General features: G+C 48.1%; 1 protein-coding gene and 2 long non-coding RNA genes across 5 annotated transcripts; all 3 read left to right on the forward strand.

Moving 5' to 3' along the window:
* The first annotated feature begins 15,853 nt into the window (after positions 1–15,853).
* LOC139076317 (uncharacterized) lies at positions 15,854–89,877 on the forward strand. 3 transcript variants are annotated; one of them, XR_011527764.1, is made up of 5 exons: positions 53,992–54,258; positions 79,963–80,071; positions 80,716–80,837; positions 85,027–85,064; positions 85,442–89,877. It is a non-coding gene; the product is annotated as an uncharacterized lncRNA (long non-coding RNA). The 3 variants fall into 3 exon arrangements; XR_011527765.1 differs by lacking the exons at positions 53,992–54,258; positions 79,963–80,071 and adding an exon at positions 15,854–15,984; XR_011527763.1 differs by lacking the exons at positions 53,992–54,258; positions 79,963–80,071 and adding an exon at positions 46,866–47,135.
* On the forward strand, positions 43,894–45,640 carry LOC139076377 (uncharacterized). Its single transcript, XR_011527942.1, has 2 exons — positions 43,894–44,186; positions 45,368–45,640. It is a non-coding gene; the product is annotated as an uncharacterized lncRNA (long non-coding RNA).
* A 13,718-nt stretch (positions 89,878–103,595) lies between the features above and the next one.
* On the forward strand, positions 103,596–120,730 carry MEDAG (mesenteric estrogen dependent adipogenesis). The gene is made up of 5 exons (XM_070578741.1): positions 103,596–104,133; positions 114,015–114,124; positions 116,943–117,055; positions 117,496–117,781; positions 119,527–120,730. The coding sequence occupies exons 1-5, from the start codon at positions 103,856–103,858 to the stop codon at positions 119,649–119,651; spliced, it is 912 nt and encodes a 303-aa protein (XP_070434842.1). The 5' UTR covers positions 103,596–103,855; the 3' UTR covers positions 119,652–120,730.
* The last annotated feature ends 2,665 nt before the right edge of the window (positions 120,731–123,395 follow it).

Consider the following 123,395-nt stretch of genomic DNA (forward strand, 5'->3'; position numbering starts at 1 on the left):
AAAAATTTTAATTAGTTTTAGATCTCTTGGATCCATAAAAAGGAAAGAAAAGCCTGAGTATGTTTCTCTACTGTTTGGCAAATCCTGCCCACTGACAAGTCCTGTCTACACCCGCGGAAAGATCATGATGGATCTGGCCTGGAGAAGCCAGCTGGAACTTTCTGTGAAGTTGGAAAACTTTCCACTGCAGCCCAGTCCTGCAGGGGGTGTCTTTGTGTGGGGTAATGTTCCCTCCCCTTGCTCCACACAGCCTGGCATCCCTACGCTACACCTGAGGTCCACCTTAACATCCGGGTATACGCACTCCCTTGTGAGGTGGCCAACTGTGCCGGTTTTAGCACCAAAAGTCCTGTGTCCCAGGAAGCCCCGCAGTCCTGGGGCAAACCTTCAGGACAGAGAAGAAGGGCTCAGCTGGGACCTCGGGCTCATAGGATGCTGACTGGCAGGTGGGGTGATGGAGAGGAGGTTGGCTGTGGAGCCAGGCCTGCCCCACTGCAGCTTGATTGCTCTGCTTAGCTGTGTCATCTTACAGAAGTCACCTCATCTTCTTGAATTTTAGTTTCCTCATCCTTTACAGGGTAAAAAGAATATCCATCTCATGGGTTTGGAAATAATGTATGTTAAACACCGTCAGGTAGGAAGTGCTCATAAATGATTATTTTTTAGGGGAAGACAAGTTAACGGTTGCCATATAATATTCTAAAAGCTGTACTGAGCTTTTATATTGAATGTTGATGACACAAAGGAGGAGGAGCATGTGACTGCCTCGGTGGTCAGGGAAGTCTTACAGTTGCTGACGAGGCTCCCAGGTGGGACTGCTCTCCTGCCTCTCACACATCCACTGTGGACTGTGATGAAAAATTAGAGAAAAAGGAAGTGCAGGAGAGTGAGAGTGTATTGAGTAGCAGGAAACTTTGAGGAGTGAAGGTTGCAGACACAAAGCACGTCCAGTCTCTGAACTCAAGTTCAGTCCATGTCGGGGAAGAACCTGCAGGTGGGAGATTCTGAAGCCCGCAAGTGCCCTGGAGCAGACTGCCTAGTAAGAGGGTATAGGCATTCCAGAATTCTTAGGAAGTTCTGGAACATTCTAGCATATTGGAATGCACTCCCTGTGGTGAAGCCAGAGGGCAGGGAGAAGTTCACACGATTCTGTTTGTGAGGAAGAGACTGCGTTTGCTGACTCGTCTGCTTGTGGGGTGCCTGGGGGAGGACCACAGCCACCTTGTAACCATGTCTAGAGAGTTCTGTCCTTCTAGAGAGTCCGGGACTCCAGACAGTGAAGCAAATGTCCTTCAAGAGACTAGCCAGGTCTGAAGTGTCCTGTGATTTCTTTCCCAGGAAGTCTGAAGAATATTAATTGTGGAAAATCAGTACCTTCCTCCCATCTACCTCCGCAGTTGGATGTCTCCTCTTGAAGGTCATCTTTTGTGCTGAAGCTTTGGAGAAGGCACTTTTTTTTTCTCGTTCAGGAATCACAGCTCCTTGATGCCCAAGAACATCATCAACAATGACGTGAAGTGAGATTAGTCATGAGCAAGTCTCTGACTCTCATGAAAGCTCCATCTCTCAGGACCAAGGGTTCCGGTAATGGTGATGGGGTAGATGAGGCTGGAAGGAACAGCTGGATCTGATGCCTTTGCCTCACCTACCATCCAAAACAGCAGAGAATTAATCACCAGCCGCATTTCCCTCCCCCAAGCTATGTGAGGAGGCAGCTTATCGACAAGGACAGGTCTGGGTCTGCTGTCTTGAGGGGACCAGAACAAATGTTCTGTCTTGACTTCACCGTTGAGCCGTTGTTCCACCCCTCACTTCTACAAGGGACTAAACATCATCACCAGGGCCACATGCATCTTCTTTAACTGTTGACCCTCCACCTCGGGGGGCCACCGATTAGAGACAGTGACCCATGGGCATTTAAAATCTGAGCTCCTTCAGGTGGAAGTGTCCTTGACAGCAGCATCTCACCACAGCTTCTTTCACCAAAGTGGCCCTGGAAGCAGGGGAGGGCAGTTCTGCACGCTTTGCATTTTTCTGTGCATGCCTTGGGTCCTAATAAATATAGTAAATTCCTAAGTAGGGCCCCCAAAATTCAGTCTAACAATGTGTGAGCTTGTGTTATAATGGAGTAGATGGAATGGCCAGGTAAGTTTGGTGCAGAGGGCAGGAATCCATCACCTCTCACTTTGTATCCATCCGACCTCATGTGATTGTGGGTGTGTTATCATGGGGCTTCATTATGTATCAAATAAAGACATCATTTCCGCCAAGTGTGAAGAGAGCAAACTTCATCTGCATTTTGCAGACCCAGTTAGTGTGGTAATGAGAGATTTGAATGCAGATAGGTCACGGTTTGAGACAGGGAGGAGGTCCGGGGAAAAGCTCTGTCTGCTCAGTTGCTCTGACCCCAGTACGACACCCCCATTCCCGACATCCAAGCAAGGCGTCTGTGTGTGGGATGGGGCTGACTCTGGTGCCCATCTGCAGAGCCCTGGGGTCAGGCGGTGGGGGTGCCGAGCCCCCAGGCTGGGCAGGGAGCTACTCAGAACAGCGCCTGGATGCTCCCTCCCCCGAGGGCCTGCTAGCGAGCCAGGCAGGGCTTCTGGATCTCATTAGGCCACAGCTGCCCCACAGCCTGGACACCGTGAACAGAGCGTGGGCCTGGTTTCCATCACTTAAGTGTTGATTCGGCCTGTAATCATCATCAGAGGGCACATTCCAGGTTTGCGGTTTAAGAGAAAAGTGTACTTTTGTCTGTAATCGAGGAGCCATTCCGTTGTGAGCGTTTAATGCTTCTCCGAGGCTCAGCACCGCTCCTCCTCCTGTCTGAATGGGACCGCACAGCTTTGATTTTAGACGCAGGCCGGTGGGATGCTTGGAAGGGCACATGGGCCCCAATCTGGATCTGCCTAAGAGCTTAACCATGCAAACGTGGCCAGATGCATGGCGCTGTGATACTGTGCTGGCGAGCCCCCAGGGAGGCTCCGGGCTCTGCGTCTTTATTGGAAACACCCAATAAACCACTGGCCTCGAGGCTCTGCTGTTTTAGTGCAGGGCTGAAATGCAGTCTCCTCCAGGCTGCCAAGGTCCCTTGACCGCAGTGCTGCTTGCAGTCCCACACAGGTGTGGCTTCCTGAACCCCCAGCCTGCTCAAGAGAGCCAGTTGGGACCAGAGAAGGCTCCGTTTGCTCTTCGCATGCAGGGGCAAGTCTCAATGTGTTAACTCACTCTCCTCTGTGCACCAGGATGACACTGGGGCCCCTGTCATCAGGGATGGAGGAGGTGGGTGAGCTGTGCCAACCAGGCCCCCACCCACCCAGGGGAGACTTTCAAAGCCAGCTGGCTAAGGACAGGGTATAGCCTGAGGCAGAAGGACAGAGTTTGTCTCTGACTGAGTGAGACTACCTTCATCATTTCTCTAGGTTGCAGCCAGCCCCGGCGGTAACAGCCAGCTGTCCAATAATTAAGGGCTGACAGAATTTCTATTGGCCGGATCACCAGAAAATTAAGGCTTCTGTGTTAAATAGCTTCACAGAAGAGAAAATACGTATTTTAGCCCCAGGGAGTTTCTGTTGTTGCTGAGGCCCCGAGGAGGCTGGCCCGCTGGCCGTGGGCTGGGCTGACTCACGGGCTGAGGCGGCCTTGGAGGCTGAGCTCAGCAGAACACAGACAGTGGACACGTGCACAGCGGGCCAGCGCTGGCTGCAGGGCTGGCAATAAACAAGTTAGGGCTGGCTCCTGGCGCTCAGGAATCTGGGGTCAATTAGGGATCAATGGTGCCAGAGGATTTAAAACAATTGCAACCAGCAGGACAGGCTCTGGTTGTATCAACAGTGGAATGCAGAATGCACAGACACAATTGTACTATTCCTAAATTAAATCAACATTCTATCCTTGGCAAGGCCTTTTTCTCAACAAGTGGAATTGTCCTTGGCCAAGATTTAACCAGTCATTGGGGCAATGACCAACGACCCGATTGGTCACTTTCCCTTTGCTGTGGACGTCAAATTCACAGTCGTTAGGGGAGGTGTCCGCAAACTTCTGATGAACAATTGCATCTAACCTAATTGGATTTCACCCACACCTTACGTTTTTAAGCTTCAGGTTTCAGTGATTCTTTGACTGATGAGAATGTTAGGTCTTTATATGCCTCTCTCTTTGTTTCTCATTATTGTGCCTGCCTGACACAATGCTCCCTCCAGAGGAAGCCTGAGTTCTTAACTGCAGGCATCAGTGGCTTCAGAAGACCCAGTGCAGAGGGGATGTGGGGTGTGAGCTGGGACTGACTCAAGGAGGCGGAGGGAGAAGTGGGGTCTCTGGGCCAGCAGGAATCAGAGGCAGCTGGACAGGGCCTGGAAACCGGGCAGGGACACCTCTGAGAATGCCAGAACCTTCCCAGGCCTCACTTCACCACAAGCTGTTGTGCATACCCCTAAGTTTGCTGCCTAGCTCAAAACGATTCCTTCGTGTTCTTACCACCCGACCCCTTTCTCTGCTGGAACTGGCTTTTGTTCCCTGACTCCAGCCATGTCATCCGACTGGGGGCTGTCATCACTTTCCATGTCTCTGTCTCCCTGGTCACAGTCCCCTGGAGGGGAAGACGTCTGAGCCAGTCCCTCCCTGAGATTTACTGGAACTGCAGCTGGTGGGGAAGAGGTGTTCCTTTTTGGGAGAGCGGGAGAAGACCACCTGGAAGCTGCTGGTGGTCATGGCCTCCACCTCCTGGAGAAAAGGTGAGAGTGAAGCCAAAATGCAGAGAGAAGCATATGGTGGGAGTGGCTGCAAGGTTCGGTCTGAATTTGAATCCTTGCTCCAGCAGCTCCCAAGGGGCCCCTGCCATTATTTGATTCTATGAACCTATGCACTCCTCCTTTGCCCAGGTGCAAGTTATGAGGTTTTTTTGTGTTTTTTTTGCTGAGGAATGTTCACCCTGAGCTAACATCTGTCGCCAATTTTCTTCCTTTTGTATGTGAGCCACTGCCACAGCATGGCCACTGACAGAGGGATGGTGCAGGTCCACGCCCAGGAACGGAACCCGGGCTGCAGGAGCAGAGCGCACTGAACTTAGCACTAGGCCAGCGAGGCTGACGCCAAGTTGTGTTTCTTGCTATTATATTTGCTAGCAGTTTCTTTGCATTCTACATGTCATATTGTTACTATTATTTCTGGTGCACAGTTTTTGGTGGCTAAGTTCTCATTCATTCAGCAGCTCCCAACATGTCGGGTTGGCTTGGGCAGCAATCAAGCCATGCCAAGGCCCAGAAGACAGACAAGCCTTCACTGCTTACCGTCAGAATCTGGCATTGAAATAACAACTTTAAGCTCCTATTTTATAACCGAATCAAAACTCAGTTATACTCAGTTATAAATAGTCAATACTCAGTTATCAAGTAGGAACTAAAAAGTGTTATTTCAATTTGCACTTAGTGAAATGTTTAATATTTACCAGGAAAGGCTGGAGGTGACAACGAAAGGCACACCCGAGCTGACTTCGGGTAACCTTTTGTGAATACTAGCTTTGTGGTCCTTGTGGAGGTTGGCAACCATTAGCTTCCACTCCAGTGAGAAGTGAGCACCTAGGATTTAGAGCAGAGATTAGGTTTCCCCATTCTTTCCAGTCCATCCCACAAATCTCAATTCAGTCCAACAAATGACACTGGAGCACACGCCATACTGTAGACATTAAGGGAAGTCTTATTCTTGTAGGCAGACCCATGAGTATTCCTAACACATTGATTTCATCCTATTACTCAAAAACCCTTCAGCAGCCCTCAAATGAACTCAGAATAAAGTCTTACCTGGAGTCACTTTCAAGGCCCTAGGTGACCTCCTGCACCCAGTCTGTCACCCCTATCTTCCGCTGGGACCCAGGGGGCTCTGAGCTTTCCTGCTCCCCCGCGCGCCCAGTGCCTGCCTCTGGGAGGACCAGCCTCTGCACTGAGAAGATCCTTCCTTCACTCCTTCGACTATCTACACTTTGCTCCCCAGTAGTTCTTCTTTCTTTTACATCTTTCTGGTAGAATTTCCCCACTATTTATTGTTAAACTCTCTCAGATAGGGAATTCTGTGATTGCTTTAAACTGTGTCCTCACCATGTATCTGGCTGTCCCCATGTCCCCGAGGCCTGCCAGCCGCTATGTCATGTGTGGAGTATCCCCAGAGTGGCAGAAAGGGCACAGGGCGGAGGTCTGGGCTGCAGTCTGGCTGTGGGGCTTGGGCAACCCTCCATCCCCTCTCTGGTGGCGGCTGCCCTCGCAGCAGCTCCTTCTGCTGCAACACAGCTCCCTGTGTCCGCCTGCTGGCCTCTGTGATCTGCAGTCCGTGGCTCAAGGCTTGCCTCATTAGGGGGACCTCCCAGGTCACCCCCACTCCCCCCTCGAGGTCGTCTTCTGGACTCCCTTCTGATCCTGGGCACACCCCAACTGACTCTTGTCACTGTGCTGGCCTTCCTTGTCCAGATGTTTGCCTCCCCTTCCTGCCAGGATGCTGAGGTCAGAGAGGCTGCCCAATTCCTCTCAGATCCCCAGCATCACTGGAGGCCTTGGTGTCCAGCAAGGACTTAATGCACGTTCACTTCATGAATATGAAGTGGACCTGCCTACCCAGTGGGATAAGGTCTCCCAAGTAAATAACAAAAAAATAATAATTGTATGATAATAACTAACAAAATGACCATGTGCCTGGCACTGCTCTGAACCTTTATCTGTCATCCAGCAGCACATCCCTGAGGTGAGGACAATTATTATCTCTTTTTAAAGATGAGCATATTCGTTTCCTTACTGTGGCTGTGATAAATTACCACAAACCTACACAGTCCATCACCCCACAGTTCTGGAAGTCAAAGGTCTAAATCACCGGGTCCACAGCGCTGCATTCTTTCTGGATGCTCTGGAAAGAACTCTTTCCCTCACCTTTTTTTGGCCTCTGGAGCTGCCTGCATCCCTCGGCTAGTAGCCACATCGCTCCAACCATTTGCTTCCCTCATCTCATCTCTTACAACCAACGCTGACTCTCTGGCATCCCTCCTATAAGGACCCTGGTGATGACATGGGGTCCACCTGGATAAGCCAGGATCCCCTCCTCCTCTCGAGATCCTTAGTCACATCTGCAAAGTCCCTTTCCCTGTGTGAGGACGCCTGTTCACAGGCTCCAGGCATTAGGACGGGGGCCTTGTTGGGGGCCATGGTTCTGCCTCCCACATGAGAAAACGAAGCCACACCAGCAAGTCTGTGAAAACGTGCTGAGAAGCAGAAAGCACTTCATAAGTAGAAGATCTTAATAATTTTCCATGTAGCATCAAGCACTTGGGAGATGCTCAATAAACGCTTCTAGGTCACTGAAGTGATTCTTTAAGAGTGAAATGAATTGTCTCAAATATGTATTAAAATACTCTGCTATGAATGTGGCTATGAGCAACCCAGGGAACAGAGGGTGGAAGGGCCTGCTGTGGCTGGTGAGCCCAGAGGACTGCAAGGAGCAGAGGGAGAATGCCTGGAATGGGGCGGGGGGCAGAGGATGAAGGTGAAGTGGCCTCTCTTTCTCATAATTTGGCTTTCTGGGTCCCGTTACCTGGAGGCAGCACAGCGCCTTAATCCTCATTGTTCTGTTTTCTTTTGTCCTTGATGTCTTTCCATTCCCTTGAGTCTTAATAAATATTTACTTGAGACAGAATGCATTTGCCCAGTTGGGCATCCATGAGGCCTCAGGAAGTGGTTTGGTGTTTATCCGGTAGTGAAACCTGCAGGAGTTCCCAGCAAACGCAGCCTTTGCTCTAGTCTCAAGGATGCCCAGTCCCATGGGCGTTCCTGATGAGGCTTCAGGGTTAAGAAGAGTGCTGTTTCCCCTTTCTCCACAGGTATAGTTCCCAACTCCGGCTTCATCCCCCCGTCCTGACACTGTGAAACCCTGAGCAGATCATTTAACCTCTCCGAGCCTCCGTTTCTTGGTGACAATAACAGTCCCTTCTCTGGCTGTTGTAAGGATTAAAAGATTCAAGATACCTAAAGTTCCCAGCCCTGCACCTGGAGGTTAATGGGCACACAAGAGCTGTGCCAATTCCCCTCACAGGGAAACCCTGCCCAAGGGCAGCTTTAATTACAATTGCTTTCTCCCATTCAAGGATTTGCTTCCAAGACAACTAGCAGACCACAGCATTCTGCTACCCATCAGCCACTGGCGGCCAACAGATATTGCATCAACCCCGACGCTGGCAGTCAACACCATCCCTCGAAGCTGGGACACTTAGGCAGCTGCCAGCGTGTTGCTCCCCGGCTCCTGGTGCATCCGTATCTGTGACAGTTACACAAGACGTGTGCTTAAATATTTACCACGCGCTCAGAAGAAAATCTGAGTACCCCAGCACAGTGGGACTCAGAAGAAAATCCGAGAAGCAAGACGGCTTTGGCATCCTCCGCTCCTAGCTTGGTCGAGCATATGTCTTGATGGGAGGTATCGTCAACAGACTGGGCAACCTGTTGCTTTAAAAAACTAACAATAATTATTTCCACTCCAACTCAGGAACAAATATCACGCATGACAGGTTGCTTGTCACACTCAGGCAATTAGAATGGCTCCCTGGTACCGTTTCCCTGAGGGTCCAGGTACCTGCCTGAGTTCCCAGTGCAGCTGCATGGCGAGAAAGCTACAGGCAAGACGGGGAGGGTCAGACACGGTTCACACCAGCCAAGCACCTGGCGCAAGCTTTTATCTCATTAATGCTGCAGGAACATTACCTCTATTATTATTATCATTACTTTTATTTTACAGATAAGAAAACCGGTGGCTCAGAGAAGGTGAGGAATATACACAAGGCCACACAGAGTTTGGCTCTGGGCTCCTTGCCTCTAAAGGCACGGAGGAAGGACTAACACAGGGAGAATGTCCCCAGCTTCCTTTGGAGAGGGCTCATCTCCTCGGTTGCCATGGTGGCCAGGATGCCCTGGCTTCATCTGACAGACAGACATTGGGATTTCCTGTGCTAAACACAGCCCTGATCCCGAAACCTCTCTTTAAATGTCTTCCGCTGACGACGGCTCATGGCAGTGCCTCTCTGGGGATGTGAATAGGACAGGCCAGACCTAAATGCCAAACAGGCAGCCGGGGACCAAGGTCATCTCCAGGGTAACTGAAATCCACGCTATTGAGGGCTTTATGGAGGGAGTCTAATTCTCTCTTGGATCCTGCCCAGCAGCACCGAGGTGAAAACAACACCAACGCACACAGATTTCAGAGTCCGGAGGGCGGTGGGCACAGCCTGCTGCCTGCTCCACCAGGAGGGCCGGCTTGATGTCCCCGGGAGCCTCCAGGTGGTGTCCCCTTCCGTGGGAGCCCAGTATTTCTACACCTGGAAGGAAAGTCTTCTCGGACCCTCGTGCGGCCCCAGAGGGTTGCGTGTTTCAGGGCCCAGATACAGGGGCAGAAACCCTTCAGTCTCTTCCCTGTATCAGAGAACCGGCACTCCCCCGGCCCCTGGGAAATTCTGATTTTGGAGCTGGTGGTGCTGGTGGTGCTGGTGGTGGTAGCAGAGGGGAGAGTCTGCGTTTCTAATCAGCTTTCCTGGTGCTTTTGATGTGGGAGGTCTGTGGGCTGTATTTTGAAAACTGTTGCTTTCCCTGCCAACACGGCGTCCATGGATTCCCCTCTGGCCACAGCAGCACTTCTTGGAGCCATTTGGAATCTCCAGCATTCTAGGGTGTTCTCTAGAAAGCGAATCTCCGCTGACGTCAACAGGAGCCTTTACCAGGCTCATTGTAGGGCTGTGGACGGCCTGTTAAGATCCCGGGGGAGGGCTGCTCCTTCGACTCCGCACAGGGAGCAGTGTCCCAACCACGAATACAGTCCTCTCCTGCCCCCAGAGCCCAGAGCGGGCGGCCTGGGCCTGTAAAGAGATAGACGGGCAAGTGCACAGAGCAGGATGGCTCCCCGCAGCTCTGTGGCCCCTAAAGGGTTAGGGGTCTCCCTGGAAGCCTGGACTCCAGGGAGTACTCTGAGCACTGGGAAACGAGTCCTTTCCATCTGGCCCTCTGAGCACCCCAGCCCCGGCACCCCAGCTCTAGCGCCTGTGTGGGGGCGGAGGCCCTGCTCGTCCCCCTCCCGCCTCCCCTGTGGAGACCGCTGCCCTGAAAGTGGTTGGGGGACCCTGAGGACAAAGAATGTCTTCCCCAAGAGACACGCGCAGAGGGGGAATGGGTCTGCGTCTACACAGCACTTCTGAATGTTCTGAAAAGGAAAATAAGACAGACAAATGCATGAGGTCGTGATTAAGACATTCAAAATATTTCCCTTTAAAACAGGAGCAGTCTGAGGGCAAAAAGGAGGAATGACTGCTCTGCCTCCACTCCCACTTCTCCTCACCGCTTCTTGATCTTTCAGGGTTATGACCGCTATCTCCGTGACCAGTAGAAAACTCCACTAGGCCCTCTCTTTATGAAGGGAATTAATGACTTCGAAAATGTACTGCTTTGTAAACATAGTAGGGAACGCATTTCCCTCGGGCTGCCTGACTCCCGGGCAGGGAGGGAGGCTGGGTCGAAAAGTCCACGTTTCCAGGCTGCCGGGAGGCCCCACACCGGGCACGGTCTGCTTCTTGTAAAGTGGGCCCCCCAGAGCCAGGGTGCTCAAAATCCTCAAAAGGAGTCAAGGAGAAAGCAAAAGAAACAGGAGCCAGGGAGAATGAGGCACATCTGTTGAGGTGAAAAAATATCAACTGGTGAAATTTTCTAATATAAATGCATATGTTCAGTGTGTGTCCTTGGCAAGTCTGGCTTTTGACCTGATTAGAGAAATCAGTTGTTTACACAGCCCAGAATCACAGGCTAATTACTATCTTTGTTCCTCTAAACTTTTAGGCCTGGCCAATGATGTAACATCCCTGGAAATAAAACACCTCTCAGGACAAACATTCAGAAGCGGGCATGGGAAGAAGAGGCCGTGGGATCAGGACGTTGGGTTCACGGCTGCCATCAACACGGCAGGTTACTAGCACTGAAGCGAGGGCAGGGGTGGGAGAGGGTAGAGAGGGCTTCATTCTACAATATAATGGCATTCCGGGTGCTTCCCCAGAGAAGCTTTTCTGGTCCACCAAGTCTTTCTCCTTCAAAGCTGCCTTTCCCAGAGACCAGCCTTTTTCTGCTAAGTCCCTTTCTCCTTCAAAAAACCACAGTGACACCAGGGTAACACATCCTCACATCTTTGAAAGTTGTTACCACATCCTTACACCTTTGGAAGTTGGTTAATCCCACCTGGGGACCCGGGTAATAGAACCGCCAAGACCCGATCCAGGGGGTTCATTCATTCTTCCCCAGCATCTTGGTTTGGTTGTGTTAACTCATTTATTCATCTAACAGACAGTACTGAACACCTACCATGTTCAGATTTTGGGGCAAATCTTTGAGATTTGGGAATTGAGGCCTTGAAAAAATGTCTCAACATTTGTAACATCAGCCAAAAAAGTATATTCCTTCGGGGATATCTGAGTTTTTCAGTCAACCTGGCAAGACTTTCTCTTTGTTTCTTAATATGTTTTGAAGACATCAGACAGACGAGTGAAATCGTACTGCTGGTTTTTTCTGACAGAAAAAAAGTTTAAATTTGTTAACCAATTTAAAATTTTGAAAATTAAATCTGCCGCCTAAGACCTCTGAGAAGTTAGAATACTCTTTCTGAAATTAGAAAACCAGAAAAATAAGGCTTTGTGTCTTACATACAAAAGAGAAAAGTCAAGAAGACACGACTTGGTGGTGTCCAAATAAACCTTAAGTGATGAAGGGTGATGGTACGTAGACAACATTGGAAAACGTGCCCACTCAGGCGGTCTGGCAGGGAACTTTAAGATTCTCTTTTGCTGCAAAAGATGACAGGTAACAAATACTCATGAGCACTTTGACCTGACACCACACCACAGAAAGGATGCATCTGATGTCTATTTTATTTTATTTGCATTTTCCTCTGTGCCACAAAGGATTTAAGGCAGTTTGCAAAGGAGACACAAAACACAAACTTAATATACACAAGAAACAGGAGCAAGAGGAAGAGGAAAGATAAGGCTGGTGACATAAAATGGAGCCAGGAATGAGGTGAGGAGAAATGAAAGTATACTGTGGAGGTCTATAGACTCCCTTCCCATGGGCCACGAGTTTGGCACTGGGAGTTCACAGAGAGGGGGAAATGGATGAGTGTTTAACATAAAAGCAGATCAACTGCTTAGGAGATCACTATTTTTGGAACCAAGGAGAGGCAGGCATTTCTCCTGAGGGCATTTCCTCCCCGCTCTGTGTAATGCACAAAGCCACAACCTTAATAGCATCCTGTATCTGCCGGTGCCCCAAGCAGTTCAGAATTTAGAACTGTGGATCTTGCTTAGGACTTCAATTCACTTTTTCCTGATGCATAGTCTGCTGCTGAATACCTCATACCCGGGCACACACTTTTTCAGTTTGGGTCTACTGTGGTCGCGACAATGGCACGTTCCAGAATCTGCCCTACAGAACAAGTAGACAGTATAGAAAAATATCTCCAGCGACCATATTTTTCAACCGCCACGTTGGAACGAACATCCTGACAAGCACGAGTACCCATGTGGGACTAATAAGAAAAATTAGTATGAAGCGAGATCCCTCGACGCGTCTGGAGAAACTGGACCATATACCTATGCAAAGCCCCAACCATCAGCCTCTGTGGGGAGGGGGAGGGACTCCGCGGGACTCAGGCAAACTTGAGACCCATCCCAGGACCAATCGACACACCACGGACACCAGAATGGGCCGTTTGATATTTTTAACTGGTAACAGCTCTGTATTCTATCCTTTAGATGTTTTCCCACTCTGGCTAAATGTGTTTAATTGATGCTGTGTGGAAGCTTCTTCATGTTAGAGGATAAATAAGCCGTTCCCTTTAATAGAAGCCTGGAGCTTTTCCTACGAGGAGGGCACTTTGGGAGCTGCCTTCTCATTAAATGGCAATTAGAAGACCAGTTTCATCACCCCATGCCCTCTCCCCGGCGCTCCTGGAGTAGGGAAGGGCGGACGCGCCATCTAGTGGCCGCTTTCAGAACGTCCCCCACCGGCGCGCTCCCGATGCTCCCGGCGCTCTGGCACTAGAGGCCCCGGCAGCCTAGGGGTTAACCAAGAGCTTCCTGGATCTCGTCTTCGCTCCTTCCAGCTTGGCTGAGGCTTTCCGTGAGGGTGGTCGCCAAGGGGCTGGGCTGATGGTAGGCGAGAAATTCGATTAATAAGGAGGCGGCGTAACGCTCCCTGCCCAGAGCAGCGTGCCATTGCCGCCGGGGCCTCCCTGGCTGCAGCCTCCTGCATCCGTGTGCTATGTCTCTCTGCTAAGCCCGTCTGCCTTCGCCAGGGAAGTCCTGGGACGCCCCTGCCAGCCTGGCTGCCTCCAGACTGCTTCTGCCCTGCGATGCTGGCAGATTGGCCCCTGTCCTTGCTGCTGCAGGGTTCCCTGGGCAACTCAGAGGAGCACAGCCTGGTGGTCTTCCCAGCCTCGGACTTCACGGTGACCATTCTTTTTATTTCAACATCCTTATGAATTCAACAGGTTTTTGCAAAAAAGCCCAGAGACCATTTATAATAGGATTTCCATGAGAAAACTTATTCCAAATTCTAAACAGCCAAGGTGTAAACAATCTATTCATAAGATAAAGACTCCCCTTGTCTAGAACTTCCTTCTGCCCAGCATCCCACTCGTTCTCTTTCCTAGGTCAAGCTCAGGGCCCAGGATTCTGGGACCCTGTACTTACTGAATCAGGGGTGAAGGGCCCCTGCTTAGCTTAGGCTGGGCCTCTTGTAGGATTCGGGTCTGCCTGAGCAAGTCTGCTGGACTGTGGGGTGGACCAGCCGGGAGCCGTGTTTGTTGGCTGCCCAGGGCATGTGGGAGGCACAGAGATGTGCCATCCAGATCCCTTCCAGAAAGGACTTGAGGCCCAGTTACAAGGAGCGTGGCTGGCTGACAGCCTCCAGCTGTTGGCTCCTTCAGGCTATGCCTCAGCTGTCAAGCCTAGTCCTCCTCTTCTTAGGGTGCCAGGCCAACATCAGAGCAAGGCTGCGCTCCAAAGGCCCAGCACTTCTGCCCAACACAGGACTCCTCTCCTGGGTGGTCTGTGCTCCGGGATCCCTGTTGAGCGTCTCCTGGTTAGGTCTCCCTCCTGCCTGACTTCTCCCTAATTCTGCTTCTCCCCTGTTCCCCCTACAGGAGCTTCTTGGCTACAGACCCTCCTTATACCTAACTCCATCTCAGGGACTTTCCTGGAGAACCCAACCTAACAGATTAACTTATCTGATGGAAGCTGGCATGCTTGACAATTTGGGGATCATCAGCCCCTTTAGAGAACATGACAATAACTGCAGAAATCTTCCCAGACAGTGCACACGTACATTTGGTTCAGAGTGCAGACCTCCCAGGCGATCCCAGGGGCGTTTTGAGTCAGGCTGGGAACCCCTGGCTTGAGTAGGTGGGGAGGGGGCTTGGGGGTGGGGGAGGGGGGAGCTGGGGTGGAGAAATGACAACACAGCTTTAGGCATTTGGAGAGGAGGCTGAATTCTAACTTCTGCCTCAGATCTGACCCTCAACCCGGCCTCCCATGAGCTCATGGATTCTGTGAGAACAGATCCGGAGCCAATCCCCTTAAATGCTCTGCAAGGCCCCGTAGGCAGGCTGCCCGGCTTGGCCCCAGATGTTCTCACACAATAAGGGCTCAGAGGACAGAGCTCGCTCGGCCGTGGAGGGCAGGGGCCCAGTCGCCCATGTGGCAGGGGTAGGCATGGCCACCACATTATCTGGGGAGAGCACAGTGCCCACCCGGCCCTGGAGGCAAGACTTCACGCCCCTGGGAAGGCAGCAGCCTTGAAAGTGGATGTCACTCAACGATGTCCAGCTGGAGAGAAAGAGGTGGCAGCTAGGAAGTGGCATCTTACAGGACGTCCTCCAGAAGGTCCCCCTTTCCAGAAATAATTAGCATGTGTTTGTGGGGGGTTAGATGTCCTCCATCCACAGGTGGAGAAAGGAGCCAGCAAAACAGGATTATGCCAGAATGGGAAGTGGTATTGCAGGACTTACAATGGCAGACACGGTACTTATTATATAGCAGGCCCAGTTTAAGCACTCGTGTACAGTAACCAATAGGTCCTATCATTATTCCCATTTTACACTCAAAGCAACGGATGCACAGAGAGGTTTAGCAATCTGCTAGTCACACAGCTAAAAAGCAGCAGAGCGGGGATTTGAACCCAGGCAGTGAGGGTCTGTGTTTTTCATCTCTATCTGTGCTGGCTCTATGCTTACTAGTGGTCAAGCACTTGGACCTGGTGTCAAATGTCTTTGGGTACATTCCCAGCTCCCCCTCTTACTAGTTGTGTGATCTCAGCAGGTTTCATACCTCGCTAGGACTCAGTTTCCTCAACTGAGTGTAAAATGATATATTAATCCTACCTCATGGAGATGTGTGAAGTTTAAATGAGCTGATGTGCAAAGGGTTTTACTGGCACACAGAAAAATGCTAATATTGAATATATACGAGGTCTTTGGACCTATGCAACCCACAGAACTCAAAGTGGCTTCTTTAAAGAAACTTCAGCCCTCAATTCCCCAGGCCAGCCCAGGCCAGCGCAGCCCGTCACCTCCACCTCAGGACTGGAGGCGGGAGGCCTGCAGCTCTCCTGGGGCCTCGCGCTCCATCCGCATAGGGTTTCCCTCTGGCGGCTGTCCGGCCCCGCGCGTCCCCCAGCGCCTGAGTCCGTGGTGCCGCCGCTCTCCTCCCAGCCGGCCGTGTCCCCGGGGAGGCCGGAGCCCCCGCCACCCCGCCAGGCCGCCGGGAAAGGGAGCGGGTGCCAGCAGGAGAGGAGGCCGCGCCCGCGTGGGTGCCGCCGGCCGCACTTGGCCGTCTGCGGACTCGCGCAACGGAGCGGGGATGCGGGCGCCGCGCCCTCCGGGAGGATGCCCTCCGAGGGGCTTCAGACGCCTCTGATTCATCCAAGTGCGGTAAGTAGGATACCTTCCTACTACGCGCGGTTGGGGGCAAGCAGTGTGCGCTCACCTTCAGGAATACTGGACGTCCGTTCTACAGAGATCTTCCTGCAGGCGGAAGGCAGAGGGAACGGGGTTCTAAAGACCCGGAGCTTGGATGGAAGGAGGCGGGGGAGGGCGGGCTGCGTAGACGGTGGAGTGTGGGGCGCGGGAGTGGGGAGAAAGGAGTATTTTGGGGGATAGATTTTCACTGTTTGAAAATTATGTGGTTATTTGTTTTAAAACACGATACGAAATATTTAAAAGCACGATGTAATTTCACTTTACAATTCGAGTTCCATCCAAGAGGATCTCCCCACACTCAAAGGCCTTCAATGGGGGCTTTTCTTCAATGAACCTAAATTTTTATCTTTTGCTTCTCATTCCAGAATTCATTAATCTTGTCTCCTTAGAGGCTTTTTTTTTTCTGGCATGTCATGGCAATGAGAGCTGGAGCATGTGGTCTCGTCATCTGATTGAACTTTATAAACCACAGGTGCCTCCGTTCTTCTTCTAAGGACTAGAAATCGTCATGTCGTCCCTGACTTCCTGTCCCTGTCTGCAGAATCCGAACTCAGGTCTCTAGGATCTTTCACAGATGCAGACATCTTTGCTCGAGAAGAAGGGTTTTTTCCCCCCAAAATAAATTTGTATAAATATATCTTTCCTAACAAATGATATTTAATTAAATCAGTTAATTTTAAGTGCCCCAGGAAAGTCCATTTTATTTATTTACTTAATTTTTTTATTTAGTTATTTATTTGAGATTCTTCTTCTTCTTTTTTTGAGGAAGATTAGCCCTGAGCTAACATCTGCTGCCAATCCTCTTTTCACTGAGGAAGACTGGCCCTGAGCTAACATCCGTGCCCATCTTCCTCTACTTTATATGTGGGACGCGCCTCAGCATGGCTTGATGAGCCCCGTGCCGGTCTGCACCCCTGATCTGAACCCGCAAACCCTGGGCCACTGAAGCAGAGCGCAGGAACTCAACCGCTATGTTACCAGGTGGCAAAAAACTGCCCTAAAGTGAATACTTTTCACTTTTATTCTGCTTTGTTTGTTTTTACTCAACAAATAGTAAGTACTTATTATCTTCCAAGCACTAGGCCAGCCCTGGGGCTATAACATTGAACAAAAGAGACAAAGTTTCTGCTTTTCTGGAGATTTAGTTTTAGAACAAGCAAATGTTTTAAACAAGCAAAGTACTTTCAGAGGGTTATGGTGGAGAGTGGCTGGTGAGAGGTGGGAGGGCGGCCAGGGATGGACTCACTGGGAAGGCCGTTCAGAGGGGGTGCCATCCGAGCTGAGATGTGAATGCTGAGGTGGAGCCAACTATGTACATGTAGGGCAGTAAGCAGTCTAGGTAGTGGGACAGCAGGTGCAAAGGCACTGAGGTAGGGACAGGCTCAGTGAGTCCAAGGAACAGAAAGTCAGAGGAAGCTGGGGCAGAGGGAGGAAGTGACCCCAGAGTGGTGAGCATGGCTCTGGGTGCCACAGTGAGGTGTAGGCTTCGTTGTAAATGCCTTAGGAGGCGCGGGAGACTTTTAAGGTAGGAAGTACCTTGATCTGATTTGTTTATAAAGATCCTCCGTTGTCGGGGCTGGCCCCGTGGCCGAGTGGTTAAGTTCGCGCGCTCCGCTGCAGGCGGCCCAGTGTTTCGTTGGTTCGAATCCTGGGCGCGGACATGGCACTGCTCATCAAACCACGCTGAGGCAGCGTCCCACATGCCACAACTAGAAGGACCCACAACGAAGAATATACAACTATGTACCGGGGGGCTTTGGGGAGAAAAAGGAAAAAATAAAATCTTTAAAAAAAAAGATCCTCCGTTGTCAAGGATTTGCTGCAAAATAGTGTGCGGAGAGGGGAAAGGTGGGCTGGGGTAGAGTTAAAACAAGGCCGCGGTGAGTTGATCAGTGTTGAAGCTGGGTGGTGGGCGCAGGGGTATTGCGTTCTCTTTTGTTTTGTGTATGCTTGAAAATCGCAGTCAAAGTTTACAAAAGAACTCTTTAAACTGCAAAAGAAACAAAATGGAAAAAGAACCCTTTAAACTGCAAACAGACAGAACAAAACAGTAGTGCAGCCCCCTCTCTGGCTGCTCTGTGAACAGATTATGGAGGGTCGGAGGGCTTCTCTTGCAGTTCAGGTGGCCACTGCGGGGGCTTGGCTGGGGCCCAGCAGAGGCACAGGCAGGTCTGGTGTCTTGGGGGTGGAGCCAGTGGGACTGCCTGGTGGGCTGGATGTGGGGATAGGGCATGAGGGAGAGGGAGGGGTGTGTACAAATGATCCATCCAAAGGCAAGTCATTGCCTCCAAATGTACCTTTTGCCACTAGATGGGACTGTCATCTATTGGACTGCGCTAACTAGCTTGATTAGTTGGAGAAAGTGTATTAATCAAGTCTTTTATTTTTTGTATTTTCTGATGCTTTGCCCTGTGGGCCTCGCTGACCCTGGAGGGGCTCTCCCTCCCACAGTAGCCAGTTCCTAGAGAGAGTCAAGGCCTTGCTGGTGAGAGACCAGCCAGGCAGGAGCCCACCTCCCAGCCGCCTGCCTCTTCCATCGCTCTTACGCTCCAGGCCTGCATTGTCCAGCCCTAATCACCCCGGCCGGGGACCAGCGAGCTAGAGACAGCCCAACCCCCCCCCCCCAAGCCTGCTGGAGTGGTGCAGGCCAGCCAGCCCTAAGCCCTCTCACCCTGCCTTGTCCACTCCTTCCTGAAAAGAGCCGCAGCGCAGGTTCCTGCCCCTGTTGCCGCCTCTCTCTCTGCCTCCTGACGACCCTGGGCCTCCTGGTGGCCCTGCGTGCCTCCTCCTCTTGGGCTCTGCTAGTCACAGACTTTCTACAATGACAGTTGTCTCTTGGTCTGCTGGCCTCGCCACACCTGAGCGGTAACACAATTACGTTTTTAAACAGAGGGCAATTGCCTGGTGTGATTTAAAGGGCGCCCGGAAGCCTTCCTCACTGACGTGCAGGCCCCTTGTGCTGGCGGTCTGTGGCCCTTTCCCTCTGTGTGACCATCTGCGTGCAGTTCTGTCTGCACAGATCTGCGTCTGCTGCCAGCCTCCTGCCATCAAGGCAAGTGTGTCCGAGTGGGTGGTGTCATTCCTTCAGGACCTGGTGAGAGTAAGTCAGGAGGACTGCTGTCTTCCCAGCACCCAAATATGAGCCAAGTTGGAGAAGGGGGAATTTGACAAGAGAAGAGAGAGAAAGGAAAGGATCGTGTACCAAATGAAGCGCTCTTGGGCTGATGGGCCCGACAGGATCCTGCGTGAGGGACGGGGCAGCCAGCAGGGCCACGTCAGGCAAAGGCCGGGAGAGGAAGGCAGCTGAGGAGGCGAATGGAGGCACCTGAGAAGTCCTGCTAGTTCTTAGACGGGGCTGCCATGTGGCGCAGCTTGAGGGAGGGTGATGCTGTGGGGCGGGGGCCCTGGCACCTGTAGCGCACCTGGTTCTTCCGAGGGGGTGTGAGCAGTGGGGCAGGTCAAGAAGTTATCGAACGTTCTTTCCTATGCTCTGTGACCTACTGCTGTGACAGGGCCACTCATGTTCCCCTTCTGAGAGCTCCTGCTGGAAGAGGCTGCCCACCAGGCATCCATCTCTCCTGCCCAATGCTCAGCCCGTGGAGGGCTGTGGGGCCATGCAACTGTCTGGCTAACGGAGCTGGGGGTAAGCTGCACGCGTCACTGTTGGCCAAGAGGGTGAGGTGTCCAGGTGTCTCCCTACGCTCCTGCCCATCCCTGGTCAGCTGGGAGGCCAGGTGCTGAGGATGGAAGTGTCATGTGATGGAAGGATCCTTGAGTCCCTCCTTAGGGGAGCACTGTGTGATCCGGAACATTGATGCTGGGCTTCCTGTGAGTGTGAAATACGCTTTCACTGCGTCACTTCAAGCTGCTGAGGTTTGGGGGTTATTTGTTGCAGCGACTGGCCTATTCTGATTAAGACAAGTGTCTGCTCTGAGTGGATGGAAATCTTATGGATAATTAAAATGATAAATAATTCCAAAATGATAGTTTAGTCAATAATTAGCACGCTGGTCTGAACAAGTCTTGTGTGGGATCAGTTAAGAGGAGCAAATGACTCCTTCTGCCCACTCTGTGATAAGGATTGTTAATGAGCATCAGAATGGCCAGAAGACAGAACGAGGAGGAGGAGATGAAACGAAAGGCCTTGAAAAATGTACAAATTGAAAAACAAAACCCGGAGAACATCACTTAGCCTATCTGTAAAGGGGATGAGAATAAGGAGCAAAATCTAATGCAGTGACCGCTGACTCAGTCATTCATTTATGCAGTGAACGTTTAGTGAGCACGTGCTACATCCAGGCTCTGTCCCAGGGGTTGGGTGTACCACGGGAAGTAACTCAGACAGGACCTCTCCTGAAGGAAATGATGAGCTAGCTGTGGGAGATAGAGACAAAAATGAATAAGAAAAACAATAAGTGAGACAACTGCAAGTTGTATCAGGGGCTAGGAAGGAGTCAAAAATAGGACTGAGACAGAACAGTCTGAGGGAGTAGAGGTGGGGGAGCTCTCCCCCAGGGCCTAAGGGAAGAGGAGGGGTGGCCTACAGGCAGAGCAAAGTGGAGGTCAGGACTGGGAGAGAGCAGAGGGTGGAGAAGGGGAGCATGAAGCATTCCAGGCAGAGGGGACAACATGTGCAAAGGCCCTGAGGCTGTAAGACATATTTGGGCTCCTGAATAAAGACCAACGTGAGGTAAGGTATGGAGAGAAGGAAAGTGGCACAAAATGAGGTAGAGAGAAAGGCAGAGGCTGGATCACATGGGGCCTGGGTCATGAATTTTGGGTTTTATTCTCATTTTAGTCTCTCACTGCTTCCTGGACTGTTTGTTTAAATGAGCCCACCTCCACCTTCACCCAAGCACTCTGGAATTTTTACAGACAGGCTTGTCCTGAGTAGGTGGCCGTCTGCTCGAGGCCGAGTGCAGCCCAGTGGGGCTACAATTCCTGCCCGAGGGAGGCCAGCACCAGACTGAGCACATGGCTTCCTGACACACTGAAAGCAGGCGATGGGCTTGTTGGGTAACTGGACTCTTCATCACTGCTGGAGTTCTCCATCCTCATTCTCCAAGGAGCCCAGACAGTAAGTAGCTGCGGGGAACCTCCACACCCCATGCTTTTGGCATCAGGGAGACACGCGCACACACCAGGCCATCCTCCCAGAGCCGCCTTGAAGCCAGCATCAGTGGGGAGTAAGCTACTGAGAAAAACCATCTAAGTGATTCCCTGGGCACACTGGGGACCAGTATGAAACCTCCTGCCTAGGGCGTGGTGCCAGGCGAGCAGGCCCTGCCAGAGGGGTGGCAGAGGCCCCACAAGGCATGACCAGGGCCTGCCCGACATTCTCTCTGACACCAGCTGGATGCTGCCAAGCTCTGCCCTGAGCACTCTTACAGCAGTCCAAACCATAAACTGTCACACAAGCCACACTGCTGGTGACAGGCGGCCGCAGCAGGGTGAGCGCCGGCTACGGGCAGGTGTGGAGGGCTCCATCCGGAGGCTCTTGTCTGAAGGCACGCCATTTCTGCCATTTCTCTTCCCGTCCCAATTAACTTCCAGAAACCTCCCCCAAAGGGCCAGATTTGTCATGAGAACTGACAACACAGGATTTGTGGAGCGGCTGCCGCAGAGCGGAGCCAAGGCCGGAATCCGAGGCACTGTTTCCTGGCGGGTCGTTTGCACCGTTTGCCTGACTTCAGCAGAAATGCCGGCAGCCAGCCCAGAGCTGGGCAGGCACCTGCGGCGGGAGAATTCCGAATCACAAGTAATGGGTCTAAATTGGCGGCTTTCGTGAAAGTCCCACCAATCTTCCAGTGCACAGCTGCCACGGGTCACGAAAGTGTACGTAGCTTTAATATACAGTTTCGTTTGCTTGAGTATCAGCCTGGTGCAGATAATCAAAGAATGGCTCCCGGTGGAGAATTTAATATGAGAATCCAGCCTGGGCTGCCAAGCCATATATGTGCTAATGTTGCAATTTCAACCCCAGACTTAGGGTCAAGATTAATTTAGTGAAAAATATCATTTCACAATGGAATAGGCACCTTCTGAATTGGATAACAGGAGGGACCCAGGAGGACAGATGAGGCATGGGGTGTGTTTTGCCAAATGGCAAAAGTGGGGAGCTTTTGAGAAGCGGTTCAGCGGAGAGCATTATTTTTCCTTGCCTCGACTACTCAACTCTGCGTCTCTAGCAGAACAGCAGCTGGAGACAGCACGGGAATGTGCATCACCGTGTTCTTGGGGAACTTTGTCTGTGGACGCTAACAGTTGAATTTCGTATAGTTTTCACATGTTATGAAATAGTCTTCTTTTTATTTTTTTCTACCATTGAAAAATGTAAAGATCGTTCTTTGCTCATTAGCAGTGCAAAAATAGGTGGCAGGCTGCTTTGGGCCACAGGCCCTTGTTTTCTCACCCCTGAAATAGTACAAGGATTCCTGAGACCTGTCACCCAGTTTCAAAAAAAGTCAACTCGTGGTCGATCTTGCTTCATCTACTCCTCTATCCCTTTTCCTGCCTCCTGCTTCTTGGAGGCAAACTCTAGCCAACAAATTATTTCATCCATATTCATATTTCAGTATTTATCTCCAAAAGAGGACTCTAATTTTAAACATAAAACTACAATACCATTATCATGTCTAAAAATATTAATAATTCTTAATATCATAAAATACCCAAGTATTCCATTTTTCCAACTATCTCACAAATGTTTATTATTACAGGTTTTGGGTTCTTTTTTCCTCCTAAAGTTTGTTTCCTTGAATTGAGATCTAAGTAAGATCCATATATTGCAAATGCTTGATAGCCTTCCTCAATCTCCTTGAATCCATGATTTCCCTTTCTATCTCTATTTTGTTTTGCTTTACAAATTATTTGTTGAAGAAACTGTGTTTTGCTCCGTAGGGTTTCCTGGAGTCTGCATTTTGCTGATTGCACCCCGGTGCTGTTGTAGGACGTGTTGCTTTGTTCTCTGTATTTTCTGCAATACAAGGAGATTTGCTGCCAATTGGAAGTTAGAGCTGAAGGCTTGATGAGGTGCAAGTTTTCTTTTGTTTTTGGTTTGTTTTTTGGTAAGATTACTCTATGGATGGTATTGCCATCAGGAGGCACATAACGTGGAGTTGTTTCTCTTTTTATATGCTAGCAGCCATTGGTGATTACTGCCTCGATCAATTCCCTCTTTAAAAATAAGCAGACTTTATTTTTTTTAGATCAGTTTTAGATTTACAGAAAAATTGAGCACATAGTACACAGAGTTCCCATAACCCCCTCACCGCCCCCCAGATATTCCCCTATTGTTAACATCTTGGGTTAGTGTGGTACATTTGTTACAACTGATGAGCCAACGTTGATACATTATTATTTAGTCCATAGGTTACATTAAAGTCACTCTTTGTTTTGTACAATTCTATGGTTTTGACAAATGTTTAATGATATGTGTCCACCATTACAGGATCAAGCAGAATAGCTTCTCAGCACCCTAAAAATCCTCTGTGCTCCACCTATCCACCCACCCCAGCACCTCTGAACCGCTGACAACCGCTGATCTTTTCACTGTCTCCACAGTTTTGCCTTTTCCAGAATGTCGTAGAGCTAGAATCATACAGTATGTAGCCTTCTCAGGTTGGCTTCTTTGACTTAGCAATATGCGTTTAAGGTTCCTCTGTGTCTTTTGGTGGCCTGATAGTTCATTTCTTTTTACTGCTGAATAATACTCCATTGTCTGGACACACCACAATTTTTTTATACAGTTATCTACTAAAGGACATCTTGGTTGGTTCCAGTTTCTGGCAATTATGAATAAAATTGCTATAAATGTTTGTGTGCAGGTTTTTGTAAAGATGTAACTTTTCAACTCATTGGGTAAATACCAAGGAGCATGATTGCTGGTTCATGGTAAGAATATATTTAGCTTTTGAGAAACTGCCCAACTGTCTTCCAAAGTGGTTGTAGCATTTTGCATTCCCGTCAGCAGTGAATGAGAGTTTCTGTTGTCCCACATCCTTGTCAGCTTTTGATTTTGTCAGTTTTCTGGATTTTGGCCATTCTAATGGGTGTGTAGTAGAATCTCATTGTTGTTTCAGTTTGCAGTTCTCCATTGACATGATGTTGAGCATCTTTGCGTATCCTTATTTGACATCTGTCTATATTCTTTGGTGAAGTGTCTGTTCAGATCTTTTGCCCATTTTTGTTATTTTATTTTATTTTGCTGAGGAAGATTCTCCCTGAGCTAACATCTGTTGCCAATCTTCCTCTTTTTGTACATGAGCTGCCACCACAGCATGGCCACTGACAGGGGAGTGGTGTAGGTCTGCACCCAGGAACCAAACCTCAGCCGCTGAAGCAGACAATGCCGAACTTAACCACTAGGCCCCTGGGGCTGGCCTTTGCCCACTTTTAAATTGGGCTCTTTGTTTCCTTATTGCTGAGTTTTAAGAGTTCTTTATGTATTTTACACACTAGTCCTTTATCAGATACATGTTTTACAAATATTTCCTCCAAGTGTGTGGCTTGTCTTTCCATTCTCTTAGCATTGTCTTTCACAGAGCGGAAGTTTTTAATTTAATAAAGCCCAGCTTATTGATTTTTTTCTTTCCTGGATCATGCTTTTAGCATTGTATTTAAAAACTCATTACCAAACCCAAGGTCATTCAGATTTTCTCCTCCATCATCTCCCAGGAGTCTTATAATTTTGCATTTTGCCCTTAAGTCTATGATTCATTTTGAGTTAGTTTGTGTGAAAGGTGTAAGGTCTGTGTCTAGATTCATTCTTTTACATGTGGACGTCCAATTGTTTGAGTATCATTTGTTGAAAAGATAATCCTTTCTTCATTCAATTGCCTATGCTCTTTTGTCAAAGATCTGACTGTATTTGTGTGGGTCTGTTTCTGGGCTCTCTGTCCTGTTCAGTTAATCTACTTGTCTGTTCTCTCACCAGTACCACACTGCCTTGATTACCGTAGCTCCATGGTGAGGACCAAAGTCAGGCAGTATTAGTCTTCTCTCTTTGTTCCTCTCCAATTTTGTTGGCTGTTCTGGGTCTTTAGCCTTTCTATATAAACTTAAGAATCAGTTTGTCAATATCCACAAAATACCTTGCTGGGATTTTGATTGGGGTTGCACCGAATTTATAGATCAGTTTGGGAAGAATTGACTTAGTCATATCGTCTTCTTATCCGTGAACATGAATATCTTTCCATTTATTCAGATTTCCTTTGATTTCTTTCATCAGAGTTTGTAGTTTTCCTCATACAGATCCTGTGCATATTATGTTAGATTTATACCTATTACATTTTTTTTGGTGCTAATGTAAGTGGTATTGTGTTTTTAACTTTAGATGCCAATTATTCATGCTAGTGCAGAGCCATTCATTTTCTAGAATGGTGATATTCTACTTTTCCTTTTTCATTTATTAGCTGACATGCTTCTATATAAAAAAATTCCCGAGCCAGCCCTGATTGCCCAGTGGTTAAAGTTCAGCGCGCTCTGCTTTGGCAGCCTGGGTTTGGTTCCTGGATGTGGAATTATACCACTCGTCTGTCAGTAGCCATGCTGTGGCAGCAGCTCACATAGAAGAACCAGAAGAACTTACAGCTGTACACAACTGTGCACTGTGGCTTTGGGGGCTGGTGGTGGGGGAGAAGATTGGCAAAAGATACTAGCATAGGGCAAATCTTCTCCCTCACCTCTTTGGTTATTCAGAGGTGTGGGTCATTTAGGAAAGAAAGGATAAATGCTTGATTCCTTCACTTGATTTACCAACTTTTCAAAAGTATTGGATTGGTTCCCTAACACCTCCAATGTTGACCAATGAGTTTTTCAAAGTATTAGTATGAAAAATATTTTACGTGTCTTCAATCTATTGTACTTAGTATACTTACTGGTGCTCAAACTGTCCCCTTAGTAACTGGGCCCTTTTCAATTGACAGGTGACGTGACCTCACGGCCTTTGATAATTTCTTTATCTCCTTATGTGACAAGATAGTCCAGGCTCATCTTGTACATGTCCGTCTTCCAACGCATTACCAGCCATTTCTCCAAGGAGCCCAGGTTTCTTTTAGTAGGAAATGGTGTTTAGAAGCCACTAAGATATACGTTTCTGTCTTTTCAGTAGTCAGAGCTAGGAATTATGCATTTTATTTGTTGAAGATAAAATATATCATGAGTTTATACGGAGACATTCAATTTAGCACTATGAGGTTTTTACTTAATTCCATTGCTTTTGTAAATGTTTTTCCTTTCTTTAGTGCTGAAATTGCTTTATTCCACAATACACAACGGTCTCAGAATAACAACGCCAATGTTACCACCAACACTTTGTGTATTGAGAACAGCTCTGTTGTTTTTGTCTTTTCCAGTCCTTGCCCTTAGGGCATATCCCATCAGAGACAGATAGCAAAATAAGGCTGTTTCACGGTTTCCTGGTGTAGTCCCTGTTTGTGTGTCTCTGCCACCAAGAGGATATGGAGTAAAGTTTGTTTGTTTCAATTTGGTTTTGTTTTTTAAAAATTTAGGCATTTAAAAATAGTCACATGCATTTGTCTTTCCTATTTCTTTCCATATTTTTGCTGCTTTATCTTTGGAAGGAATTTTTAGAGGTGGGATTGCTGCTTCAAAGGGCAAATACATATGTAATTTTCTAGATACTGTAAAATTCCCCTCTGCAGGGGCTGGACCATTTTATATTTTATTGGCAAAAAGAGCCTGATTCACTACATGGAAAGGTGCATCTCTTATGTTTGTAAAGTGTGTTAGGGTGTGTTAAGTGTTTTCTTATATTTTGTTTTATCTTGGCAATAACTCTGGCAGTGAGTTGCTATTCTCACCCTGACTTTACAGATGGGGAAACTGAGGCTCACAAGAGCTGAAATGTCCTGCCCACAATAGGAAAGGAACTGATGTAGCCCCAGTTCCATGCTTAGCCACAAAGGACCCTTGGGCCAGACACGGCGTCCTGCCTCTCGTGCGGCATAGCTCTCTGCTTGCCTGCCTTGAGTTTTCTTTGAAGTCGCCGACATTTGCCAGATGTCTTCCAGTGCAGTTCAGAAGTGTAGGATACTTAACGTGCCCTGGGGCATGCTTCAACCAGTGGGAACAGGGCCCTCCATCCTTCAGAGGCACATTTCTGAGACCCATCTACATTATTTCTCAGGGGGCCTCTAGTGAGAGGAACCAATATCACAGCAGGAACCTGCTCCATCCCTCACCTTTTAGTGGCTTTCCCTTCCTTTCTGTCTTCCTCTCCTGGCTCCCTCCCTTCTTCCTGGATCTCCTTCCAATTAAGGGAACTGAACCCACACCCTGATGGAGGCTTTGTTTCTGGGGAAACCCAAACTAGGCTAACAGTAACAGCATCTGTCTGGCTCTGAGCCATGCTGAGCTATGCTTCTGGCATCTTCCCTGGGATGCAGCACCCCCACTCCTGTGGGGCCACCCCATAGCCAATCCCTGGCTCTCTCCCCTGTAACCACGTCACCACACTCTTGGAAGAGATGTGGCAGGAAGTTCGGTCCTACGGAGGCCTTCGGTGTAGTGCTCGCTCTGGAGGTTCTCCAGCCTTCCCCCACCTCCACCTGCCCCAAACCACTGCTTCATATGAGCTGAAAGGCCCCGTCTGAAGTTGGACTCACTGTAGGCTCTTCATCACTGGTAGGTATAGGGCCATGACTGGGGGCTGGCTTCAGTACTCCTTGGTTAAGAAGGCACTGCTCATGATGCTGTGGTCTTTCCTTGGTGTCTGGAAGGGTCTTCCAGATGCAAAGCCTGGGGAAGGGGAGGAAGACCCCAATGCCTGCTGGCAATGCCAATGCAGTTCCCAGGTAACTTTGATTGTCCAGACGCCCTCTGCAGAGCTCTGTGACCCAGGAGGTAGGCACTTGGAATCGTCCAGCTTAACTCAAAGAGGGACCACTTCTCAGAGGTACGGTCACACTCTCATCTTACCTGGCCTCGCTTGGTTGGTTCCCTTTGGGGCCACATACTTAGGACCCTTCATGCTTATGGGACAACCCCTCACCTGGGCCTCATGGAACATTTTTTCATCCTCCCACCCCCGCCCCATGTAAACCATTAATGCAAAGACCAAAGTGCCCCTCTGGAGGGTTCCAAACTCAGTCCCCTCTACAACTTTAGCAAGAAAAGGAGAGAAATGGGTTAGATGAGGTGCAGGATTTGCACTCAATAAACAGCTCTGGGTGTTTCTTTGTTTTGTTTTCAGCTGGGTTCTCCTCTCCTACACAGAATCTGAGGGTGAGGGCATGGCCCCGGCAGGGTCCCTTGGCTACTTCATTCATTCATTTATTTAACAAATGGCCCTAAGCAAGAAGTATATGACACTGAAGACAATGCTCACGCAGGTGTGTGGGCTGACCCAGAGCTTTCTGCCTAGAGGGGGACACGTTTAAGGAAGTTGACATTTACCATAGAGTGTGTTAGGATGAGGGAGGGGAGGGCACTATGGAAACAATGTGGGAGGAGCTTTCAAGAATCAGAGGGAGCAGAAGAGGTTTCCTGGAAGAAGTGACAGCTAAGCTGAGGCCTGAAGGGTAGGCAAGATTTAGACACACCGAGAGGAAGGACAGGGGAAAAGAGGATCCTGGACTAAAAAATCTAGAGGCAAGAGAGGGAACATGGGCCACTGAAGACATTGAAAGTCTTTCTGAAGGACAGTAAATTTTAGGCTGTGAGAGTATAGTTAACGCGATTGTCGTTGGGTTCCTTAGAAGGCCCACAGCAGTCCCTGGGCTCCTAGGTTTTGGAAATCCAATCTGTCATGTGCTCGTAGACATCTGAGGTCCTGCCACCTTCTGTGTGTGGCATTAGCCGCCGGAACACTCCGACATAAAGCAGAAGTACGTGTCTCCCCGGGGACTTGTCTTCACGCCTTTTCCTCTCCTAGCCTGGCATGCGCCACTATGGCCCAAATTTTGCTAGTGACCGGTGTACTAGGCAATTCTGAATGCTAGCCTACCGGTTAAAAGCAACATAAAAATATGCAGATTAAACATGTTTAAATCAAAACATGATTTGATTTATAGAAAACCGTATCTGGGAAGAGAGAGGAAGGAAGAAATGTTTTTCAAGACTGTTCAAAAATCTGAATTTGCATTTATTTACTAGAACAGAAAGTTTGCTGGTGAGTTAATGGACTGATAATTACACTGTACCTCAGCCAACATGTTCTCAGGGGGCTGATAAAGAAAAATAAAGATCTTTGCCCCAAGATTAAGTATAGCCTGGACCTGCTTGATAGAGGTTAATAAAATTAGTGAGCAAGATAAATGAGCAGAGAGACTGGAGCAAGCTTCTTTGATTTTGTATAAGAGAGCCATGGAAATAAAACTTCTCGGGCCCATTCCATCTTCATCACAGCAGACACTGAGCCTGCCTCCCGCTTTGCTGCGTCAGCCCATCTCTCCAAATGGTCCAGGGCACATGTAAGCATATTTGACTGAAACTTTGTGACAAATAACTTTTTGAAAATTGGAGTTCTGTGTTTTGGTAATCTGCCCTAAGGCTTTTTCCTAAGGTTTCTCCTATGTAGAAATAACAATGACCCTTTAATTCAGCTATTACAGTCACAGATGGGTTGCATGGAACAATGAATCAGCGTGGATATGAAATTTAGGAAGCTTGATTTGAAGTTACATGACTCACATCATCTCCACATTTCAGAATCATTTTCTAGAAACCCGAGGTTCATTCTGTTCTCTCTCTTGTTCATTCATGCTCATGACATCATGACCACCTAGATAACAGTCTGTTTGTATCTCTGGCCTACGTCTCTTGTCCACGTCTCAACATGGCTGCTCATCATCACCACTTGGATGTGTCATTCCCGCCCCAGCGTGCAAATGTGGTCCACTTCTGGTGAACAATGCCACGTTCATCAAGATAGGAAGGTCAAAAGTGTGGGAGTTCTTATTCCCAGAAATCTGTTTCTTCCCAATGCCTGTTTCTTTTACCTTGTATATAACTCTTGCATTGAACCCCTTATTCCCAACTGCCCTCCACCCATTTTCCAAGTCTCAGTACCAACTGCTCATGGCTGAGCTCGCTTCCTAACTCGTCCCTCTGCCTTCCTTTGGTTTTGCACGCCTCCAATCTGTCCTCCACATTGCCACCTAAATGTCTTTTCCCTGTGTGAATCTGATTACGGCACCCCTTCTTAAAACCTGTGATGGGTTCCGGTCGCCTTTAGGCTGAAGACCGGGTTCTTGAAGGGAGCTCCCAGGGCTCCATCACATTGGGTCCCCATCTGCACCTCTCTTGGCTCTGCCTGCTCAGACCACGCCTGTCTCCTTTGCACAGCTCTTCACAGGCCGTATCCCTACCCCGCCAGCTCTTTGCACATGCACTCCTGTGGGCTTCCTGACCTCGCTCATTCCTCAGTCTCAGGTCGTGCACATCCATCTCTTGGCAGCACCTTCCCTGACCCTCGGCCTAAGCCAAGTGTCTTGCCAGCTGCTCTCAGAGAGCCCAGCTTGTGATTATACATTTGTTTGTGTCATTACTCAATCCCCCTGTGTCTCCCTCGCTAGCCGAGGCCTTCATGAGACGAGAAACTGGTCTGTTTTTACCACTGTACCCTCAGCCACTTGCACGGTGTCTGGCACAACGTGACTGCCGGTTACATGCTCATCGAGTGAATACAGAGACTGAATCACCTCCAGAGAGCCTTTGATGTCTGTGCCAACTCATCAGAATAATCTAAAATAGGCAGCTGTGGAAAAAAAGTATATATTTGGTGCCGAAAAGAAGAATTCTGACAGAAAAGAATGCTCTGCACTCTCTAAGGCAGGTCTACTGGGGAGCCGGGATGAATAGCTCGCCAGTTTAGAGGTGAGTTTGATGTTCCCTATCCTGGAGGATTCTGACTAAGGTAACGTGACTGTGGATAGAATTAGCCCTGGTGTTCGTGCCTTACCTTTTGCACTTAGTTTTTGTGGAAGTAAATCCTGAATCCTAAACTATCGTTGAAGTGGATGCTGAAACTCCAATGACGTCACAGCAATAACTATGTGAGAGATTTACGGCCGAGCTTTTCAGTATATGCGCTTGTACCGCTTCCTCTGTTCGGTGTTACTATAACCGCAAGATAATTATTGGCCTGGTTATTTGTTAAAACAATATAGACACAAATTCCAGCAGAGAGTTAGATGCCATCGCGTGATTACCTGCTCTAAGCAGAGAATGATGAATATGTTGAGATTCGCTCCCAGAGATTCAGAGCTAATCCTGAACGAATAATAAACTAGGTCATACGGTAAGGTCTGTAGAGAATAAGTGCATCCTGTGAGCCATTAAGACCTCTGAAACCGGTACTGCTTCCGAATGGGAGAAACTGGTTAATTTCTACATACTGTGATGACCTCAGGGGAAGCTCAGTCAGATTTTAGAAATGTCACAAATAAATTGAATGCTGGCGTCCTGGATTGAGCAAAGGTCAAGAACATGGTGGGAAGGAGAGGAGCGTGTGTGGTGTGCCTATACGTGTGTAGGCCAAGAAAGAATTTACAGGTATACTTTAAGCCTTCAATTTGAGCACACAACTCCTGTTGACAGGAATAGAAACTGAACGCCTGGACAAACAGAGAAAAATGAAGGCTTGTCCTCAGTGCACAGCAGAAATTACGTAAAAGAAAATGGAACCAGGGGCCGGCCTGGTGGTCCAGCGGTTAAGTGCGCACGTTCCACTTCTCAGCAGCCCGGGGTTCACTGGTTCGGATCCCGGGTGCGGACATGGCACGGCTTGGCACGCCATGCTGTGGTAGGCATCCCACATATAAGGTAGAGGAAGATGGACACGGATGTTAGCTCAGGGCCAGGCTTCCTCAGCAAAAAGAGGAGGACTGGCAGTAGTTAGCTCAGGGCTAATCTTCCTCAAAAAAAAAAGGAAGAAAGAAAAGAAAATGGAACCAGAGATTTGCTAGGTGAGTCTAAGAGGAGGAAAATATCTTAAACATTAATAAGCATCGTCTGTTAAAAACAGGAGAGACTGAGAAATGGAACATAGTACTCAGGGGTCCAAAACCATCCTCTCAACCCTCTTAATGCTGATGGATGTGGCATTATTATTCCCCAAGCGGTGTGTGTGACCAAAGAAATATGCTGTTCTTGAGTTTTATGCTTGGAACATCTTATATACAGATGGACATTTTTCTGGAATTAGAGACACAAACTGACATAGCTAAATAAGGAAAGTTAGGACGTGAATCTCGTTTAGCTCCACTTCACTAACAGCTTCATCTTGCTAATATTTTAAATAAAAATAAATCTCATTTTCATTCCTCAGGCTGTACCTATGCCATAAAGGCAAAATTTAATTCATTTTGGCTGAATTTCCACCGTTTAGACTCATTTAGGAGGTCAAGGAGTTAGAACGTGTTAGATTGATTTCTCTCCCCTGTGGGTTCTCCAGGTGGCCCATCACAGGGGTCTGTAGGCAGGAGTCAGACCTGCTTCAGTGGCTATTGTATGCCTTTCCTTTCGTCCTAATCTCAGAAAGGACTGTCTTTGGAATAAATCGAAGAGAGTAGTTCCCAAACCAAGCTGATTAATAGCATCACCTGGGGAGCTTTCAAAGCATACAGATTGCTGGACCCCATCCCAGATCCACTGAATCAGCAACTCTGGTGGTAGATCCAGGAAAAAAGTTAACCACAAGATTCTGGTGCTGTGTGCCTGGGCCAGCCACTGGAAGGAGCCTCAGCTTCTCTCGCAAGAGTGTTGCCTGAAGGAGATAACCTCAGGGTTACATTCCAGCATTTTAGAGGAAGGAAAATTCATCTTTGTGGCGGCAACTGGACATTATCTCCAAGTCCACTTCAAACTCTTCTAAGTCCTCAGAGCTTTTTCAGGTTCTTTACTTGGGAGCAGGTCTGGTCCAGTGTATCTCTGGGCACTCAAGGCTGTGGTTGTCCTTGGATGGCTCTGAGTAGCTACCTCCTGAAAGGAACGTTCTGCTGTAGCCGCTCTCTCTGCGGTCCCAAATCCAGAGCATCCTTCAAGGCCCAGCTGAAGATCCACCTCTTCCAGGGAAGCAGCAATGATGACATTAGCTGCTTCTCCCTCTGAGAATCCCCTGGGCGAATCGGAGGCATATAATTTAACACTTAATTGTTTTCTAATTGCTTCTGATCTGTTCTGTTCCCTCACCCTATTATAAGCAGCTCAAGGGTGGGAACCATGCTTCTCTCACAGAGTCTTGATCGAGGCTGGTTGCCCACCTGGCTCACCGTTGTGGCCCCAGAGCCCCAGACTGGCACGAAGGTGGCTCTCCATGAATATTTGTTGAATTACTGAATTTAGTGACAATGATTGTTGGAACATTTAGTCAGAAAACCATGGCCTCAAAAACAAATTACCCTGTAACACACTCCATTCTATTTCACTGAACCAACTTTTAGTATATAGGTACCAAATGCCTGTGTGTGCCAGGCACTGTCCCAGATGCTGGGGCTCAGCAATGAATGTCCTCTATCATGCACTAGTGCTAACTCTTAAAGGAGGGTAAATTAAAAGCTTTTGAGGATCAAATTGCTCTTCCAGGTCCTGGAAACTGAAAAACAGGGCAGAGATCCATTCAATAATAAACATAACTCAGAGGAACATAGGTGACAATCTGGTGCCTGTAATTGGGTTTTACCATATTATAGTTCAAAGTAGCCCAATGTGCTACATGGAGCCACAGCGAGGACTGGTTTTCTTTCCTTCCAGAGCCTTCCTCACCACCTTTTCAGAGTGATACAGTCTTCTACAAAGTAGGCATTGTTACTCATTTTAAGTTTGATATAGTTTATGTTAAAAATTTAACCCTTTGGCTGCCTGAGCCAGACAAGGCCAAGTCCTACCCATTGGTCATTGGCGTCCTCTGATATCTTCTCCTTGTGTGACAGAATTCTAGAGCCAAGATGTCAAGACCTCATTCTAGTGAAGCTGATCTAAAACCACCCAAGACTTGGCAATTTGGTCTAAAGGAATAAAAATACTACTTTTGCAGAAACTAATTTGCTTTTTCTGTTCAAAGTGACTTTGGTTTTTAAAATGTGGGTAATCTGTCAGTCTTTCCCGCTCCGTATTTCAGCTGTAAGTGTTAGCTTTCTGCGCACACACTGAAGTCAGCCGCAGGCCTTTCAGCCTGACCCAATGCCACCCTTTATTTTTTTTTTTAGCACGTGGCTTCAGCTGCTCTGGCTTGTGGTAATTACTGAATGAACTGACTGTGGGAGAAGCAGCCCACAGAGATTTCTACTGCCAAGTAATTAGGCCCAGAGAAGTTCCACAGACCATTAGTGTCACTTTGGGAACAGGGTTTTACAAACAGTGTGGCAGGCACTTGATTTGAAGTCCCATGTCTTTTCAAATAGGAATGAATATCAGAAAAATTGAGAAAGGGAGGGAGACATGAATAAGAAAACAGAGGGAGAGAAATTAATCCAAATAAAGGAGGAAAGGTAGAAACAGAGACGACCTGAGGTTTGAGTAATTTTCCAAGCATCAAAGACGACAACCAATGTGTGCATTTAAAGGATCAATCAGTTGTTTTGACTCTGTAGCTGTCCCTGAATGAAAGGGTGGTTGTCACACAGGAAGATGAGTTTTGCTAGGTAAATTACTATCCAAATGGCACCACCAGTGTGTCTCACATCGGCTTTTCTGTATTGGGAGCCATTTGCTCTAATGCTGATCCTGGAGTCCCTGGCATGGGACTTCAGATACTGGAGTCCCCTGGTGCTTCATCTGAGTCACCTTCCTCAGGGTCCAAGTCATTCTTCCCAGCAAAGGTATCTTGGTGAAGTTTTGGTAATTATTTTGAGCCATTAGTAAAATGGATTCAGTTTCAACAAATAGTCCTACCTATGATGGAGGGGTGATATAAGGCTGGGGGAGGCTGGGAAATGACTTGTTTTCCACTATCAGGCTCAAAATATATTAGAATATGTCTATTTTCTGGCGTGGATTTCTGATCACCTGTGCACCTGGAATTTCCTGATTTGATTCAATATTGATTCAATATTTCCAGTAAGAGCAATTATTATATGACAAAATAACCAAGACTTCATTTTCATTTCTTTGTAAAACCTGATGATAAAATGAATCAGAAAAATAAAATGATGGCAATCTGTGCTGAGACTTTTGTTTAGAAACTGGGTCACTCTCAGAGACCCCCAAAATCTTGGGCTTTGTACCCTCAGCTGGGTTAGCTGACTAGCTAACTTTTTTTTGTTCATTTCTTTTCTTTCTTTCTTTCTTGCTTTCTTTCTTGCTTTCTTTCTTTCTTTCTTTCTTTCTCTCTTTCTCTTTCTTTTTCTATCTTTCTCTCTCATTCTTTCATCTCTCTATTAATCTAATCTATGCGAATTGGTATCTATCTGTCTCTGATCTATTTATCTATCATCTGTCTATATCTGATCTATCAACGATCAATCATGTATCTCTAATCTATCTATATCTACTCTATCGATTCTAATTTATCATCTGTATCTATCTCTAATCTATTTATCTATCGTGTATCTATCTCTAATCCTGCTGTCAATCATCTATCTCTGTATCTATTCTAATTTATCATTACCCCTCTATCTCCCATGTGTCTGTTTATCTACCTTTGTAGCATTTGTTTCCTCCCAGCAAGCTGTCTCCCTGGGTTCTGGGAGATTCTGCATAACGTCCTCATATCACATCTCAGAGTCCAGCCTCAGCCTGTGATCCTTACCATTATTCCCCCGGACCGTGGGCTTGTTCCTCAGTGTTCAGGCCTCCTGACAATGCTGAAAGCTGAGGCCCAGCTGATCAACACCTCAGTGGGGCTGCCTTAGAACTGGTAGACATAACTTGTCTCGGGAACAACCTGTTAGCTCCCCAGCTTGAAAATGTTTCCACTTGCAAAGTTCCTGCCAATACGCTCTTCTCTCACGCAGTGCCCACAGCAACCAGCAAATGACCTCCGGGGGCCAGAGGCAGCTCTGTAGGATGAGGCCAGGCCCTGGGACCACAAGCGTCGGAGCTGGGGCCAGGCCCTGCGCATGCTAATGGGTCACACTCTGAGTTCACCTGGCCGGTGCCTGTGTCTTCAGAGCTCCCGTCTCCCACCGCCTTTTCTGAAAGCTCTCCAACTGCCTGAGTCACAGGTCTCTCCCTGGCGCCCCCTCGACGCTTTGTACTTGGGTCTCCAATTGTACTTGCTGAGCGGCCACGTGTTTACAGCCCTGTCACCTCACTAGACTGTGGGCTCCCGCATGACGGAGGCTGTGTTGATTCATCCTTGTTTTTTAAAGACTAGAACAACACTCAGGTCTGGGCTGCATGGCTTATTTCGTGTTTGTTGCATGAACAAATGGAGGCAGGACTGAATGAGAGGATGGGGGACGGTGGAACGGGCCCCTCCTTGACAGTCCGCACAGCTGATTCTCGTTTTCCTCTTTCTCTCCCTGTCTCTGACCAGCCCCCACCGAGTGCATATGGACTCCATTCTTACCTATTATGTCTCTCCTATTCCTTCTCAGTCCCTGAGAGAAGGTGACAGGGGCCAGGTGAGAGGACAAATGGCACACTCCTTGTCAGTGAGGATAGACCAGATTATGCTGTGGTATCAAATAACTCCCCAATCTCAGTGTTGAAAACAGCAAGGTTTTTTTTTAATTACTCATGTTAAATGTTTTTCACCCATTGGTCGGGCCTATGCTCCACGTAGCCCTCTCTCTGGGACCTGAGTGATGGAGAAGCTTCCATCTGGGATGTTACCCACCAGTGGACAGGGGTGAAAATCATGTAGTAGATTGCTCCCTGGCTCTTGAAATTTTCTCACAGAAGTGACACTGTCACTGTGCACATTTCACTGTCCAACAAGTCACAGTCACACGTGATTTCAAGAGGGTTAGGAAATGCAGGTCTGCCACGTGTCTAGGAGGAGGACCAAAAGTATTTGGTAGAGGGTATTACTGACGACCACAGCTCAAAAACGGGTGTGTGTGTGTGTGTACACAGTGAGAGAGAATGAGACTTACTGCCACACCTTCTCTTTTGCTGTATTCCATCTTACTAGGCGGGGGGCTCCTTCTCTTCAGGTTTACTACCCCCCTTTAACACCTCCTGCTACAAAAGGAACCCCAGAGAGAAGGCAACACCTGGGATACTGCATGTACTCTGACCAAATGCTCAGACAGACCCTGACAACCATCTTCTGTGAGGGACTATCCCCAACCTTACTTTATCAATTATATGTGTCAACCCCGCCCCCGGGTCCAGTGAGTGGTGGAGGCAGGGAGCAGGAGGTGCTCATAGCCTGTGGCCGTGGGAAGGCGAGCAGGCTGCGCTGAGGCCCGTCAGTGGAGGAGCTGGGCCGGGGCTTTAAGACTCAGGCCCTTCTTGCAAACGGTCTGCTGCACCCTCCCGTCCTGTGAGCTGAAGCCTCAGCCCTCCCCTGTATGTCCGTCTCCCTGTGGCTTCAGCCACTCCATGTGGGTCTCCTGTGTTCTGGATCCAGCCAGTTCTCTTTCGGCTTACCTCTCAGTTTCCGACCCCAGACGGATCCCCTGCCCCATTCCAGGGACAGCTCCCAGAGGTGGCTTAACCTCCGTCTCCTCCATCAACTCTATCCTTCACCACCAAACCTCCCCAAATAAAATACAATCTAAATAAGCACAGTGCACCTGCTGAGAAGTCAAGACTTCAAGGCAGGGCTTCTAGACCCCCATTCCCAAGTTCTCGTTTCTAAGCCCCTCCTATGAATAAATTGCACGGCTGCATCTGCTCCAGGATTCAGTTACATGACACTTTGGTTTGATGATCCGACAGGGCTGTGACCTGACCCCAACCAACCCGGCAAGGATAGGTCTGCAACAGTCCGGGTCCTACAGCTGTGATGGGTCCGTGGGAGCCTCTTGTCTTATTGGAGAGGGCCAGGTCCAGAGAAGTGCAAATCACAGGATGACTCTTTCTTGGTAAGTGGGAGTGAGGTGGGAGGAGAGTGTATCTCTTAAAGCAAAGGTTCTCAAAGTGTGGTCCCTGGACCAGCAGCTCATCACCAGCTGCGAAATTGTTGGACATGCAAATTCTTGGACCTGCCCCAGACCTACTGAAAACGCTGTGGGGAGAAGGGGGCGGCGATCTGTGCTTTAACAAGCCCTCTGGGAGGTCCTGATGCACCCTGACCTCTGAGAACCACTGGCTTCAGCGGAGGCGGGTCTGCAGCCCTGCTGCGCGTGAAGCCTGTTAAAACTCACACGTTGAGGCCACGCCCAGCCCTGCCAGATCTGAGTTGCTGAGATCCTCCCGAGAATTTGCATTTTAATAAATGCCCCTGAGGATTCCGTGGTCATTCAAGTGTGCAGAAAACACTGGTAAAAAGGCCGAGGGCGTCCGGGCCTGGAAGGGTGGGCATTCTGGGTTTGAGAGGCTTAGGAAAGTCAGAGTTGTTCTGACGGCAGGAAACCAGGACAAAAAGAACTGGGAAGTCTTGAGCAGCCAAGGAGAATTAATGTGGACAATTTTTTATTATGCAGTGGGAGGATTTATGGGCCCTCTTACTCCTGTGTGTTCCCATTTAACCTCAGTTATGACATCACAAGGCTTTCTGGCTGGACGCTGGCACCTCTCCCTACATGCCCCTCAGCTCCTTCTCCTGAGAGCTGCCGCGCTTCCTCTGTGCACTGGGGAGGGGTCTCAGGGCCTCCGCTCGGTTTTCCCATCCCGTCGCCACGCTGCCACCTGCTTCTGAGGCCACTTATGGGCCTACAGTTCCATGGCACAGCTGTTCTACTCTGACCACAGATTGGGGAGGGGACACTGCCCTCCTGGATGTAGCACAGGTCTTCGCAGAGCAGAGACCAGACTGGAATTGTAAAGAAGGCTCTAGAAGGTTCAGAGATAGATGGAGGGGAAGCACCCCACAGAGAATACGATCGTTGTCTTACTGACCTAGACCCACCCTGACACTCTTTCCTGGCCAGGCCTCCTGCTTTCTTCCAAACTTGGCTCCAAGAAGCCATTGTAAATGCCCTCAAATCTCTGGGCCTCAGAATCAGGGCCAACGTGGGCCTCCGGCTTCGAAGTGAGGAGGACATTCCCTTCACCACAGCCTCCTTTCCTGGCTCGGGGTTGGCTGCTTCCCAGTGTGACTGACCGTGGGGAAGTTCGTTCCTTTCAACGGAACGTCTGCTTCCACCCTTGGTCAGTTCAGGTCTTCCGAGAAGCAGATACCAGGACAGGATGAGAGGTGCTTCATTCTCTGATGCATATCCAGTAAAACAAAAGACTGTCAGGATCTAAGACCCGATGTCTGCCCCCTCAGAGATCAGATGGATGCCCCCACCCAGAGACCAAATGCCTCCCCAACCTGGAGACCAGCCCCGTATACAACTGGTCCGTAGTCTTTGTTCTGTAAGATGGTTCTTTTGGACGCTAGTTGGCCATCTTGCCCCTTGCTAGTAAGCTGTAATAAAAAGTCCTTTCTCTTCTACCACCTTGCTTCTTGACTATTGGCATGTCTTGAGGCAGACAGATGACATCCCCTTGGGCAGTAACAGGAGGGCAAGGCCTTCAGACAGGGAGGCAGATCTGATACCTCTGGAAGGAGAAGGAAGGAGGATTGGATGGGAAGAACCTGTGGCTGCTGCGCAGTTTTGAGAGTCTCTGGGGAGACCTCAAGCAAAGGATGCCTGTGGGAAGAGTCCTAGGATGAGCAGCAATGGCCTGGCCCTCGTATCCACTGTGCTTAATCATTGGCTGGAAGCATCTCTGGGGAAATGAAGGTCCTGGGGAATCCAAAGATCCAGCAGCTGGCAGCTGGCAGTCAGCCATGCTCCCTGTGGCAAGGAGCTGAACAGTGCACTCCACAGCTGCCACGGTCCAGCCCTTGTGTCAGACCAATTTACTTCTCCAAGCAGGTTTGGGGAATGTAGTTCCTGTGGGTCTTTCTTCCTAAGGAGACATTTAGGAGAGGGAGGTTACTGGGAAGAAATACCTCCTCTATCAGGCAGTGGGTCTTGCAACACTGTAACTGGTATTCACTGGTTTTTTCTTTGCTCTTCATTCTAACGTCCCCTCTCCCTCAGCTGTCACCTCGACAGATCTTGGAGGCTCTCCTGGTGGTGTGGCCCATACCCTCATTCCTGAGGTTCTGAGCTCTTGGTGACCATCCCCTTCTCAGGCCAGAAAGGATGCTGCCTGTGTCCATCCACAGTTGCCATTGGGCAAGGGTGCACTAAGAGACACCCTGGGGGATCCCCTGGGCTCCACACATATTCCTGCTGCCGCTGTTGAAGAAAGGCAGCCCATCGCCTCTTGCTGATCAGAAGCAATAGTCCCTGCCAAGATGTAACTCGTACTTCAAAGGGACCGTCCTTCGTGGTGTCCCCTTGTAAGAGTGCATTCCCTTTGGGGACCAGGATCTCTAACATTGCAGAGCCCAGAGTTGTAAGGACAGGAAGCACAAAGTTCCCCCTATGGCCTGAATGTTTTCCCTCAAAATTCACATGTCGAATTATGCTAGGGAAAAACGTACTCCTGTGCGTCTGCTCTGCTCTCAACACTCCACTGCAGCACTGCTTCCCTTCCGACACCGACGTGGGGGCTTCCCACACAGCGAGCAATTCTGTGATACCAGCTGAGCGTCCTATGATTTAACTCAGTTCTGACCCTGTTTACCTGGAGATAGCATCAGGTACCATAGATTACAGGCTCAGTCCTACAAGAGACTGCACCCCGCACCCCCCCCCCCCCGCCCCCCGAGTTCAGAGGCCAATTGCAAGTCCGGGTTGTCCCTGGGCTTCTGACCAACCAGCTATAAATCGGAGGTTTCCAGGAATCTCTCCCTGGGTTTGACTGATTTGCTAGAGTGGCTCACAGATCACAGAAAAACAGTTTACTTACAAGATTACTGGTTTATTACAAAGAATATTAGAGGATACCAATGAACAGCCAGATGAAGAGATACCTGGGGTGAGGTCCAGAAGGGTCCTGAGCACAGGAGCTTCTGTCCCTGTGGAGTTTGGGGGTGCCACCCTCCTGGCATGTGAATGCATTCTCTTTGACCAATCTAGAAGCACTCTGAACCCCTTCTCTTGTTTTTTTATGGAGGCTTCGTTACACAGGCTCGATTGATTAAGGCATTGGCCATTGCTGATTGAACTCAAGCTCCAGCCTGTTTCCCCTCCCTGGAGGTGGAGTTAGCGGGGAGGTGCTGAAAGTTTCAACCCTCTAATCATGTGGTTGGTTCCCCTGGCAACCACCCCACTCCTCAGGGGCTTTCCAAAGTTACTTCATTAAGATAAACTCGGGTGGTTGAAAGGGGCTTGTTATGAATCACATAAGGCCCCTATTTCACCTTTATCACGCTAGAGCTGGTTGGGGAGCTGGGAACAAAAGATGCCCCTATAGCTCTTATCACTTAGCAAATTACAAAGGTTTTAGGAGCGATGTGCCAGGAACCAGGGAAGAAGACCAAATACGTATTTTTTATTATAATATCACAAAATCCTAATGCCCAAGGTTGGTGTTAGCAGGTGGGGCCTTGGAGAGGTGATGAGGTCGCGACTGTGGAGCCCTCATGAATGAGATTAGTGCCGTTATGACAGAGGCTCTAGAGAGATCCTCACTCCCTTCCCCACGTGAAGATTCAACAAGAAGCCTGTGATCTGGAAGAGGGCCCTCCCCTGACCGTGCTGGTGCCCTTCTCTTGGGCTTCCAGCCTCCAGAACTGTGAGAAAAACGTTTCTGCTTATAAGCCACCCAGTTTCTAGTATTTTCTTATAGCAGCTAAACAGACTGTCAGTCCCCAGGTGGGTCACTGGGAGTAATGGTGAGTGGGTTTTCTATTTTCTGTGACAAATTACTAAAAACTTCGTGGCTTAAAACAACACAAATTTATTATCTTTCAGTTCTGTAAATTAGAAGTCTGGTCTAGGTCTCGCTGGGCTAAGGTCGAGATATCGGCAAGGCGACAACCCTTTCTGGAGGCACGAGGGGAGAATCTGCTTTCTTGCCTTTTTCAAAGTTGAGAGGTCACCCACATTCCCTGGCTCATGGCCGCTTCCTCTGTCTTCAAAGCCAGCAATGTTGCGTCCCCCAGACCATTCTTTCACAGGCACACCTCCCTCTGATCATAGATGGGAATGGTTGTCTGATTTTAAGGACCCATGTGACGATGCTATGACAGTGGGCCCACCTGGATAATTTAGGACGAGTCCCCCACCTCAAGGCCCTTCACCTAATCACAGCTGCAAAGTCCCCTTGTCATTTAAGGTAACATATTCACGGGTTCTGGAGACTGGGACCCGGACAACTTGGAGGGGCCTTTTCTCCACCTACCACAGTGGGGGGCGGGAGAGGCCCCTGCAATATCTTGCCGCGTGAGGGAAGTGCGAGTTCTTACTATGGAGTGGGGAGCCACCTCTGCAGGCTCTGAGCATTCAGGGGGTCTGCAGAGCCAGAATCCTAGAGGACATCCACTCAGATGTCTCCATCCCAACTTTCAAGATCCCAGATTTTTCCAAGCATGGCCCTGAAATTAGCATAACAGATTGCCTTGGCTGTGCATTTAAGTGTCTGGAGCTCTGTGACTCTCGTATCAAATTCTGAGTTGGCTCCTCGACTGAGAAGTCTCCTTTTCCCATACAGGGGATAAGGATCTCTTTGTAAGCCACAAAAGAGGCCCCCTGATTCTCACACTTGGTCTTGAATTGTTTGTCCACTGCCCTCAGTAGCTCAGCCTCCCTCTGCAGAGTGTCCCCTCAATCCGGTGACAACAGGTCCACCCCCCTGGCCCCAGAGGCATTCTTTCGCCATGCATTTCCCCTCGGCCCAGGACAGTTTCACAGGGCACAGCCTATGAAACCTTCAGCACTTGGGCAGCCACTTTGTGCCAGGGACTCTCCCGGCCCCACACTACACTCCAGATGGGGCCTTACTTTTCGGTTGGGCAGTAAGTGAGCCAGTCTCCAGTCACATCTTATGATCTCTTTCCGTACTCATTCCCGGTTCCACCTGGTCAGTTCGGGTTCTCTGAGAAGCTAGGCCAAGGGAGATTAGGCAAACAGATTTATTTGGGGAAATGCCTGTGAAAAATAAAGAAGGGGAGCAGGGTGAGGTAGGGAGGGCCCCCAGAGACTGAGGCAGGTCTGACACCTGAGAAGGGAGAGAGGGAAGAAGGATGGAAGAATTGAGTAGGAGGAGCCTCAGATTGCAGCACAGTTCTGAGAAAGTCTTGGCCAGGCCAGTTGAGTGACCCAAGCAAAGGGTGTCCCTTGGCAGAGTCCCATGCTGGGCAGCAACAGCCCGGCTCTGGAACCTCTGCTCTGCTCATCTTTGGCTGGGAGCAGCCCAGGTGAAACGTGGGTCACTGTGAAGGCCATAGGGATCCAGAGGCTGTCAGTCAACCACACTCCCACAGACCACAGAATTTTGGTCCACAACCTCACGGCCCAAGAAGACATTTACACTGTCCTGCCCCCTCCGTCACTTTCCCGGTGCTGGGTCACTGAGTCTTCAGTGGCCTCACTGTGGCACAGGCAGCAGCAGCAGGCGGGGTGGGGGTGGGGGGGGGGCGGGGCTGGGCTCAGTAAGGTCAGGGCGGCCCCTTCAGCCTCTCCTCCTCCAGGGCTCGAAAATGCTCAGGACCCGCTCTCACTCAGACACAACTCGTTTTCTGATAAGGAGCTGAACTGAAAAGGGAGTGGGAATCGGTTGGCATTTTTTAAAGCTAAATGCAACATCAGGGAATTGTGTTTTGGTCCACTGCCTCCCTGTCCATCAGTCGTGGCCCCTACAGGAAACAAAAGCCTCCCTCATATCAGAGCAGTTTGTTGAGGGTTCACTCACAAAGGAGTGGGCAGGACGCAGGAAAGCCGCAGTGGGTAGGGCCTCAGCCTGAGTTAGTAACAGCGAAGCTCTCACCATATCTCGGTGCTGGCAGGATGGAGGGACAAAGGGAGGGAGTGGTTTCCAGAACCTGGGAAGACACAGTCACAGAGAGGAGACCATCTGGAGAAGAGCAGTGACCTCTGGATACAGGACACAGAGAGTCTGAGGCAACCACCCAGGGAGTGAGCACGGAGGTTAGGACCTGCCCCACTCGCCGTCCTCCTCGGACCTGCTGCGCTCCCCTTGGCCACACCCAACCAGAGACCAGGGGGTGAGGGAGCCTCTGATGTGGCAGACAGGTGAGCTTCCCAGGGCAGAGAGTGGGGTGCTGAGTGGACTGGCGTGGGGGACAACAGCCAGCACAGCCCCAAGTGTGTAAGGGAAGTGCAGCCCAAGGTCGCACATGGCTGAATAAAAAAGATAAGCATCAATTCACTCTTTATTCATCAACTAAGCAAATATTTTTTTGGAGTTAGCACAATGCTAGGTGCTGGAGATCCAAAGACGAGCAAGTAGTAACTTTGTTCCTCTTGGCATTGTGAGGAGTGAAAGCCATTGACTGAAATGGGGTTTGGGGTCTGCCACAGGTTTATTTGCCTGTGTTGTCCTGGCCTTCAATTGCTGACAGATTGCTGACCGATAATTGAGATGGAAGACATAGTTGCTATCTGGAGTAAGACCCTGTCTACGTGTAACAAATGAGAAATGCTGGGGGTGGGGGTGGGGGGGTCTACTGACCCACTGAGGCCTGAATTCCATAATGCGAGTTCAGAATTGGGTCTTAAGGGACTGTTGCTTTTAACCGTCCACTATGAATATGGAACCCTTGTCGTCGCTCTGGCCCCATCGCTGTAATTCCTTCAGTCTTGGGCTCTCAACCCCGGCTGCTCTTGGGAATCCCCAGGAGAGCCTTTAAGAACACAGACACCCAGGCCACTGCCGAGATCCTGTTTCTTTGGCCCGTGGGGCCCAGGTGGCTGTGCATTTAGCTTCTCCGGTACAGCGGGGGCTGAGAGCTACGAGTGCTCCTGCCTGAAACCTTCACTGGTGAGTCTGCTCACAGCCAGCCAGCCCTGAGCAGGACTGGTGCCAGGGCTGGATGCAGACATTAGGACTGAGAGGGGAGACTGGGAGGCCAAAGGCCCCCACAGTTTTGTCCAGTGCTGGCCACACTGGGGTGGAGAATGTTCGAAACCCGCTGCAGGTCTTGTTGTAATCCAACTGGTGTGGGAGGCAGGCTCAGGGAATCCTTGTCTGTTGGGATGAGGATGGTTTGGAGGATGCATCCCAAGGGTGCGCTTGCCCCACCCGGGAGGGAGCCGCCCCCCTGGCAGGGCTAGTCTAGGGAAGGGTGAGGGAGGGCTCACCCCCAGGTTGCACAAATGTAGGCTGGATTCTGTCTCTATTTACAGTTTTGATATTTTGTTCATCATGGATGTTTTGCATTAATTTCAATTTTGTTTTTGTTTTTTTGAGGAAGATCAGACCTGAGCTAACATCTGCTGCCAATCCTCCTCTTTTTTGCTGAGGAAGACTGGCCCTGAGCTAACATCTGTCCCATCTTCCTCTACTTTGTATATTGGACGCCTCATGGCCTCATGGCCTCAGGAGCAGTGCATATGTCCACACCTGGGATCCGAACTGGTGAACCCCAGGGCCACTGAAGAAGAACTGGGAACTTAACCGCTGTGCCACCGGGCCAGCTCTAATTTCAATTTTTAAAAATACTGCATTGAAATATTATTTACCACGACTGATGAATTTTTTGGTGCTCCATTCAATTTTGCATCAGAAGCTCGTGAGACTCGCCTCCCTCTCCTCCTGGCCCTGCTCCCAGAAGGGAAGGGGTGTTTATTGCAGCCCTATGGGTGCAGCTTCTGGTTATGGGAACAGGCTGTGGGATGGGACAGACTTGGATCTGAATCTCAGTCTCAGCTGTGTGACCCCGGACAGGGCGCTAACCTCTCTGAGCCTCGGGTTTCAGATAATAAATCCCTATTGGTAGGGTTTGCTGTGAGGGCGAAGTTAACCAGCATGATGTAAATACAGTGGGGAACTCAGCGCCTCCTACAGGATGAGTGTTCAGTAAAGGGCTGCTGTTTCATGACGCCCCCTCCGGGCACAGTGCCAGGCACATTTGCAAAGGGCATCAGGCTCGGAGCAGACAGGCAGGGCTGCCCCGCCAGGGCCCCACCCCGGGCCTTTTGTTCCCTGCGGGTTTGGTTCTGCTTCTCTTTCCAGGTGTGAATGGTCCCTGGCAGCCAAGGACTGCTCCAGTTTCCCCTTCCAGCCGCTGTGCGGGCGGGCTGGGGCGGGGGCGCCGCCTCCCGGCCGTGCTGCCCCGGCTCCCCGACACCGCTGCCTGGCCCCCATGGCATTCCTGTCCCCACGGCGCACAGAAGGCCCCTTTGTCTCGGGCCGCACCTGACTCGGCACAGCGGGGGTGGCGACCGCGCCGCTGGCACGCGGCCAGGGCACTTTCCGCAATAACAGCGTTAGTCACGCCGCTGCCAGAAAGCGCCTTGTAAACCGTTCCTGGGTCTGCGTGGCCCTGGGCGGGTGTTTTTCATTTCCTTTCCATGTTGATTTTTAAATGCAGGCTGCTTTTTGGTGCGAAACAGAGACTCTGGGTCAGTCTTGCGCCTGCTCCCTGATGCTCTGGCGCAAGGGGACGGTCATCTCGTTGGCCCCCTGCAGAGCTGAGCACCGAGCTGCCGGCCGCCAGCCCAGGGGCTGAAGGCTCCAGCAAGGACGCACGCCTCGGCGTCTCCCCTTGCCGCTTAGGAGAATCACGCTAAAGCCGACCCTTCTGTTTCCAGAGCGGGGTGCTGCCCATCAGCGGCGCCGGCGTCTCTCTCCAGCTGCGAGGCTGCTCAGTGCTGTTGGTTTGCTGCATCATGCGCGGCTCCCATCAGCAGGGAGACAGGGGCGGGGTTGCATTTGGAACAGGCACAGGGGAGTAATACCGCCTGACCGGCACGTCAGGATGTGCCAGCCGTGAACTAGACGGCGTCCTTCTCCAGAAACTCTGGGGCACAGCACTGGGGGGTCCTGGCACTGGGGGCTCCTGGCATTGAGGGGGTCCTGGCATTGGGAGTTCTCTGGTATCGGGAGTCCTGGCACTGCGGGACCCCTGGCACTGGGGAGCCCCTGGCACTAGATTTGAAGCCAGATCGTTGGAGCAGCTGACAATCAGAGCGTGTTCTTCAGGATTGCTCACAGAAATTTGTGTTTCTCTCTCCTCCCAGGTATGTGGTAGGACAGCATTTTCTTGTCTTGAACTCAGGCATTTGTGTGGAAATGACTGCCACTTCTGAGTGTCAGTTTTAAAAGCCTATGCCTTGCTTTGCAACATCCTTTCTCTTTACCATGGTAACTGGCAATGGCCTAGAGAGTGGCCTCTCCCTCCTGCTCTCCCCCCATCAGCCTGGGTCCTGGAGCGAGGGCAGGATGGCTGATGCTGGGGTCGTTTGCTCCCTCAGCGTGACCCAGCCCATCAGGACTGCTGCACTGACACACCCCTCCCAGCTCCTTGTAGGCCACAGCGGCAGGAAGGAGAAATAAAATTTCCTGTCCCTTTATAAACCTGCAGGTTTCTCTTTGTGAGTGAGCAGAGGCGCATCCTCTGCTCTCCCTGTGTCCACGTGCCACCCAGCTTTAAGAGAAAATAGAGTAAATAGGTTTAGCACATAAAAACCCAGGACACACAGTTAAATTTGCATTTCAGATAAACAGTGCTAAACAATGCATAATTGTTTAGTATAAGTATATCCAAGGCAATATTTGTGACATACTTACACTTGAAAATTATGCATTGCTATCTGAAATGCAACTTAAACTGGGCATCATGCATTTTATCTGGCAACCCTATCTATAAACATTTCTTTCCTCTAAACTACATGGCATTTAGCGCATTTATCACTTTCTACCTGGTTTTTTAGTAATCATGGCCCCATTTCATCTGTCCTATTGGACTTGGCGATTCTTGAGGGCACTTCCCTATCTGATGTACCTCTGTATCTCCCACAGCACCCAACCCAGACTCCCCACACAGCACAAGTACTAATTCAATGAAGAAGTTGGTTTTGATGTGGCAAAAGGCTTTGGAGGTGTTCAAAGAAAAAAAATCGAAAGTATAAGGAGTTAGTCATTTGTGTCCTTTTCCGTTTTCCTGCTTCCTTCCAAATGTGAGCAGGCTCAAGCATTTGACGTCCTGCCGTGACCGTGCAGTGAAAAGCCTAACTTTTTTAGGCTGTGGTTGTCATTTCCCAGCAGACCCTGTGCAGGAAACAGGCTAGTTCCTCCAGGGCCAGGGCTGGGCGGCACACTGTCTGGGAGAGTGAGCATTTCATAGAGTCAAACGCCCTGGGGCATTCCTGAGCCTCCAGCACGCATGCTGACCCCCCCAAGGCGCCTCTGCTGATGCGGGTTCGTCTCCAGAACTTGGGAATGAAGCTGTGGATGACCGCAATGGGAGGCTGCTGGGCTGAGGTTCCTGCAGGGCTCCTTCGGAACAGCAGTGCCTTTAGGGGGGCACACTACCCCCCTTTCAACCTTGCAAACCCTGCTGGAGTCATGAAGGTTCCTGCAGGTTGGACTTCTACCAGCATCTGCCTTTTAGCCCTTCGAGAAGTGTCAACAGCCCGAGACCAGATGTCCCCTGCTCTCCCTGCCAAGACAGGCTGAATGTTTCTCTCTCTCTCTCTCTCTCTCTCTCTCCCTCTCTCTCTCTCTCTCTATCTCTCTCTCTCTCTCTCTCTCTCTCTCGCCTCCCGGGATGAGGAAGTGCTTGCCTCTGCCAAGCCGCGTCTGACTATCCTCCAGTCCCAGAGGCTTTAACCAGTCCTGAGCCTCTCCCTGCCCTTGCCCTGCTAGCCAGGCCTCCCCACGGTTCCCAGGATGTGGTGGGGATGGGGGAAACAAACCCGATTTTCAGAATCTTATGAAACTTTAGACTCCTACTCCTGCCGGTAGTGGCCAGCAGACCTCAAACCCAACTCAGAGGAAGAAACTTTCACAAAAGTTTATGCAGCCAATGAATTTCTCTGCATTGCAATATTTCCCCCAGATTCATTCCATTTCAACACTTCTCCATCTCCATAACAACCTATATCCCAGAATAATCAGAGAGAGCCATGGTCAACAGAACTGGAAGGAGGGTGTTCTTGGTATTTCTTCGTGGGTTTTTTTTTCTCTTCTTATAGGCCCTTGAGGTATGGCACTTACATTGAGCCAAAAATGAGCCTAAATGGATCTAGGGGCCTGCAAGATTCTTGGCACTTAGGTCCATATGAATGTTCCCCAACAGCCAATGTCCGCATGTCATGAACCCACGAGGCAGACAGGAGAATACCCAGCCCTACAAACAGAGCATGGAGGGAGGGGAACTTAGTTCTGATTATCCACTTGCGCGTTAGTTTCTTCTCTCTCTCTCTCACCGCCCCACCCCCCACATTCATTAAAGGTAAAAAGCAGTGACAACATCACGTTATCTAGTAGAATTAGCACAGTCACTTCCCAAAGGAACCGAAGGCACTATTCAAATGGGCCTCAGGTAGCTTCCTCCTGTGGTGTAGCCAACAGCCCCTCTGCACAAAGACCCAGGGGAAGGGGCTCAGGGAGCTCTGCCCCTCACAGCAGGGAGAAGTGGGAAGCAGAAACCCTCCCCAAGGCAAGGTGCGCATGGCACCGAGGAGGGCCGTGCCGCTTTGGGGTGCCTAGGTCTCCGCTGACTCTGGTTCCCAGTTTCTTCTGAACTTCCATTTTCCTCTCTGCATCTTACAACTGTCCCTCGGTCTCTGCCCCAGGGTCAGCGCGAGCATGGGACGGAGCCATCCCTCTTGATTTCCCTGCAGCACCCACCCCTCCCCCAGCCCCATTATCAGATACGCAAAGAATTTCTGCTGGAAATTGAAGGGTAGAGGCAAAAAATCCCACATTATAGCACCACACATCAGATAATTGAAACACAAATATTAAGCTTTCTGTGCTTAAAAAGTCTCTTGGCCATTTCTACCAACTCCTGCTCTGACTTCCACCATGCTGCTCTATCTCCCTGCTCCTGTGTCCTCTCCTTCAATTTCTCCCACCCCAAACTCTTGCTCACATGAGTTGTGACCAGGAGGAGAGCATGAGGGAAGGGATCCTGAGATGCTGACCATGTTCTATGTCTTGACTTCAGTGATGACTATTTGCTTTATAATTGCCTTTTAAAGTGAACACATATGACTCTCTCACTCTTCCATGTGTACAATATATCTTACATTTAAAAAAGAAGAAAAAAATTCCTGTTCATTTCTTATGTGGTGTGGTTCAGCTATCTCTTGTTTATTTCCTTCTAACCATGTCTTAGAGCCTTATCTTCTATTCCAAAGCAGTTTATCTAGGTATTTTGCTAAGCATAGGCAGTTCTCCCCTGAAGAGGAATGTCTTAACATAAGATAAGATAAAATTTATTAGCAGGATGGGCACCACGTGGTTTTGAAAACTGGCAGGGTCCAGTATGGTTAGAATGTTGGGTATGGAGGGCAAGAGGCAAGAGAGAAAGATGGAAAGGTCAGCTGGGCCCAGCTGAAGGGCCCTATAAGGCCAGGCTATGGCGTGCGCATCTCATCTTGGAGGCAGAGGAGCCATGGATCTAAGCGGAGGTATGTGCAGTCAGGAGGGATCAGAGGTTACGATGGGGTGAGCGCAGGGCCTGAGAGCCCTGTTAGGAGGGCATGCAATGAGTTCAGGTGAGAGTGGGCATGAGCTGGGGCGATGGGGGTGGAGAGAAAGGGATGGAGAGGAGATGTGCTTTGGGGATAGAGAGTACAGGACTTAATGACAGATTGCATGTGGCATGAAAGGGGGAGAGAAGTCCGAGATACTGTCAGGTTTCCAGACTGAGCGTTGTGTGGATGGTCCTGTCACTCTCTGAGACGGAGAAGGTGGAGGGAAGCAGGCTACCGGTGGGTTGTGCCCGTGTGGGTGCCCACATGCAGAATGAAGAGAAAACTGAGAGAGGAGATGTCTTCAGGGTCCCCGCTCAGAAAACAGTGAAAACAGACTTCTAGCTGTTTTCTTTTTTCACCCATCCAGGGATCAACAATTTACTTCTTGGTTCATTAAAACGGCAAGTAGGCTATGCCAACCCCTGGTCTCTATGGCCAGGGTGAGCAAACTCCTTGGGTGTGAGCATCACCATGCTAGGCAGGGACAAAAGTTGATAAAAGATGAGGAGGAGAAGAGGGGAAAGAAAGGATGGAGAGAGCAAAGGCAGAGGAAGGAGAGAGAATGATCAAAGAGAGGGAGGGAGAGAGGGGAGGATGGACGTGGGGTGATGGAATGGATGCCAACTGCTTTGGCTGCCATAGGTAGTAACCTTTTCTTCAGAGTATTCCTTTATTCATTCATTCAAGAAGTATTGTTTGAGTGCCTACTCTGTGCAGTCTCTGTGCACAGGCTCAGTGGAGGGTCCCTGATAAACGAATCAGACATAGTTCCTGCCCAGGTGGAGTTGACAATCTGGTGGGTGAGGCAAATAATGAACAAACAGGTGAAAATTAAATATACAGTTACAAATTGTGATAAGGGCTGTGAAGGAAGAGTAAAGACGGCTGAGAGAGGCTACCAAGGGGGAGTGCAGTTAGGGGGTGTGTGTGCGTGTGTGTGTGTGTCTGATGCTGAAAGGCAGAATCGGGAAAGGCTGCTTTATGGGAGGATGAAAATCTCCCAGCCAGGCTGTGGTAGTCAGTGGGTAGAAACAACCAACCCACAAATCTCTTATGGCTTAACATCAAAATTTTACCTTTCCCTCACATTCAATCTGCTGAGGGTCTGGGCAATTTCTCAGGGCAGCTGCCTTCCACATGTGGCTCAGCGGCCCGGGAGGCTTTGATCTGACGGCACCTCCACGTTAGCTCGTCTGCCAGAGCACTGCGGTGGGGAGCAGAACGTGGAGGAATGCATTCCAGCTCCTAATGTTTCTGCTGGGAAGTGACACACATCACCTCCACTGAACTTTCGCTGGCCAGAGCAAATCTTATGGCCGTGCCTAGTTTCAAGGGGACCTGAGCCCAGACGGAGAGAGAACCAGAAATCTTGGTGAGTGTTAATAATGTCTACCAGACAGGCCAAGAATGGGGAGAAGGGCCTTCCAGGTGGGCAAAGAGCTCAGGAGACGTAGGGTGGACGGAGTGCAGCGAGCAAAGGTGAAGAGGTGAGAGCTCGCTGAAGAGGTGGTCGTGGCTCGGATTCACACACGAAGCGTTACGTACGTATTCTACTCTAAGTACAATGGAAGGTGTTAAATAAGGCAGGGGACTCGGGGTTTGTGATTTACTGTTTAAAAAGGTGTTGGGGTTGTTGTATGGAGAAACGGATGGAGAGGCTACTGAAATAGCCTGGGCTAGAAATGATAGTGGCTTGGAGTAGGGTGGTAGAGATGGAGAGAAATGGTACAACTGAGAGAAACCTTGGCAGTAGAACCGATGGTGTTTAGGGGGTAGATAGGAATGGAGGGGGAAGGGGCGAGGATGATAACAGATTTTTTGGCTTAAATGACTTAACGGATGGAGATGCCATGTACGGAGGGAGGGGAGCTAGAGGGGGAATAGACTGTGGGGGTGTGTGTGTGTGTGTGCGCGCGCGCGCGCATGCTCTTGGGTTCAGTTTTGTATAGTGCAGGTAGAGATACCTGTGGAACACCCCCGTGCAGTGGGGATGTCAGATAGGCAGCTGAATACAGTGCTTGACTCTCCGGGGTATCAATATGAGATGAGCGAAGGCCCCACTGCTGCACTTGCAGAGAAGCGGGGGACTCTAACCTCATAATGCTGGATCCTCTCTACTCTCACCCAAAGGCCTTTCCCCAAGTGCAAATGTTACTGCCTGTTTTAAAATATAGTGTATTAATAGGAAATTTGAGGCACAGGAAGGCCAACAGGTCAGGAGATGACTGCCATTGAAAAGAAAATTTGTGACTCACAGTTCCCAGAAAGAGGGGGCGTGCCCGCCATCCCCTACAGGGTCACATGGGGAAGCACCAGGGCTGGTCAGGAGGCAGAGGGTAGAGGGAGAACTTGGGGGCAAGTGGCTTTTTTGTAGTTTCCATGGAAAGGGATGATGAGGCAGGGCAGGCAGGTTTAGGATCAGCTTGTCTGAGTCATTTCAGAGCACTCTAGGGCATAAGGCTGTCCCTAGTTGTCTGGGACCTGGCCCTGGGGTGATTAGGGCAGGTGGGTAGTGGCCCAGAGTGTGAGAGCCAATAGTGGAGGTGGTGGGAGTATGGGCTCTGGATTAGTTGGTTCACATTCAAAAAGCATGCTCCTGGGCTGCTTACTAGACCTTCCAGAGTCAGCAAAACCATGCAGGTCAAAGCATCAGAATAAAGAAAATAAAAGACATGGTTAATGAACTGCTACCTTGTGTAACAAATTCCCACACTGTGCACCTCAAGATGACCGACCGTCCAACCACGCTGAGAGGAGAAATGTATAATGACATTTTAAAAAGCATTTGTGAGCTGTGTTGCTGAGACATATTCTAGCACACTTACCACCCAACACATTTGTTAGTCATTTGCTCTAAGAGCTACTGTAACAATAGGGTATATAACACCCCCCCCCACCCCTGCAACACACACACAGACACACACACTGCCACGAAATAAATACCTTTCTTGGCCTCAGTGACTCTGTAAATGAAGTTGGCATAGGCTAAACACACAAGAATGATGGAAAAGCTTTGGTTTTATATTTAATTCTAATTTGCTCTTCTGAGAAGTGTTATGTTTTCCTGAGAGAGGTGGGTTGCCTGGGAGATATGGTTCTCAGGCCAGAATTTCAGTTGTTTGCAAAGTAACATGGGTATTATTTAAAAAGTTATCATTCAATGGAATGATTGGAGAAGAGACTGCTGGAATTGATGATGGTGTTGGAGAGGCAGTCACAGGGCGTGAGCAACCCCCCACGTTCTTGTGGTACATGCCAGACTGCAGGGTTTGTCTATCTCTTGATGCTGAACAGTTTCTGAGTGAGTCACACGGACACCTAAGTAGGTCAAGGTGCCCACAGCGTGACTACCGTATAATTGCTCACTCCCCAGGAGGAGGGGATACAGCTTGTTAGATGTTTGCTACAATGTTTGCTGCTCACTCAACAAGTGCAGGCTCTTGACCCTGGGTTCCTCAGCTGCTGTGCAACCCATTGAGTGCACAGCACCCACCTGGGCCCATCGTGTCGTTCTATGGACTTGGGGCAGGGGAACCAGTGCAAATATGTTGACACTTTGTGAAGTGAGACTGCTGTGAAGAACAAGGTTTTTCATCTCTGATCCAGGAGTCTTGTGTCTTCTGTCAGTGTCCGTGAACCTTCGTGGCTTGCCGATGAGGTAAAATCTCAGACTCTCCTTATGGCTTGACATAAGATTGCAGCTATTGTATTCAAGTATAACTAGTGTGTGTTACAAAGCAGCCTTCAGGCCACTGAACAAGGGAACTTGTGCTCAGGTGAGAAAGACACCTGGCGATGAACACGGATGGCTATTTTAACAAAGGAGGCCAGCTTCCATTTAACTTGGATCTTAGGCTGTTGGGCATAAGATGACATTAATTTAAAAGAAAGAATCAAAAGAACACTCCTCCTTTTAGCATTTCTTATGATTAAAATATTCCCAGCAAATTAATGATGCTTTGTTTTAAAAATAAAAACTCCTATGGCAAGAGAGGAGAGTCATTGGAAAAAGGAAGAGCTTAAGGTTAGTAGTGACCTTGGGGTGATTTTCCTGAGATGAAAGCACATTTTGACAGGTGGCTGTCTTCGTGGTGAGCTCCATTTGAACCTGAGGAGGACAGCTCCTCACAGTCAGTCCCCATGGAAGGGCCTGTCCCTCACTCATCTGGGCAGGATGTTGGAAGGGGCAATGGTAATGGGTGGATGGTAGGCTCACCCAGAGCTGCCCTGCACCCTTCCTGTCTGAAGTGGCTGTCGGTTAACAGTGATGTTGTCCCTCCAGTACCAGGGAGTATAGACAAGTCCCTGTTAACTATAATGAGCAGAACATGCACGACTCCTCATCTCCTTATGTCTCTTTCCAGCACATCTCCATTGCACCTGTGTTCAATTTTAGCCTTAACATCTGTCCTTAGCCACAAGTTCCTCACGTCTCTGTGGGAGTTTAGTGATTATGAAAGGAAGATAAGCCCATGCAAAGGGACGATTCCCACCCTTTCCCTTGAGAATCTTAGTCTTAAACCTGCCAGTGAGTGAGTCTTGACATGCCTAGTCTTTCCCAAGTGCAGAGTGGGGGTGGCCAGGTAGACGTCAGTCCATTTGGGCTGCTACGACAAAGTACCATGGACTGGGTGGCTTATAAACAACAGAAATTTATTTCTCACGGTTCTGGAGGCTGGATGTCTGAAATCAGGGTACCAACAAAGTCAGATGAGGACTTCCAGGTTGCAGACTCCTGGTTGTATTCTCACGTGGTTACAACAGCTAGGGAGCTAGGGAGCTCTCTGGAACCTCCTTTATAAGGGCACTAATCCCATTCCAGAAGGCTCCACCGTCATGACTTAAGCACCTCCCAAAGACCTCACTCCCTAATGCCATCACCTTTGGGGGTTAGGACTTCAGCATGTGAATTTTAGGGGCACACAAACCTTCAGACCACAGCAGTAGGAGACTGAATATTTGTCAGATGCAGTCATTTAAATATCTTTGCTAGGAAAACAAAAAGAACAACAAAAAAGCCCCAAACCCCTGTGCCCTGTACTGCAGCCCTTCCTGACCTAATTGTTAGGGAGATCAGAGCTGCAAAATGCAAAGAAGACAAGTATTGCAGCTCTAGTAGGACTTCCAAGGCATGACAAAGCCATGCACCATGGGAAAGGCCTTGTTAGGTAGGACTGGGAAGCGTGTCTCCCTGGCAGAAGGCCCCCTCGACGTGGTCTGTGTGGCCGCAGCGTCATCCTTCTTCTATCTCCCTGGGGTTTGTGTCCGCATCCTGGGTCTCCCACCGGCTCTGTTGCTCAGGGCATGTTTTCTCTGATTCTTTCTTAGTCACAGCTCCAATTTCTATGGCTCCATTTCCGTCCTTTTGGTCTTTCTATCTCTTTTTATGATCTGGTTTGAGTTCTTTCTGCACCCTTGTATAGGTGTGAAACAGAAGTTAAAAAACTTTTTAATACAATGTAGTGGGCAAAACCCCCAAAGTAGCTTAAAGACAGGCAACTAGCCTCTGCCCATGGCTTCAGATTCAGTATCTTCCCCAATCCTGCAGTAATCTTATAGAGTGTTAATAAACCCATTTTACAGATGAGGAACTGAGGCTCACAGAGGTGAGCACATTGCCCAGGGTCCACAGGTGGAGGGCTGTGGAGCTGTGGCTAGCTCCCATGCTCACATTCTCCATCCCTTTAGAGTGACGCCTGGCTGAGGGTGGTGGAAGGGATGTGACCATTGAGCAGCGGGAAGAGCATGGACTTTGGGGCTAGCACACTCTGTGTGTGTCTGGACCCCTCACTTACTAGGTTGGTGACTTATCCTGTCTGGGATTAACAATCGTGGATCCCAGAGCTGCATTGCAAGGATTAAATGAGATAGTGGAGATAAAGCTACCACTGCTGGCACCCAGTGTCTGCTCAGTAAATGCAGCTCGGCCCGAAACCGTGGGGTCATCCTTAAGTCCGCTCTTTCTCACACACCCCACATCCAATCCGTCAGTGAGTCCTGTCAGCTCTACCTTCAAATCCATCCAAATCTGATCAGTTATAAAAAATTATTGTGGTAAGAACACAGGACACGAGATCTACCCTCCTAACAAATTTTTAAGTGCACAATATAGTATTGTTGACTATAGGCACAATGTGCACAGCACAGCTCTACAATGTCATCATCTTTTCCCCACCGAACAGCACCTCCACATTTCCCTCTCCCCCAGCCCCTGGAAACCACTGTTCTACGCTCTATTTCTATGAATTAGACTATTTTAATCACCGTATTTAAGTGGAATCATGCAGTATTTGTTCTTCTGTGAGTGGCTTATTCCACTTAGCATAATGTCTTCTAGGTCCACCCATGTTGTCGCATGTGCCAGGATTTTCTTCTTTTTTAAGGCTGAAAGTATTCCATTGTACGTCTATGCAGCATTTTCTTTGTTCATTCATCTGTCAGTGGACATTTAGGCTGTTTTCAAGTCTTGGCTATTGTGAGTAATGCTGCGATGAACGTGCGAGTGCAGATAGCTCTTTGAGATCCTGATTTCGATTCTTTGGACGTATACCCAGAAGGAAGATAGCTGGATCATATGGTAGTTCTATTTTTAATGTTTTGGGGAAACTCCATGCTTTCCAGAGCAGCTGCACCATTTTACATTCTCACCAACAGTGCATGGGGACTCCACTTCCTCCACATCCTCACCAGTACTTATCTCACTATTATTATTTTTAATAATAACCATCCTAACAAGTGTGCAGTGATATCCCACTGTGGTTTGGATTTGCATTCCCTGACGGTTAGAGATGTTGAGTACTTTTTCATGTACCTGTTGGCCATTTTTATGTCGATTTGTAGAAATGTCCAATTAAACACTTTGCCCATGTTTTAATCAGTTATTTTTGTTTTTGCTATTGAGTTGCAGGAGTGAATCTGATCCCTTCTTACCACCTCTCTAAATCTCGGTCATCATCATCTTTTGCCTGGTGACTAAGACTTCCAACTGGTCTCCTGGTTCCCATTCTTGTCCCCTTCAATTTATTCTCTTCACACCCAGGGTGATCCTGCTAAGATGTAAGTCAGAAGATGTTCCACCGATGTTTGGGACCCTCCAATGGTATCTGACTTACTGCTCAAAGTAAATAACACATGCCTAACAGTGGGCCTCCCAGACCCTACCTCAGTACTTCTCAACTTTAACGTGCACACAAGCCGCTGAGGAGCTGGTGGCTTGGTGGGTCTCAGGTAGGGCCCAAGTTCTGCATTTCTATCAAGATTGCGGATGCTGCTGATGCTGCTGGTCCAAGATCCCGGTATTGAATAGCCTGCCCAACATGATCTGCACCTTGCCTCCACCTTATCTCCTCTGTTCTCCCTCTTGCTAAGCCCACCTACCTTTGTCGGCCTCCTTGTGCCTTAATACAGCAAGTGAGCTCTACCTGGGGGCCTTTGCCTGTCCTGTTTCTCTATCTGGGACCTTCTTTCCTAGATACACAACTGGCTCACTCTCTCGCTTCCTTTGAGTCCTTACTCAAATATCACCCTCTTGGCAAAGGGTTCCCTGACCTCTGTTCCTAAAATTGCCGGCCCCCCCGTAGCTGCGCTCTCAGTCTCCATCCTCTGCTTTATTTGGTCCATAGGACATACGACTGTCTAACTTCATACATATTATGCTTATTTTGTTTTTCATCAATCTTTCTCAGCTAGCAAGTAAACTTTATGAGGTCACACAATTTTGTCTTTTTGTCTTCAGCTCTTAGATCATCATAGACACTCTAAATATTTGTGAAGTAAATTAGTATCATTGTTATTATTCTTCTTGCTGTCTGGGTTATGCTGGATCAAGACCCCTCAAAACCAGAAACATCTCTTCGGGGGTTGGCAGGTCCTCAGCCATCTCACAGGGGTTCAGCAACTTCTTTGTAATCGGAATTTCAGTAATTTCATGCATTCACTTTCTTCTCGCTGAGATATTTCTGTGGTGTGTGGTGGGTCAATTGTTTAGCATCCTAGAGCTATTCTGAAGCAGAAGCTGGAAATCTGGAGTGCAGACTGTGAATTAGAAGGCAAATTACAAGGTACCGCTGGATTGCCTGCCTTGGCTGCCTTGGTCTGGCACACGCAACATGTTTTAACGCTGTCTCTGGTTTCTCTCCTTTGTTCTACCCTTGAGTTCATGCCTCAGCCCACGGCTGAGCCCCTGATTACTTAGCTTGGCTGCTCAGGAGGAAGCTTAGACCTGACTGTTTTCTCTGGGTCTCTGTCCTGAGTTTGGACCAGATTGTTCTCAGGGCAGCTTTGACCTCCTGAGAAATAACATTCTCTGGTCTTCCACTCATAGGCATATCCCCAAATTAAGGCCTTTCCTAGATTCTTTCTAGCCGTTTGGTGATGACTTTGGATTGCAAGCATGTCTAACCACCTGTTCTAAATATTTCTAATTAACGACGTGATTTCCCTATTGCCAATCAGATCGTCTTCATTTTTGAGTCTCACTTTGGTGAACCAGCGTCCTCATTTCCTTTTATTTGTGTCCCATATGAAGTACATATATATATTGGGACAGCATTTTGGCATAGAACTCCCCTAGATAATGTGCGTAGGATTCTTCCTACCTTCACTTCTTTTGGGAGGTATCTCCCCTCCTACAATGTTCTAACCATATGGTCCAACCACAGGGCTGTCTTTCCGTGACTGCGGTAGATGGGCTTTCTGTTCTCCCACAGGCGCCACCCCTCCGGCAGAAGGATTGTGCATTTTCTCTCTTTTGCTCTCAGGCTTGGCCATGAAACTTGGAAGCAAGAGTGACAGGTGCCACGTTTTTGAGCAGCAGCTTTAAGCAGTATTGAGTGTCCACTGCTCTCCCTTTTCTCTTTGCTCTGGCGATGACAGACTGCTCCCTTAGCCTGGGTTGGGGGGTGAAGACGGAGTGGCGCAGGGCCACAGCCGAACGATGGTGAGCATGTAGCATGAAAGAGAGAAAAAGCCTGTATTTTGATCATTGAGAACAACCTCCAGAGAAAGGCAGAGATGAAGGAGGGCGAGAACATCCTGGGGGCCCTCAACATCCAACTTCTAGTCTTCCCTGAGGTTCCTGGGGTTGTGCTGGCTCGTGCCTTCCTAAAGCCTAATTCCTTGATTCTATAAAGTAACCTATTGTTTTTCTAATAAATTTTCTGTTTTCTTTAAGTTTGCTTGAATTGGATTCTACCTTTTTGAGAAGAGTAATAAAAATAAGAACACCAAAATTGAATTAAACTAAACGTCCACTATGTGTCAGCTACTTCCTATTTAGATAACTCTTATTCCTGCAGTAACCCACTCTACAGATGAAGAGACTGAGGCACAAAGAGAGACGTTAAGTAATTTGCCCAAGTCACTCAGCCAGGATTTGAACTTGAATTCTGACCGCAGGTCTGCACCTTTAACCATAAGGATGTAGGGCCTCTCTCCAAAAGGATCATGATGTTCCTCTTGTGAGCAGGCTGTCAGTGTCCCTCATTTAGCACAGACTTTCTCGGCTCTATAATTTGTATTTGGCTTATATTTGGTCTGATCTTAACCACACAGGAAACATACAGAACAGGGCAGACATCATTTGTTCCCAAAGAATATCTTTGGGTTCTAGATCAAAACATGGGAAAAAAGAGAAGAAATTCCATGAAAAGGACTTGTAGCCACCATTATTTTGCTTATTTTTTCAGACGCCTACATTTTTTGGGTGATATGATGTGGTCTCCCTCCAAGTTCTATGACAGGCAAATCCTTAAGTAAAATAACTAACTGTATTCCAGTTTCATGTACATCTGCTTCTCCCGTCCTCACCCCTCCTCCACCAGCCAAAAGTCTTTGTAGCATTGAAAATAGAAGGAGAAAAGAAATTTCGCTAGACAGGAAGAAATGAGATTCAGCTGTCCTTTAAAGTATTGGAGAATTACATCCAGTGAGAATGCTAATAAAGGTCTTGGTTAAAAATAAAAGCATTAATATTGGTTTCGTTATACAGAGAGACATGGGCCTGGGCTCACCTGAGTCCGAATGAAGATAAGAAATCTCGGGCAGCAGCTCCAGAGGACTGTGTTGGCAGCTTTTGGTGGCAGCAAAATGCGTGATGAAGAGACGCCCTCTGGCCAGCACAGAGACAGGCTTTCAGAGAAACAAGTGGTCAGGGGCTGGCTCGGGGGGACCAGGGTATTGAGACCCCAAGACCAAACTAGGTAGTGTTTGGGTGTGCTGTTAATCTCTCTTGCAACCAGCGAGGAATTAGATGTTTTTCTCGGTCATAGCAGGGGCCCCAATATTTTTGAATAAATTAAAAATAAGAACCACTTCAATATATTGAGCACTGTTTGTGGCCGGGCCTGGGCTGAGTGTTACCTTTATGTGCCTCATTTTAATCCTTCTGTGATGGTTAGTTTTATGTGTCAACTTGGCTAGGCTACGTACCCAGTTATTTAATTAAAGATGAGTCTAGGTGTTGCTGTGAAGGTATTTCACAGATGTGGCTGATATCTGCCATCAGTTGATTTTTAAGTAAAGGAAAATCCCCCTCCACAGTATGGGTGGGCTTCATCTAATCAGTTGAAAGGCCTTATGAGCAAAAACTAAGGATTCACGGAGAAGAAGAAATTCTGCGCCAAGACTGCAATGTCATCTCCTGCCTGAGTTTCCAGGCAGCTCTGTGGTTTCTGACTTGCTAACCCTGCAAATCATGTAAGCAAATTCCCTAAAATAAATCTCTTACTGTATGTGAAGAAGATAGAGATATGTAGATAGACGGATAGGTAGGTAGGTAGGTAGATAGATAGACAGAGAGACAGATAGACAGATAGATAAATTCTGTTCTGGAGAACTCTGACTGGTACACCTTCTAACAACCCTGTGATTATCTCTGTTTTGCAGCTGAGGAATTTGAGTGTCAGAGACGTCGATATTAGTGAACTTGCTCAAAGTCACACAGCTAGTAAGAGGCAGGGCTGGGTCTGTCTGTTTCCAAAACGCTTACTTTTAAATGCCACACTCCATGGCCTCCCCAGGGTAGCTGAGAGAAAAACAGTTCTGGAGCGGTGAATGCTGAAGTATGTGTCAGCTCTGTAGTCGTTCGCCAAAGGCCTTCCAGGAGTCTGGGTTGAAGAACGGCTCTTGATTCTCAGAGAACGAGCTTCTTCCCAGCCTTAACACTGCTAACAAGCCAAGTTCTGGCCCCTGTGATGGCACCCTCAGCTTTTCCCCACAAAGCTGACCTGTGTGTGTTCTTGCCAGGCTGGGCCCCCTGCCCCTCTGCAAGTAGCTGGCTGCCTGCTTCCTCGACATGGCTGCTTGACACTCCGTCATAACTGCTGACTTGTCTGTCTTCCCCCCATTCTGTCTTGCGGGCAGGACGCGTGTTAATCTTTCTCACCAGTGAACTCCAGGCGAGCAACTCAGTGCCCAGCACATAGTTCTACTAAGTGGGTACGTGTGGAAGGAAGTCAGGAAAGGCTGCTGTGAATGTTTCCACTTTGCTGGCTGATCTGAACTTGTCTCCATCTCCATCTTTTGGAGAGTGCTGGAGAGGGGCCAAGAGCCCGTGACCTGAAGTCGTTGTAGACAGAGACCTCAGATCTCAGTGTTGGATTAGCTGCCCCTTACAGTGAAGGCCTTGCCCCTGCCTTCACTGCCCAGGAAGGCACAGCCAGAGAACATCACTCTTGCTCCTGGGTGGTCTTCAAACAGGAAATCCATGCTCGCTGCGTGTTCCAGGGGCATGCAGTCAGAATCAATAAGCCAGGGATGGGTTTGCAAAGCTCTTTCATTGAATATATAATGAGAACAAACCTTTAGAAAACGAGCATTCCATCAGACTCAGTAAACATCTGCAGGACAGGCAGAAACTGGTACTCAGGATGGAGTGAGTGGGGCCAGGAAGGGGTGGGGAGAGCTGGGTGTTTGTCATGTGACTGTCGGGCTGTCCCCCAGAGTTGGCGGGGGATTTTCAGAGCTCTGTGTAGCATGTGAAATCGTGATATGGTGAAAAGGGCACTAGCTTGGGAGTTCCGTGATCTCCTTGAACCCTCCAGGCTTTAATTTCATCATCGGGGTAAGTGGTCACCAGGGGCCGCCCTGGATTTTAGGATAGGATTGCCCCAAACCTCCATGTGGACAGCTTGAAAGTCCAACGTGCTTGCTGAGCTTGTGCAAAGCCCTGGGACCTCCGCTCTCAGTTCTCTCCCTCTCTCCCTTCCTGTGGGGGCTGCCTCCCTCTTGCCAGGCACCAGCCTGGACCCCAAGCTTAGCTCTTTGGTTGTCTCCCTGAGTACTGCACTCTTGCAAAAATCTCAGACCGTGAGGTGGTGAGCATGTGGGATTCACAGCTGTGTCCCTTTTCTCCCTGTCCGGCTGTTGGAACTACGGAGGCCTCCAGGCATGGCCGCAGCGTCCGTGAGGGCAGGAGCCTCACAGCGATGCCATCTCCGCCTCCACCCATAGCCAGCCCCGCACCTAAGACCCTGCAACGCCCCACGTGCCAAAGCTGCCTGGTGCTCTCCCTTGTGTATTACACCCTGGATGGGGTACAGGGGCCCCCAAGCATCTTCCAGAGTGTTTGACTAAACAGTCAGTCCTCCAATATGTTGGCCTAGGAGACAAATCTGGTGTCCACTGCCACGTGCAGGGCCACACTTCCCTCTGACCACACAGCCATGGGGCCCGTCTAGCTCCTTCTTCTCCCACAGTGGATTCTTTGATGCCTCGGTGGAAATGGTTGTGTTTATGATCGTGTTCTCCCAGCATGTTGGATGGTCCTGAGGTGGATGCAGCTCAGGGTCAAGCTGGGTCTCCACTGCAAAGAACAGGTAACTATCTGCTTGGGTGTCAGGAAACCTGATTCCAATGCAAGTTCCAGAACAGACCAGCTGTGTGACATTAGGCAAGTCTCTGACTTCTCTGAGCCTCGGTTGCCACTTCAAATGACAATAAAGTCATGTTTTCCATTTCTTCCACAGGTTGTATGAGGCTCAAATGAGCTAACATATGTGAAAGAACACACTTTATAAAACACACAATTTTGATATAAGATGTTAGAAAAACACAAAACATACAGAGGGAGCTTTTCTCCAAATTTTCAGATTTAGGGGTCTCCCCCCTTTCTGCCTGGAGTGGAGACGTGTTGGAGATGAGCTCAAATTTGCCATTTCTATTGAGGGTAAACTTAGAATAAAGTTTCAAAATTGCTCACATAAGTAGGAAGCTAAAAGTGTTTCTCAAGATAGTTAATAATCAGATTCCCATGTTAAAAAGTGTTTAAAGAGTGCGACCGAGTTTTAGGTGGTTTTTTTTGAGATGTTCAAATGATGTGCACCTGGTATTGAGCTTCTGTGGTTTTTATCACAGTGGCAATGGTGTTCTTCCTACTCAGCTCAGGCTGCTGCATGGCCACTGGACAGTGGCCATGTAGACAGCCTCAAATTTAACCACTTCAACCAATCCTTGTGACTTAGCTGGATAATCAGCTGGAGGATTGACTGAGTTTTCCCTGGGCCCCTGCCTTGTCTTCTGACTCACACACATGCTGCTTCCCTCTGGGAGATTTCTCCGACAGGTCAGTTGCCTGCACCCTCGTGTTTCCCTCAACACTGTCCACAGGACGGCGGCTCTACCCATGTCTGTGTTTCTTTACCTTTGGCATGATGTTCTGTTCTCTCTCCTCTTAGGATAGGAAATTGAGAGTTGGTTTAACAGTGTTAAATGTGAGATGTCCTTTCAACATTCAAGTAGAGAAGGCAGTTAGATATTATATTAGTTATCTATTGCTGTGTAACAAATCACCCCAAACTTGACGGCTTAAAGCAACAAACATTCAGTATCTCATGGTTTCCGCGGGTCAGGCATCTGGGTGTGGCTTGGCTTGGTTCTCTGGCTCAGGGGCTGCAATCAAGGAGCTGTGGTCTTATCTGAAGATTCTGCTGGGGAGGACCTGTTTCTAAGCTCACTCATGTGGCTGTTGGCAGGATTCGGTTCTTCACAGGCTGTTGGACTGAGGGCCTCAGGTCCTCACCAGCTTTGGCCAGAGGCAGCTCTCAGTTCCTTGCCATGTGGGCTTCTCCAGAGGGCAGCTCAAAGCACGGCGGCTGGCCTCCTTTAGAATGACAAGGGAGACAGCAAGAGAGGGCCAGCAAGATGGAAGCCTAACCTCGGAAGCAACATCCCATGACCTTGGCCGCATCCTATTTGTAAGAAGCAAGTCACTAGGTCCAGCTACACTCAGGACGAGGCGTGAACACCACGCTGTGGGGCTCACTGGGGTCATCCTCGAGGCTGCCCACCACAGGGTGCAAGCCTGGTGTCTGGGGAGAGGGCTGGGCTCCACGTAGACACGTGGGAGCTGTTAGGCTGCTTCGAGATGAGGCACCAGGGAGTGAAGTTAATAGAGAAGAGCTCTGAGGCCTAAGCCCTGGGCCTTCAGCCTCCAGGACTCAGAATCCGGGAAGGAACAAACAAAGGAGCAAGAGAAGGAGGACAGTGAGGTCTGATAGGCGGTGTGGGCTGAAAGTGACTAGAAATGAACACTAAGAAATGGAAATGGAAGGGAAAGATCAAGAATTGATATCAACACACTGATGAAGAGGTGGGGGGGGGGGTGCAAGACACAATACCTACATTATTCTCCCAGTGTTTTGTTCTTAAAGAGGTGGTTACTAAGCAGAGGAGCACTTTCCCAATCCTCGAGCTCAGCAAACCTCTCCCCACCCCCAACAGATGGGACAATGGAACACTGAGCTGCCGTCATGTCCTCGCAGGGCTCCTCCTAGCTCAGGCTGGCAGGGCAGTCCTGAGCCCCAGGGAGCTGGGGAAGAACTGAGAAGCAGAGGGCAGGCAGTACAAACCAGGCCGCATCTGCATAGAGGGAAAAGTTAGCGCTTCCCCGGGACTGTGATCAGTGTTCAGGCCTCCGCAGGCAGGGCTGGCTGAGTCAGCACCAGCAAGCTGCGGGAGCAAACAGTTTGACTTTGCTCCAAGTCCCCCTAGAGCTGAATTCCCAGCCAGGCAGTCAAATGAGAAAAGGTGCAATTAAGCAAATAGAAACAAAGAAGGGGAAGAACGACAAGTAGGCAGTGAATTAGCTGTAGTGTGTCGAAGACTGCTTCCTGCCTTCCAGGGCATTCCCCGAGCTTAGTATACTAGGCGTCCATTCATTCATTCATTCGTTCATTCAGCAAATATTTATTGAGCACCTTCTATGCCTCAAGTCCAGTGCAGGTACTGGGATACAGAAGCTGACAATGGCCTTGACCTCAAGGAGCTTACAGTGTAGAAGAGGAGACAGATATGAATGACGTGGCCACACAGATCTGTAAAAACTAGAGTGGTGGTAACTGACAAAAACTCTCTCCGTGACCCAAATGTAGCCAGGCTCCTCTGAGCCCTCTTCTCGACTAGGCCTCGACTGTAGCCCCTGTCCTTTCCTTGCTGGGCCTGCATCATCCAGTCTTAGCAAGAATCCTGCTAAGACAGTTTAGCGAGAATCCCCTCTACCCTTGATATCTGATCGAATTCCTTGTCCTCTACCCTTGATACCTGATCACCCTGGCCGGCCTGCAGCAAGAATCCTGTCTAGTCGATTGAGCAAGAATCCTCCTGCCCTTGATGTCTTGTCTTAATAACTGTCCATCCACTGCGCCCCTCACTCTGCTCACTGGCTGTCAATCCGCACTCATCCTTGTATTGGGAGTTGAGTCTGACCTCTCCTCCCTATCACAATGGTCTTGACATCCAGTGCAGTTGTCCTGAATGAGGTCTTCCTCACTGTTTTAACAAGCGTCAGAGTATTTTTTCTTCAACCTAGCTAGTGTGAAGGTGAAATACTCGATGCCATGGAAGCAAATGAGTAGGGGGATGTGACCTTGTCAGGGAAGTCAAGGAAGGCTCGTCTGTGGAAATGATGCTTGAGCTGAGATCTAAGGTCTTAAGGCAAGATGGAAGATGGGTGTGTAAAATTGTCCACAACTTGGAAATAGAGCAAGAGGACGACTGCGTGACCTGTCAGTGCCGAACTGGAACATTGTTGATAAGGCCCATGCAAGAACCATCTAGTTCTCTAGAGGAATATACCTAGTTTGACCTACCATTAATAGGATTAGGGCCCAAGCTGTGTGAAGTTAGAAGTTAACTTGCAGACAATTGCTAAGTTGCAGATGAGTTTTTTGTCTAGTAGAGATGCAAGCATTTCTGTCCAGTTGAAGAGATAACCTAAAAGATTACAGTTGTATTTCCCTGTGGGACGTTAACTTGTTTTGTATCTGGCTCAGCAAACTTGTTTCAACATTCCTTTCCTGAGAGAGCGCATCAATGTCTGTCCCACTAACACTCTTTGAACCAGTTTTACCATCCTGCTGGTCTCCTCATTGGTGAATAAAAAACCTCTTCATCAGGTGCTCAGTATATATTTGTATGACAGTCATGCTTTTAATGATTTTTAATCATTAAAAAATCACTTGGACAGGGGTGGGTGGAGGAAATGAGAGCAGTGTGGTTGGTAATTATTTACTAGGGACCCAGAACCTAGACTTTGAGGGCTCTGAGAAAACTTAGAGGAATCTAGGAATGCGTTAGATGTGTTCACGGAGTTACTAGGCTCATGAATGAAAAAGTAAGTTACTAATTTGTCTACTCAGCAAGGTGTCTCTTGCTCAGACCACACTGCCTCTTACTTAGCAACAGTTGGGGGCTTTCAGCGCCCATCACCTGGCAAAGTTTATGCATCTCAACGAGTTCCCCTCATATCTGTTCCCTTTTCGTACTGTGTTGTTCTTGTCAGCGAGGCGTTTTCTCCCCACCCTCCAGGTTCAAAGCCTCAGTGTTGTCCTTGGGGCGTCCTTCTCCCTCTCATTCCTTGGCTGGGCAGTTACTAAGTTCCATCAGGGCTTCGTTCAGCCCATCTCTGGGAACTGCTCCTCTCTCTGTCCCCATGGTCTCTACCCACTCCAGGTGCCTGGACCGATGAGGACCTATTATAGGAGCCTCATGATTCCTCCAGTTTCTAGGCTCTTCCCTCTCCAATCCATTCCCATATGTTTTTGCTAGATTACTCTTCCTTATAAAAATCCTACTTTCTCTTGTTACCACCCAGTTTAAAATTCTTGGGCGCATCTACAGTTGTAGCTCAGATTCATTTCTGGCCTTTCAGAGCTTCATACAGGAAAAGCCAAGTGAGGTGCAGGCTGGTTGTATTTTCTCCTTCTGGGAATCCTCAGGGTGTCTCTCCGCACCCTCCAGATCTCTCCAGCCAGTTGGCTCTAAGCATAACTTGCCAAGCCATGAGACCCACTAATAAATTTGTTAGCCCGTGAATGGGCACTTGTTCATGGGCAACCTACATGGGTGGCCTGGCGTAAAGATCTGTCCAACAGGAACAGCTGGTGCTGGCTGGAGGCCACTGGGCTGATCCAATCCTCTTCTGGGAGTCTAACTCCAGACAGGGCAGTAGAGGAGAAGCAGCAAGGGGCTGAGGATGAGTCATCCCATCTGGAGCACTGGAGTGGCAGCCATAGGGACAGCAAGATGGCAGCACTGCCACAGCCAAACTGTGTCCTGAATGGTCTCTTGGTGTACTAACTGTGCCTGTCTTTTATTTTCTGTGTTCTGCTGCTTTCACATCTGGGGCCTTGCGGGCCCTGCAGGGACTGACCGCCCGCGGGGTTAGCCAAGCCCTACAGCTAGTAAACAACTCACCCAGGAACATGCCTTTCAAATGGAAGCCAGCTGATGCAGCTCCCACATCCCACCACCTCCTCTGTTGGTTCTCACAGTCAGGGCCACGATTCTCCTTGCAAAGCCACCCCAGGGCCAGGAACCAGAGAAGTAGGGACAGCCCTTATGCCCCAGAGCCCACTGAAATTATTCAAGCAAGCCAATCCTAAACCTGCTTACCTGCCTCGCCCGTTCCTTTCTGCACACACCACAGTAAAGCTCCTGCCTGCAGTTGCCCCCTCCTCTCTCACCTCCTGACCAGCCCTGGTGCTGCCCCGTGTGGCCCTGTGAGGCATGGCATGCCCCCTTCTCTTGGGAATTGTGAGTGACAAATTATCTTTTCAATGGCAATTATCTTCTGATCTGTTGGCTTTACTATGCCTCACATTTTCTATTAATACACTATATTTTGAAACACTCAGTTCCCACATCTTCTATGGAGCGTGGCAGTGTGGCTGTCCTTGCCTTTCTCAGAGGCAGGGCCCTCTGCTCTTCCTTCCTTACTCCTCATGTCTGAGCTCCAGCACCCTTCACTTAAGGTAAATTGAGTGGCTCTATTCCTTGCAACCCAAACAAGCCAAGCACAGGGATTCCATTTCTACCTGCACCTACTTTTCCCTCCCTTTCTCCTGCTGCGCTTCTCAGACCCTTCAGCTTTAAGCACACGGGTATTTTTATTCCTGAATGTTCCTGTTTCCCACACCTTGTTATTCCAAGGTCTCCTTCAGGAATGCCCTCCCTCCTTCCCTCTGTTGGCTAAATCTACTCTTCCTTCAAGGCCCAACTGGAGTCTTACCTCTCCTTTGAGGTTTCCATGGCTTTGCCATCACAGCGACTGCCTGGGACATTTAGAGGGCAGCCTAGGCCCCCTTACATTATCAGTATTCATCTCTCAATGTCAGGAGCTATCTCCCCCAAAGGATTTACATTCTCTTGGTTCAGGGGCCAAATGTTTGATTTTGTGTAATGACAGGAAGCATTTGGTCCAAATACATCCTCAACATCTTCCTTCTCAATGAGTTGGGGTATAAAATCCCCAGATGTGGCAACAGTTATTGTCTTATCGAACCAGGGTCTTGCCAGGTGGGAAAGCCAGGGGCCTGCCCATCTCTCTGTCTAGGCTTAACCCATCCGGAAGGTGAGGTCTGCTTGCTTCCAGCTTTCCTGAATGGAGAGCCTGCATTTGTTTCCGATACTCAGGAAGATTCCACTTTCTTTAGTTCCCTGTCAGGCCTGGGAGGGAAGGCGTAGTGCAACTGAAAGAAATGAGAGAGGAGCCTGGCTACTGGGTGGACATTGAGAGGACTATTTCCTGTGTGGAGGCTGGCGCTGGGGTGGGACGCTTGGAAATCAAACGGGTGCTTCATAGCTTGGTGTTGGGCTGACTTGTTTGTAATAAAAACATTTGGTTTGACTTCCACAGAGTCCAACTCATGATGTAAATGCTGAAGCGTTTCGGGCCACATTCCTTTTAGTCCCCAGAGAAGTTCTTTTCAGAAAGTGTGAGGGGTGGAAACAAGTAGTTCCTGGGATGGTCTCCAGTCCGAGAGCTTGCATTTAGAGATTGAGCCATGCAAATAATTCAGATACTAAAATTCAAGCCCTAAATATACCTTTTAAATGACAATGAATTATTTGTGTCCAAGTAGACAGACAGTGTCTCTTTAAATGTTCTTTCCATTCCTCATGCATGTTGTAATCAGCAGATGGCCCTACCTTCCCCCGCCGCCCCCTTTCACACAGACCCTTCTAATTGCTAATATCCTGCAGTGACCAGAGCCATTAAAGGGATTAGGCCATTACCATCCCGTCCAGCAAACACACAATGCTCACGAGGATTGCCTTTTTTCCCTTTGGTTGTTGTTTTTATGGATGAACCAGGGCCCAATGGCTGGTTGAGAAATCAAAACGGGGAGGGCACAGGGTTATGGTCATTCTTTTCAAGGGCACCTCCCAAACAGCCTTAGGATTTGAGATTCCTTTGTGAGAATGATGGCAGATGTCAGCTTTGTGGCTAGAGCAAGCTCTGAAAGTGCACAGACGGTCCGCAGACCTCTGTCCCTCCTTGCCATATATCTAATCCTCGATTTCCGGAGCGCCACAGCCAGTCTCCCTGTGCTCAGCCTGTTCACACAGCCCTGTTTGTGCTCTGAGAGAAACCACCAGCCCAGCCCAAAGCCACGTTGCAGGGCTCAGGAATCCTCTGAAACACTGCCACCCAGTGGCCGTTCTGAGGCATGACAGTACACAGCCGGGGAGCTCCCTGGGCACAGGGAGCAGGTAGTCCAGAATCACACAGCTGAGCTGCAGAAAAGCACGCTTCACAGCACAAAAAGGCAGGTAGCTAGTTCGGAGCTGGCTAAATAGAGCAGGTGACAAACGTGGAGAAAGGCGGCTGGAATATAAAGCAAAGAATAAAGAGGTAATGACACGGTACATCTGAGCAGTCTTTTCCTAATGAAAGAAATACACACTGCCTCTAAGTGAGAGCTGGGGAAAGGCGACGGGAGGATGAGTCAGTGAACTCTTTGCAGAGTCGCCTCAATTTGGATGACTCAGTCTCTCACATGTCTGGGTTCTTAAGGATCCTTGGGCTCTAGTGGTTTGGGGGAACCGAAGGGGCTGAACTAGACCTCTAAATCTCCTTTCAGCCCTAACATGTGTGGCTTTGTTATCTGAGACACCGAGCGAACAAGCACTGCACAAATCCAGGCGATGTAAGCCGTGGGCAGTCCTTAAATCATCTGTGTTTGACTCCCAGATGCTGCGCGGGAGAACATAAAAGATGCCTCCGTTTTCACCTCTGTGCTTCAGTGCTGAGACAGCGCTTAGAAGGTAGCCCCACAGGATGTGGGTGATTCTCTGAAAGAACCCGCTGCCTCACCTCCCAGCATCAGCAGAGGAGGGCCAGCTCCCTGAGATCCAGAACCTTCCAGCACTTTCTAAGCCTATGGGGGAGGGGTTGAGAGGGAATCAGCACCCAAGGGAGGCTGAGCTAAACCAGCAGCTAATGGGTTAGTAATTTAATAGGCCATCCTTTTCAGTAGTATTTTCATTTTTTTTTTTAACAGGAGAAAATCAAACTAATAACATGTGTACATGGGAGAAACCCAGGAAAACTGGATAGCTCGCCAAAATGGCTGAAATCACCACCTTAAATATTTTCATTTTTAAAAGAAAACTTCAGTTAGAGGGCAAGTTATTCCAAAGCAGTTAGATTCTGCTGGTCGAAAGGTAATGATCCAGGCAGGTGGGAGGGAAATGCGTTCCTGGGCCCCTTCAGTCTTATCTGATAGATCCCATCCTGCCTCAGCCATCAGCATTTCTTGGGAAAAAGCATATGGGATCACGACTTTAAAGACAGTTAGAATCACTTTCCTAGCCAAGGTCTGAAGGAAGATTTGGGTTCCGGCTCCATTTGAAGAAACGCAGGTCGGACTTCCCCTGGCGTTTGTGGGGAGCCCGTTTCTGCTTATCTAACGTGCTCACATTGCAAATACGAGCAGTAGAGCTGGGGATTTAAATTCTGTCTTGATGGGAATTTGAACTGAAATACTCTGCCCACTGCCACTTTATAAGCCAGGAATCATCAAGCTCGCGACAAATACCTCGAGGGGTCCTTGCAGTTGCTCAACATAAATCAGCAAAATGACAGGCAATTGACTTTGAAGACAGCTCTCACATGGCTGAGTGGCTGGAACTGCTGGAAGCAGACGAGGGCATTTTCCTGTAAACACGATTGTGATTAGCACCCGAATAAACAGCTGATTGGGCTCTATCTGTCGGGCTCCAGCCGGCTCTGGAGTTTTCATTAGGTAGAAATCCACATACGACTCAATGCTGCAAAGTTGGTCATTCTGAGAAATAAGTTTGTACTCCAACAGCTGGTGAATACTTCTGATTTCCCCACAAGGTGAGCAAGAAAAGAACTTGATTTGACCATGTTTTCATGGAGAAATAAAATAGGAAGGTGGGAATGAGACCCTTCAGCGCAAAAGCCATTGGGCTTGTAGTCCATGCTCCGATGCTGTCTAACAAAGTCTGGCCTAGCTCAGGTTTTGGCTACATGGAAAGGTGCATGTTTGAAAGGCTTACCTTACTAGTGTCATCTGAGGTCACCAACTCACATGCCCCAAGAGGCCAGGAAGGTAACATCAGTAGCTAAGCTGGCTGGAGGGGCTGAGGCCAACTGGTGTGTAAGGCCATGTCCAAGGAGCCAGGCTGACCCTGCTCCAGCGGGGTTGTTGCCAACTGGGACGGAGAGCCCGGGGCTGTCATATCAACTGACTTTGCGAAAGAAGCCAGAAATCAGGATTTTCATGAAACACTGTGTGCACCAAATCAAATGCATTTCCAGGCCAAAAGCCACCTCTGCTGTGGAGTGGAGGATTCCAGCAAACTCGTTCCAGCTATGCCAGGTCTTGGAGCCACCTAAGGAGTTCCAGACAGGGAGAGAGAGAGCAAAAGCCTGCGCAGACTCCTTCAGCAAGGGAGTGCGAAATCTACCGGCTCTCCAGATCTGGAAGGGTTTTTAAAAATTTCGAACTTAGATCTTTCATGGTGCAACTTGAGCCACTTCTCTTTATTCTCAATCAATAGACATTCAGAACAGCTGCCCCTCATTGCTGGAGTAATCCTAACTCACACGAGAATTTTAAACTCAATCGGCGTTTAACAGAAGGAAGCGCGATTGAATGGTCTGGAGCCCCATTGCCTCAGACGCAGCGTGTGCCGTGGAGGAACGGGAAGAGTGGTAGTTTCCGTGGGCCTATGGCAGGTCACCAATTGCCTCGAACCCCAGTTTTTTCCTTTACACCATCACCTCTGTCTCCCACGGGGTCCTCTGGTGTGAAGAGCAGGCGATGGCCGGTGCGGGAAGATGTGTGCCTGCCCTCTGCGTTCAGCCCCTCTGAGTGATCTCAGCACCGCCACTTATACTTGTGTGTTCTGGGGCAAGTTTCTTAACCTTTCTAAATCTTGGTGTCTTCCTCTTTAAGACAGGGGTTAAGATAGTGCTCACTACACAGTATGTGGTGAGGAGTAAATGAAATGCTCTGGGTGCTCAGCTCAGGTCCTGGCCTGTGGTGAGATTAGAAGGGACAACTTAGGCGGCGGGCCAGGCACAGTGGTGACGACGGGGAGGGAGCACTCCAGGGAGGTTCCAGGTTCCGGGTGACTGGGTGGAGAGTGGAGCAGTTAATCAAGACAGGCGATACTGGGGAAAGAACAGGTTAGGAGACAGGTGATTGGTTTAATTCACAACACGCTGAGTTTCTGTCTCCTCAGAACTTTGAGGTAGAGAGGTCCAGCCGGAAGTTGAGACATGGGTTTGGATTCCTGGCTGGAGACAGGCTCAGCTTGGAAGCAGCACTGGGTGAGGTTGCCAGAGAGAGTGGAGCTTCAGGGGAGAAGGGCCCCCAAGAGGACTGAGACCCCAAAGCAGAGGTGTTGAACCAGGGATGAAATAGTAAGATGAGCCAGGGAAGGAAACTGGGATGGTGCATTCAGAGAGGGGGAGGGAAGAACCCTCAACCAGGAGTTTCATTCTAGAAAGGAGACGATGCTATTAGGTACCCCTTGGGTTGTGGGGAAGGATGCTATATGAGGTCATGTAGGGGAGGCCCTTTGGGAACAGGGAAACAGTGGCAGCAGAGGTCTGGGGAATCCACATGGCTTAGGAGCCCCCACTGGAGTGAGCTGGTGGGCTCTGCGGGGCTCTGCGGGCCAGAGTCGGGGGCTTGCCTTTGTCCCTGGCAAGTGCGCCCCAGGATGGCATCCGCTGGCTCACTGCTGAGCGTTCTGGGGCCAGCAGTGGGAAGCAAAGGCTCCAGGCTGCTGTCTCCCGGGGAGGCAACGGCCTCTCTCTGCCTGCTTAGTGCTGACAGCATATGCTACAGAGAGTGGAGAAGGCGGGGGGAGGTGCTCAAGCACTGGGAGGAGAGCCGGCCTTTGCCATCACTGCCTGGTGCTCCTTGAATGTGAGGGGATCAGAGAAAGGGGCTGTGAGGCAGAGGGGTGGTGGATGCTAAGGGAGCCTGGCATATGGATGGAGGAATGCAGAGAGGGATGGAAAATCCCAGAAAATGACAAGAGAGTGATGTTTCAGAGGGAAAACATCACTGTGTCATAGGAGGCTGAGAGGGAAAGGAACCCACTAGATAGTACCAGAGGCTGCAGATGGGTCCCTGAAGGCCGTGAGCATGTGCCTGCAGCCCCCAGACTGCCCCGCCTATGCCCTTCCCTCTGGGGGGGCGGGGGCAGGACCAGCCCTGCCTCCCTCGGGAAGCAGCCAAAGGGCACCACACTGTCCAGAAGATCCAGGTGCTTATTTGTGGGCTTGGCCCTGAGCATGGGGATGGGGACGTGGAACAGCATGGAACAGAGCCACACAGCAGGAACCTGACCGTGCCAGGGGCAGCCCGGCCCAGGGAGGCCTCCGCTAGGCATGCTTCACAACCGGCGTCTGTTCTTCCCTTCCTGTGGCTCCCTTTGAACTCAACCCTGCAAAGCTGAGCAACAGTGAGACGGTGGAGGAAACAGGGGCTGCTGCAAAGGGTGGGGGAGAGGCCACGGCTCTCCCGGGCCGCTGGAACCTTGGAGCTGCCGCCTTTGTTTCTGCGCCTTCCATCTCCCTTTTCCCATAAAACTGCTCAGGGCCCACGTCAGCTCCAAGTTCCAGCGTGGAAAATATAGCAGCACACAATATGTTGTTTTGGCAGAAAGCTATGAATTTTAGTATGGAATGTCTGTCACGGGGGCCCATCCAATTAACTCACTTGTCGAGAAATCAGAATAAATAGTTGAGGGGAGGCGACTGCGGCTTTCGCTCAGACTCTATTTCTTGCTTGTTTTCCTGGTTAAGCTGGTCTGTAGTCAGCAGGATGCAGATTTAGGGTGGAGGAGGAAAGAATATACCTCTCTCCCTTGGTTCTCCCCTTTGAGGGAAGAGGAGGTTTCCAGGCATTTTGGTCTCTGGAATCCTGGTGAACTTCTGTTCTGGAAAGTGTTGTGGAGGTGAACCTGGCAAATTCCCTCATTGCTTTTGTTCAGTCTGAGACAAGGCCTGGGCCTGATCTGAGAATTTTCTCTCCCTCCTGAGGTTTCCACTGTGGCTGGTGGACTTGGCTGCGCCCACGGAGTGGGTGGACAGCCCAGCTGGACACCTCCGCCCGTGGGAGCGTGAGGCCTGGAACAGGCGCCGTGATGGAAGGGCACAGGTACTGGCGTGGCCCCAAGGGTACACCTTGTGCCCAGGATCCAGAGGACCCCGCTACATTGGTGAGGCGCTTGAGAAAGCAGCGCCCTGGATATGTGGCAAGGGAGCTTCCTTAAGAAGGCACTGGTCATGCTGGTGTTTCTTTGCGTGGATTCCCAGGGGCAGGTGCACATCGCAGCCCTGGGCCGGGTGCTTTTCTCAGCACCACTCATTGCCCCTGATGATTTTAGAGGCATTCAGCAGATAAAACTCCGGGTGGAGAAGACTGCTTACTTCGAGCTTCTTCCTGTGGCTCTCTGTGTTTACAGCCTTGCTAAGGTGGATGTGAAACCCAAGGCCGCTTTACCGGGGAGTTGCATTCCTGAGATCTGAAGGAAGCTAACCTGAGCAAGTTTCTTGAAGCCAGAGGGGCAGCCAGGACAACAAGTCTCAATTGCCCAAGAGAAGTCTTGGCCCATGGCTCCCACACACCTTTTCCCAGCTCAGTGCTTCTGAAAACCACCCTTGCTAGCATCTGGGGGCCCCCCACCAGGCTCCCCAGCCTCTGGGTATCAGGTACCACAGCCTCCCTTTTCAATCGTTCCCACTCTCGGGTTTTACATCAATATCTCTCCAGTAGTGGTGGAAAAGTTCCATTCAAGGCAAAAGCGTTTTTTGACCTTTGCTCTTGCGAGCAAGTGCCCTAAACAGCAAGGGCCTGGAAGAAGGAAAGGGGTTCCCCGCAGCGCGCAGCCCAACTTGCACATCCCCGCGGGTCAGGAGTCAAGGCTCCTGCTTCAAGGGCTGCAAGCGAAGTTGGTCTTTGTGCTGTGGCGCTGCTTCCATTTCAAAGGCCTCGCCAGCGAATCGCGTGAGTCATTCCGGGAACCTTCAGGAGTCTCCATGGTGACGGCGGAGGGGCCGAGAGCCAGCCTGCACTCCTCTCCCGACAAGTTCCTCTTTTCTGATTTTTTCTCTTTTTCAATAGAGACTAGGGCTGAGGCTTTAGCTTTTTTGTTTTTTTTTTTCCAACAAATCACAAAATAGGAGCTCCCTAAGCTCCTTTTCCATTTTACCAAAAAAAATTCTCTCTCTCTATTCTAGTCTTTACCTGCCTCTGTTGAGACTGTAAAAAACAACTATGCATTTGTCTTTTTTTTTTTTTTGCGAGTATTTTAAGAAATGATCTGATTTTCTTGTTTACTTCGGTGAAAAGGCTCTGGGTAAACTGTTGTCGTCTGGAGCAGAGACGCCAGCGGCAACAGCTCCAGAGGGTAGGCGGCCCTGCTCGCCTGCCATCGCCCACGGCCCCGTCTGCCAGGGGCCTGAAACACCGTCCCATCAGGCTGGCAGCACCGTGTGTGTTCTCATGTCCCCCGTGCTCCCCACGTGCACAGAGCCCTCCGCCACCCCGACGCTGGGGGAAAGCCCGGCCCTCAGAGCACGTGAGGGAGCGAGCCTTGTTCTCCTTACCGTTTTGGTCGCAAGAATCTGAGCAGGAATCCAGGGAATTTTCTCAAATGGGACTAAGTACTAAAATTTGTCACCAGGGTGAGGAGAATTGATTGATAGACGTAAATGTATTTATATAGTGTTTTAGGGGTGGAAATCCTGTGTCCTACCGGATGTTCCTGGGTCCATGGGTGGAAACGAGTTAGGGAAGCATTGCAACCTGAGTTCTGCTGACCCCGTTGTCCTCTCCAGGCTGTGGCAGGAATTCAGCCTCCTGAAGCTCCACTCCAGATTCCTGGGTGTCTCCAGGGCTGCCATGTGGGCTGTGCCCCGGGGGTGCAGCCATTCTTCATGGGGGGCTCCTGAAGATGCTGGGTGGGCCGAGGGGTGGAGAACGGCCTTCTGTGCTGTGTCAGTCCCGCTGGGGCCTCCATGTCCCAGCCTTTCCGTGTTGCTCATGGTCTTCCCCTATTCCCTCAGACTAGCCTCGTCCCGGGCTCCAGGAGCCCCCTTGAGGAAAGGCCGCATCTCTGTACCCAGAATGCCTGCTTTTTCTGACACTTGAGGCTTCCCTAATGGATTGTGCTCACTGAGTCTTCCTCTGGATTCTTAGGACACGGTTTCTTAACTTTTCGGGGTGGGGGGGGGGGATCACAGAGCCTTCGGAAAAGGCAATAAAAGCCCTGAAGCCTCGCTCAGAAAAGCACATGCGCACAGGCAGCGTTTCACAGACACACTCCGCAGTTTATGGGCCTTGGAAGCTGATGCTGGGCCTCCGGGTAAGATTCCTGCTTAGGGAGGAATTTTCTCCAAGAACTTTCTTAGCACTGCTTCCATCTTCAGCCTTGTCCATTTCACCTGTGTGCCAGACACACCCGGTATAGCTGAACCCGCCCCAGGTGTAGCCGAGGCCCAATGGAGGCTAGTGCAGCATGCACATTAGCATTCAGGTCCCTTCTTCCACACGAGATGTGTACAAAGAAGCTGTGAAAGGAAAGCGCCCCTGCTCAAGCCTGCTTGTCAGGGCCTTTGGTGAAGACGAGTCCAGCTCCGTTGGGAAAGTCAGAGTGCCAAGGCTGCGTGCCAAACCCCAGACAGCCGGGACTCCCGCGCTTGGGGTTGGTGGCTCCAAGGATGCTCGTGGGAGTCCTCATCTAACCTGAACTTTTAAAAAATCACACATACATTAAATTTCTCTAATTTTCTGCTTATTGTTTTCTGTGTTGTGGAGAAGTTCCTTATAAGGTAAATTTTGTCTGACTTTGCCCTGCCCTGCATATTGTCCTTAAGCTCCTGGATGTTGGGGTGGTATCTGTGTTAGGTTCCTAGGGCTGCTGGAACAAGTTACCAGACTCTTGGTGGCTTAAAACAACAGAATTTGTTCTCTCATGGTTCTAGAGCCAGACGTCTGAAGTGAAGGTGTGGCAGGGCCACGCTCTAGGGGAAAATCCTTTCTGGTTTCTTCCAACTTCTGGTGGCTCCAGACGTTCCTTGACTTGTGGCTGCCTCATTCCAACCTCTGCCTCCATCTTTACATGGCTTTCTCCTTCTCCCTGTGTGCCTCTCTTCCGTGTGCCTCTTATAAAGACACTTGTCAGTGGATTTAGGGACCACCTGGCTAACCCAGGATGATCTCATTTAAAGATCCTTGACTTAATTACATCTGCAAAGACCCCTTTTCCAGATGAGGTCACATTCACAGTTTGCACATTAGGGTGTGGACGTATCTTTTTGGGCACCACCACTCAACCTTCTAGAGCATTGCTCATTTATATCCCCAGCATCTCTACGTGCCTGGCACACGGTCAGAGTTCAGTGGACGTTTATGTATTTTGTTTGATAGTTTGGAATTGAACCTTGCATGCAGGTGCTCTATCTGCTGGCTTCTGAATAAACGTGGTATGTGTTTGGAATAAGCTCACGTCTTCAGCATTCCTAGATGGTGAAAATAGCTACCAGACTAATTAGAGTAAATGGTTTCTTGCTTTCCCTTAGGGATTTCTGTTCGAGTATTTTATGCCATTGTTTCAATTTACCACATTTTAACTGTGCAGGAATTATCTAGGAAAAAAGCACACATGTTTGAAGATCTTTTTTCTCCCCTAAAGTGAGGTCCCCTCAGCATCTGAAAATGTTAGATTTTATTTATGAGATCATCTTTTGTGTATACATTTCATAATATTTATTAGGATAATGAGATACTCACTTATAAGAGTGCAGCTCCATATTTTCATGTAAATGATCTTATTTCTGTCATGTGGCATTTATTTTGTTGACGCCTCAGATCGACTTCCAAGTGTTCATTTAGCTGATACATGTAGAAAGGAAGTGACGTGTTTTTCTTTCTTTAAAAATATAGCTGAGTGTGATGCCCCTGACAGAGTAAATGAACATAATCAGATTTTACCTACTCTGGAGTGCAAATTTTAAGCTTTCATATTGAAATGTACCGTGAAGTCTCTCCAGCCTCTCTATCTGGAATGGTTTTCTTTGACAGGGTTAAAAGCGGCAGTGAGAAATGTGGCTTGGCCAGCAGGAACTTTTTAAAACAACCTCTCCCTGTGTGCGTAATTCACACTGCACGTCCCTTGCAATTGCATGCAGCTAGTCATATTTTAGTTATGAAACGTTTGGAATCTGGAATCTAAAATTAGGGAAGGTCCTAATTCTTTGTTGCCTACTCATAGTGTAAATTAGTTCAAGGTTATTAATAATAAATGGGAGAGCTCGTTAATAATTTTTATCATCATTTATCCATTTTCCAATAAGCAAGCAGCAGAAGCATCACAAGAGAGCCAGAGAAAATGTGGGTTCCCCATTTGCAATGCTCAGAGGAGACCATGTGCATTGGGTAATGGGAGAAACGAACACACACGTGAGACTTCCAATCAAGTAACACGCACTGCTCAGCACAGTCAGATTCAAGTGGGAGTGCACATGGCGAGTCTTGAAGTTTAAGATGCGTTAACATCAGGCCTTTCAACTTCACATTGTGCTAAAACCCAGCAGCAACACAGCATCAATCAACTAAGTAAGACTTCACTGGAAGACAGAGCCTGCACATGGCCCCAGAGGGAGCCCCGCAGACAGATTCCACGTCCAAGTTGAAAGGCAGGTTAGAACTGCCTCCTCCTTTTTGTGCTCTCTGTTGTGCCAACACTTTGCAATTTTCTTTCTTTCCTGAGAGTATGTTAGCCCATATACAAATAGGCTGGCTCTTCTGCAAAAACTAGCTGACTTGTCTGCCACAGAGTTAGTAAGCTTATTGTTTCAAAGTACTTTGTATTTGATTTTTAAACTCTGTGACAACTCTATGTGTTTTTAATTAACTTCTTTGAATTCAGCCGTTTTGAACTCAAAGTGTTCCTGGATAAAAACCAGCTTTATCAGTTTGTGTCAGTGTGTGTTTTGAACCCGTGTTGCTTTTTCCTTGCCCTCCACTGGCTGCAGATACACACGGGACTATTTAGTTATCAAAGGGCTGGCTTTTCCTGCACATCTTTGCGATAATATTGGCTGGGGTTACTTTTTATAAAATTGGGCCCAGACCAAATAGCGGGGCTGGGGAAGAACAACTGACTCTGACTTTCAAACTTTTCAAACAACTGACTGTGGTTGCAATTGGGCGCTTATGTCAGACTCCATCTCCTGTATAACGCTTGGCTAGCATTGGGATACAGGCTTTTAAAAGCACGACTTCTTAAGCACCTTCAGTACCTAAGTGTTGGGCCCTACCTGTTGGTTCTTTCAATTTGCCAGAAACACACAAGGCAGCCGCGAAGTTTACTGTCCATGCAAGGACCCACTTGAGAGCGGATGGCCGTGCCAACCAGATGGAACGCCCGGACAGCAGGTGTAAACCAGGACATCCTGGCAAACAGGTCGGTTGGGTCCCCCAAGACAGATGGAACACTTCTGTGCCCAAGGCCACTACCAAGGGCTTTTGAAGGCCCCATGTGTGCTGGAAATATTACTAAATCTCACAAAAACCCAGGGTGATTTCTTCCTGAAATCATCCATTACTTCCTCCTTGGTTCATCTGTTCTCAGTAACTTACTATTTCTGGACCCCAGGACACTTCCACCACGAAGTCTTTTCTCTACTTACAATGCTCCTGTCCGTCTTTCCCGTCTCCATCCATGGAGATCCCAGTGATTCTTCGAGACCTAACTCAGCAGTGCCTCTTGTGTGAAGAAAGGGCGGGTTGGGGACCTTTTTGTTACCTAAGCTCCTGCAGAGCTGCATCTGTATCCTTTTGGGGCATTTGCCTCCTTCCATTTTGTTACGTTTCTGGGTGGAATCATGTCCACTGCTGAGCTGAGAGGAGGGACCAAGCCCAAAGCCTGGAGTCCCCAGAACCCCGGGGCCACCGAAGCCGGACGTGCGCACTTAACTGCTGCGCCAACGGGCCGGCCCCGCCACTACTTCTGATGCTAATGGTCACTCTTGTATCCGTATCGACCTGATCATTCTTGCAGGTGTTGCTGCTGGCCTTCCTGCACTGGATGCTCACAGAGAGAGGAGAGATGTTTCTAACAAAAAGAGGGTGCCCCGTATTCTCAGTTTGTTGTCAAATTTCCCCCGATGGAGCTCACCACAAGTTTCTGCACAGTTGAAAGAAATATGAGGGCACCTTCCCTAGGACACCCAACATACTTCTCTGGACAGCAAATGCCCCGTGTTCCAGCAAAGGTGCTATGAACACAACAAATCTATGCCTTTTTATATGTACTTTTTATACACTAGACACTATGCTAAATGCTCTATATATGTTGTCTCATTTGATCTTACTTTAGTGAGGTAGGTACTACCATTGTTCCTATTCTACAGGTGAGGACACAGATGTGCAGAGACCCAGCACCTCGACCCTCTGATCTCAAGGTGAGAGGGTGGAGGCAGCTCACTCTGCTCTTCAGATTTAACGGGACTTTTCACTGCATTGCAGTCACCAACCCTGACTGTTGTCCTCCAGTCTCGTCAAGCGCCCACTGGGTCATCCAGGCAACCATTCTCCAGCAGAAATCCCTCCTGTGCCTGATGTGTAGGTGGACATTAGGCCTCACTGAATTACATGGGCTGATGGCGCTCAGTTTTCTTTTAGTTACAATGCAATTCAAAATGTGAATAAAGGCTCAAGAAATAGGAAATGCGGTCTGAACAATAACGAAAGCTAAGATATTGAGTAATATCGCCATGCTCTGTTCTGTGAGGACTCGGTCCTCATAACAACCCCAAGAGGTAGGGACTATTATTATTCCCATTTTATAGGCACAGACAGGTTAAGTAACTTGCACAAGATTGCACAGCTCATAAGTGGAGAAGCCAGCATTTGAATCCAGCAATAGGGTAGGTCTGTTTCTCGCAAATGCCAAATACAGCAAGACTTTCAATCTTCCTGTATGCTTCTTTCTTATCGCACTTTAGAAAAGAATTCACCAAAAATACCAGAATTGAAATCAGGCATGAGCAGTAGTTCAAACGAGAGGTTCACATCCAATGAGTTCTACTCGTAGGCAGAGGGGAAAGGAAAAACTAAAAAGACTGAAAATATAAAGAAGAGAAAGGAAAGTGCTGGGGCCGGCCCCACGGTGCAGCGTTAAGTACGCACGTTCCACTTCGGCAACCCGGGGTTTGCCGGTTTGGATCCCGGGTGTGGACATGGCACCGCTTGGCATGCCGTACTGTGGTAGGCGTCCCACATATAAAGTAGAGGAAGATGGGCACGGATGTTAGCTCAGGGCCAGTCTTCCTCAGAGAGAAGAGGAGGATTGGCAGCAGTTAGCTCAGGGCTAATCTTCCTCAAAAAAAACAAAAGAAGTAGTGGCAAATTAAGCCCATTAAGTCACAGGCTGCGAAGAGACAAGGAATCTTTATTAATCACCAGCAGAGGACATGACCTAGGAGACTCTGCCAGGAGAAAGGCAGTCAGAGCACCCACGGTTCTCCGGGTGGGGGCTCGGAGCCAGTGGGTTTGCACTAGCGTGGTTACTGCATCCTGCACTCCTAGAATGACTCACGCAGACCATGGCGCCTCGAGAACTAGGGGTTACAGACAGTACCGAATCACAGTCCCGGGGAAAGGAGTTTGTCCGTTTCCACACACATCTGCACCTGACCCATACGTCTATCTTGTCCAAGGATCCCCAAGGGAGGGCATCCCACCAACTTTCCTTGCCATTCTATGCCAACAATCACCATTTTTTTCTTTATGTTTATCCTTATTAGTGTCCATTCCTTCTTCGGCTCTGTTTGTGGAGAGATAGCTAAGGTGGTTTGCATTTTCCTGTGGCAAGCACATCTCAGAAAGTCCAAATGGCACAGTTTCCCTCCGTTAATTTTCACTTAGATCTTAACCTTCTCATTTTATTTCACTTGGACTCTGGATAGCCAAGTAGAAATAATGCTTGGCGGCCTTTGGGCAGGACACCGGCTGCTTCTCCACCCCTTCTCCTGTGGTTTAGTGAACCACACAGTCCGGTTCTGCAATATCCTTGTTTCTGGACTTCTAACCTCCTTCCCAGCAGGGAGATGATTCATGCTAAAAGCCACGTCTTACACCAAGGCTTACTGGGCACACCAAATGCTCATTCAAATGGCAACATCTGTCCTTGGAACCCAAGGTTAAATTTAGTTAAAGACGTCCCAACTCTGCCCCCAGCCCTCTTCAGTTCCATCCGCTTTACTTTCCTGAAGATGTGACGAGAAAGATTTCAGAAGTGAGCACGACGGTGCGTCCCAGTTCTCTGGGCAGAGCTGCACCCGGCGCTGGGACTCTATGATGCTCTGAAGGAGGCATGACCGTGCAGTGGGCTTACAACAAACTCACCGTTGGCAGAAGCTTCCATGTCACCACTTTGGCCCTGGTAAAAGCAGATTTCACGGCAGCACAGGGACGGGCTACAGTGGGAGGTGAGGAGGCAGTAAGGAGAACTTTCTTTAATGTTCTCCAGATCTGTCAAACCAAGCTTTGCTCTGTGCTGCCATGCCACCCAGACGTCTGGGTGGTAACTCAGACTTTGAAGTTGTCACTACTCCTAGCTTGATGGCTTGGAGGAGGCCCAGGAACTACAGGAACTTAAGGCTCATACAATCACTTGTGCGGGACCTGCGTTCTCAGCCTCCGCCCACTCAGCCTGCCAGCCGCCCAGGTCACAGCCAAGTCCGATTGCTGCCCATGCCTCCTGGAAAAAGCAAGAAACCCGCTGGGCAGACACTTGTCGAGCTGCAGTGGTTGAAACTGGCGGGAGCTGAGTGCAGGGAGAGGGTGAGAAAAGAGGCGGGGGCTGGGCGTTTGCACAAGTTTAGGGTGGAGCCGTGGAGTGAGGCACTGTGGCGCAGGCTGGAAAGGTACAGAGGACACTTCCGTAGAGCATGTTGTGGACTGTGTCTATGGATCCCCTTTGATTTGGGGGGACATGAATAAAACATTGGCGTTCTTTTGAAATTCCCTTTGTTTGTAGGACTGTTTATTTGGCTGCTCCACGAGGGGCCAGGCTGTATAGAGACCACACATGTGAGTGGAGGACAGGCCCACTCATATCAACAGGGCAAGTCCGGGGAAGGTTTCTACCCGCTGGGCACTGGAGCGCAATAGCAGGCAGGGATGAAAAGCAAGAGGCTGAGGGAGACACTGGGCTTTGGGGTGGATTGCATGGGCGATGGTGGGAGTGGAGGGTGTGGTGGTGGGAGTGGAGGGTGTGGTGGTGGTAGTGGGGGTGGCGTTGGTTTACGTGGAAACATATTTGCTATTAACTTTATATTCTGCCAGGGATGCTGGAGTCCAGGCTGCCTGGCTGCCGGGCTGTGGGGTGGGTGAGGGGACAATGAAGAGAATACTAAAGTTTAACGTCCTTTTTATGACCGACTTTTGCTGCTGGCACCTTTCTCTTGGAAAAAGACATTGATTCATGACTGAACAGTCCCTACACACAGAGTAAAAGACATCCTCGGAGGCTCTGAGTTGCTTTCTGTTTAAAGGAATGGATGGCGTCCAAAGGCTATTCGGAAAGTGACTGAGAGAAATCAGAGCAAAAGAGCTAATGTTTTTATTTCTGTCTCCTGCTCCCCCAGATGAGTTTGAAATTCTTGCTTCGGGCCATATGGAGTGGGTATGTACTGCTCTCTGTTTCTACTCAACTGCCTTTCACTGTGTCAAGTGGACCCTTTGAAGCAGCCTTCTCTTACCTCAGATTCTGACATGAAAAATTGTTTAATTGCCTTTCAGTCTACACAAGATAAGGGACCATGTCTCCAAATGGTATAATTCTCTTAACCAAACAATAGCAGAACCACCCAGAGCAGTTTTCAAAGCAAGAAAAGAATTCCGTACATATGTTAAGCATTTTGTTCCTTTCAAAGTGCTTTGCTCTGTAGTATTTTTTTAAATTGGATAAATGCACACGAAGCATGGCGAAAATTGTATCACATAACAAAAAAGTAAGATTTTAGAATTTTGTAACAATTATTGATTTGATTTTCTCTATAGGAAACTGAGGCACGAGGCGGGAAGTTATGGCCTGACTCCCAGCAGCTGAGCTGAACCCGGACAGCGGTCTGCTTCCTTGCTCTGCTGTGCTCCCCTCTGCATCAGGTGGCCTCGCCCAACACAGGACAACGACCAGCTTGGACCCCCCAGAGGCTTCCCAGAGTGGGTGGGGGCTGGATTGGGGCCCACAGGTGTGTTCCCTGACTCGGGGGGCCTGCGCAGACCCCACTGTCTGCCCTCCTAGGCTTCAGCAGAGAGACTTGCCCTTTTATCTTGTTCACTTGCTGCCAATCACTCTTCATCAGAGCCCTTTCCTTCAGGCTGCGGCCGAGGAATTGTTACATCTCCTAGATTTTAAAAAATGTAGGTTGCTTTTTCTTAAAAAAAAAATTGTCTCTGAAATAAGCTCACAAGCCCTTTCCATATTTTTACAAAGCTGTTAGCAAATCCTCAAGGAAGGATGTTGTCGTCAGCTTCAGGTAGGTGCGTTAGGAGACAGCCTGGGGCAGCACTGCGGCTCGGTGCGGGGAGGAGGGCAGGCTGAAATCCAAGGGAGCTGGAACACCCACCATTCCCCACCACTGCCAAGATGGAGCCCACCCGGGGAGGCAGCAGGATACAGGGCCAAGGAAACCCCCAACACCAGCTAACCCCATGGGGGGTGCAGGGGAGCCTGAGAGAAGGGCTGGATGCCAGTGGGAAGTCTTAAGGAAAGGGTTTCATGTGCCTCAAAGGACCCAATCAACAGAATGAAAAGGCAACCCACGGAGGGAGAGAAAATATTTGCAAATCACCTATCTGGTAAGGGACTAACATTCAGAATATATAAAGAACACTTACAACTCAACAACAAAAAAACAAGCAACTTGAATAAAAAATGGGCAAAGGACTACAATAGACATTTCTCCAAATGACGTACCAACGCCAACATGCACAAGAAAAAGTGTTTAATTCACTAATAACCAGGGAAATGCAAATCAAAACCACAATGTGCTGTCACTTCACACCCATTAGAGTAGCTATTATAAAAAACAAAAAAAAAGAAAAACCTTCAATAAACCAGAAAATAACAAGTGTGGGAAAATAACTTGCTGGCGGGAATGGAAGATGGTACAGCCACTGTGGGAAACAGTATAGCAGTTTCTCAAAATATTAAACATAGAATGACCATGTGATCCTGCAATTCCACTTCTGGGCATATACATGAAATAATTGAAAGGAGGAACTCAAACAAATATCTGTACACCCATGTTCATAGCAGCATTGTCCACAATAGCCAAAAGGTGGAAACAACCTAAATGTCCATTGATGATAAATGGATAAACAAAATGTGGTATATCCATACAATGAAATATCGTCCAGCCTTAAAAAGGAAGGAAATTCTGACACATGCTACAACATAGATGAGCCTTGAAAACATACGTTAATTGAAATAAGCCAGATGCAGAAAGTCGAATACTGTATGATTCCACTAAGGTGAGGTACCTAGACTAGTCAGATTCATGGAGACAGAAAGTAAAATGGTGGTTGCCAGGGCCTGGGGGAGGAGGGGGAAATGGGGGTTACTGTTTAATGGGCACAGAGTTTCAGTCTGGGATGGTGACAAAGTTCTGGAGATGCACAGTAATGATGGTTGCACAACAATGTGAATACACTTAATACCCCTGACTGTACACTTAAAAATGGGTAAGATGGCAAATTTTATGTTATGTGTATTTTACCACAATTTAAAAATTCAAAAATTTTAAATGGTTAAAATGGAAATTTTATGTTAAGTTTATTTTACTGGAATTTAAAAGAGTTTAAGGGGAGCTGGAGAGAGAGAAGACTCCAAGGGAGATGGAGAGAACGGGGAGGAGAGTGAGGCAATGAGATACTTTCCAGGGAGGATGCCCAAGCCCCTTCTTCCCCTGTGCATGTGTGAGGCCCCATAAAGGACCCGTTCCCAGTGAGTGCTTGGCCTGGGGAGGCTGAAGGAGGAGGTATCTGGCCCCTTCCCTGTGGTCGTCTATCTGACAGGTCATCTCTCCTGTCCCATCTCAGATGGCAGACAGGACAGACGATGCCCGTCAGGGAGGGTGAGGGCAACTCCCCTGAATCACCTTGACCCTCAAAGGGTAAGTGAAGACACACCCTGTGGCCGCCATCTTGAAAATGAAGCCTTCAAATAAAACCTTACACAGAAGTTCGAGATGTAACAGAGATAGCGTGAAGCACTTTGGCTGAAGCGGCCGTGGAGACTCCAGAGGTCTACTCCCCTTCTCTTTCACAGTGGCCTGTGAGGAGGCTGCAAGGAACACCCAAGGCTCTCCAGAGCGCAGTGTGGAAACCACTCACCAGTGTTAGTGTGGTGGCTTAGCGTCAGCAGCACAGTAGCCTTGATAGTTGGCACCATAATCCCAATAGCCTGTTCCCTCCAGTAGTGGCAGAGTGCTATTTTTCCGTTTAGAAACTTAGGACCCCTTTTGGACCCTCCTTGAAATGTCCGTTTTGGGTCCTAAGAGACAGGATCTCAGTTCATTTGCAGGGAACTGACATTCTCCGAGCTCAATAAATTATGATGCCATTGCCAGCTCTGTTTATTAAGCCCATCTACGTCTTCATGTTCTCTCTGATGACCTAGTAAGGTGGGTCCCCTCACCCTAAACCAAAATACTCTAAGTGTGTGGTGAATATAATGGCTATAAGTCTCACCTGTGGAACAGGTTCTTTATAATTCCTTTCTGCGGAACTCTCCTGGCTGTGGATATGGCCCTGATACCAGAAGCACACGAGGTGGGGAACCCCGTTTGTCTCATGACCATGTGGGGCTGAGGGATGGTTGAGTACAAAGGATTGTTGGAAGTTTTTCTGTGTGTTGCTCTGTGAGGTCTTCCTTAGCACCTTTGAGACACCTTCAGTGCAGATTTACATCTCTTCAAAACTTCTAAGGATTGGGACTTTCTCTTCCTTTGGGTGTATCACTGTATGAGACTGGCCTAGGGGTGGCCCAGCCTTATTCAGATAGATTAGTCAAAGGTGAGAGCCTTTTATCCCTTTAAAAAATGAGAGATAATCATATCTGACTAATTAGTGATTTGAAGAAGAGGTTTACATAGGAAAATTAAAAAAGAAATCATTGAAATTATCTATCATCAGAAAGGCAGACTATTTTTTTCCTAATAATTTTCTAAATGTCAAAAATTCATTTAAACTCTATGGCCACTATTTGGAGTAAAATAGTGTATTATGTCAATGATTCTGTCAATTATCTTATGTTTCAGAGCACTATGTATATAACTATAGCTTTTATATACATTTATAAAGTATATGTCTATTCATGCCTCTAATTTTTCCAAATATTGAGTTTTTTATTTCAGTTCACCTGGGGCCATAAAATGGGTTTTGGGCTGTATTATTGGCTGACGCTTGCCTCAAATCAGCTAATCTGACAGTTTGTTGGTTGCATATTCATCATCCTCTCCACTCCATCCTCAGTCTCTACACAGCAGCCAACCACTTTCTACCGGGGGATCCATGAGATTACAGGGAAGCCGATCTCACCTCCATCTTCAGGGGTGGGGTGTGTGGTCTAGGCTAAGCCAATCACTGCCTTTCATTCCTCTGGACACAGACATTGGTGCAGAGGGGGCATGTGACCTAAAGTGCCCAATCAGAATGAATCTTCAGATCTCCCTTGGAAAGCCTGGGCAGGGTTGCTCATTCTTCTCTTCTGGACTGGAATGAGGGAGTACCAGCCCCGAGAGCTACTGGAAGCCATCGGGGACCCTAAGGGGAGTAAGTCTTAGAATTTGACACCAAAAAGGCCAAGGTGAAGAGCTGGAAAGAAATTGAATTCTTGGTGACATTGTTGAGCTACTGGATCAAGGCTTATCTGAAGGCAGTGTACCTCTAGCATTTTCAGTTACTTGAGCTAACAAATTACCTTAATGGTTTAAGCCATTTTGAGTGAAGATTTCTGTTACCAGCATTCTAACTGACAGTATATCAATGATATATTAGTATACAACTTAACGGTTTACAAGTCATATTTTCCCACTTCATTTTCACAACATCTCCACAGAGATATTCAGAAAGGCTGTTATTCCTCTCATTTTATGTGAAGAAAGGGAGCATGAAGGCACTGCCCTAGGTTAAACAGATGGTTACATAGCAAAGCTATGTGAGGACAGGAAGCATGTACATGTTTTAAAGTTGTGTTCTTGGCTTCTTTTACAGCACTTATCAACTGGATATAATAAATGTTTGTTGAGTGAATACTAAACCAAAGAACAGAGCTGGATTAGTAAAAGAATAAGATTTGTTTTAATTATTCATTATTTTTTCCAACAAATATTTACCAAATGCTTACTGTGTAGCACGCATGAGACTAAGTGTTCAAATTAAATACACTTTGTGCCAGTACCTCCAGTACAAAAAAAAAAAGACAAAGAAAATTATTGACGTCTTTAATATTCTTATGCTCTTTTAAAAGTTTCCAACTATTAAGAGATTATTTATATTAAAGTCCTGCAATGATTTGCTAGAGAGGATCCTTGTGTCTTAGCGTCTTCTCTTTTCTGTTGCATGTATCCATAGTTCCTGCCTCTTTTACCTTGAAAATGGATACTTCTTGGGTAGAAAGATGTGTCAGTGGTTGTATGTGGTAAGTGCTCCGTGCAGGCTGAACACCTCACGGATATTGCGTTACGGTCTTCTCGATGTCTAAGTCTCTCTCTGACAGTGTGTCAGGATGTCCACTATCGGAATCTCTGGGGGACCATTAAGACTGAATTTTACTATTTTAGTTTATACCTCAGTGGATCAAAAATCCATACTTAATGGGAGAAGGCACTACGTAGATTTGAGAGTCTGTCGGGTTTCAGAGTAACAAGGAAGTAGAAGGAAGATCACTGTGGGAGTGAGGCACTAACCAAGCAGTCAGGAAAACAGCCTGAATGGTACCTCCCCAGGGCTGGAACGTAGTGCTGGAAGAAGACGCAACCATGAAATTTAACTCCTGATGTCTAACAGAAACCTCACAGAATTACATTAAATTCACAGAATCAATGGATGAAAGTTGTTTCAAAATTTAAGAACTCAGCAAGGTTCTGTTTCCTCTTTTCCTGTCCTGCATGAGACCCGAGAAAAGAGAGAAATGCGTGTGGGATGCATTCTGGAGGTCAAGTTTGGGAAGGTCAGCCCTGAGTGTGGGAAGAGGAAAAGCTCTGGAGCGAGACTGAGCAGGGTTCAAATCCTACCTCCGACATTAGGCAAGTTACTTAATCCTGCTGAGATCCACGTCCTCACCTGGAAAATAGTAATAGTGCTTACCTTACCAGGGTGTTGTTGCAATTAGATACATGTCTATACACTGCCGGGCATATACCAGGCACACAGGAAACGACAGCTGTTATTCTGTACTTTTTTTAAACATAGAACAAACTTGGACTCATTAAAAAAGTGTTGTCACAGTTATTTCTTGCTTTTCTTAACTGAAAAGCAGATATATCTCCAGAAAGTGTCCAACAGCACAGAAAGGAAAGCAAATGACGAACACATGGTACTTTCCAGAGACTTACAATTTCTTACTCAAAATTCAATCCTGGCTGCATAATGAGGGTGGAACACTGCCCTCTGGTAGCTCTTATTGCTAAATTTACTAGCATTCAGCTGAGAGATGGAGGGTGGCTTTAGTTCACAGCCGTGGATACCAATCGAAGTTTTGTTTCTGATAATGTCCTGCAAGACCCTGAGCAAACGAACAATAAAAGAGATGGATGACTGTGGATTATTCAGCAGGTTCTCGGCATCTTTTCAGAAACTTTAAGAACAGTTTCTTAACTGTTGACTCATAAACTTGGTGCTGTTTCCCCTTGGGTAACGTCTCTCATCTTTGAAGCTGAGTCCGTGTTAGCTGTCAAAGGCACAGTTTATTCATGGTAAGGACCAAAGGAAGAAGCAGAATGATGGGCGGCTGTTGGCTCTCACCATTGCGCCCTCTGGTGATGGACTCAGAGCACAGTGAATCCTGGTGCAGGGCTAGGCTGGGGTGGGGGCAGCTCTGAGCAGAGCCCAGAACATTGAGGTGGAGTGGGGTGACCTGGCTGAACACTTCTGACCTATTTCTTATCTGTATTATTCTGATTAGAGAAAATAACAAGGTGAAAGTTTGCAAACGTTGTGCAATAGAAGTGGCAGTCTTGCTTAATACTAATAGATTTGCCATGAGGTTTATGGAGAATCGAAGGAACTTAGGAGATGCAATTTTTTCAGCTGAAACACCTGATGATTAACCACTTATTTTTTAAGTTATAGAACTTGACTTTTGCTCTTTTTTGAACAGTCTATAAAGTCAATTCTGTGATATTCTGAAGGTATAAATTGACCTTGACGTGTTTAAACCGTGGTTTTATCCTATACAATCCCAAATGCCTCTCTGTACCTGATTTAGGAAACTGGAGAGCTAATCAGCCATGCAGAATCAGGACATTTACAGCTGAAGATTCTTGCTTCTCCTCAAGGTCTTGGAAGAAATTCTCAAACTTTGCACTTCTGTGTCTCGCTCCCTTCACACCCTGAAGGTGAATTTGGGAATAATTGTGTGCCCTGCCATGTCACTTAATACTTTTCAAAATGTGTTTATTCACAGGGGCTGACCCCGTGGCCGAGTGGTTAAGTTCGCGTGCTCCGCTGCAGGCGGCCCAGTGTTTCGTTGGTTCGAATCCTGGGCGTGGACATGGCACTACTCATCAAACCATGCTGAGGCAGCGTCCCACATGCCACAACAGAAGGACCCACAATGAAGAATATACAACTATGTACCGGGGGGCTTTGGGGAGAAAAAGGAAAAAATAAAATCTTCAAAAAAAAAATTAAAATGTGTTTATTCACAACATAATAAGCAGAAGAGATTTTATTATTTTCACTTTTTGGAGAAGAACATTGATGTTCAAAGAAATTGACAAATTTCTTTATATATTTGTATATATTTATATGTCCATCACCAACTTGGATAATGATCAGTTTAAAAGAATCACTGAGTCTAGACGAGAAACCATACATATTAGATTCAAGTTGCAAAATAAATTTGAGATAAATTAAATTTTAAAAGTAAAAATGAAACTAAATATTTTGGAAGAAAATAAAAAGGAATATATTTATAATGCAAGGGGTGATGGTAGCAAAGAACTTTATAACTATGACTCCCAGGACAAAAATCATAATGGAAAATATTGCTAGGTTCGGGGACTCAAAAGGCACACACACGTGCAAAATTTCTGAATGGTTAAAAATATGCTCTGTTATACTTTAGTATTTAACAAAGCCAAAAGGCAAATGAGAAACTTAAAAAAGAAGGTTGGGGCTGGCCCGGTGATGCAGAGGTTAAGTGCACATGTTCTGCTTCTCGGAGGCCCAGGGTTCGCCGGTTTGGATCCTGGTTGTGGACATGGCACCACTTGGCACACCACGCTGTGGTAGGCATCCCACATACAAAGTAGAGGAAGATGGGGATTGATGTTAGCTCAGGGCCAGTCTTCCTCAGCAAAAAGAGGAGGATTGGCAGCAGTTAGCTCAGGGCTAATCTTCCTCAAAAAAAAAAGAAAAAGAAGGTTAACATCTTTAATATATAAAGAATTCTTACAAACCAATAAGGAAAAGATGAATCATACATTAACAATGGACATTCACAGCAAATTTGCAGTGGAAAAAAAAATGGCCAAAAACAAACAAAAATTTTTAACTTTCTTTGTAACAAAATAAATAAACATTAAAACAGTAAAAGTCTCCAATCTGATGGGGAAAAAAAAATGGAACGGAATGAAAATATGCAGTGTTGGCAAAGATTTGGGGAGACAGGGACTTTCATGCCATGCTGTTGGGAATTTAAAGTGGTGCAACCTTTTGGAGAGCGATTTGGCATTCTGTATCAAAATCCTTAAAAGAGAGCATAACAGCTGATCCAGCTTCTAGGGATGAATTCTAAGTAAATAATTGGACAAGTTGCCAAAGATCCAAGCACAAAAATGTAAATGGCAGCATTTTTTTAAATAATAGAAATGAGAAACAACTTAAAATACTGACATTATTGGGTCATACATATATTAATTAACACATAAAAAGAAAGGCTATCAAATACCATAAATAGTTTGATGTAGTTTTATTAAAGAAAAATGCACATATATTAGTGAATACACACACACACACACACACACACACACACAGTGCCAGTATCTGTTCTCAGTGCTGCACATATAAGAATTCAGTTAATCCTCACTACTGCCCTCTGAAGTGGATAAGCACTGGCCTAAAGTGACGCAGCTGGCCAGGGCAGAGCAGGATTCAAACCCAGCTTCTGTGGCTCCAAAGTGCTTGGTCTTCGTGCTCACCCTGCCCCCTGGGGTTGAAAGGTACGCTTCGTGCCCTCACTGTGCGTGGAGGGGGAAACGCTCGGGGATGCTCACTGACTGGCCTTCAGTGCTTGCCTCGGGGTGGGGGTGTGGGGCGGAGATTAGAAGGGGAATGGGGTTCTGTTTATTAAGTTAAAAAATTAAATCAATATATTCTGATTTTTCTGCATTTACATATCACTTAGTGGTAAAGAATTACAAGTTTTTTTAAATTGCAAAGTTGTCACAAATGATGAGGAAATATTCACCCCCTCCTTGTTCCGTGGGTTTGGTGGTTTATAGGACAAAATAGGATTAAGGAAGGGCCGGCTCATCTTCTTAAGCCTTGTCTCTGTTAAGCCCTTGACTGTAAAGGCTCACAAAGACGCAAAACGTGTTGTTGTTTTTAAAAGAACATTTCATTTCTTTCTGAACATTCTGTGCCTGTCATTTTTTTCTTCTAGAAGGATTGCTGTGCTGGGCCAGCATTCCAAAGACCTGACGTTCGGACCAGGAGTTCGGCCCCTCTTCCCATTGCTGTCAGCCGGGAATTGCCAAGACCCTTGTTACTTCTGCTCTGTGCTTTCTCACAATCCCAGAGGATCTTGGCGAGAGGAAAATTCTCATTTTTTCTTCTGACTCAAATCATTTTGGCTCTTGAGATTGTAACAAATACCAAGTGGCCTAGAAATAGTACAGAGTTTCCTGGTATTAAGTTTTTAAAAAAGAGGAAACACACTGGAGGTTGCTCTTTCAAAATCTGCGTCAACTTGATCAACTCTGAGCTGCGTCTGATGAGATTCTTCAGCAACAACAGTGATGCTGACGGTGATGCTGAGGGCTGATACAGTGATGCTGACGGTGATGCTGAGGGCTGATACAGTGATACTGATGGTGATGCTGAGGGCTGATACAGTGATGCTGATGGTGATGCTGAGGGCTGATACAGTGATGCTGATGGTGATGCTGAGGGCTGATACAGTGATGCTGATGGTGATGCTGAGGGCCGATCCAGGTCTCTGTGGGTTGGTGCTGTGCCCGCCCTGTGCAAAGTGCTTTGCCCATACTATTTTATTGACTGCTTCAAACAGAAAAGGGGGGGTAAGAGCATCCCCACTTCTTGTAGGGTTCAGTGATTCAGTGGCTGCGGGCAGTCAAAACTCAGAAATGGAGGAATGGGGGTCTTAAGCCAGGTCTGTCCAAGTTCACTCTGTGCCTGACCACTCAGGTCAGGGGCCAAGACCAGAGGTGACTGTTGACTATGTAGAGATTGAAGGCCCACTTTCCAGTCCCTCACCCACCCTAGAAAGCACCAGGGACAAGGGGCCCAGCCAAGGAATGAATGGATGAATGAATGCACGAACAGAGCCACTACCAACTGGTCAAAGAATGTGAAAAATGGCCATTAAGTAAAGTTACTTTTTTTGAGAGAGGGACTTGGGGCATTGAGGGTCTGGGTTTTGGGGGTGACTTTTGTTCTCTTGTGCTCAGGAGTCTCTTAAATAGAGGGGTACTTTAAGCTCTGGAGAAATTGAGGAGCAGACTGTTGCCTAGAGAAGAGAGAACACTGGAGACGATCAACTGACTCTACACTCCAGTCTGGACTCGAGAGCAGGGACTGGCACATTTTCTCTGTAAAGGGCCAGGCAGTGACTATTTCTGGCTTTGAGAGCCAGCTGTGCTCAACCCTGTTGTGGCACAAAAGCGGCCATATGTCAACAAACGAGTGGGGCTGTGTTTCGATAAAACTTTATTCATGGACGCTGAAATTTGAACTTCACATGATTCTTTTTTTTTTTTTTTAAAGATTTTATTTTTCCTTTTTCTCCCCAAAGCCCCCGGGTACATAGTTGTATATTCTTCGTTGTGGGTCCTTCTAGTTGTGGCATGTGGGATGCTGCCTCAGCGTGGTCTGATGAGCAGTGCCATGTCCGCGCCCAGGATTCGAACCAACGAAACACTGGGCCGCCTGCAGCGGAGCGCACGAACTTAACCACTCGGCCACGGGGCCAGCCCCACACATAATTCTTACATGTCGTGAAATATTACTCTTCCTTCTATTTCTGTAGTTTGCCCACCCCTCTCCGGAGTCAAGGCCAATGGGAGGAGCAAATTTTTCCATCTAGGATGTCAGCTCAGCTGCCTGGGGTGGGAAGAGGTACCACCAGTGTAACCTTGGGCAAGTGACTGGAGCTCTGTGTGCCTCTATTTCTCCTTCCATAAAATGGGAATATGAACAGTCCCTAGCTTGGAAGATTAAATGAGATAGTCCATTGAAGGCACTTAGAACAGCCTCTGGCACAGAGAAGTCCTTCCTAAACATTAGCCATCATCATTATGGTGATTGCCGTGGCTGATGCTGTGTCTGGAATGCAGAAGGATATGAATCCCAGCAAGTGTTGGGCACATTTGTTTCTTCTGGGGCGGCAGTGATTTTGAGGAGATAAGGGGGTTCCCTGGGTCCCTCGCTGGAGCCTCCTAATCTGCTCATTTTAGCATAGAGAGTGTTTAGAGTTGAAGAGCTCTCAGAGGTCTTCTAGTATGACCTCCCGTTCAAGGTGGGAATCTTGCCTGCAGCCTCTGTTACAGAGTCACCCCTCAAATGAGGTTTCAACTGCACCCACCCCCATTAAAGGTTCTGGAGGCACCCTTAGTTGCCTCCTGTAGCTAATCAACACTTCCGTTCCTGGGCTTCAAGACCCTCCAGCCTTACACTCCCCCACATACTGGCTGCTCTCATGTCCCCCTTCTTCCTACTCTATGTCCTCCTCCTCTGACAGCTATTGAACGCTTGTAACTGGCTGGATTTGAGGTCCCTGGAGGTGGGGAACAGGTCTTCAGCATCTTTGTGTCCCAAGAACCCGGCCCATGCAAGCGTCCAGTGAGCGTTTGTAGAGTTGAATTGTACCTTTGTTCCCACGCTTGGTTCTCATCAACAGACTGGCTCTTCTCCAGACATTTGCCCTTCCTCCAGACTCTCTCCATGTGCCAGGTGCTTCTGGCTGAGGCAGCATTCTACCCCACATTTGCCTAAATGCCCAGCACTCGGTGCCCCACCAGCAATTAAAGAGGGTTAATCAAAGTGCCAGAGAACATACGCAGACCAGCCTGCGTGGGCTTCCATGCCACCCCTGCAACCTAGAGGGAGTGTTTACTTGGGAAGACAGGAAGCAGTGAACTCACAGGATGACACAGCCAGAGCCCAGTGAGGTAAGCACAGAAGGGAGGAAGCAAAATTTTCCATCCCACTTTAGCCAAGACTAAAGTTGTCTGGAATCAGTGCAACAGCTACGAATCTGACCTGCTTTGCATGGGTAAGTCTCTTTGCAAATCTGGGCTTTTATTTTCCCATATGTTCCTACTTTAGCTTTTATAAAACTTCAACAGATACAATCACAGAAAAAATGATCCGAAGCATATTCAGTGTATTTTTGTTCATTTATTTGACACTCAAGAGTACATATTATGTGTCAGGTATCATTGTAAGAACTTTATATATAACCATGACACGATGCTGTCTTTCATTCATTCATTCATTCATTTATTCAATAAAAATAAATTGGATATATTCTGTGAAACCATGTTGTACTAGGAATAAACAGGCATAAGATACAGGGGTTTTTTTTTTTCCTCTCATGGGTTTAGTGGGAGAGACAGACAAGTAACTCAATAACATGGCACCTGTAATAAGGGCGTCCACAGCAAATATCACTTGTCCTGCGGGCTTGGGAGGAAGAGCATCTAACTCGGCCCCCAGTAGGTGATGCTTAAACTGTGTCTTGAAAGGTGAGTGAGAGTCTGCAAAGTGAAGAGGGGCAGGGGCAGGAGCCGCCTGTGCTCAGCGGTGAGAGAAAGTCAGCCCGAACCTTCAGGGAGCTGCAAGCCGTGTTCCACAGCCCCGAGCAGAGGGCGTGGCTCTGAGGATGAGGCGGGGTCTCAGTCTGCTTGGGCTGTCCTAACAAAACACCACAGACAGGGGGGCCTAAACACCAGAAATTTATCTTTCACAGCTCCGGAGCCTGGACATCCAAGATCAAGGTGTCGGCAGTTTAGGTCTCCTGAGCCCTGTCTCCTTGGCTTTCAGATCGCTGCCTTGCCGCCGTGTCCTCACGTGGTCGTCCTTCTGCGCAAGCACGGCTGGTGTCTCTTCTTATAGGGATACCAGTCATACTGGATTAGGAACCCACCCATATGACCTCATTTTAACTTAATTACCTCTTTAAAGGCCCTACCTATCTCCAAATACAGTCACATTCTGTGGAACTGGGGCTTAAGACTTCAACATATGACTTCAGGGGTGGGGGCACAATTCAGCCATAAGCCGCATCGAGGAGGGAGTGAGGGCGATGAGGCTAGTATGGCAGTTACTGGGACAGTCCAGGGGAAAAGCTGTGGGAGGCTGAGTGAATCAACAGCAGTGGGGGTGGGAAGGAAGCAAAAGATTCCTAAGATCTGCAGAAGGCAGAATCTGCAGGTGGAGGACTAGGGTGGAGGCACAGCCAGAGGAGGGCGTGGGTGGAGGGAGTAAGTGGGAGGGTGCAGTCTAGAACGACTTCGAAGTTCTGGACAGAAGGACGATGATGCCTGGCTAGAAGGACGAGCACAGGAGAAGGAGCACATCTGGAGGTGGGAGGATGATGATGAGTTGGAGGTGCCAGTGGAGAGTCACAGGGTGAGTTCAGCAGGGAGTTGGTTACTGGTCTGAGAATCTGAAAAGAGGTCTGGCCTGGAGCTAGAGATGCAGGAATCATCAGCTTACACGGGGTCGTGGTCACCAAGGATTTGGGCAAAGTCACCCAGGGAAAGCGAAGTGGCCAAGGACAGAACTCTGGTTCTCAGAAAAGGGAGTGGTCTGAGAAGTGGGAGGAAGACATAGAGAAGACAGGGGGCTGGCACTGACTAAATGAGGGCCTACTGTGTGCCAGACACTGTGCTAGATGCTGTGCTAGCATCTCACTGAACTCGTACGGAAGTCCCCTGATCTGTGCTCGCATCTCATTGCACCCTCACAGAAGTGCCCTGATGTACGCATAGAGCAAACACTTAAACAGCACTTACTGCGTGCCAGGCACCGCTCAGAGTACTTTGCAGCAGCTCAGTACATCCTCGTGAAGCCCCACTATTTATATCCGAGACTGGAGCACGCAGACTTGATGTGCTCGAGATCACAGAGCTAGGCTTGAATTCGAACCCAGGTGGATAAGGCACCAAAGTCTGAGCTCTTAATTGCTATTCTGCCTCACTCTGTATTGCACTAATTTACGGCTGAGAAAGTTAAGGATCAGAAAGGTTAAGAAATTTGCTTAAGATGACATGGCTAGCAAGTGTCAGAGTTAGGTTTTAAACTAAAGCCTTTGCCCTTTCCACCCTATTATGCTACTTCTTCACAAGCTAAGGGGGAGACAATTGCAGGGGAAAGTGTTGTCTATGAGATTAGAACAGTTATGGCCACATGGAGGCCACTGGGGACTCAGTAAGGTTAGTTTCAGCGGCGTGATGGGGCAGAAGCCAGGTAGCAAAGTATTGAAGAGTGAATGGCAGGCAAGGAATTTACATGATTCTTTCAGGGAGTTTGACTACAGAGAGAAGAAGAGAGATGGGAAAGTAGCTAAAAAGAGAAGTGGGATGTAGAAATGTCTAAAAAATTATTTTTGTTGAGGAGAGAGAAAAACCCATAGATATTTGTGTGCTGACAGGAAATCCAAGAACGGGGGGAGTGGTGCTGGACTGATTTTGCATCTGCTGTGAGTTTGATTAATTTGAATTGAGGTCTCTGAATCTGACTAACTTGGAACCTCCAAAACTTAGAAATGGAGTCGATAAGCTGGTGATGTCACCAAAGCACAGTCACCCCAAAGGGAGTATATAGGGATGGCAAAATCTTTATCATGTTTTGCTTTAACTGCGAACATAACCACAGACTCAACAATGGGTCGTGCGCTGCTACAAACAGTCTCTAAATCTGAATGGTAACATCACAGCCAAACTGTTAGTCTCATCTGTAACCTAAGAAATACAAATGTAAATAGCTATGAGGTCCATACCCCTAGTACTGAAGATTTAAAACCATGGGAATTCTCGGCTGATGAGAAGACAATTTGGTACAATTCTTTGGGAAAAAAAATGGTACCTGTTTCAAGAGCCTTACATACTGTCATACCCCTTGTCTCAATAATTCGATTTCTGAGAGTTTGGATACAGAAAGTAATTAAAGTGCCAAGATGTTCATTGCAGCATTGTTTATAATAAGGAAAAACTGAGAACAATTTAAGAGATCAAGAGTAAAGAAATGTCTAGATAAATAATAGTACATCCTCTTGATGGAAAATAATAGAGAGTTTAAAATACTACTTACAAGGACAATTTTTGAAAGATGATATGCATATAGTGTTAAATGAGAAAAAGTAGAATGAAAATTCTACGATATGAACACAATTGTGTAAACAAACCTGAAACATAAAAAAGACTGAAAATATGGTCAGTAGCCTAGATTATGTTTGCCTGGTTGGTACTTTGATGGTGAACTAAACATGACCAGCTCTCTGTAGCTCTCCACTAATTAGCAGTGGCTGGCGTTACAATGAATGCTGTTTTTTCTGTCCATTCTTTCATATCCTCCTCTGGCATTTTGGTAGTGCATAAGTTACCGATAAAGAAATGCGGGTGTTTACTGAAAATGCATCAAATGAAATCTCTAGATAACACACCAGGAAAGCATTTTTAAAATGTTTTTATTATGCTCGACATCATTCTTCTGTACAAAACAATGCACACTCATTTGGAAAATGCAGAAAAATTGTAAAATCAGAGAACTATGGAGAAGCAAAGAAAAATCTCATTTAATCCTTCTATTCAGATAATAAATGTTGATATTTTACTACAAAGGAAACAGATTTTGATGGGAGGGACTGCTATGCTCATCTTAACCAAGTGCATGTAACTTTGATATTAAACTCTGATGATACATTTTACCCTTCAACAAAGCCAAATCGTCCATAGACAGTGCAGGTTTAAGGGCGATCAACAGTTGTTGTGCTCCATCCATGTGGCGCTGGGTGCGGCTCTGCGATGGACCTGCCCCCGTTGACCTTACTAATTGGGAAGCAACTGTTGGAGCTGTTTTTGAGAGTGCGCTCCATCAGCAGATCAGAGACATGCCAGAAGCAAAATATAACTAGACTTCAGCAAAGCCTCTGGAGATGGTGCAAGAAGATCATCTGTGCTGACCCCTGCTTTCCTCTCTGTTACCTGAGGACAGGACCATTCTGTTTATTTGCCTCTGAATCTCCAGTAAAGCACTGGCCCTGGAACATGGCAGGTGCCCAGTAAATGTATGTGGAAGGAAACTAAAGACTGGAGTTCAAATTCCTACCCTGTCACTTAGTAGCTAGATGCTCCCATGCACTTAGCTCTTGCCTTTGAGCGGATGACTTTCAAATTTCAATCCTTAACCCTATCTTCTCTCCCAAACTTCAAACCCAGCTAACTAGCTGCCTCCTGGACTTTTCCTCTTGGATGTTCTGTAAGTAGCTCAAAATCTATACCATCTGTCTAGGGACCTAAGTGAGAAACCGAATAGTTTTCCTTTGGCTCACTCTTCCCTCTTCCTTTTATTTGCTCATGAAACCCTCCTCACCTTATTTCAAAGATGTCCCAAATTCTTCCCATCAGCTCCTCTCCCACAGCTGCTGTGTGCACCAGATCAGACCTTCATTATAGCCTCCCCAGATTGTTGCGTCAATCTCCTAACTAGTCACTCTGCCTCCAATCTTCCTGTTTCAAAACATGTTCTATGTGGCCATAACCAAAGTTGTCCATCTAAACTCAGGCATTATTCTACCACTTCCTTCCTTCAAAACATTCAAAGTCTCCCTATTGCCTTAAGAATCCAAATTCTTAGGCAACTCAGAAGGCGTGTCGCAATCCGGCTCCAACTTCGCTTTCTCGTCTCATCTCTTACAAAACTCACCTCTCTCACCCCAAATAGACATGGTTTGTTTTAGCCGTACAAAATTTCCCACTCTTCCCCAAATAGACCATACTTTCTCTTTTTACATAGACTGGTCCAGAATCTTCTCTCCCAACTTCTTATTGACGGTACTGCTTCACCTGAGAGCTCCTAGCCTGTATTCAGAGTCTAGTCCATTTGTCACCTCCTCCAAGAACCCTTCCTGGGGCCTCCCAGGTAGAAGCAACCACTCTCTTGACCTTGCACTTGTGGTACTTAGTCAATGCATCTAATCTAGCATTCTTCTTGATTGGAGTTTTTTTTGGTACTTTCAGAGCTTAAGATGGTGCCTGTTGCATAGTGGTGACCACATCAATGTTTGGGGCCAGAATGAACACCCAGAGTGTGATGGGTCCAGCTCGTCGCACCACATCCCTTGCAGTGAGCAGAGCCCCAGCCTCTGGGTCCTGCCTGGAGTCTCGTCACCCCCCATGCCCATCCTCTGGGCAATCATCCTCAGGCTTCACTTTGTGAAAGAATCCCCTTAGGTGCTGGTTTCACAGACAGATTCCCTTTCCTCTCTGCGAAAGATTGATGCAGTGGTGATCCATGCATTCCGGGAGAAGTAGATTTGTTCAGAGAAACCCAGCGACAGGGATTGATCCTGGGGCAAAGGGACCCATGTCTGGAGAAAGGATGTGTGAATGGAGCTCATTGACATTCTGGGATTTAAATGAGACATGACAGAAGGACTCTTCCATTAAACCTATGCAAGGGTTCACGCTAGGTACACACAAACACAAATTAAAGGTATTCTCTAAGTTCTACTCAACTTTTAGGACCTAGCTTAGAGTTCTGAATTACAGGACTTCAGGAAGCCTCCCCAGGGCCTCAAAACCCAGCTGGATTCTCCTCCCGGAAGTCCAGGGTTATCCTGCGGGAACTTTTCATTCACACACTGCAGTTGCTGAAAACTTGTCTACCCTCCATCAGACCGCAAATCAGGCAAGGGCAGGGCTGTATCTGTTCATTCTAGTCTTGTCAGAATTTAGCTTGCTGTCTTTCTCCTAGTAGATGTTTCAGAAATAGTGAATTAAATGGAAGGAAAATAGTCCTCCTTTAATACCGCAGGAGACCGAGCACATTCAGTATGTCCACAGAAGGAGCACCTAGCGAGCTCTCCAATGACTGACAATAAATGAACGTATTCCGGGACTCAAGGAGCTCAGCCTACTGCGGAGGCAGGAGAGGAGACGGTGACTGCGGGGTCCCTTCTATCCGCGCTACCCGGCATGGCATGGCCTGAGGCCCACCGTGTGGGAGAAGCAAGGAGAGCCACGGGGGACTCAGGAAGGCTTTCCGGGAAGTGACACGATGATGAGCGGAATTTCTACACGGAAGGGAATCCAGGGGAAGGAATCATGCGGGGAAAGACTGAGAGGAGAGAAAATGCAGGGTATGATCTGGAGGGGGGGAAAAAAGTAGAAAACAGGCTGGGAGGCAGGGGTTGGCAACTGGCTCCAGCTTGGGGCGGGGCATAGGGGTGGGCATCTGAGCCCTACTTCGACGGCCCCGGGCCCCAAGTGGAGAGAGTGGGGCGACGGACGTTTGCGTCCCTCCAATCAGTACGCGTGTGATCGGTGTGGTGTCTCGCTCATGGGTGGGAGCAATGCGCCCTCCCCTCCCACCACGGGCCAGACTCGGCACCCCAGGGCGGCCTCTCCCTACCCCGCCCCCGGCAGTGCGGGCCAGGCCGGGGCGGGCCCAGCCCCGGGTGTGGAGCAACGGACCCGAGGGGGATGAGTAACCCTTGGCTGCGGGCAGGCGCGGCCAGGCGAGAGCGTGCCAAATTCTGAGCCGACGATAACTCGGCCCGAGCGTCTGGGGTCGTGCCCGAGGGCCGGGAGGGGCGCGGCGACCGCGCTCGGGGCGGATAAAAGGGCCGCGCGGGGCCGGAGCCGTTTTCTGAGCGCGGGGCCTGCGGCGCTCCTTGCCGGCGGGCGGCGCGCACCTGGGGCCACCGCACCGGGGCCGGACCGGCCGGGCGCACCGAGGCGGAGCGGGGCGCACCGAGGCAAACGCGCCGAGGGTGGGGGCATGGAGGCGGCCTCGTGCCCGCCGGCGGCCAGGCCGAGCCTGACCTCCATCTCGTCGGGGGAGCTGCGCAGCCTGTGGACGTGCGACTGCGAGCTGGCCCTGCTGCCGCTGGCGCAGCTGCTGCGCCTGCAGCCCGGCGCCTTCCAGCTGCGCGGCGACCAGCTCGTGGTGCCCGGGCCGGGGGAGCCGGCGGCCGCGCGCGGGGGCTTCAACGTCTTCGGCGACGGCCTCGTGCGCCTCGACGGGCAGCTCTACCGCCTCAGCAGCTACATCAAGAGGTGGGTGGCCTCGCCGCGCGCCCCGGCCCGCCGCCTGGTCCCCGCAGAGGCCTCCGCCCCGCTGCCGTCCCCGAGAGCCCTGGCTGGCCTCGCTTCCCGAGACCCGACCTGGACATCCCCTCCCATCCTTACGTGCCACTTCTAGATTTTTCTCATTGCTAACGTCACCCAGAGGTGCCTAGCTATCCCCTCCCTGGCTTTTCTGCCCTTTGCACTGACATTTTGCAGCCGCCGCTCGAAGCCGCCCAGGAGAGCATCAGGGCAGGCGCGTGGGGAGGGCAGGGCGGGGAGCGCATAACTGACGGATGATTTTCCCTTTCTGGCTCCTTAACTGAGTCAGATGAACTCAAACTGGGGGCACACCCTTCCAGGTTTGTTTACAGAGGAGAGACACACTTCGGCTTTAGATTGTGGTAGGGGCAGGACGAAGATGCTCAATTCTGTGCACTACCAGCTTTATCCAGTGAGCTGATCCAGTGGAGAAGCCTGCAAAAATTCAAAGTTTCCCCTGTTTGGCCTCCCTTAGTTTTCAAAAAATAAATTAATTATCCATGGCTGAGAAGGGAACAAAGTCTGGTGAGGTCCAATCCAGGGCCATGTGGGCTGTCGTGTGGGCAGATAAGTTCTGGGAAAATAAGTGCAATGAATGTAGCTTCCAGGATCCTGGGGCAGAGCTTGGGCCAAGCTTAATTTGATGGAGGGTGCCCAGGATGTTTAACTGCTGTGGCCAAAGTGTCTGAAGCACTTCTTAGCAGACTTGGAGCCAACGGGATGGAGTCCATCCGTGAAGCAGGCTTTGATGCCACGGGGTAAAGGAGGCGGGAGCTCCACGCCTGATTCTACATGGCCTCCTGCCTCCAGAGGTCACCCTGTGCGTGAGAGTGAGCGTGTGCATGGGGCGGGGGGCCGGGGGCTCTTATATTCGTGCTGCAGAACTGAGTGCCCGGAAGCAGACAGTACAGTCTGGAGTTTGATTCAGAGATGAGTAAGCCGGCCAGCTATTAAGATGTAAAGCTTTGCTGCTTGGAAGGGCAGTGGCGCCGTGGCACCCTGTGGGTGGGATGGAGCCAGGAAGGGCAAGTAAACAAAATGAGATGGTTAAAATGCCTTCTTCAAAGCTGCTGGGAAAAACCTTGCTTTTCCACACAAGATAGTGAGGGCTTTGAGAGTCTGAAAAACCATTCCCCAGCAAGAATGTCTCTCTTTCTTAGTGAATTGAAAATTCCAACCCATAGGCAGGGGACTGTGGGAGGAATTGAGTTAGAATTCTGATTTGCAAAAATTTTAAAAGATGACTATTGTGTTTGAGAAAAGAATATGAAAATAAAAATGTCCAGAATTAATTGAAGTTGTAGGTTAGGCTTTTGAGAGCCACCTCCTCCAATCTTAGCAGACAGTGCTGCAAAATTTAAATGATTTTGAAGTCTGGTTGTTAAACTCTTGCTTTGAACACCTCCAACACAAAAGAAAGTTAAACAGCAGTGGTCCTCTGGCAGGTCAGAGTCCAGAATAGACAATGACCAGGTGATGCAGACCAGGATGCAAATGGGAATACACAAATACAAGGTTCTTGTTGTCTAAGCAATTTCGTGAAAATAGCAAGGAGCAGCTGAGAATAATTTGGGTGATGGTAGGAACAATCTGTCTTCCTCTCAGGGGACGTGTTAAGGCAGGGGAAGTAGGCTTTTATAGCTGGGTGTGAAGTCCTGAAGGATGACTTGGGGGGCACCTGGCCTGAATGGAGAGAGCCTTCTAGAAGGAGGGAAGATGATTGCGGACAACAGTGAGAGGTTTTGCCCTCATGGATCAGGAGGGAGGGGCCCATAGTTGGAATTCAGACGTCTGCAGTTGCTGCTCCTCACATCTCCAAATTTACCCAGCTGTCTTTGGGGATAGCATACAACTTCCTCTCTTAAAATAGTGCTCCAAAGCGGCAATTCAGTAATTCCTTCCTTCCCTTCCCCGCTTCCTTCCTTCCCTGCATAGGCTCTGGCCAGTTTTACTAGAGAATAATTGGCCTGATGTACTTTTTACCAGTCTATTCTGGCACACTTCTAAAGGTCACAGAACCACCTGGACCAATGACAGCCAGTGTGCATACTCTGTCGTCTTTCCTGCGTGCTGTGCCCGGTTCAATGTTATTGCCCTGTAGTGCTGGACACCGGTTTGGGCCGACGTGGCATAGGACTCTATTTCAGATTTCCTCGCCGTCGGGCGGTTTTGGCAAGGATGACCAGTTTTGCTTTGCTTTGAGTATCATCTTCAGAGGTGGCTTGTACCAAGCATCGACTTTCCGCTGTTCATAATCAGTTGGGGCCTAGAGTTGATGGACTCTAGCAACTTTTGCCTCTTCTTTTTGGCCACTATATTCCTGCCTTAGGTGTGGGACAGCCCCCATCCAAGAGCAGCCGCCGAGATGGCTGGGGAGCAAGGAAGACAAAGTGATGATTCGTAATCACTTGGGACCATTGAGCTTTTGAGAGTCATGTTAGACCTTGCCCCCAGAAATGTAGATATGCACCCAGTGTCGCTGGCTGTTCAAGTAGTTTATGAGGTGCTTGGATTGAGGGTAAGAATCCTTCTCTATTTTTTTTTTTCATTCAACAAACATTTTTGGTGTGGGATAAGCCCACAGTGTAAGCAGGATTTCTTTTCTTGGCGTCAGAAGTGTGTGCTGTGGCTTTGATGAGGTCCTTTCCCAAGGAACCCCAAGGGACTGAGAGCTACTCACCCTGACATTTATATGATTCACTCTCTCAGACAGCAAGAGGATGATTCGGTGGTTCCGCTTACTCCAGCTTTTCTTCTGATACCAGAACATTTTTCTAGATACATACCTGAATAACCCTAGGGAAACCTGGGGTTGTGGGAAGGTTTAGTGATGGCCACTAAGAGCTTTAAAGCTCCTGAGACCCTGCTTTAAAAATGTTTGTCCTATTTTGGGGGATTTATGGCAATATCTTTATTGTTTTTCTTTTCTTTCAAGCTCAGGATATCCATCCGTGTAACAAACACAGCCTGCTCAGGATAACACACACACACACACACCCCTACCTTTTTTCCTATAATGCAGCCTCTTGTGGAGGTGTAATGGCAAACCTTTGGCAAGGAGGAGGTCAAATTCCTTCTTTTCAGTGGTCCCCTCGCTTGCAAGAGGCTGCTTGGGTAATAAAAATAATCACGGCAATCATAATGGTGGCTGCTGATGTTGACTTGAGTCCCAGGAATGGTGTGAAGTATTTCACAGCTATTATCTCATGGAGGCTTAGAAGTCGGCACTTTGCTTGTTTCCCCTTTTTACAGACGAGGAAATTAGGACGCAGAGAGATGAAGTAATTGACCTGAGTAAGAGGCTGCCGAGCGGGAGAGCCAGGCTTGTCCGTTGCTCTGTCTGACTACAAAGCCCGTGCTTTCAGCAGACTGCCGCGGACCTGAAATAATCCTAGCTCACTATGGACAGCAGCAGCTTCCTCGTAAATTTCCGGGGTCTACAGATAAATAACTGGAATTGCATTAGCCAGTGCGCATCTTATATAATCAGCCTAAAAGAGGAAGTAAATCCAGTGGTTTTAAGGAAACCGCTAAAACCAGAGACGTGACCTGCTCCTGCCCATGTCCCACCAGTGTTAGGGACAATCACACTCACTTTGAAGTCAGCCCCTGGGGCAGAGTGCAGGGGGAAGGGTAGGATGCTGACGGGGGTAGAGTGAGGCCTCCGAGGAAGGGCTGGAACATGCTTTGATCTTCGCTGGGCGATGTCTCGCCTCCACCCGTGGTGGGAAGTGCCTGGACTCTGTCTGCCTGCCCAGTCCCGGGCCAGGCCCAAAGTGACCCTGACTATAGGCTGGAAGCTGGGGAAGCGGCCGCGGTTCCATAGGTAGCACGTGGCGTTGTCACCCTTGCTGCTGCTGCTGCACTCAGCGAGCTCTGTCCTGTCCTTGTGACTGCTCTTTTGCCTTGGTCCTCCTGTCTGAGTCTTGGATCTGGTGACCTGCCCAGGACAGCATCCCCTTAACAGGACACACAACGATAATGATGAAGTCATAATCATTCGTGTGTTGCGCTATGACTCTGATGAGATTCCGTGTAGACTAAGCGTGGACGAGTGTGGGGGCCAGGCTGGGGCTGCCTTGGTTTGAATCCTGGTTCTGCTGCTTGGTAGCTGAGTGACTTAGAAAAGTTACTTAATCTCTGTGACTCAGTCTCCTCAGCTGTGAAATGGGGAAAATAATACCAACGGCCTTATAGGGTTGTTGTTGAGAGTTGAAATCTATAAAGTCCTTCAAACAGTTATTGGCACATACTGATCACTTGACAATTGTTAGCTTATGTTGTTAAGCAACCCCATAAGCCAAGTGCTTTCACACCCATTATGGAATCTTTCAGCCACCTCACTGGAGGCCTTTTGTTAGCCAGATTTTACAGGTGAGTAAATGAATCTCAGAGAGGTTAAAAAACTTACTGTGTTCACAGAGACAGAAATCAAACCCAGATCTGGTGATTCAACAGCCACGAGCCATTGCTGCCTTCTCTCCTGCCTGCCTTTCTCGGGAGCCTTGCTTGGGGCTTCCAGCCACACTCTGGTCTACTTCCTGCTCTCAGTTCACCTGGTCCAAATGCCTGGATGTGGTCCCCCACAGTCCCCAAGGCTTGGCTAAGCCATGACTCCTCCTGGGGTCCCCATCTCCCCTTCTTTTGTCCAACCGTAGGCGGTGTGTTTGGATTGACACACGCTCGCTCTCCTAGTGCCTGTCTCAGCGCAGTGAATGGTTCTAAGGCTGGGCCCTTCCCCCTTCTTATTTAAATAAGTAGGACATGACTCCATGGAGCGTGGACACACGAGTGCAGAGACCTCTGCATCCCTCGGGCGTTTGTACCTCTGAATGATTAACTAGTTTGTAAGCCTCTGACTGGCAGGGTCCATGTCTTGAACCAGTGCTTCTCAACCTTTAAATAAGCTCACAAGTGTCCTGAGGAGCTTGATAAAATGCAGGTTTTAGATGGAATAAAACTGGGGAGGGGCCCGGATACTGCAGTTTCACAAGCTCCCAGGTGGTGCCAGTGCTGTTGGCCCAGTGATCACACTTTAGGCAACAAGGTCTTAGACATCTGTGATTTCCTACTGAAATGGTGCATTTTCTTATCTGTCTCCCAATAGACTATATGCTTATTGAAAGCAAGACTGTTTTCTTTCTCATCTTTGTGTCCCCAGAGCCCAGCACGTGGCAGGTAATTAGCAGATGTTTATTGCATGAGCGAATACGTGAGTGAATCATTCTTTGTCCCATCACAGTGTTTCACACGCACTGAGCATCAGTAATTGACAAATGAATAAATGACTGAACATGTGTATCCTTGATTCAAGTCACAGACATTAGAGTGATAAATCTGAAAATTTTGATTGATTTCACCAGAAGAAGGAGGGAAGGAAGTGAAAGAGAAGGAAGTGTCTGAGAGCTTAGGGTGATGCTCTGCATAATGCTACCAAGTTCACAGTGGAAACACAGCAGGGCCATCCTGCTTGCTCCCAAGGGCAGAAGGTCCCTGCTCAGTGTCCCAGCAAAGCATTCTGGAAGCTGTGAGCGATTTCTGGCCTTCTACACGAGGACTATTGCAGTATGGGCTCCTCTTTTCTCTGCTCCACTCTATATTTCGTCAAGCGAACACACCCATGCACACCCCCTCAGATGGAAGCCATGGGTTTGAATTCTTATTTGTCGTTGATCATTAGATTGTCAGAGCCCAGGGAAATTTGGAGCAGCTTTTCAGATCATGCTAGAGATGATGTGAAATCTGAAGGAAGCTCTGGAGAAAGTTGGGTATTTTAGATGGTGGGCAATCTTTCAGCCACTCCTGATTTGCTAGAAGCAAAAATACGGAGTTCTTTCTTGGTCTCATCTTTCAGATATTGCACTTGTTAAGCTGTTCCCTTTAGTCTTCCAAACGGAAAAGATGAGGAAAGAAATCGAAGCAAGGAAGGAGAAACTCTTGCTCCTTTATTTTTCAGATATTCCTGTTGTCCTCGTTACCTGTTAACTCAGATGAACACAGCCCTGGTTGTGCGTCACAAGTTTACAAAACGTCACCCTATGGTCAGCAAAGTTGGCCAGGATTAAAGACGCTAGTAACATTTGTTGAGCACCTACTGTGGGTCCAGGTACTTATGTCTATGTTACTTGTGCTGCATTCAGTCAACAAATAAAGGCAATGCTGTTATCCCTTTTACAGATGAGGGCAGAGGTCAGACGGGTTAAGTCACTCACTCAAGGTCATAGTGAGTTGTGGCTCTGGGACTGAGTTCCCACAGCTGGTCAGTTAGGACACGAATTAGATCTTCTTATTTTGACTCACTATACTTTCCACCACATGGTTCTGCCTTTCAATCTTTGGATTGAAGCCAGGCATAGAAAGTTTCAGCCTAGAAGCATTTTGGGGCCAGGGTGAAAGCATTGAAGAAGTGGGACTTTAAAGGAAGTATCTTTAACTGCTTGCTTTTCATCCCTAACGATAACTTCAGCAAATATAATAAATATCCAGTACACAGAAGCACTATTTGCATTAGTAATTCAGAAATAGGCACATTTAAAGATGAAATAACTAGGGGGCTGGCCTTGTGGCCTAGTGCTTAAGTTCAGCGTGCTCCACTTTGGCAGCCCAGGTTCCGTCCCCAGGTGTGGACCTACTCCTCTTGTCAGCAGCCATGCTGTGGCAGCGGCTCACATACAAAATAGAGGAAGATTGGCACAGATGTTAGCTTAGGGTCAATCTGTGAGATTTAACAACTAGGTCCTAAATCTTTTTGTATTTTAGTGACTTACATATCCAAATTTTACAACAGTGAAGTCCAGAGGAATGCTCACATTTATTTATTTCACTGGAATTTTGAGGTGTTTAACCCTTGGACCATTACTGGGAGGCTGGGAATGGATGAATTATGGAGGTATTGCTTGTTTGTGACCTGGTTTAAAAAGAGAGTTTATTAAGTAGGGATCTCGCCACAGTCCCTTGTCTGTAAATGCTGTTATCAGAACCCTCATATAAGCAACACTTTCATACATCTGCGGCACAGTGATAGCTGACATGCTCTGTGATGGTGTTTACAGCCCTGTTAAGATGCTGAAAGTGCCTCTAAGTCCTCAAAGGAAGGTTAAATTATGTTGAGCACAGTCTTATTATTCAGGGCATCTTCTTAAATTCACACTCTAAAGGGGTGACTCATGAATAGGTTATGCATTAAACTCAATATGGGCCTATCCAGAAGCCCCCGCCCCACCCAGTCCCCCTTCTCTGATCACGCCAAGTCACAGCTACTTCAGCTCAATCCTGTTCACAAAAGTCTTCCACAGGATTCTGGGGAAAACGGGTTATTTTCCCAACTCATTTCTGAGTTGAGATTTTTGTCTTTTTCTTACTGATGATACCTCCAATCATATGTCAGTTGATTTTGTAGACAGAGTCAAGTTCTGCACTGTCATTTGTGTCATCAGACTAGTAATCAAAACTAGAGATTTTCTGGATGCACTGGACCCAAACGCCATTTGCACGCCCTGGAGAATGACAGTCAGACTGTGGATATTGAGAGAGCTGAGGAATCGCCTTGAGGAAAATATTAAACGCTTAAATGGCTCTAAATTAACTCCGTGATAAACAAGTGGGAGAATGTAAAGATCTGCCCTGGATGGATCAGGGTACCTGACGCCCACCGGCAGCACACGTCTATCTTTTTGATGTTTCCCCCCATCAGACTTCTTTTGCTACAAGAACTTTCTTCCCACTTCCTCCCTCTGCATCTCTCCTGCACCCCTGCAACCACAGAACTCATCCCCACCCCTGCCACTCTTGCCTGCCTGCACCAGGTCCTTGGCTGCTGAAGAGATGGATGGCAGAGTGAGTGGGAGAGCACAGGGGAAGCCCAGCGCCGCCACCCTTCTACTAACCCCCACCCCCTAGGTGCTGAGATCCTCAGATGTGAGAAGGCACATGTGGATGCCCACCTGGTGCCCGGCATATAATTGGCGCTTAAGGAACATTGTTGAATGAATGAATGAGATCGAATGAACCCAGCAAATGGTGGGTCCTTCTCCTTCCTTCACTGCTTCCTTTCTCCAGTAGTTTTTGGCCGTTGGTCAATTGGGACAATTGCTGATCGGGAACACAGTGCCACTCCCCCTCAGTTGCCCCACCTCACCCCATTCTCACTCCACATGGTTGTGCCCAGGTGAGGGGGAAGGCAGGGGTGGGGGAGGAGATGAAGGAGGACCATACAAACCCCGTCTGCAGTAGCTTACCCAGCCCATCCCCCAGGTCCTGCACCCCTTCTCCATTCCAGCCTCCTCTCCTTGCTGCTGTCCTCCTCAGCCACACCCCTGAACATCACCTGCATCCCTTTCCATCTCTGGAAAGTGCCAGCCCTGTGTCCTCCCTCCCACCCCTGGACCAGCCTGCTAGCCACCCCCAGTGCCCAGGTTGGGAGGTGGAGACCACATTAAAAGCCTGGGGAAATGGAAGGCAGGAAGCATTTAGAGGCTCCATCAGGGGTCAGGTTTTAAAAGCTCTCAAAATCAGGTCTGACAATCCCAGAAAAAAGATAATGACACAGATTTCTAAGAAACCAAGGTGGGAGAAAGAGAGCAGAAGCTGTGTTTTTGTGACTCCAGGGTAGATACTCTCCCACATGCTCTTGACCCATGCCTGGGTCGTGGTCTTGTGTACTGGCCCCTCTAAGCACGTTGTGGCAAGTGGGCTCCAGGGAGGGAGGCTGAGAGGACTGTGTGGCCACAGCTCCCTGCAGTGGGGCTCTCTCCAAGGCTGTTATTTTCATGTCAGGCACTGGAAGGACAACAAGCCAGAAAGAAACACTCAAGCTGTCTCTGCCCATGACTAGATCTAAGAAGCAGACACTCTGCGGTGTAGCACAAGCAGCCGTGCTAGCAGCCAGGCCAGCCTGTTCACTCGTGCAGATGCTCACAGCTGTGCCCGTGGGTGGGGAACCAGGTCCGTGTCAAAGAGGGACTGTGGCAGGAGCACCAGCCTGCTGATTGCGTTCAGCCTGCCCATGGCCATGTGGCATCTGAGATTAGGTTTGGTTAGAAAATTAGCCACTTCTTGAAGGAAGCTAATTTGTTCATGGATCTGTCTTTTTATCGACCGTGTAAGCAGAGACAGAGGACTGCTTGGAAAATTTGTAGAGTAGGAAGAGAAAGTGGATGTGCTGGATGACAGAGTCAAATGCAAAAGATCTTCCCAGGCTGGAATCATGAATGAAAACCCAGGAAGATAAATTTAATAGGGCCCTGGGCAGAAGTCCAACATTAGTTTAGTTTTGTTTTTTTAATTGCACAAGCTCAGGATCAGAGAGATGAGAACTAGTTCATATGAATATTGATTGATTGTGTAATCCATGGAGGGGGCTGGGTTTATTTTGGGATTTGAGAAAGGAAGAGGGAAAGAGAAGGAAAGGAAAATTTCAGACCCACCAGTAAGGCGGGATGACTGCACTGGAGAAGACCCAGCTAATTCTACATATTGAGTGGAATTCATTCTCAGCCCGGAGAGACATAGAGCCCTCATAGCTTCAAATGAACTCATACAGCCCAACAGATAGATGTATTAGTCATCATCTGGTAAAAGTTGCCTCTGAGGGCCAGGCATTAGTGCCAGGCCACCCCAAGGACAATGACCTCCTTTAGGTTACATGCTCATCTCTCAGCTGACCAGGGGAGGGGCACATGGTACAAAATATGGCTGCCTCTGTATGGACACATTTCAGGAGACTTCTGTCATAGGATCTGTGGACACAGCAGGGCCCTGTCCAGCACATCCCCTTCCTGACTTAGATGGGAAGGTACATTACTTTGCAATTATCTCTGCTTTTTTCATAGATACGTGGAACTGACCAACTACTGTGATTATAAAGACTACAGGGAAACTATATTGAGCAAACCAATGCTCTTCTTTATTAATGTACAGACCAAAAAAGACCCCTCAAAAGGTAGGTATATAAATATTTTTGGTTTGGTTCTGCCTTGCCGGGCTGTGGACTGTGGCCTGCTGATGAGGCAGAAGTGGGGCATGGAGAAAGCAGGGTGGAGGCCAGCTTGTGGCGAGGCTGTGAGGGAGAAGCCTGGTGTGTAAGCCGTCTGAAGCACAGCACAAGCCTGCAGCACAAGCCCCTAAATGAGCACAGGGCAGCAGCCATCTGTCTCTGGGCTTTGTTTTCTACTTCCTGTCTAGGCAGGAAGTGATTGGACGTTCTGAGCCTGCAGGTGTTGCAAAAATGGCTGGAGTCGTGCAGATGATGATATATAATACTATCTACCACATAGCAAACACTTGCGTATTCGAGGCTAGCTCTAACGTCATTAACTGGCACAACGACCCTGTAGGGCTCATCACCCCAAGGGGAACCCTTGTGAGCATGACTGTAGGTGCTGTTAACAGTTGTGCTGGGACAAAGGTGTGCTCTGGGACTGACTCAGCAAGCCAGGAGGCAGGGTCGTCGCCTACCTGTGATGGACTTACACTATCCTCATTTTATAGACGAGGAAACTAAGATAAAGAAAATAAACAGCAGTTGTAGGTGCTTTTCTATTTCATGCTGTGGCCTTTGAATTTCAGTTTTAGACACATCTCTCTATCGTTTCTTCCAAGAAATCCCATTAGCTGATAACAACTATGTTAGCTCAAATTCCAATGCGAAAAGACCTCAATTTCCCTTTCTTCCTCCTGCTCCGAGTAATATGTGGGGAAAGTCTTGGGCAGAGTGTTCTGTGATAGAGGTAGACTTTCTTAAACTTACTTCTAAATATTCTTGAAATGAGTCCAAGGTAATAAGAAATGATCTACAAATGCCAAATAGATTTCCTCAAACATTCGCTCTCATTCAGATTCGTGGAGCCGGTTCTCTGCTCCTTTCATTCAGAATCGTTCCGAGCCTCTGCTCACTTCATAACTCACAGTCACGATGCTCTCTCGGCAGGAGGAGCCGGGAGCAGAACGCAGGGTAACGAGTGATGCTCGTTAGAATGCCTGAGCCCTGCTGTTACCTGGCGTGTTGACGGCCAGAAAGCAGAGCGTTCTCCAAGACTGTAATTCACAGATTACCAAGCACCCTTCCTGCGTCGTCCATCTCAGGAGGAATCTTAAGAAAGAACAAGAGACCCCTCCATTTTACCATTTTAATGAAAGTGCAGGGAGTGGTACAAGGAGGTATTTGCAAGTGGCCTACAAAAGGTACACAGTTGTGTGACAACTGTTGTGGAAGGAGGGGTGGAAACCCAGTACTCGTTAAGTGTGAGGAAAGCCAGGAAATGAAGAGATTCTATGATACAGGAGCTTAAGATAGTCAAGTTGAAATTATGAAAATTGTGATTAAGGCAATGCGTTCAGCCCCGCTGCTATCCTAAACTGCACTTTTGTGCAAATTGGAAAAAGCCACCATTAACTCAAAACAATTTACTAACCCTTCCCAGAAGTTTGTCATGATAAATATACAAATAAACGATGTCTGTGAATGTGAAAGGCTTCCTCTAGAGTTGTGTAGTGCACAACCTGCCCAACCGTTACAACTGTGGAGTGTGGCAGCGCTGAGTGAGCCTAAAGGTCTTGGTTTCCTTTGTGTGAAAGTTAATTCAAGGTATCAAATAACTTGCTTGCCTTATTTATCTCTTATCTCAAAGAGGATATGGAGTAGTGTATATCTAAAGGGCCTAAAAAATCATTTGGGAGAAAGGAAAACAGGGGTAGGAAAAATAAGATGAATAAGGTTAGTGCAAATGTTAGTTCAAAATGTATTCCTCAAGGATGCAACGCTTGTTATTGGTGGACCACGGGTTTGACGCTCAAAGCCAATGCAAAATGTTCAGCTCTCAGAATCACACAATGGCTGGTCCATGGCCTTTAAACAGTGGGTGGCAATCTATGCTACGTGTCTCCCTGGAAGAAGTACTTGGTAATTAAGGCCACGGAGCTTCATTCCGGGGGCTGGAAAAGTCAAGAGGTTGTTGGTTAATAATATTTCAAATTTCTTAATGAGTAAACAGCCTTCTCTTTGCTTAGGTTATATAGAGTTGGACTTAAGGGATTACCAAAAAATCCCAAAACAAACAATAACAACAAAAACAACTGTCTGCCAGGACAGAGACATGGGATTATTGGAACAAGGGGAGCCACTTCCCCTCCCACCGGGGATTGTGTGGGGTAGGGCGTGGAGGAGAACCAATCCGAGTCACCTTGATCCTTGGGACCCTCAACTAGCCCTTTGGCAGAACGAATGCCAGGTCCCTGGGGAGGATGGGGAGAGATGGGAGGGACGGGAAAGGAATGGGGCCGCCTCCTTCCCTGGACTTTGCTGATTTTCTGCTTTGCAAATAAGGAAATGCTAGTGAGAGCCAAGCTGCAGTTAAATATCCAGCAAGGCAGTGACATGAAAACCAGCCATCTCAATTTTTTACTTTAGCTCTCCATGCTGGGTGCCCGCGGTGGAGGCTCAGTTCTCCTCTGTGATAATTATAGAATGGAACTTTCGGTTTCCGAGATGCAACTGAGTGACAAACTGCAGCCTTGGGGGAGCCAATTTTCTAACCTACTTTTACAACATCCCAGAGCTTCTTTCAAACCTGCAAAATTCTCAGAAACGTTTCTAGAAATCTGGCTAGGCTTTGTAGTGGGGGTGTCAGGGAGCGGCTAGGGAAGTTATAAGTGAATAAACTCTCCAAATAAGATGGGACTCGCTGCTTTATCAAATGTTAGGAAGCATGGTTATGTCACATGTGCACGCTTCTTTTTGAATTCTGCTTCCTAATTTCTAGAAAGGACGTATGCGTTTCTTGTGAACACAAGGCACCCCAAGATAAGAAGACAGATAGAGCAAGGGATGGACATGGTCATTTCCTCAGTGATTGGAGAAAGCTACCGGCTTCAGGTAAGCTTCCACCTGTCTGAATCCAGAGCTGCCAACCGCACGGAAAGGGGTCTGTGCATTTCATGCAAGGACCCAAACCCCGGAGCTTGTCTGTAACTTAATTGTACCCAGACATCTAAGTTCTCTATTACTCCAATATCACTACCAACAAAATGAAGTGTCTAGCAACTTCTTAGAAATGGGGTAAGAATCAGTGTGAATTTGACCAAGCAGTTGAAGGCCTTTGGATGGTATATGGTGCAAATGCAAAGGTCTGTTTAAGAAAAATAAAGGCAACAGTTAAAAAAATATCTGTCAGAGTGAAAGAGAAGTAAGAGGTGTGATACTTTGGATATTTGGGCAGTTAATTCTATAATATAATCCTATAATAATATGTAATTCTAGAATATAACATTATAGTTCTATCCGTAAAATTAATTAAATGCTTCCCTCTCTTTCAGTTTGATTTTCAAGAGGCGGTAAAGAATTTTTTCCCTCCAGGAAATGAGGTGGTTAATGGAGAAAATCTGAGCTTTGCGTATGAATTCAAAGCGGATGCATTATTTGATTTCTTCTATTGGTTGGGGCTCAGCAATTCCACTGTAAACGTGCATGGAAAAGTTCTGAATTTGTCAAGTACAAGCCCAGAAAAGAAGGAAACAATTAAATTATTTCTGGAGAAAATGAGTGAACCTTTAATCCGAAGGAGCAGTTTCTCTGACCGAAAATTCAGCGTAACTTCCAGAGGTATGTTAACCGTTCTCCAGTACCTGAGGAAGGGGATTAAATAACAGTGTAGAATAAAGCCAGGGGAGGAGAGTGCATCAATTGAAAAGGCAAGGCCTCTTGATAAAGGGGAAATATCACATAATTCAGAAAGTAGGAAGTAGGAAATGTCTGCTACCAAAAAGAAATATAACACCTTTTCCTTTTAGGCTTCCAAAAGTTTTCTGGCATAGCAGTTATATTGTGCAGCACACCAAGAAAATAATTTTACAATGTATCGTTAATTACATATTAATACTCATTCAAATATTAATAATTTAAATATTCTGAAGGAATCATGGTTTCCTGATGTGCGTATTCTGGGCAGCAGAATGTTAATTAAAAGTTCAGTTCGGGGAGGAGTCTGCATGGTCAAGATGTCTACCTTTAACAATATTTGAAAGAGTTCCCCTGAGTTTGTAAGACCACAAAAGAATAACTCCCGAGAATGCTTCACTTAGCAAGCTGTGGATTATGTAGGGTGGGTTCTAGACTATAACAGCCAGCGCCGCCTCCCGAGGAGCTGGCGAGACATCTCAGTCCCGTGTGGCTTGATATCAGTGGAGTCTCGTCTGGATTTCTCTTCTGCTACCTGGTCTCTGTCCGTGCTGGGCTGGGCTGAGAAAGCAACTTCCTTGAACCAGGACTCTGGCTGCTAATTGCAAAAACAAAACTAAAAACAAACAAACACCAGTCGCTATGAACTTGCAGTTTTCAAAAAGTTCAGATGTAAAACAGAGTCTTCATTCTGTTTAATGACAGTTGTTGCTTTCTTTCAACGTTTATAGCAAAAATGCTTACTCCTAGCTATTTCTTATGGAAGTAGTCTGTCTGTCTGTGTCTCCCTCCTCCGCTCCCCCTGTCTCCTTCCTACTCCCCCCGCCGCCCCCACTCTCTCTCCCTCCCTCCACATTGCCTTCTGTGTCTGGATGTTCCTTACGCAGATGCCTTTGTGCTTTGCTCCACTGCAGTCATGTGGGGGGATTATCTGCTGATCCTTTTAAGGGAAGATTAACTTGCCCAGTTGGGGCAAGGTTGCAGATGCCCAGTCCTTCCTGGGACACCCCTCCAGCCTCACCCACTGGCTGCAGCAGCCTGGGCAGGGTTTTACTGTTTCACATTGCTCACCCTCGGTCGTGAAGGCTGCCTGGGGTGTCTACCGCCATCCTGGGGACACAAGGAGCATGTGAAGTCGGGCAGTGCTTCCTTTCAGGTTTACCCTCAGCCAGCCCTGGGGCCACCTCCACTGTAGAGTGCTGGGGAAGGATTCTTCTAGGCTGACCTGAGCTGTCAGTCAGTGTGCACTGTAGATGGCGCAGCCGGCTTGCATCAGCTGCCTTGGCAGGCAGGCTGAGCCTGGCCTCCACAGCTCCGCCCTGGTGACACAGTTAGCCCAGCTCCACCTGATTCTCCAAAACTGACCTCTGTCCTAGGCATCTACTCCCTGGATCGGGGCCTTTGTTCATGAAATGAGAAAGAGTGTGTGCAGCTTCCTGTAAAGCCACTCCAGCCCATGGAACAGCCAACGACCACCCATGTCGTACTGGCAAACAGAAAGCAGCACATTTCTCTTTAGCTGTTTGAGTGTCTCTGAGGAAGCCAGGATTCTCTATTGATCATTGAATTGGTTACCTAGCATGTCGTGTGAGTTTTAAAGGCACTGTTGGGTTTTCGTTTTTGTTTTCTCAGGGATGCTAATAATGCATGCCTTGTTTACTTTTTTTCAGGTTCAATAGATGAAGTTTTTAACTGCAATCTGTCACCCAGATCATCTATGACAGAGCCTCTTTTGGCAGAATTACCATTTCCAAGTGTTCTGGAATCCGAGAAGACACCCAACCAATGTATCTGATTGGACTGAACATTTTGCAGTTACTCCTGCACTCCAGGCCTCTGCCAGAACTGAGGGTCGAGGGGACTAGCAGGGGTGGGAGGCGGGCACTTCCACCTGCCTGTCGATCCCTCTGCCCCTCCCTGGAGTCTTCCTTGGCTGTGGGTGATGCCCTGGCAGGCCCGCTGCAGCTGACTTCAGGATGGGGGGGCTTCGGCCTCATGGCCTGGGAGGTATCCTCTCCTTTTAACACCTCTCCAAAGAGGCAGAGGGGGCGGCAGAGTCCTGCTACCCTGAGTGCTTTGCTTAGTACCCTGGCGTCCTGGGAGTTTTCCTGGCAGCTCTTACGGGAGCAATCTGACCTTCATAAATCAGGGTTTGGCCCTCCGCTTGGGACATCCTTGTCTGAACTCAAACCCAGCAAGCATGGGATTAGCAGTGCTGATCTCTTGCACACCTGGCTGGGCGAAAAGCCAAGGATGTCTTTCACTGGAAGGCAAGCATGTTCCTCATCCTGCCCATAGGATACCTTAGGAGAAACATTGGATGTAAGGGCTGTTGGAGGATTGGTCAGGTTGATAGGATGGTACCTCTGCCATCCACTGCCTGAAATTTCAACTCCCTTGGCCTCCCTCTTAACAAAGTGGCCTGTGTAGAAAGAGGCCAGGCGATGTGGTATCAAACAGTGACCGAGGAAGGATAATGTATACGGCAGTGTCCTCTTTATTGAAAGCACATTATGTCAGTTGGGTATTTTAAATAAGCTTTTAGCAATCCTAACACTAAAAGCAAAATAGAAGAAAGCTATAACATTACCATAATACATTGTTACATCAATACATTTTTCATCCCATAGCTACAATGGAATTCTTCAAAAAGGAAAAAAAAAATCATCCTATCTACATATAAGAACCTGCATGAATGAATTGCTGCATATGCTTATAATGAGGAAGATTTATAGGTCCTAAGTATAATTTTTCTATTCTTTTTAAAAATGTTCCTGTATTATACATTTTGATAGCACTACTGATTGTCCTTTCATTTATATTTGAAACGTTATGTACTATCTTTGTGCAATTAAAACTTTTCTTCACATTCAACGTAGACTCGATTAGATTTGTGGCCTAATGCCTCGGTCCTACCTTGGACCCATCTGTCCACTGTGGTTTGCAGGTGGGATATTTGCCTTGTAACTTACTGAATCACAATAAGAATTGTGATTTTCACAGCTACTTTCTCAAGATGAGCCTTTTGAAGAACAAGTCTATGAAGTGTTTGGAGAAAAGAAACAAAATTTGATGCTGATCTTTCTGAAAAGGGGAATGCTCTTTAATAACAGAAGAGGATAATCATTTGTTATTTGACTCTGTGTGAAATGAAGAGTATTAACAATCAAACAAGTTTTACACCAGTGCAAAGAAACCTTAGGTGGATCTCAAATATTAAATGCTTCCCTAAGGAAATAGAAACTCTAGTCACAAAAATTGACAGAGAAGATTTTCTGAAAGTAATTGAGTGGAGAAAAACCATCAGCAATCATTTCAGGAATCGACTAAAGATCTGGAAGGTTTCTTTTATCTTTAAAAACGTTTCCAGTTGACTCAGACTGAATGCGTTCACTCATTCAATATTCGCTCGGCAAAGTCTTATCGACTGCCTATAAGGAAATATACACTGTGCTAACGTATTTTATTAGCAAATGTCACAAAGATGTGATATTGGGCAATCTTTAAAATTGGTGAAAAGTCTATTGGGGTGGATCTTCCTGGTAAAAGAGGCCTCAATCTGGGTCTAAATGTGGCCTAATTCAGATATTTTAACAGTTTAAGATCAATAGAAATCTATAGGGCAACAAAGACCTAAGCAATCTGTCCATTCATTCAGTTCATTCATTCATTCAACACATAGGATTAAGTGGCTACTGTGCGCAGTACACTGAGGTGGATACTGGTATATAAAGGTGCCTACAGCACAGCTCTTGCTTTCAAGGACCTTCCAGTCTTGTAAGGAAGGCAGACGTCCAAGTGAATAAAAACAACAGAATAAGTGCCACTAGAGAAGCTCAAAAAGAACACCTAAGGTGCACATGATCCAGTTTAGAGATCAAATTAATGAAGTCTAACTGTGAAATTTAGCTTTAAAACAAATATGTAAGGATTGATTTATCCCAGCCACCAATTTATCAAAGCTCCCAGTGGAAGAGTCACCTTGGAGGCTGTTAATTTATTCCACTAGAATGCAAATCCAGAAATTATCTACAGCATGAGGGACGTTTTCTTTCTCATTACCTCATGGTTATAGTTTGATTTTTGGCTGAAGGATAACATTGCCCAACTTGATCGCCTACCTTAATTATCAGCTCGAATGTCTTTTTACTGTTTCAAATCCCCAATCTATCTTCAAAGAGCAAAGTTATGCCCCTATTTGAGAAATTCAAAAGAATGTGTATCAGTTTCTGAAGGGAGTTTCTAAAGAATTTCAAAAATGCTTTAAGCAATGGCAGTGTCATTAGAATAAATTATTACTTTGAAGAAAAGAGCACTCATTTGGGTGGATAAATGCTGGTATAACAGATTTAAAGTGAGTGTTCACACTTGATATTCACTCCTTGAATACACTTGAGAGAACTAACATACAAGGCATTGGTAATTACCCAACGACTGACTCGGTCAGCTTACTTCTTAAGGTTTCAGAGAGAAGAAAAACCCAAGGATCAGAGAGAACATGGATGGCCCAGGAGAGAGGTGACATTTATATGGGACTGATGAGGTTTTGATAGAATTAACAGTCTGAACTTGCTGTTTTGGCTTTATTTGGGTAAAATGTAAGTAAGTTCGGTGACTGGCAAGTTAGAGCTTAGAATTTACCCCATTAAACTGGACTCTCCTAAGATAATAGAGAATATTATAGGATTTTCTTTTCTGGACTTTTCAATAAATAGATAGCAATCCTTTTTGGACTGCTTAACCACAACCCCTCTTAGTGGCAGACACGAACTAGAGGACCTCAGAAAGATCTCCGTCTGTCCAGATATTTGGTCAAACATCGTTCTGGATGTTTCTATGAGGTCGTTTTTGGATGAGATTAATGTTTAAATTGCTGGACCTTGAGTAAAGCAAATTCCCGTCCACTATGTGAGTGGGTCTCTCCCATTAGTTGAAGGCCTGAGTAGAACAAAAGACTACTCTTGCCTGAGCAAGAGGGAATTTCGCACAGATGGCCTTTGGACTTGAACCTCAACACTGGCTCTGCCCTGGGCTTCCAACCTGCTAGCCCACCCTGCCATTTTGGACTTGCTAGACTCCACAATTGTGTGAGCCAATTCCTTACAATAAATCTCTCTCCCTCTCTCTATGCATACATCCTCTCTCTCTCTCTTTTTCTCTCTCCCTCTGTTGGTTCTGGTTCTCTAGAGAACTCTGAATAATAGAGTCCATCACAGAAATTGAGAAAATGTTTTATGAGTTAATCAGTCAGCTAAAATAAAGAAGAAAAAGCAATATTCTGGTTTTTTTACACAAAGACACTTGAATAAAAGCATTACATACTACAGAGTAAAAGAAAGTCCTTTGTCCAAATATAAAAGCCAAGCCAGAGAAGCTTCACTCAGAATATTTGTATCCAAAATACTTGGGCATCGCTGTAGACTGAGACCTCTTCTGGGCTTTTGGAAGCAGCCACCTGCCAAGGCTTGTTACACGTCCTTCACTGGCTTGCTCTTTAATTCTCCCATCAACGCTTTCCCATTCTCCCTCTCCTTCAGGA

Source organism: Equus przewalskii, chromosome 16, assembly GCF_037783145.1.
Source record: "Equus przewalskii isolate Varuska chromosome 16, EquPr2, whole genome shotgun sequence".
Lineage (NCBI taxonomy): Eukaryota > Metazoa > Chordata > Mammalia > Perissodactyla > Equidae > Equus > Equus przewalskii.

Bases quoted from the DNA above. Each gene is read 5' to 3' on its own strand.
- MEDAG (XM_070578741.1), top strand. From the start codon at position 103,856: ATGGAGGCGGCCTCGTGCCCGCCGGCGGCCAGGCCGAGCCTGACCTCC. The intron at 114,125-116,942 runs GTAGGTATATAA...CCTAATTTCTAG, and splicing joins CAAAAAAGACCCCTCAAAAG to AAAGGACGTATGCGTTTCTT. The intron at 117,782-119,526 runs GTATGTTAACCG...ACTTTTTTTCAG, and splicing joins ATTCAGCGTAACTTCCAGAG to GTTCAATAGATGAAGTTTTT.